Source organism: Gossypium arboreum, chromosome 11 (assembly GCF_025698485.1).
Source record: "Gossypium arboreum isolate Shixiya-1 chromosome 11, ASM2569848v2, whole genome shotgun sequence".
Lineage (NCBI taxonomy): Eukaryota > Viridiplantae > Streptophyta > Magnoliopsida > Malvales > Malvaceae > Gossypium > Gossypium arboreum.
In genome coordinates, this window is record NC_069080.1 from 135,318,752 (window position 1) to 135,440,226 (window position 121,475).

The window sequence follows — 121,475 nt, forward strand, 5'->3', positions numbered from 1 at the left end:
TGATGCTGAAGTTGAAGCTTTTATTGTGTTGATGGAGCTTGTTCTTTAATGCGTATGGGTGTTTATTCTTTTTTCCCCAAATTGTATGGTCTTATTTATTGAATGAATTAATAAATTTCTCTTTAAAAAATTTTCTTTAAAAATTTTTATTCTCTTTCATAGATTGAATTATTTAGAATGTAGAAAGTTATCAAAATATTGTTTTTAAAATGTTAATTCAATATTTAAGTTAACTCAGAACTTTTTTTGGATGAATCACAATACATCCTATCTAATTATGAAAAGTTATAAAATGATTATTTAATTATTAGTATTTTTTGGTTACCCAATTATAAAAATCATAAAATGGTAGAGGTGCTCATGGACTGGTCAGCCTAATCAAAATCTTAGGCTCGGGCAAAAAATGGGCTTAAAATTTTGCTCAAGCCTAGTCCGAATAAAAATGCTAAAACCGAGCTCGGTCTGACCGTGTTAAAATTTTTTATATAATTTAAAAAATAATACATCAAAAATAATAAAAATATTAAAATAAATATTTCCCAACAAATTGAAAATAAATTTAAAAAAATATGTATACTTAAATAACACTAAAATAGGTGCAACTTAATAAGCAAATGCCTCTAAAATAATAACAAAATTAACAGTAAAACAATAGTTAGTATCCAAAACATAACAACAAAATAGTAGCAACGTAATAGTAAAATGGTAACAAAATAGTGAGAAAATAACAAGAAAATAGCAGCAAAATAGTTTTTTAAAAAAAAAAGAAAAAACAATAGTTTTTTTTTTTTTACAAATTCGGAATAGGCTAGGCTCAGGCCAAAAAAGCATTACTCGAGGCTCGTAAACGGGACTTATTTTTTTTGCTCAAGCCCATTTTTGGGGCCTATATTTTTACCCAAACCCTCCACTTTTCAAATAGTTATAAAATGGTTATCCAACTATTGGATTATGTCTTTTTTAGTCACTAGCTGGCAATATAAACATAAAAGTACCTAAAAATTCAAGATAGTTGAGTGATAAAAATACAAAACAGGCAGCAACAGTTACAGAAGAATTATTCACATTTTAAATATTTTCTTATATGTAAATACAATGATGCTAAGAAAATTACTTTTTGGAGTCTATATAAGGAAAAGGACCTTAGGATTTGCTAGTGCCACACTCACTTTAGCAACAATCACTTCAAATTTTCAAGCACACAACAACAACAGCAGCCAGCGAAATCTAAGTAAGGTATGCACTAATAATTTGTTTTCAAGTTAAATTTTTTTTTTTTTATTAAACACTAAAAATTAAATTAAATAGATTGAATCGAAAATCCAGAAATTACAAATTGCTCATAAATAACAGGAGTTTACAAAAAGAATAGTAAACAACACTTACTTTGGTTGATGTATGGTATAATGAGTCTGCAACGAAGACACAAAAAGTGCAGCAACGGCACCCACAAATGCGAAAAACGTCCAACGAGTCCTAAAACAAGTATGATAAGCTTGAGCTGGATATTGAATCCACATATTCTTACAATGATTATGTATTTGCTGTTTAACCTCACTGTAAGTCGTCTGACAACGAACCACATCAGTGTTCATCTTCTTGATAAGCTTAGCCACTTCTTCATCACTCCCCAATCTATTGTATAGTATGCCAGCGCCTCTCAGTTCCTTAACATCTTCGGCTTCATGGATCAATGAATCAAGGAAATCCATATATGAAGTGACGGTGAAATCGTTTTTGAAATCCGGACACATTTCGTAAGCTATTAAGTTCATGGTTGAATCATCGAAGGTGATCGGCGGTAACCGTAATTTGCCGACGAAGAAGATATGGTTGAAACTGATGTCGGATAAACAACTTGTTTTGCTTGCTTTTAACCATATCCCGGCCTTTTTAAGCTCTTTTACGTTACGAAAGGTGTGTGAATGGTGCCGTTTTGTTCTTGTTTGGCTGCCGCGATTTAACGTGCACATTAAAAATCGAATGCAAAACCTAAAATGCCGCCATGGTTTTTCTTTTTTTTCTTTTTCAAAAAGGAGTCTTACTCGTAGTAGATTCAATAGGTGAATTCGCTCTCCTTTTTGCTGCTGCCACCATTCACTAGAGCAAAATCTGTGTTAGTTAGGAGCCAAGTTATATATATTTTTTGTTGGATTTGGAATTGTAATTTTTTATCATAACTAAAGTTAAGGTTTTCAAAATCGTATTCCAACCGGATAAGTTTAATTGGTCCGATCAATTCAACTAATTTAATTAAACAAATCATTAAAAAATCAATTCAATCACCTAATTCAATTAGTTTTTTTCCCGGTTCAACTTGTTCATATAGGTTCACAAATCAAACAGTCTAATAATTTTATTCTGACTGATATCTCAATTAATTTTCAATCTAATCCCATTTAAACAACATTGACTAAAATACAATTTTTATTATTGTATTAATGCAAAAATTTTACCATTTTTAAAGATGTTAGACTATCAATTTTCCATTTTAAAAAGTTGGATCGGAAACATAATTATTTTCTAAAAAAATGTACACTCAACGGCAACAATGCAAAGGGACAGGAAGGGGTGGATTTGAAAATTGAAAATTTACATTTTATTCTCTTTAAAATTATAAAATTATATATAATAAAATTACACTTTAACTCTTCAAAATGTAAAAAAAAATTTGTTCAACCCTTTTGAAAATGATGAAATCACACATGAAATAATTTAAGAATCAAATCATACTTGTTGATTGAATTGGTTGAATAAAAATCAAGTAAGATATTGGTCTAAAATAAGAAATTAAATCAATTGAATCAAATGATAAATTATTTTTTATATTTTTAATTTTTTAAATTTTATATAATTCAACCGAAATGAACTAATAAACCAGAAATGAGAGTCTAATCGATTCAATGACCCATTTAATAACATTTATAAACTCCACAAAATGATTCTGTTTTAAATTCCTTGAATTACCTGTCCTGCTGATGTGATTGTGGCTCTTTCATGTCGGCTGGGGTGATAACAGTGTCGTTGATGAACCTTCTGATCGCCATCATGAACTTTTCGCCGTTTTTGCTCGAGCTTGTAAGCAATTCAAGAACACGAAAAGGTAATTGGTTTTCCAACAAGAACAGATCCGAGTACTCAAATGTCAGCAATTCGTTTTTAATAGACAATTCGTTCGACATAGGATCATAATCTTGGCCATCAACATCATCATTACCGTAACGCATATAAACTGCTTCTAAAATTGTGCAGCCGTCAACGAAGAACATCCAAGCCAGATTCTCGTTATTATTGGTATAAGAATCTAATTCCTTTGGATCATAGCATTTCTTCAAGTCATCGATCTCTGTCTTAATGTTGTTGTACAAGGTTCTCCTATCGACGCCAATGTTTTCGACGAAAAGTGTTGTTAATTTGCGCTTGAGCTTCTTGGATTGATAGAAGTTGAGATCAGCGTGGTGGAGTGGGCCGATTGAGATCACTTTCGGCTTGAAATACTTCCAGAAATCTTCGTGACGGCCAAGGGTTGATCGGACTCTTCGTATCAATGGTTTGGCTTTGGGGTCGAGTTGGTTACCGTCAAAAGCTTCGTCTAATGACCGGAAATTCTCTAATTCGCCATTGCTGAGAGTGAGCACCGTACCCGGCATTGGAATGATCGTCTCTTGGGGATTGTTGGTGGTGGTGTTTTTGGTGATTGTTTGATCAGTGGAAACTGATCCGCTGGGAGCTCCGACGGCGCGGCCTCCTTTCTCCGTGGACGACATTTTCAGGTTGAGCGGTTCGAAGTAATTAACAAGGTGATTTTGTAAACTGTTTTTGGCTGAGTGAGTGATGTTGGAAAAAATGTGGCAAAATGGCAACGATGACGACAAGTGTTTCTTTAGCTTATATAATAAACGTATGGAAAATATTTTGGTGTAATATCAAATTTAGTCCTTAATATTTATATTTTTTTAATTTGATTCTTATTCTTTTAATTAAATTGAATTCTCTATCTTTTGAAAGGGTTAAATTTGATTACCAATCTTTTAGAAAATAGTTGAATTAATGTTTTTAATGAAAATAGTGACTAAAATATTAAATTTGTAAACATGACACCTCATGTGGTAATCTACGTGTACATTTTTTTTATTTTTAAATTATTTGTTGACATGTGACATATAAGAAAAGCAGTGTTATGTTAGCATGAAGTGCACATGGATTGCCACACGAGTTGTAACACTAATACTGTTAAAAATTTAATGTTTTAGTCAATATTTTTGTTAAAGAAAAACAATTTAGCTCTTTTTTGAAAGGTTAATGACTAAATTTAGCTCAAATAATAATAATAATAAAAGAATAAAGGCCAAATTGACAGAAAAATGTAAATATCGAGGTCTAAATTTATCATTATATCATTCTTTTAAGGTTAACTTATATAAATACAATATAGGTTCAAGTTTAAATATATGTATGGATTAATCTAGAAAGAATTAGATAAAATCTACACGTAATATACGCATATGATGAGAGTGAAACCCACACATCACAATTGAGAATAATATTATAGAACCTAAATACTCAAAAACTTAAAACCTTCGCATTAACCAAGAAGTTAATACCCCATCATATAGAGAATTTTATATCTACATACTACAATATTTCCCGGATTTCAAATACTTAATACTAGCTCTTCAAATATTTTCATTTTCATTTTATTACTTAAAGTTATTTTGATTTATTTTAGTATTTAAATTATCGTTCTATTATACGATTTATTCCAAATATTTAACATCATCAAAAAAATGTTAGGTGATACGTTTAGTTAATAAGAACGTGACACATTATGTTAAATATTTGGGGCTAATTGTGTGATGAGATGATGATTTATATATCACAATAAATTTAAAATTTAAAATATCATTATTAAAAAATTAAATTTTAAAATGAAAAAAAGTATAATTTAAAAATAAAATTGAGTACAAAATAATTTTAAAATAATGAGTAAAAATATAATTTGAGATAATGCAATTTTAAGTATTTAAATTTATTTAATCATTATTATATACTTACCTATATATCATATCCAATATCATGATTCTCTAACATTATTAAAATTAAACAATTAAAATATGCAAATATATAGATAATGTTTTTTTAACATGTCTTTTAAGTATAATGTATATATTTATAATACTAATGATAATTGTACTTTGCCAAGTCACTAAATATGGTATTTGATCTTACTTTTCTTTTTTCTCTAGTAGAGAGCCACTCTCATGACTTTCTCAAAGGATTTGGGTTACATTGGCTGCTCCAACATACTATTTCTTTAATGAGATAAATTAATTTAATTGATTTTGTATCGATTTCAATTATATCGATTGGTACATACTGTTTTAATAAAAAAGCGAAACGATGAATTTTATTTTCCGCACAAGAGCAACGAGAAGGGGGGGCATGTAGGGATTGGAAAATTGTTTTTTACCTTTTAAATGTATAAAATTTTAAATTATAATGGCAAAATTATACTTTGGCCCCTCATAAATCACAAAATTTTAATTTAATCCTTTAAAAAATTATAAAGATATTAACTAATACAATGATGAAATCGGGTCTTAACTCTTATCAAAATTTATAACTTAATTTCGATCTCTCAAATAAACTTTTCCGACTTTACTTTTATTTTTGCACCAGAAAAAATTCTAATCTATATCAATTACAATGGTCAAAACATCGTGAATTAGTTGGCATATGAATGATATTATATATATATATAAATACTATACTTTAACTAAACTAAAGTTCAAGTAGAAAACAAAAAAATTATTTAACAAATAAGCCAATGAAAAGGTAAAGTGGAAGTATAGAATCTCTGAAAACTTAATCAACACATTTAGGTGTACGCTTTTATTAAACTTCAATTTTTCTTAGAATAAGATGATGTTGTTGTGAATTTTTAAAATAATGTTATGAATTTTTTAAAATATATTAGATTTTTATTAATATAAATATATACATATAATAAAAATAATTGTTAAACTATAATTTGGCTCGGACCAAACTAATCCTAACTTAAAATTAAGTTAAGGTATTTGAGAGGTCCTTATATTATGTGGATTGGATCAAATTAATCCTCTATTATTAAATAGATCAATTTAGTCCCTATACTCTTAAAAAAGAATCAAATAAGTCCAAAGTGCAATAAAGTTAACATTTACTATATAAAAATGTATTGATTTTTTTCCAATTGTAATTCAATTCCAAATAAAAGGTTTCATTTTCAAAACCATAAAAACTTTAAAAATATTAACTTTGTTAAACAAAGATTAAATTGATCCATTTAATAGTAAAAAGACTAATCTGATCAAGTCCTATAATATAAGGATATCTCAACTACAATCCCCCTAAAGTTATTTATTTCGAAATACAGACAGAATAAACTAGACTTCCGGGATGGTGCACCTAATTCAACCTTTTAACATGACTTAGAGTATAATATATATATTTATAATACTAATGATAATTGTACTTTGCCAAGTCACTAAGTATGGTATTTGATCTTACTTTTCGTTTTCTCCAGTAGGAGCCACTCTCATGACTTTATCGAAGGATTTAGTTCCATTGGCTGCTCCAACAATCTATTTTTTTTATTGAGATAAATTGTAGTTGATTTTGTATGGATTTCAATTATTTCAATAAGAAATCAAAATGATCAATTTCATTTTCCGCACAAGAGCAATGGAAAAGGGGCAGGTAGGGATTGGAAAATTATTTTTTACACAAACTTTTAATCTATAATTGTAAAATTATACTTTGGCCCCTCAGAAATCACAAGATTTTAATTTAGTCCTTTAAAAAATTATTAAGATATTAGTTAATACAATGATGAAATTGGGTCTTAACCCTTATCAAAATTTATAACTTAATTTCGGACCTTCAAAAAAAATTTTTGACTTCGCTCTTATTTCCGCACTAATAAAAAATTTAATTTATATCAATTGCACTAATCAAAACATTGTGCATTAATTAGTATATGAATGACATTAGTATATATATATACTATTTTTACCAACTTTAAACTTTAGCTAAATTAAAGTAGAAAATATAAAAATAAAAGTAATAAAGAATTTATTTAAAAATTAAGCCAATGAAAGAAAAAGGTGGAAATATAAAATCTCTAAAAGCTTAATGAACACACAGTCAAGCGTACGCTTTTATTGACTTTATTTTTTTAGTAGGAGACGATTTTGTTGTGGATTTTTAAAATAATATTATGGATAACTTTTTATTTAATGTATTGGTTGGTTCTTTTTTCTTTTGGATTTGTTGAATGATTGAATTTTATTTGTGAAGTTTTGATGAATATATATAATTGATTAATATTTTTATATTTAAAGTTTATTTAATCTCATTCATTTAATGTTTTAATTTTTTATATATTAAATATTTTAAAATTTTATTAATAATTTTGAAAAGATGTACAAAAATATGCTAGTACTAATATGTATCAGTTTTTGTAGAAAAACGGTGCGCCCATTACCGTAGTACTAACTACCTTGGATAAAAAATTATTTTGCCCTTGAATTTGACAACTTTTCTCAACTTAGTCCTTAAACTTTTATTTTATTTACATTAGTATTATAACTTGACAGCTTTTCTCAATTCACATGCACAACACTCTAATATTGTGTCATGCTATCATTTAAAAACGATATTTTTAATAAAAATTAGTGTTGATATGGCAAAAACGTCACCATAATGACAAAAAATGAGAAATGTTGTCAAAATTCATGACCGATTTGGATAGTGGGGAAGACAAGGGGTTGAAAAGGGCTCTGCCTCCTCCCCCCAAAAAAAAAATGAAAAAAATTCATTTAGGCCCCTTTATAATTTATAAAATTTTAAATTAGTAATGATAAAATTGCATTTTGCCCCCCAAAAATGATAAAAAAAATTGATTTAATCTTTTAAAAATGATAAAAATATATACTATTAAAATGGAGCGAAAATCGAAAAATTGGAGCAAGTTTCAAGAGACACACTGGTTGGGCCATTCTACATGGGCAGGACACACGGCCGTGTGAGCCACACGGGCTTCCACACGGCCATATTCCAGACCATGTTGAAATCGCAAATCGCACTCCAAACCTGCAGGAAAGCGCATTTTTTTAGGTTTTTCGAGGATTCTAAGACAACTTTCCTCAACTTTAAACTTTAACTAAATTAAAAAATTATATAAAAATACTATTTCTTTTACCAACTTTAAACTTTAACTAAACTAAAGTACAAAACATAAAAATAAAAAAATAAAGAATTTATTTAAAAATAAAGAATTTGACAACTTTCCTCAACTTAGTCGTTAACTTTTATTTTATTTACATTAGTTTTCTAACTTGACAACTTTTCTCAATTTTGATGTATGTGATGACACAACACTCTGATATTGTGTCATGCCATCATTTAAAAACAATATTTTTATAAAAATTAGGTGTTGATATGGCGAAACGTCACCATAATAACCAAAAATGAGAAAAGTTGCCAAAATTCATGACAGATGTGGATAGTGGGGAAGTCAGGGGGTTGGTAGGGGCTCTTTGTAATTTATAAAATTTTAAATTAGAAATGGTAAAATTATATTTTACCCAAAATGATAAAAGAAAATTGATTTAATCATTTAAAAATGATAAAATTTTATTTAACAAATAAGCCAATGAAAAGAGAAAGTGGAAATATAAATTTTATTAAACTTTAATTTTTTAGTATGAGATGATGATGTTGTGAATTTTTTAAAATAATGTTATGATTAATTCAACCTTTAACATGTCTTTAAGTATAATGTATATTTTTATAATACTAATTATAATTGTACTTTGCCAAGTCACCAAGTATGGTATTTGATCTTATTTTTCTTGTTCTCTAGTAGGAGCCACTCTCATGTCTTTTATCAAAGGATTTAGTTTCATTGGCTGTTCCAACATACTATTTTTTAATGAGATAAATTAATGTAGTTAATTTTATATCAATTTCAATCACATTGATCGGTAGATATTGTTTCAATAAGAAATAAAATGATTTTTTAGAATGAGATGATTTTGTCGTGGGTTTTTAAAATAATGTTACTGATAACTTTTTTGTTTAATGTAGTGATTGGCTTTTTTCTTTTTCTTTTTTTTTAGATTTTTGAATGATGAATTTTGTATATAAAGGTTATTGATGAATATTTATTAATATTTTATATTTTATATTTATTTAATTTCATTCATTTAATGTTTTTAAATAGTTTTTATATATTAAAATTTTAGAAATCTATCAATAATTTTGAAAGGTTATACAAAAACAGTTAGTACTAATATGTATTCGTTTTGTAAAAAAAAAAATAGTGCGTCTATTAGTGTAGTACTAACTACCTTGGATAAAAATTTGTTTAGTCCTTAAATTTGGTAACTTTCCTCAACTTAGTACTTAAACTTTTATTTTATCTATATTAGTCTTTTAACTTGACAGCTTTTTCTCAATTTTGATGCATATGATGACACAAAACTATGATATTGAGATGCCATCATCTAAAAATTATATTTTTAATAAAAATTAGGCGTTAACATGGGAGAAACATTACTATAATGACCAAAAATGAGAAAAGTTGTCAAATTTCATGACTGGTGTGGACAGTGGTGAAGCCAAGGGGCTGGTAAGGGCTCTGCCCCCCTAAAATGATTTTTTTCATTTACATCCTTTTATAATTTATAAAATTTTAAATTAGTAGTGGTAAAATTGCATTTTGCCACCCAAAAATGATAAAAAAAATTAATTTATTCCTTTAAAATTATAAAGTTATAGACTATTAAAATGGTGATGTAACACCCCTAACCCATATACGACGTCAGAACAGGGTTACAAAGCATTACTAGACTTATAAGTCAAACAATCACATATTTCATATTCATTTCTCATACAAAACAATAACTATTCAATTTCATTCATATAGTCCCTAATATGAGCCCTTGAGGCCCAAAATAGACATTAAAAATGATTCGGGATTAAATCGAGTACTCAAGGAATTTTTAGGAAAACATTGAAATTTTTCAAAGTGCAGAGGACACACGCCCGTGTGGCCAGGCCGTGTAGACATTCGAAATGGGGACACACGGCCGTGTCTCAACCCTTGTTTGACCCCGTGTAACTCACAGACTTGAGTTACACAACCAACCCACACGCCCATGTGCCAGGCTGTGTGCTAGGCCATGTGAAAACTGGAGGGTATATTGACATGTACCACACGGCCTAGCATACAGGGCCAAGCCACACGCCTGTATGCTAGGCCGTGTGAAGCTACTAGCTTACTTTCTATAGAAGTATCAGGGGAGACAAGGCCGTGTCACCTAGCCATGTGTCACAAACGGCTTAGACACATGCCCGTGTCTCTGCCCGTGTGGAAAAAAATAAGTCATTTTCCAAGCCATATTTCTCACCCAAATTGGGACCAACCTTATCACAACAATGTACATATAACCATAGCTTAAATAGGCATTCAATACCAACCAATATCAAGTTTGTCACATGTTATAATATCACACACAATCATGGTACACATAAGCACATCAATTGACCACTTTAAAACATACCAAACATGCTTCCATAATATACTTAAATGGTCAAACTCATATTGAGACATTGTGCCTAAAACTTAGCATGCATACCACATCTCAATTTCAACCATTTGATACCCAAAATACCAATTTACAAACACGCACATTCACATGAATATGATAAGGCCATTTACTCATATATACATACCAAAATATACCAAAACAAGCCAAATCAAATGGCTAAATACATGACCAAAACAAATAGGCTACATTAGCCAAAATAGCCTATACATGCCATTTAACCAAAATATAAAATCCAAGGTACCAAAATAGCCGATAGATAGTGTGATGATATCTCTAACCACTTCCAACCCAAACGAGATAGACAAAGAAATTAACACAAAGTAATCATGAAATGTTTAGTAAGTTTGTAATTTAAAAATAAAGCTTACCACTTCAATTTATAAGCATAATCCATTTAAGTCAATCCAACATGTCTTGGCCTTAGCCTAACAACATTAGCTTTTCAATTTCAAATATCACCTAAACTAGCAATTCCTTTCAAAACATCATAACATCAGTTCACATTACTTATGTGCATTCATATTTCAAGCATATGGCTAAACATATTTCAATCATCCAAAAACTCATACATTTCCATGCTTTTATAGCAATTCTAATCGAAGCATTTGTCGAATCTTTCCTTCTTCTCATATCCCTTGAACCACAATTTAAGTGAGTAAAAAAACAAAGTATATCACAACTTAATTTGACCCAAAAGCCTAACACAAAATCATCAACCAAGATTACCATGTATTCATGTCATAAATATATATATCATTTCCTCATACTTCGCGTACATATCTGTACTAGTTTGTATCGAACTCATATAGCCTCATAACCGAACTGTGCCCGTTGAAATATTTGCAATACTATGGGATTCTCAGGTATCTCACACACTAAGTGCCAATATGTGGTCGAAAACACCTCTATCTCATATTTCATATAGATGCTCACTCTCGAGCCATCACTAGGTCTGCTCACACAAGCTGTAAGTCAAAACGTAACTACACAGTGTTGCTCACACAAGCTGTAAAGTATTCACAGCAAATGCCAAAAACTCAGCCACCGGTAGGACGTACGAGACCAGCACCCAAAATACGGTAACCCCTAATGACATGTCATTTGTATCCTATCTATTCCTAAGGTTCACACAGGATTCAAAGGCGATTAATCCGAGATTTTCTCTTTGCTTTGATTTAACTCCGTACGAGGTCTAATCGGATCTATACGAATGAATTTACTTTAATTCAATACAAATCCCAATCAATTTATTCAAATACACATTTTTGGCAAAATGGTAATTTTGCCCCTATACTTTTAATTCTTTGCAATTTAGTTTTTAGGCTCGAAAAATGAAATTCATGCAATTTCCTCCCTACCCAAGCCTAGTCGAATATCATATATATTCATAGCAGCCCATACATTTCATTAATTCACAATTTATACCTTGAAATTTCACATTTTTTTCAATTTAGCCCCTAATTGACAATTTTAACAAAAATCACTTAACAAAATTTGTTTATCTAACAACAAGGATTCATTTCCTTCCATTAAAATTCAAAACCCTAACTTGTTCATCAATGGAAAAACTCAAAACATTCAATAGTTTTGCAAATTAGTCCCGAGATAGCTAGGTTAAGCTACAACGGTCCCGAAAACATAAAAATCATTAAAAACGAGCTTAAAAATCACTTACATGCAAGAGATTTATTAAACTTAATCAACACACATTCAGGTGTACGCTTTTATTAAACTTTAATTTTTTTTTAGTACGAGATTATCTGGATTCTTTAAAATAATGTTATGGATAAGTTTTTGTTTAATGTATTGGTTGGTGTTTTTTTTCCTTTTAGATTTGATGAATGATTATTTTTATTTTTGAAGTTTATTTATGAATATTTATATAATTGATTAATATTTTTATATTTAAAATTTATTTAATTTTATTCATTTAATATTTTTAAAATATTTTAAAACTTTATCGATAATTTTGAAAGGATATACAAAAACAAATTGATACTAATATGTATCAATTTCTGTAGAAAAATGGTGCGTCCATCAGTGCAGTACTAACTACCTTGGATAAAAAAACGTTTAATCCTTAAATTTGGTAACTTTTCTCAACTTAGTCATTAAACTTTTTTTTTATCTACATTAGTCTTCTAACTTGACAACTTTTCTAAATTTTGATGCATGTGATGACATTGCATTCTAATATTGTATTATAGGGGTGTTCAAATTTCGATTAAAACTGAATTAACTGACCGAACCAATTTAATTTGGTTGATCGGTCGATTAATCGATCTAGTTCTATCAGAGGTCGGTTAAAAGTTTTTTTGGAATTTCAGTTAACGGTTAATTCGGTTCGAAATTAGGTAATTAACTGAATTACCCGAACTTAATAAATAATATTATATGTTACTAATTTAGTTAATTCAGTTAATTCGGTCAAATGAATATTATCAATTTATTTTTTTATATGTTTTATATTTGTTTTAACAAAAAAAAATAAAACATATAAATTTCAGTTAACCGACCGAATTAATCAAAATATTTTGGTTCAGTTAACGGTTAAAGGATTAAAATGTTCTGTTAATTCGATTAATATTAATTCAGTTTAGTTAACCGATTGGTTAACCATTTGAACACCCCTATTGTGTCATGCCATCACCTAAGAATTCTATTTTTAATAAAAATTAGGTGTTGACATGGCAGAAACGTCACCATAATAACCAAAAATAAGAAAAGTTGCCAAAATTTATGACTAATGTGGATAGTGGTGAAGCCAAGGGGCTGGTAGGGGTTCCGACCTCCCCTAAAATAAAAAATTTTCATTTAGACCCCTTTATAATTTATAAAATTTTAAGTTATTAATGGTAAAATTACATTTTGACCCCCAAAAATATAGCCCCTAAATATGGACAAAAAAGAAAGTCTAGAGACAAAATTGAAAAAAATTATCAAATTTAAGGATTAAATGTTGTCTTATTATTTTATTTAACTAAAAGGCATCATATACACAAAAGTCTCAGTAATTGACTAATAAAAATTATTTTTAAGTAAATCTTCAATTCAATATTATAAATAAGGAAAAAATATTAAAAATTTTAATCAAATTATCGGTCTTGATTCGATTAAAATGATTAAAAATACATAAAAATAAAAAATTAGAAAAAAATTAATTAGCCCAATATCTTGTTTTGGATCGATACTATAAATGGTCCAAAAACCATGAGGATAACATAATCTATTTCTAACCTTCCCTTTGGTGGCACACACCGTGTTCAAAGGGAATTGTGCAAATTAAGATCTCACTTACGTTTCTAAAGGCTCGAACCTGAATGAATTCTATGACTGAATATTTCTTAAAATTTTTTGGCTTCTCCTTTGAATGTGGACCAAAAAAGAAAGTCTAAAGATAGATAAGTGCAAAAAATAACATGTTTTAATCTCGTTTTTAATGTATTTTTGGATGATTATTCTATTTAAAATGGTGAATTTTATGTTTACAATCCTTTAAATTCATGTTTCTATACTTAGAAAGCATTTGGGAGCAAAAGGAGCAAAAATAGGAAAATCGGATCATGTTTCAGGAGACACACTGGTTGGGTCATTCTACATGGGCAGGACACACGGCCGTGTGGGCCACATGGGCTTCCATATGGCCATATGCTAGACCATGTGGAAATTGCAAATCGCACTCCAAACTTGTAGGAAAGCGCATTTTTTTATATTTTTCGGGCATTCTATGACCTATATATGACAAAAATAAGAAGATGGAAGGGAGCCGTCATAGAATATTGAAGAAAACAACTCGGGAAACACCATTAAAACCGACTCTGAAGCAAATTTTCATCAAGATTGAAGATCTCCTTTTGATTTCTTTGAAGTTTATTATGAGTTCCTTTATTTCTTGTGGTTATACTGTCTTTAGGATGTTTTTATTTGCTATCACGAACTAATTTTCTAAATACCTAGGGAGATGAACCATATGATGGATTCAGTTATTTGATTTCTATTTTTATGCAATAAATACTTGAATCTTGTTCGCAATTCTGATGTGCTTGATGTGCTTAAATCAAAGGAGGGATAGACCATATTTAAGAGTAGATCTAGCATAATTGAGTGGAGTTGCATACAATCTTAGAAATAGGACAACATAAATCTACCGAATTAGAGTCAAATCTAATAGGGGGATCCATAGATTGAATTAATGCGACAATAGGGGTTTTAATTAAAAAGAAATTTCAATTAATCAACCTAGAGTCAGTTGCTCTTAGTCTTGAAGAGAGATATTAGCATAATTTAGGAATTTCTATGGATCAAGATACTAAGTGAAGAAATTGCGTAATTTAGATTGATAGAGACAGATGAAGTCCAAGTGAATTCTTTTTTGAGTATTCTTTTGCTTCTTGGTTGCTTACTCGTTTAATTTCTTGAATTGTTCTTTGTTGCGTTCGTAGTTAATCAATCTAGTTAATTTTAGTTTCCAATCAATCAGTCAAATTTATCGCTTAAATAATAGAAAGACAGTAATTACTAGTACTTTTAGTCTTCATGGAAACGATATATTTGCTCACCGTAACTATGCTATTAATTGATAGGTGCACTTGCCTTAGTCATATTTTTAATTGGTTTACAATTGTAATCAGAGACCAAATTCAAAAAAATTGTCTCATTTAAGGATTAAATGTTATCTTATTATTTTATTTAACTAAAAGTGTGCCATATACACCAAAGTCTCGTAATTGAGTAATAAAAATTAAATGTTTTTAAGTAAATCTTGAATTTAATAGAGAAAACAATACTATTTTTTTTTACTTCCCACTTAAGAATTCAATTCAACTCAATTTAAAATTTATTTCAAAAATCAAAGCTATTATAACAAAAAAATTTGTAAACTTTGTTGCATTGTGTGTTATTTTGATCCAAAATAGTGAAAAGGAACTGCATCCTAAACTTATTCAAACCAAATGATTTAAGTGTTAATTCGGCAATGCATTTAAGATGTGTAATATAATTGTTCTTTTTTTAAATTTAATCCATTTTTCTAAATACAAAATGTATTTTATAATTAAGGTTTTTGAAATCAAGTGGATGATTAAATTAATCAAACCATCAGTTCATCGCTTAGTTCAACCTAGGGACGAAATGTAAGACGAGATCCCCTTCAAAATTTTAGAAAATTATCACTAAATTCTTCAAGAAAGTTTACATTTTTACTTAGGCCTCCCAACTTTTTAAAAATCCTAATTAAGCCTCACAAAAAATGTTGAAATTTTCAAAAGTTTTCTTTAATTTTTTCAAAATTTTGATTAAGCCTCTTAATTTTATTTTTTTAAAACTATGATTAAATACTAAAAATTAAATTAAATAGATTGAATTGAAAATCCAGAAATTACAAAATTCCTATAAATAACAAGAGTTTACAATTACTTTGGTTGATGTATGGTATAATGAGTCTACAAAGATGATGGTCACTAAACTAACTATAATTACGACAAAGGCAAGCGCACCTATCGAACAATAGTATAGCTATGGTGAGTAGGAAATATCGTATCCACGAGGACTAAAAGTACTAGTAATTACCCTTTTTCTATTATTTAACCGATAAATTCAAGTGATTGTTTTTAATCTAAATTAACTAATCTAATTTAACTACGAACGCAACAGAGAATGAAATGGGAAAAATAACCAAAGACAACCAATGAGAAAGACAATACCCCAGGAAAGAATCCACCTAGACTTCACCTATTATTCTGAATCTGAATTAAACAATTTATTCACTTGTGTCTTAATCCGTAGAAATCCCTAAATTATGTTAATATCTCTTTCGAGAGTAAGAACAACTAACTCTAGGTTAATTAATTGAAATCTCTTTCTAATTAAAACCCCTATCGTCGCATTAACTCAATTTATGGATTCCCCTATTAGATTTGACTCTAATTTGGTAGATTTATATCGTCCTATATCTAGGATTGCATGCAACTCTACTCAATTATGCTAGATCTACTCTTACACAGGGACTTTTGCTCCATTGAAATAAGCACATTAGACATGAATTAATATCCAAAAAATATTGAAATACGAAATAAGCATACATAATTAAGAATAATAATCAAGTATTTATCATGTAACTCAGACATCAAATAATAAAATTCATCATAGGTTTCATCTTTCCTAGGTATCTAGGAAATTTAGTTTATAATCCATAATGAAAATATCTCAAAGTTAGGATAATAACAAGACATAATGAAACTCAATAAAACTTCAAAGGAAATTAAATAAAGATCTTCAATCTTGAAGGAGTTCCGCTTCTGAGTTGATTCCGATGGTGTTCTTCGAGTGATTCCTTCAATCTTCACTGAGCGTCCCCTTAAATCTACTTTTAATTGATATTTATTGACTTTAGAATGCTCAAAAAGCCTAAAAATTGGGTTTTTCCGCGTATCTGGGAAGCAGGGTGCGCTATCAACATGGGCTGGCACATGGGCTTGTGGCCAGTGGAAATGCCCAAGCCGTGTGGATCCTGGAAACAGTTCTATTTGTCCGATTTTGGCTCGTTTTTCTCTCCGTTCGCTTCCAAATGCTCTCCTAAGTGTAAAAACATGATTTTAAAGGATTAGGAGCATCAAATGCTTTAAGAATGGAGTTTAAATATGTTACTTTTACAGCTTATCAAAAGAAGACACAAAAAGTGCAGCAATGGCAACCACAAATGCGAAAAACATCTAACGAGTCCTAAAACAAGTATGATAAGCTTGAGCTGGATATTGAATCCACATATTCTTACAATGATTATGTATTTGCTGTTTAACCTCACTGTAAGTCTTCTGACTACGAACCACATCAGTGTTCATCTTCTTGATAACCTTAACCACTTCTTCATCACTCCCCAATCTATTGTATAGTATGCCAGCGCCTCTCAGTTCCTTGACATCTTCGGCTTCATGGATCAATGAATTAAGCAAATCCATATATGAAGTGACGGTGAAATCGTTGTAAAAATCCGGACACATTTCGTAAGCTATTAAGTTCATGGTTGAATCATCGAAGGTAATCGGCGGTAACCGTAATTTGCCAACGAAGAAGATATGGTTGAAACTGATGTCAGATAAACAACTTGTTTTGCTTGCTTTTAACCATATCCCGGCCTTTTTAAGCTCTTTTACGTTACAAAAGGTGTGTGAATGGTGCCGTTTTGTTCTTGTTTGGCTGCTGTGATTTAACGTGCAAATGAAATATCGAGTGCAAAACCTAAAATGCCGCCATGGTTTTTCTTTTTTTTCTTTTTCGAAAAGGAGTCTTACTCGTAGTAGATTCAATAGGTGAATTCGTTCTCCTTTTTGCTGCTGCCACCATTCACTAGAGCAAAATCTGTGTTAGTCGGGAGCCAAGCTATATATATTTTTGTTGGATTTGGAATGGTAAATTTTTATCATAACTAAAGTTAAGGTTTTCAAAATCGATATTCTAACTAGATAAGTTTAATTGGTCCGATCAATTCATCAAGTTTGACTAAATAAATCATTAAAATATCAGTTCAATCAGCTGATTCAATTAGTTTTTTTCCGGTTCAACCTGTTCATATAAGTTCTCAAATTAAATAGTCTAATGGTTTTATTTGAACTGATACCTCAATTAATTTTCAATCTACTCCTATTTAAACAACATTAACTAAAATACAATTTTATTATTGTATTAATGCAAAATTTTACCATTTTTAAAGATGTTAGACTATCAATTTTCCATTTTAAAAAGTTGGATAGCAAACATAATTATTTTCTAAAAAATGTACATTCAACAGCAACAATGCAAAGGGACAGGAAGGGTCGATTTGAAAATGAAAATTACATTTTATTCTTTTTAAAAATTATAAAATTATAAATTATATGTAATAAAATTAGGCTTTATATCTTCAAAATGAAAAAAATTGTTCAATACTTTTCGAAAATGATGAAATCATGCATGAAAAAATTTAAGAATCAAACCATACTTATCAATTGAATTGGTTGAACAAAAAATCAAGTAAGATATTGGTCTAAAATAAGAAATTAAATCAATTAAATTGAGTGATTATATTTTTAATATTTTCAAAAGTTTATATAATTCAACCAAAATGAACTAATAAACCAGAAATGAGAGTCTAATCGATTCAATGACCCATTTAATAACATCTATAAACTCCACAAAATGATTCTGTTTTAAATCCCTTCAATTACCTGTCCTGCTGATGTGATTGTGGCTCTTTCATGTCGGCTGGGGTGATAACAGTGTCGTCGATGAACCTTTTGATCGCTATCATGAACTTTTTGCCATTTTTGCTTGAGCTTGTAAGCAATTGAAGAACACGAAAAGGTAATTAATACACACACAAAAAAGTTAAGAATCAAACCAGACTTGTAGGTAGGGGTTGAACAAAGAATCAAGTAAGGTACTGGTCCAGAATAAGGAGTTACACTAGTTGAATCGAGTGATTAAATCAATTTTTTTATATTTTTAATATATCTTTAATATTTTTAAAATTTTATATGATTGAACCGAATGACTAATCAATAAAAATTGAGAGTCTAATCGATTCGAGAAAAACCTTTTTAACATTTATAAACTCAAAAAAATATTATTTTTTAAATTCCTTAAATTACCTGTCCTGCTGATGTGATTCTGGCTTTTTAACAGTGTTGTCGGTGAACCTTACGGTTGCCTCCATGAACTTTTTGTCATCGTTCGAGCTTGTAAGCAATTCAAGAACACGAAAAGGTAATTGGTTTTCCAACAAGAACAGATCCGAGTACTCAAATGTCAGCAATTCGTTTTTAATAGACAATTCGTTCGACATACGATCATAATCTTGGCCATCAACATCATCATTACCGTAACGCATATAAACTGCTTGTAAAATTGTGCAGCCGTCAACGAAGAACATCCAAGCCAGATTCTCGTTATTGTTGGTATACTTATCTAATTCCTTTGGATCATAGCATCTCTTCAAGCCATCGATCTCTGTCTTAATGTTGTTGTACAAGGTTCCCCTATCGACGCCAATGTTTTCGACGAAAAGTCTTGTTAATTTGCACTTGAGCTTCTTGGATTCATGGAGTGTGCTATCAGCGTGGTGGAGTGGGCCGATTGAGATCACTTTCGGCTTGAAATACTTCCTGAAATCTTCGTGACGGCCAAGGGTTGATGGGACTCTTCGCATCAATGGTTTGGCTTTGAGGTCGAGTTGGTTGCTGTCGAAAGCTTCGTCTAATGACCGGAAATACTCTAATTCACCATTGCTGAGAGTGAGCTCCGTACCCGGCATTGGAATGATCATCTCTTGGGGATTGTTGGTGGTGGTGTTTTTGGTGATTGTTTGATCAGTGGAAACTGCTCCGCCGGGAGCTCCGACGGCGCCGCATCCTTCCTCCGTGGACGACATTTTCAGGCTGAGCGGTTGTAAGTAATTAAGAAGGTGATGTCTTTTAAGTATAATATATATTTTTATAATACTAATGATAATTGCACTTACCCAAGTTACTAAGTTTGGTATTTGATCTTACTATAGTATATATTTATAATAATAATGATAATTGTACTTTGCCAAGTTACCAAGTATGGTATTTGATCTTACTTTTCGTTTTTCTCTAGTAGGACTCTTATCAAAGGATTTAGTTCCATTGGCTGCTCCAACATACTATTTTTATAATGACATAGATTAATGTAGTTAATTTTCTATCGATTTCAATCATATCGGTCGATATATATTGTTTCAATAAGAAATTAAAATGATTTTTTTAGTATGAGATGATTTTTGTTGTGGAATTTTTAAAATAATGTTACTGAATAAATTTTTTGTTTAATGCATTGGTTGTCTTTTTTTTTTTCTGAATGATGAATTTTGTATGTAAAGGTTATTGACGAATATTTATATAATTGATTAATATTTTATATTTAAAATTTATTTAATTTCATTCATTTAATATTTTTAAATATTTTAGAAATTTATTGATAATTTTGAAAAGATATACAAAAACAGGTTGTTACTAATATGTATCCATTTTGTAAAAAAAATAGTGCGTCTATTAGTGTAGTACAAACTATCTTGGATAAAAAATCGTTTAATCTTAAATTTGGTAACTTTCCTCAACTTAATACTTAGACTTTTATTTTATCTACATTAGTCTTCTAACTTGATAGCTTTTCTCAATTTTGATGTATGTGATGGCACAACACTATGATATTGAGATGCCATCTTCTAAAAATTATATTTTTAATAAAAATCAGGTGTTGACATGACAGAAACATTATCATAATGACCAAAAATAAGAAAAGTTATCAAACTTCATGACTGGCGTGGACAGTGGTGAAGTCAGGAGGCTGATAGGGGCTCCACCCCCAAATAATTTTTTTTTCATTTAAGTTCTTTTATAATTTATAAAATTTTAAATTAGTAATGGTAAAATTACATTTTGTCCCCAAAAATGATAAAAAAAATTGATTTAATATTAAAATGGTGAAATTATATTTTTATTATCGTAAAAATATACAACTTAATTCTGGCCCCCCCAAAAAAATTTAGCTTCGCCCCTGAATGTGGACCAAAAAAGAAAGTCTAGAAACTAAATTGAAAAAATTTACCAAATTTAAAGATTAAATGTTGTCTTACTATTTTATTTAACTAAAAGTGTGCCATACACCAAAGTCTCATAATTGAATAATAAAAGTCAATATTTTTAAATAATCTTGAATTTCAATATTATGAATAGAGAAAAAAACTACCCACTTAATAATCCAACTCAACTTCAAATTTATCTACCAAATATCAAAGCTCTTATAAAAAAAAAAGTGTTGTAAACTTTGTTGTAGTGTATGTTATTTTGATCCAAAATAGTGAAAAGGAAATGCATCCTAAACTTATTCAAACCAAATTATTAACTTTAAGTGTCAATTGGGCAATGCATTTAAGATGTGTAACATAATTGTTCTTTTTTTTTTTTAATTTAGTCCTTTTTCTAAATACAAAATGTATTTTATAATTAAGGTTTTTGAAATCAGATGGATGGCTAAATTAATTAAACTATCAATTATCGCTCAGTTCAACCTAAGGACGGAACGTAAGAGGAGATCCCCTTCAAAATTTTAATAAATTATCACTAAATTCTTCAAAATAATTTACATTTTTACTTAGGCCTCTTAATTTTTTAAAAATCCTAATTAAGCCTCACAAGAAGTGTTGAAATTTTCCAAAGTTGTCCTTATTTTTTTCAAAAATTTTGATTAAGCCTCTTTAATTTAATTTTTTTAACAAAAATTCACATTAACACTTAAAATTAAATTAAAGTAAAATCAAAAATTCAAGAATTACAAAGTTGACATAAATAACAAGAGTTTACAAAAAGACAGTAAACAACACTTACTTTGGTTGATGTATGGTATAATGAATCCACAAAGAAGACACAAAAAGTGCAGCAATGGCACCCATACGATGAGAGTGAAACCCACACATTATAATTGAGAATAATATTATAGAACCTAAATATTCAAATACTTAAAACCTTCACATTAACCAAAAAGTTAAGACCATATCATATGGAGAATTTTATATCTACAGACTACAGTATTTTCCGGATTCCATACTCTTAATACTAGCTCATCAAATATATTTGTTTTTCATTTTATTACTTAAGTTATTTTGATTTACTTTAGTATTTAAATTATCGTTCTATTATACGATTTATTCCAAATATTTAACATCATCAAAAAATGTTAGGTGATACGTTTAGTTAATAAGAACGTGACACATTATGTTAAATATTTGGGGCTAATTGTGTGGTGAGATGATGATTTATATATCACAATAAATTTAAAATTTAAAATATCATTATTAAAAAATTAAATTTTAAAATGAAAAAAAGTATAATTTAAAAATAAAATTGAGTACAAAATAATTTTAAAATAATGAGTAAAAATATAATTTGAGATAATGCAATTTTAAGTATTTAAATTTATTTAATCATTATTATATACTTACCTATATATCATATCCAATATCATGATTCTCTAACATTATTAAAATTAAACAATTAAAATATGTAAATATATAGATAATGTTTTTTTAACATGTCTTTTAAGTATAATGTATATATTTATAATACTAATGATAATTGTACTTTGCCAAGTCACTAAATATGGTATTTGATCTTACTTTTCTTTTTTATCTAGTAGGAGCCACTCTCATGACTTTCTCAAAGGATTTGGTTACATTGGCTGCTCCAACATACTATTTCTTTAATGAGATAAATTAATGTAGTTGATTTTGTATCATTTCAATTATATCCGTGGGTACATATTGTTTCAATAAGAAATTAAAACAATCAATTTTATTTTCCACACAAGAGTAACGAGAAAGGGTGCATGTAGGGATTGGAAAATTACTTTTTATCTTTTAAATGTATAAAATTATAATTTAGCCCCTCATAAATCAAAAGATTTTTATTTAGTTCTTTAAAAATTATAAAGATATTAACCAATCCAATGATGAAATTGGGTCTTAACACTCATCAAAATTTATAACTTAATTCCGATTCCTTAAAAAAAAAATTCTGACTTCACCCTTATTTCTGCACTAGTAAAATTTTAATCTATATCAATTGCACTGATCAAAACATTGTGCATTGATTGGTATATAAATGATACTAAAATATATATATATATATATATATAAATACTATTTCTTTTACCAATTTTAAACTTTAACTAAATTAAAGTAGGAAAGTTAATATTTTAAGTAGAAAACAAAAAGAAAAAGATTTTATTTAACAAATAAGCCAATGAAAAGAAAAAGTGGAAATATAAAATCTCTATTAACTTAATCAACACACATTTAGGTATAAGGGCTTTAATTTTTTAATATGAGATGATGTTGTTGTGAATTTTTTAAAATAATGTTATGGTTAATGTATATTTTTATAATACTAATGATAATTGTACTTTGCCAAGTCACCAAGTATGCCATTTGATCTTACTTTTCGTTTTCTCTAGTAGGAGTCACTCTCATGACTTTATCAAAGGATTTAGTTTCATTGGCTGCTCCAACATACTATTTTTTTAATAAAATAAATTAATGTAGTTGATTTTGTATCGATTTCAATCATATCGGTAGGTATATACTGTTTCAAAAAGAAATTAAAACAATCAATTTCATTTTCTACACAAGAGCAATGGGAAAGGGACAGGCAGGGATTGGAAATTTTAAATTATAATGGTAAAATTGTACTTTGGTTCCTCATAAATTACAAATTTTAATTTAGTCCTTTAAAAAATTATAAAGATATTAGCTAATACAATGATGAAATTGGGTCTTAACTCTTATAAAATCTATAACTTAATTCGGTCCCTCAACAAAATTTTCTAACTTTACCTTTATTTCCACATTAGTAAAAATTTTAATCTATATCAATTGCAATTGATCGAACATTGTACATTGATTAGTATATGAATGATATTAAAAAATATAAAAATACTACTTCTTTTATCAACTTTAAAATTTAATTAAATTAAAGTATAAAATATAAAAATAAAAAATAAAGAATTTATTTAACAAATAAGCCAATGAAAAAAAAAGGTGAAAATATAAAATCTCTAAAAGCTTAATCAACACACATTGCGGTGTACACTTTTATTAAGCTTTAATGTTTTTAGTATGGGATGATGATGTTGTTGTGGATTTTTAAAAATAATGTTATGGGTACTTTTCTATTTAATGCATTGGTTGGGTTTTTTTTTTTTTTGGATTTGTTGTTGAATTATGAATTTTATTTGTGAAATAAATATTTATAAAATTGATTAAATTTTTATATTTAAAACTTATATAATCTCATTCATTTAATATTTTTAAATATTTTAGAAATCTATCGATAATTTTGAAAATATATACAAAAACAGGCTAGCACTAATATGTATCAATTTTGTGGAAAAATAATGCGTCCATTGGTGTAGTACTAACTATCTTGGATAAAAAATCATTTAATCCTTCAATTTGGTAACTTTCCTAAGCTTAATCCTTAAACTTTTATTTTATCTACATTAGTCTTCTAACTTGACAACTTTTCTTAATTTTGATGCATGTTATGACACAACACTCTGATATTGTGTTATGCCATCATCTGAAAATTATATTTTTAATAAAAATTAGGTGTTGACATGACAAAAATGTCACCATAATAACCAAAAATGAGAAAGTTGCCAAAATTCATGACTAATGTAAACAATGGTGAAACCAGGGGGTTGGCAGGAGCTCCGCCCCCTCCCCCAAAATGATTTATTTTTCATTTAGGCCCATTTATAATTTATAAAATTTTAAATTAGTAATGGTAAAATTATATTTTACCTCCCAAAATGATAAAAGAAATTATTTAATCCTTTAAAAATTATAAAGATATAGACTATTAAAATAGTGAAATTCAATTTTTATTGTCGTGAAAATATAAAACTTAATTTCGGCCCTCCCAAAAGAATATTTAGTTTCGCCCTTGAATATGGACAAAAAAACAAAAGTCTAGAGACCAAACTGAAAAAAAGTTACCAATTTTAAGGATTAAATGTTGTCTTATTATTTTATTTAACTAAAAGTGTGTCATATACACCAAAACCTCATAATTGAGTAATAAATATTTGGTGTTTTTAAGTAAATCTTGAATTTAAATCTTATGAATAGAGAAAATAATACTTTTTTTTAATTCCCACTTAAGAATCCAACTCAACTCAATTTCAAATTTATTTCATAAAATACCAACATGCATGTAATATACGTGTATCTCCGTTTTGTCTCTAACCTTCTTTCACTTACTTTTTTAGATATTCGAATTTAGGTGAGTTCTATGACTGAAAATTTCTTAACCACAAAATCAATTACAGAAATTATTTTTTAACAGTTTTATTTTTGATTTAAAATTTTTTCTCCTTGTCATGAAATCCAACATGTAAATAAATAAAATTCAACATTTATCTTTTCTTTTCAATTTTGCATTACCCATATTCTCAAACTTGATATTTTTAGGAACATCAAATTTTTTATTGAAGTTGTTATACTTGTAAGTTTCCACGTATAACCATGCTTTTCTACATATATTAATTGCATTTCTCCTTCTACCTAACTCATGAAAAATCTCAATTTGCAACCACATATTATTCGCATCACAATCAACCAATTTTTTTTTTGTAATTAAGGTAAAATAATTTTGATTATCTTTCATAGATTGAATAATCTAGAACATAAAAGTTATCAAAATTATATTTTTAAAATATTATTCAATTTTTAAGTTAATTCGTAATTTTTAGATGAATTGTCATAAAATTTATCCAATTATAAAAATTATAAAATGGTCATTCAACTATTAGTAAATTTTATTTTAGTCATACAATTATTTAATTTTGCCTTTTTTTTTTCACCAATTGACTAACATAAAATAAAAGTACCCAAAAATCCAAGATGGTTAGGTGATAAAAAAAGGTAAAATTGAATAATTGAGTGACTATTTTGTAACTTTTCTTAATAAAATGACAAAAAAAATCATAATTTTAGGTCCCATAATCGAAAAAAATGGATGGGAAATTTCTAAAATCATTACAAACAATAAAATATGATCTCAAATCCAATGAATTACCCAATCAAGCTATGGTGAATTCATCCCCTACATATTAGCAGGCACAGGTGGATTTCAAGAATACAAACAATTAAATTGGCTAAATTTATTCATATCCACCAAATTATTAGAATTTTCGAATATATTCAAAAAATTAGGAGAGACATTGGATGAAACCAGAAGGGAAATCACAAACAGGATCAAATTGAAAGAAAAGCAAAATGACATGGAAAGAGTAAAAGAAGAGATGGCTAAATTGCCTGAAAAATTAGCACGTATGTTAAGCAACATTGATGATAAAACACATAGGATACAGCATTTGTTGTTGTACCTAACTCATGAAAAATCTCAAATTTGCAACAACATATTATTCACGTGCCAACCAACCAATTTTTTTTTTTTTGTCCTTTTTGGTGTAATTAAGGTAAAATAAATTTAATTATCTTTCATAGATTGAATAATCTTTACTAAAATTTTGTTTTAAAATGTTATTCAATTTTTAAGTTAATTTGGTAATTTTTTTTGAATGAAATACATCATTCAATTATGAAAAGTTACAAAATTATCATTTAACTATTTTTTTATCATCAATGACTAATATAAAAATAAAAGTACTCAGAAATTCAAGATCATTGGGTGATCATTTTATAACTTTTCATAATTGGTGACTACTAGAGGTGCTTATGGGCCGGGTTTGAGTTCGGGTCAGGTCTAAGCATGATATTAACATACTTTATCCTCACCCAAGCTTGGCCTTACCCAAAGTCTAGGCCTGAAATTTTGCCCAAACTCGCCCATATTTGTAAAAGACTAACCCAAACTCATTTTAGGCCCACCTATATTATTTTTAAATTTTTTAAAAATTATATTTTATTTTAATATTTTATATTTTTATATATTTTTTTATTTATTAAAATTTTTTATATAGTCATCTTAATATTATTTGAATATTTACATTACAGTAGTCTTGTACGTTTAGTATAAGTTTATTTTTTTAATGTGTTTTAAATTACATAATATATAAAAATAACATAATATAAAGTATTAAAAACTTAAAACGGGTTGGGCTTAAATGTTCAAGCCCGAGCCCCAAGCCCAACCTATATTTTAATCGGGCTTAATTTTTTTACTTAAGCCCATTTTTCGGATATAATATTTTTATTCAAACCCTCTCAAATTTCGAACGAACCTTCCGATATGGACGGATAGTCTGACCATGAACAGGACTACTAAACTTGTTTAGTTTTGCAAGGATAATTAAGAAGAAAAGCTTACCCCTACAAGACAGGTAGCAACCGTTATTGAAGAATTAGTCACGTTTTAAATATTTTCAACGACATTAAGAAATTTACTTTTTAGAGTCCATATAAGGAAAAGGGCCTTAGGATTTGCTATTGCCACACTCACTTCAGCAACTATCACTTCAAATTTTCAAGCAGCAGCAGCAGCCAGCGAAATCTAAGAAAGGTATGCACTAATCAATTGTTTTTAAGTACTAATATTTAGGGATAAAGTAATATTTAATTATCTGAATATTTGATAATAGGGACGATGTTATAAAAAGTTCAAAAGTTGAAGCTGAATTATATATTTCTATACAAGTTAAAATACACTTTAATCATATTAGTTCGTAATTTTACATATTTTAAATTGATTAGATTTTTATCATTTTGGAGGTTGAGATGCAATTTTACCGTGTTTTAACATGTAAAATTATAACTTTTAAAAGAATCCAAAACATAAATTTTCATTTTAGGTGGCCAAGGCCTTGGTTATTTATCTACTTTGATCTTTGAACATTTTTTTGGCCTAAATTAATTCGGAAATTTGATAGTTTTTGTTAGTTTAGTCCTTGAACCTTGGTCTATGCTACATCATCACTTGTATTTTTATAAAAAAAAATTAATAATTTATTTTTCATTCTTTTTAGATTTTATTTAAGTTTTTTAAAATTTTCAAATGATGACGTGACATAATCTTAAAGTGGCATGCCATCGCTCTTTAACGGAATTCAAGTTTATAGACTAAATTAAAAAAAATTATTAAGTTCAAAGACTAAGTATTATTTTATCTCTAATATTTGTTACCCTGTTTTAGAAGTTGATTGAATTTCTTGCTTGCTTACTTTTGTTATTAACCATTGCTTTGTTCTTCTTCTTCGTCTTTTTTAATTTTAGGTCCCGTAACCGAAAAAAGATGGATGAGAAATTTCTAAAATCATTAGAAACAAGAAAATATGATCTCAAATCCTGTGAATTACCCATATCAAGTTACAGAGACTTAGGCCCCGGCTATGGTGAATTCATCCCCTACATTTTAGCAGGCACAGGTGGATTTCAGGAACACAAACAATTAAATTGGCTAAATTTATTCATATCCACCAAATTATTAGAATTTTCAAATAGATTCAAAAAATTAGGAGAAACATTGGATGAAAGCACGAAGGAAATCACAAACAAGATCAAATTGAAAGAGAAGGAAAATGACATGGAAGGGATAAAAGAAGAGATGGCTAAATTGCCTGAAAATTTAGCACGTATGTTAAGCAACATTGATGATAAAACACATAGGATAGAGCATATGGAGTGTAGCATGGAGGAGAACATGTATAAGATCAATAAGAATCAAATTAAAATTATGGAAGAATTGAGGGACTTGAAAAGGGAAATAAAAGAGTTAAAGGAGGATGTGAAAGAAGTTAAAATAAAAATTAGTGCGAAAGAAAGATAAGGGTATTTTTCTGCAAGTCGTGGATGTAATAACGAAGCTCGGTTGTCGTCGGTGTTGTATGGAAAAATTGAAGATGAAGTGAACTGAGTGTTTAGGATTTTAAAGTTTAATATCGAAGGATTATTGTATGTGGGTATGTGAGTGTGTTTCTGATGTAAGAATGGTGTAAAATAAATTACGATTTAGGGTTTTGTTATATAAGGAAGAAAAGCGCCTTTTAAGATTGTTAGAGACACCTATCCTCGTGTTGTGTGTGTGTGTTTTTTTTTAGTGTATGCATTATGGACCTGTTGATGTGCTACAAGTTTAGCTCCTTTGAGTGTGCCTTGTGATGTTGTGTATGTTTAATTGGAGCTCTTGGCTCCTATGTTTCAATGATAATAAAATATATTCAAGTACAGTACTTTTTGTATATTTAGAATTTAATATTATACTTTTATTTTAAGCTAATCTCTCTATTACAACAATGTTTAATGAAAATATGAATTCATGTTGCGATTCATTGTTATCATCTGATTAGAATGCAACAACTATTTAAACTTTGACACAAAACTCAACTCTTCCATAAATTAAAAAAATATCGTTAGTTCTCCGTAAATACTTTCACCTCAATCTAATGTCTACCACTTGGATAACTTTGATTATCAACTCGTGACACTCGGAGTTATACAATATATTTTGTGCTTTGCACAACATGTCATACATAATAGATTTCGCTACCGAAACATATGTGCCTTACTCATTCTTCTCTTTTATCTTCCAAAGTTTTAGGATTCATATCATTTGAGTGATGTATACCATGCACCATAAACAAGTTTCCAAAAACAAAAATTTTCCAAAAAATTTAATACATTTTCAAAACATCTCATTTTAGTGTAATTATGTTTAACAGGTTATGTATTTATATGAATTATGATAATATGTGTATCAATATTATTTTCACAGGTAAAAGTATTATAAAAGTCTGTATTGCTAAATGTTAGATTGTATTTTATCTTATTTACTCAAAAAATAAGTAAGTTAGTTTCTCTTCATTAGATCAAACAGCAAATTGATCATTTTATTAAAGACTTAATTCTTTTCTTATTGTTAAATATTGGTTCATGTACATCAATTTGAGGTACGGTGACACGTCACGTTTCATTATTTGATTATTTCGTTAATTACACCAGTTTTTAACATTAGAAATAGATGAAAATTTTAATAAAAATAACTAAGTTACTTTTTGATCTAACATATAGGAACTAATTTACTCATTTTTTTAATATAAAGAGCAAAATACAATCCAACTCAATGTACAGGGACTTCCATGTTATTTTTATCCAATTTCACGTTATTTTATTTTTTTTTTTTTTTAGCATACGCCTATCATGTAAATGGTATAATGTCCAAATTGTCTGGTCTTACTTCACATGGTTGATTTCATTTGTCAATTAATGATTGTGGATTGACAACATTGACCATTCTGTGCACGGGGAGGGGACTACTCCTTTTCTGCCATTTTCACTACCCATTGCATTCATTTTCTCTGCCCTACTGCTCCTCTGCACTGCACTGTCCAATTGTATTTAAAGACAATGTATACATATAGATTCTAAATTTTCTTGGCTGGAAGCTCACTTTAAGCCAAAATCAAAACAAACTTTTGATGGTTTAATTGTTCTTTAGCCCTTGAATTTCAGGTGCTATGAGAAATGGATTACAGCCTCATCTTGTCATTATCCCAAAATCAAAACAAGCAACTCTTGGTTGAAAGTTGAAACCAAGGGCCAAGTCAAAATTGTTTTAGGATGAGTCCAAAATGAATAATGGATTTGAAGGGTGAAAACAATTTATCAGGTAATAGGATACTCGAGAAGATATAAAACGATTATGATAATTACTTGACTCACTTCACTAGTTATATTTACTGAAATTATTATTTTACCCTTGCATATTATAATAATTTATTATAAGAAACTCATATGTTTTATATTTAAATATATTATTTTTGAAAAATTATATTTAAATATAAACCAAGACCACAGATATTGATGCATTTAACATCCATAGAAGCGATGGTGATTTTTAAATTATGCACGAAGCACGATGGATAGCATATCAAAGTAAGCCAACGGTGGTGTAATAGTAGATTCTACTCCCACCATGTTCCATTGTCATCCCTAAATGTTACTGCCCCTCTAAGCCCATGGTCGAAGGGGTAGCCATACCCCAATCCACACCCTCAGTTGATGCAGTAGCAACTTCTGTCATATCATTTCTAACTTTAGTAAGCGCACAACCTGACACAAATTAGTTTCGAGTCCTCGAACTGAACTGATTGAATTGATTGAGTTAAAAAGAAACATTCGAATAAAATTTCTCACAAACTAACAAACAAGCATCAGCAATTGCATCAAAATTGTCACTTTTATTATCTTTAACCATTATTTAATTTCATACAAGTTCAAAAGCACAATGAAACAACAAGAACAACCTGCTGGACAGCATATAAACATACCACAAATTATGAAAACTAAAACCCCTACTACAAAATACCAATTCAAGAAACTAACCATTGCTCCGGTTCCGGCTCCACCTCCGGCTCTTCATCTTTCTTGAAGTACAAATGCTCGAGATTTTTAAGTCTTTTTTTTTATTAGTATAAACAATTATGCATATATTTAGGGCTAATTACCATGAACAACAAGCAGGGCACCTTATTAACCCATTTTCATTACAATCAGGGCACCTTCTTAACCTACCTTCATCTTCTTCGAACACTTTTTTGCTTCCTCTACAGTTTGGACATGGCACAAACCTAGCATCACCACAACCTTCACAAACAATCCCAGGATCTCTAACAGGAAACCCTTCTAAAAGCTTAGCCAATTCACCATTTTCGTTAAGCTGTTTGATTTCTTCAACCCCACCAATGTGTTTTCCTTGTATGAACACTTGAGGTAAGCAAATGGATTTCCCTCCTAATAGGCTCTGCAATTCAGTTCTATACATGGAATCCATTGAAATGTCCTTTTCATCAACAACCACTCTAAATCCTCTAAAGATCATCCTAACACAACAGCAATCTTCATATGTTTTCCTTATACCTCTTAGACTAGTGAAATATAGAACAATGTTTCTGGTTTTTTGACTTTTTTCGGTGTGTGGGATTTTGACCCAACTATCAGATAATGAAGAACATGAAGGGCTAAGGGAAGGGGAAGCTCTTGAAGATAAAGCTCTTCTGTAACTTGAAACCACATTTGGGTCAAGTTTTGAAAGCAATGATTCTTCAGATAAATGTTTCCATAACGGTTTTGTTAATGATTGTTTAATAATAGTATTAAACGAAGGTTTAGATTTAGGCTTACCCAGATCGAAATCATGCCCCACATCATCATCATCATCGAGTCCATCCATGAGTTCCCAAGTGTTAATAACCGAGTCAGGTGATAACGACTCAGTTTGACCACCATGAACCGGCGAATCTTCGTCGGAGAAACTTTGGGTATCGTCGATAACAGGCTTTTGGACGTCGATGAGTGAAAGGGAACCATAAGTAGTGGATGTTAACGAAACCAAGTGGTGGGTGTCGCCTTTTTTCAACGGCGGATGGTGAACAAGCGGCGTCGGGAGAGACAAAGCACGAGAAACGGGCGGTGGGGAAGAGTGGGAAGAGGCCATGGATTCTAAAGAAGTGGAAGAATGTGAAGAATTCTGGGGTTTGGTGATGATATTGGTGTTGGGTCTTGAAGCAGAACAACCCATGGATGATGATGATGACGACAACGATGAAGAAGAATCTTTGTTCCTTTTTTTCACTGGAACTCTGGGCGTTTCTTGGAATCAATTTGGGTTTTGGTGGGTTAAAGAGAAATGGGGTTGCTCTGCTTTGCTTTTTTGCTTTAATGGAGGAAAAGAGAATCGTAGCAGTGAATTTGGTGTGTTTTTGTGAAGGCTTAGAGAGAAAGAGAGAGAGAGAGAGAGAGAGAACACTGTTGGTGGGAAAGAGCTGTCATGAAAGTTGGAGAGTGTGGGAGATGGTGATATTAAATGCTGTTTTGAAAAGGGAAAAAAGTATAATAAAAAAGCTGTTTTACAGTTTATTTTTTTTAACTTTGAATTTGATGTTTTTAAGAAAGGTTTTCAGTTATTATATAAATTTTGGGTAAATTATACTCAATCTTATTTTGGTAAATTTTTATTTTAGTTATTTAATTTTAAAATTTTATAAAATGGTCACCCAATTATTAGAAAGTTTTTATTTAAGTTATTGGTTTGTTAAGTTTTTCTTCTAAAGTTTGACTAACGAACTTCAAGCGACAATTAAACAATCGATACAATAGATTAGAACCTACTTATCAATGAGTAGAATAACATACCTTAAATCTAAATCAATTTAGTGGTCAATATTAGAGATTAAAGTAGAAAGTTGTTTGGATTTTGATCTGCAAATTCGTGACGTTCAAAATTGTTTCATTAAAAAAACTAAACTATAAAAAAGAAGGGAAAGGAGAGTTTTCGATTAATATGGACGGTGCAAAGAAAGAATGTCATATAACAATGATTTTAATAGCTCAGTGGCTTAATGAAAATTTTCAAATAATTTAGTGACTATTTTTAACTTTTTGAAGTTGAGTGATCAAAACGTAAAATTATTAATAATTTAGTAACTTTGGGTGTAATTATTATTTAGTATTGTGCTTTGATTATTTTGTTTAGAGATGGTAATAGAGTTGGACTGGTCGGATGTTTCACCCCAATATGAATATTAATCTTAGAAATTACTACATTGCCGTAGATGTTGCATATATCCATCTCTATTTTACTCATTTTAAATCAAATTTTTTAAAAGATAAATATAGAATACCATATATGTAATTTTACACTTTTACATTTTTAATAGTTACATATAAGGGTCTTGCTGAAACAAATAATTATAAATAAAAATAAAATGATAATTTCAGTATATTTACCATATTCATTTCGTATCACCTTTCAAAATAAAACTACATGCATTACCTTATCTCAACTATTCAAAAAAAAAATTCGCTCCATTCAAATCAAGATAGTTAAGATTTTTCCATTCTAATTTTGTGGTAGTAAAATGGTTTTTCCATCTTTCTTTTCAAATTTGAATGTATCCAAAAAGTAATAAGATTTTTTTCCTTGTTTTGGATTGGTGTCCAGATCGGATATTAGTTCAATTGATCTAATCCATCGATTCAATTTTATAAACAAAGATTTTCTTGAAAAACGATAGCATCTATTTAAAGATCTCATCATTGTGAGTTTCTTTTAAATCAACAATTGAAATAAAAAGAAAGAAAAAAAAACAACCCACAGTAGATCATGCCACGTAGTATTTGCATTGAGAAACACAAGTTTACCTTTTAACCAATTCAACTTACTATTTCAACACTAAACTGATTTCCAGGAAAAAGGCACAGTATTCTATAACCGCTTTAACAAGTTCAAGTCACCAGCATAATTTTTTAATTTCTAATGTGATTTAATCAAACGGCTACAATCTTCTTATTTTTGTCTTTTAATTACAACCGTTAATTTAATACGATAAGATCTCACTTTAGGCATTAAGTTGATATTCATACAAAAGTAAAAGAGAAAGTAAATAAGCAGTCCATTGAAATGTGTGGTTCAAGTAGAAGTAGAAGAAAGAGTTTGGTTATGAATGTATGGTGCAATAAAATAGTGAATTCTTAGTACAAATTTGGTAATAAAGGAAACTTACAAGAAAAGTGGGATAAAGCTAATGTTGTGTGTTACTATTGATGGTATGTCTCATTCACAGGTTTGGTATTGAGGAAAAACATCTCGTTTTCATTGCCAGCCACGTCGTGTTTTCTACATCACCACCACAGCTTCCTCTCAATTGTTCTTTTCCCCACTTTTCTTTGCTACACTTTTTACAAAGATTTTGCCATCAAAGTGTGTAAAGGGTAGTAATATCTATAAAATACTTTGCTTTTTTCCTGTAGGGTTTGAATTAGATCAAATTGAGTAAAGTTATTTTTGAGTTTTCCTTAAATAATTTTTAATTTAAAATATTTCGAGTTTAGATCATTTAAGTTTGTCAATCATAGATTATGTTATTGTATGTTTTTTTTCACTCAAGTTTGGTACGTGGGTTCATGTTTTTTTGGGTTTAAATCTTTTCAAGTCGGTTCTTTTTTAATTTAGATAAATTTAAAGTTAAGATGATTTAGAGAGTGAGTTGGCTTTAAGTTCGAGCTCTTTTTTTGAGTTTGGACTATTATGAGTTTAGGTTTGTTGAGGGTAGGTTGGACTCGTTCTGGGTGAAGTCTTTGAAGTGTCGTCTATCGAGAGCCGGTGGACCCCTCAACGGTTGAGGTATTGTGTTTGAGGTGTTTGTTCTCAATTTTATCTCTGGATTTTGTCTCTCAACTCTGTGAAAACCCTCAATGAGTTCACAGAATGACGGCGTCTCTCCCACCAAGGAAATGCGAGCATTTGCCCTTTGGTGATATTTGAACCCATGCCTTTATATAGCATTAGTGGATAAGAATAGTACCACTTGAGCCGAAAAATGACACTTCAAAAATTTTTCCTAAAGTGAATCTGACCTTCCTTCAACAAGGTCATTTAAGTTTTTCAAATCAAATTATTTAGGATTTTCCAGTTCGAATTTGACACCTGGCTCCGTTGATTTTAAGCTATTTGTTCAATTTCTTTCAGGTCTATGTTCAAGTCATTCAAAGTTTAAATTATCTCATATTTGGATCATTTTAAATTTATAATATTTAAAGATCAAACCAGTTTTATGTTCGGATTGTTTTAGATTTAAGGTTATTTTATTTGAGTCATTCAAATTTATAAGTCAAATCTTTAAGTGTTTGACACCTAAATTCGATTTTTTTAGTTGAAATTATTAAACTTTTATGATTAGAATTAAATTCAGATTAATTGGATTTTTTTTCCAAATTATATGCAATCTATCCACTTCATATTTCTCCAGAATTTGTGGTGAATAAAAGCATTGATGTTTAATGAGTAAAAGATATATTTCTCCACCTAGTATGAATTTAATGAGCAAAAGCTTCATCACCCTTATCTATACTGTCAACAGCCTTACAAACACCATAGCAATTTTTGCCCATTTATTACTGCTTTCATGTTTGAAAGAGACAATGTGTTGCTTAATAAATGACACTTATGTTGTAAGAAATTGTATAAATAATTAAATCCAAATCATTTCATTCAATGATTATGGTTATCATCTTTGTAACTATAATAATCAACTTATATAAATAATTGAATCTTAATCATGTGGTATGCACCTTATATTTAAAGTTGAGATTATATAGGTTTATTGTGACACAATGTTTAAAATTATCTATAATCTCTTTTTAACTCATAAATAGGAGGATAATGCATTCCAGCACACTCAAGTCCACGTCTTTCTACATTAATATAATATCCATATCAATCGAATTAAGACTCAATCGACTTCTTTTATTACTTTTTTTAAAATAATAATATTAGGGGCATTTATGTATATATTTCCTTTAGGTACAAGCAAAAAAGGGTAATTTAATTTAATAATTACCTAGGAGTATACAATAATTAATCTTATATATATGGTTTTGTTGAAAGGTGGAACAAGTTTAGTACTCAACTTGTTAGTTAACCATGTGCATTTTCTTATTTGGTAGGTCCAATAAGATTGAGCTTTTAAATTAGAATCATGACAAGTTGAAAAGCTTGATAGATGTCATTTCAACCACCTAAGCCCAATTAATGTTGCAAGAAATTCATCATCCAATGCACACATATGCACACATACAGTATATATGTGTGTAGATGTGCTTGAATGAAGTTGTCTTGTGTTGCCAAAGTTCAAAACAATTATCAAATGTGTCATTATAATTTAAACTAATGAGTTATAATTTTTATGATAGTTAAAAAATAATTTTATATTTTTTAAAGAATTAAATTAAATTTTATTATTTTTAAGAGAGGTCAAAGTGTAATTTTATCTTTACTAATTTAAAATAACTTAAATGAAAAAATTTCGTATGCAGGGGGTGTAGGCCCCTGCCAATTTAAAGATACATTGTAATTACTCTAAAACAATAAATACATGGTAATTTTTTAATGGATAAATTATTTAGTTGGTCACTTATATATTTGGATATTTTCATTTTGGTCATTTAAATAAAAATACTTGTAATTTAGTCATCGACGTTACAATAATTAAACATTTTAGGCACCCAACCATTTTCTCACTAACAACATCCAATGAGACATTCTATTGTGTAATCAAATGATAATATTAACGGTTAAATTGAAATTTTTCATAATTAAATAATCAAAATAGAAACATTCTAATAGTTAATTTTGATCATACAATTCATTATATAAAAATTAATAAATCAAAAATGAGTATCAAATGAAGATATATGGTAATTATTTTGAACATTTTATATATTTATATGAGCATATTTTATATAAATATTTGAATACATGTAGGGCATAATTATCCAACAACATAAAAATGAAAAACAAATGAAAAGTAGAAGTAATGATGAGTCCAGCTTTGTTGTGTAAGTGGTCTTCATATTGTAGCCTAACAAACAAGTAAAGAAACAGACTGAAATAGACATATGATAAATATGGAGGACCACATGTTAAGTGTTAACCCCATTTTAGGTGTGTGTGACCCAATTACTTTGCTATCATTGCATTCACTTTTTTGTTTTGCATTTTAATTTAAAGGTGAATTTTTGCAATTAATTATTGTATTATAAATAAGTTCTGGGTTGAATTTGTGTATTTGGTCTGTTTTAGTTTTTATATTTTTTGAATTTTAAAATTTTAGTCATGATTTAAATTGTAGTAATTAAATTGGTGAGGTCAGATTTTGTTATTAGTTTTGTATTATATGTAAGTTGTGGGTTTAATTTCTATTCTCAAATTTGATCTTTTCTAGTGATTGTAATTTGTTATTTTTAAAACTTTACCATTAACTCAAACAATGCTCGTTAAATCTATTAACTAAAATAACAATTTTTTTTAAGTATTGTATGAAAATAGTAAGCTAGCATTAAATTACACGTGTGATAATAGACACGAGATTTTGAAAATAGCAGAATTTAACTAATTTCATGGCTACCGTTTGATCAGGATTGAAATTTCAAAATTAAAAAAAGTGCATGAAGTAAAATTTGATCAAATTAGAGTAAAATGATTAAATCTACAACTTATACATAATACAAAGACTAATAACAGAATTTGACCTAATCTGAACTATATTTCTACACACTTTGGCATTGGCATTATTGCCAGTGCAAGAGAATATGGATTAAAGTATGTTTATCCTTCTATTTAAATGTTGAAGAGGGACTATAGGTAATTTTAGGCATTTATATATAATAAAAAAAATACAAGCCTAACTTGACCCTCCACAAACCTAAAAATGAAAGAAAATATCAAATCTTGGTGACTACAAGTGTAATTTACCCTTAAAAATATTCTAAGCTCGGGCCATGGAACTTAGTTCTCGGGCCCAACCTGGTCCAATAATGAAGATTCTAATTACCTTATACAGAGGTCCACAGAGAAAGGTTTAAGGTGGGCTAATAGTACCTCAATTGCCTGGTTAGAATATATAATCCTCTATGGAAGTCGAAGACTAAAATCATGCCTAACTGTGTTTTCTCCTTTAAAAGTTTTGAATTTGTATTTTCTTTTTTATCATTTCAAGCCTAATTTTATCCTATTTTTTATATAAAAATATAATTTAATACACAATATGTAAATTAAAAATAAAAGAATTTTTAAAATTTTTATTTATTATTAAACTAAACAATCTTAAAATATATTGCTTTCATATACTTCACACGACTAAAATTTAATTTCTCTTAATCATAATTAATTCATTTTTGTCAGCTCGAACTTAAAGCCATTGATTAAGCAAATCAAAGCTAAAAAAAGATTAATGGTTTGATATAACGAAGTTGTATTTTATTATTTTATTTTCTAAGTAATTAAATTGATTGTTTTTAAAATTTTGGGTCGCTTTTTTTTTTGTGAGGAGATAACAACTTTAAAATTTACAAAGACAACAATTGAGTGAGTGTATCACTCATAAGCCTATCTCGATCAATAAAACCGCAAGACCACTCCGGAGGGGCTTCAAACACTTGCATATTTGCTTTTTCAATCAACGCTTGCTTAGCAAGACAATCCGTAACTTGATTTTGCTCCCTTAGGATGAATCTTAGAATCCACCGAGTTTCTTGAGATAACATGGTATGAATACGCCTAATTAGAGCAGAGTTCGAAGATGTAGAGGAACTTTCAGTAATGGCTTTAACTACTTCCAAACTATCAGAGAGAATGATAACTTGATTATGTCCTCGTTTTTGGACAAGTCTGAGTCCATCGAAAATGCCCCAGAGCTCCGCATCAAAGACTGAGCATTTACCGATAAATCTATGAAAGCCAGCAATCCAATTACCATCTTTATCACGAACAATGCCCCCAGCTGCGGCAAATCCAGTATCAAGTTGCACAACTCCGTCGGTGTTGAGAAATACTCGCTCTTTAGTGAAGCGTGTTTCCGAAGATTGTCTGAGGCATCGAAAAGGGACTCCCTGAGGACATGAGTGAATTTGAATCGCCCAGCTGACAGATCCTTGAACAATTTCATTAACGCTCCATAGTTTGCCTTGAAAGATGTATAAGTTGCGGTTTTTCCAAATACGCCATATAAGAAGACCAAATAAACATGCCCAACTAGCTCCTCCCGCATGAATCAAACATAGGGACAATGTCGAAGTGAGTCACAAAGTAAATTTTTAAAAGGATCAAATTACACGATGTGTAAAAATTGAGGGTTTGATTTTTAAAATTAATATTAAATTGGCACAATCTATAAATGTTGAGAATTAAAAGTTATTACTATATCATTTTAAAAATTACCATACCAACTTTTTGTTAAACATTTAATGACTCGTGAATAAAAATAAAAATTGAATAATTAATGACTTAAAAAATACTAATAATTAAGTAACTACCAATATATTTTATCCTAAAGTTTAAACTAATAGTGTTACCAAATTTACCATGCAATATTACAAATTCTATAAAGTGAGTCGAATAAAATAACCATACATATATTATCGTAAGATCGATTATTTATTATAAAAAAGAAAAGAAAATTTGAAATTTAACCTCCTATTAATCAGGGCAAAGTAAAAATTAATTGGTCAAAATTGAATTATATATTCTCGAGCGTAAAAATATAACCTTGAGTGAAATCGACATTAGACAAACACAAGGGAATGATAAACATAAGCAAGATACTTCACTTATATACTTTTTTTTATATATATTATATGCATGTTTAGGGTTCCTGACTGTTCCTCCCAATAATATTATATCCAACATTCGAACTTATATTCTCTCTTTGAGAGTGCATTGCGTATTATCAGTACACTCAACCACTTCTAGATTCTTCTAACCTCTAAAAAAAATTTTCTTCGCCCTCAAAGACCCTATGACTTGATTCTTCTAGAAAGTTCAAAGTTAATTACATTTTAATTATAAAAATTCATGATTTAATTTTGATCCTAATTTTGGATCCACCCTGTTTAGTATGATAATATGTTAAAACATGAAATCTAGATAAATAAAGATGAAATACACATAACAATTTCTATGCCGAAATCAAAAGGAAAAAAGCTAAATACCTTTCTAGATAAAGTCTTGATTTTGAGTCAACATAAAATAAAATAAAATTAATGGACCTGCTAATTAATTAAGCCACTTTCTAATTGACTCTCTCTGTGAGAATAGCAACGACCATGAAACTCGCTGGACCCGCGGGCCGCCATAGATCCTTCTATCCCTTTTATGAGGAATATTCGGAAATTTCTACAAAGAAAGGGAATTATATTTTTAAAATAAAATAATTATGCTGAAAAATAGAATAAACGAAGAATTTTTTTTTTAAAAAATAGTTCATATATAATACGATAAAGGTGAAATTTATGTCGATATCTAATTATATATTTTATATATAATAAATGTTTGTTTGAAATCTAAAATTATCACTTTTAAGAAAATTCAATTAAATATATTATAATAAATAATTTTAATCATTTAAAAGTCTAAAAATATCATTTGGGGTAAGTAGTGTTGACTTCAAACAAATGTCATTTCAGGTGGGGTGAATTCGCGTTTTGAATTTTTCAAATTATTTTTAAGTTTAAAATTATTTCAAGTTTGAATAATTTTAGGGTTTAAATTATTACGAGTGTAAATAAATTGATTTATTGATAATTCTAAATTCAATTATTTATAATTCGAGCTATCTAAGCGTTTGATCTATATAAATCCAAATTATTACACTATTAAAGGAAGAAAAGGTAGATGTCAAGATTAAAACTTGTGTCATGTAAGTGTCACATGAAACATTTAATTAGGTAAAAACATTATGTAGGTCCTTTTGTTAGGAATTATATTATATTTTACTTTTTTATTCAAAAATTGAGTAAACTAGTTATTGTACATTAGATCAAATGGTAAATTGATCATTATTGTTAAAACTTTCATTTAATTGTATTTTTAAAAATTGGTTCTTGTATGGAAAACGAGGTACATGTAACACATTATGTGTAACTGTTTGGTTGTTATGTTAGTCAAACTAGCTTTTAATAGTATAAATTGATGTATTTTTTTAACAAAAAATTCCTATTTACTATTTAATCTAGCATACTAGGACTAATTTGCTCATTTTTAAGTAAAATGGGATAAATACAAATTGACTCTTAATATAGGGGCATCCACTATACTTTTACGTACCTTTTAAATATTGTTTCAAATATATTAGATAAAAAGACCTCTTCAGTTTTTCTCAATTTCAAAATTGAGAAAATTGGTCACTCTAAAAAAATCAAAGCAATTTTATCCCAGTCAATTTCGAAAGTGAGTAACTAAGGACAATTAATGACGACGTTAATGTTTTGTATCAATTGTACATGATTTTGATTGGTATAATAACAATTTTAGCACTTGGTGTTTACACGTTTTGCCATTTTGGCCTTGTATCTAAAAAAATTGACAAATTTGACCTCAATATTTATACATTTACACAGTTGTCACTAGATAAATTTGTTAAATTAGGACCAAATTGACAGAATATGTAAACTTTAAAGGTTAAATATGTTATTATACCAATCAAAATGATTTACAATCTGTGGAAAATAGTAACACCATGATTAATTATCCTTAATTTCTCACTTTTGAAATTAACAGATATTAAATTGTTCCAATTTTTTTAGAAGCATCAATTTATTCCATTTTGAAATTGAGAAGTACTATAGTAGACATTTTACCAAATCATTACATTCTTTTTCTTACACATGTCTAGATGGAAAATAAAGAGGAATATTCCACACCCAAAACGTGGCCCAAAAGAAATAAAAAAGGTTCTCCGAAACCCATTAGTCAAAGAAACCAGCAGCCACAAATCAAACGGCTCTAATTAAATCAAAAGGCTGACTCATAGAAATCTTCACGCACGTTTAAATAATGGCTTGAATCCCAAGGCAGTTTCTTCAACTGATTATTAACTGCCTATTCCACCCCCCCCCCCCCCAATAAATACCTTTCAAAGTCCCAAATTTCTATTATAACAAAACAAAAAATATTTTCCTTTTTCCCAACACTGAATTTTCAAAGCTCCAAATTTCCATGGCAGGTCTTCAGTATAATTTCTTCCCTACTGATTTCTATTATCCTCGTCCGGCACAATCTACGCCGTCTCCGGCCGTCGATTCTACTCCTCCGGCAGCTCTGACTACGCCGATCGAGGAGAAAAACATCGTCGACGATGATAATAAGAAGCCTGTGATCGTGGTTTACCGTGGCAATAAGACGAGTGTTTCCATTAGGAAACAAGGCGAACAGCATGGTAGGATTTATGTGCGTAATCGAGTTGAGCAAATTAAGTTATCGCGAAACTAGATTTGTTTTCCTTCGTTGATTTTTTATTGCCGAAGAGAATTCGAACCGTTTTTGAATGTTTAATTTAGTCTTTGAGGATCTATTTTATGTAATTAATTCGATTTTGTGTTGTTTTTAACTATTTTTCCAGTTATGGTTTAAATTCTCAACGAATGATGTTGGATTCTGAGTTTATGTGCATATGATTCGAATTTTTCCTTTTCTTTTGTTTTTTTTTTTTGTTGCTGAAGGTAGAAATTTGTACTAAATTTAGAATTTTAATTAAAAAAAAAATGAAGTTTTAGGTAATTGGACAAGATCTTAGATGAATTTGATCCGAATTATCAGCATGCGAATCGGTAGGGTACGGTATGAATTTGATATTATCAAGCACGCTATGATTATGCATTACAAAATTTATCTACTATAAATTGTTAATATAAATTAAAAATTATAGAAATATAGAAATCTTAAATAAAATTATAATACGAATAATATGTAAATAAAATTTGAAAATGTAAATTACTAATTTACATGTATATATGAGTCATACAAATCTCTCTATTTGATAATAATGGTTAAATTTTAGTTTTATCTTTATATTCTGCTCAAATCTTGATGTAAGTAACAATCGTTAATCAATTAACAAAATTTTAAATTAGTAATATATAGAAATAACAAGCTAATATAGTATAACACATATAATAATATGTTTATTGCATCAAAATTTAGAAATAGCAGAACTTAATTTAACGAGATTAATAATTATCAGTTGATAAGAACTAAAATTTTAAAAAGTATAAAACTAAAAATAATCAAATTAAAATATAATAATTAAATTTACAATTTTCATAAAATATAATGACCAATAGCAAAATTTAACATAAATACATCTATCTAATTTGTAATTTAATACTTTACAAACATTCCACACGTTATGCAAAAAAAGTTGACCGTACTAGTGTTATTTTCCTTCTTCACGATAACATGGGCCAATCAATGGGCGGCACATGGATTTTAAAATCCATGTTAAATGCTTATATAGATATTTCATTTAATCTAATATTAAATTTAAATAAAATTTGTTAATTTAATGGAAAGCCCATCTTCTTATATCAACTTCTCGAACTTCCATTTTCTATTCCTCCTCTATTCATTTTCTCTGTTAATTTTACTTACGAAACACGTTATTAAATTATTAATAAGTTTACGTTTCATCATTTAGTTTTAAAAGATAATAAAATGGTCACTAAATTATTTAAAAGTTTTATTTTAAATCATTAGGCTATTAAAATCACTGTTGTATAATTTTTTTGTACACCAATTAAAAGTTCTTATTCTTCTTATTTTCTAAAGTTTAATTTTTTTTTATAAAACAACTTTGAACGTCATGGATCTACGAACCAAAATAAAAAAAACTTTCTTGTTCAATCACCGGTGCTGACAGTTAAATCGAATTGGATTTAAGGTATGTTCCTCTACTCACCGATGGGTACTGATATACCATGTGGATCATTAAATCATCGTTTAGAGCTTGCCAGCAAGGTTTTATTATTATTATTATTATTATAAAAACCCTTAAAATCTCAATAACATAAATAAAATTTTTTGAATAATTTAATAATTTAAATGAAAACTTTTGAATAGTTCAGTGACCATTTTGTAATTTTCTAAAAGTGAGTAACCAATATGAATAGTTTAGTGACTTTGGGTGTAGTTTACCCTTTATTTAATGCAAATTTTGGCCTTTGAACTTGGTAATTAGATACAGTTTAATAATTGTATTGTTTTTAATCCACTATGGTACCTAAACATAGTTCAATGATGTGGCACTTTGAAATTGTGCCACATTATTAGATCCACTTTTTTTAGGTGATGACATAACATAATCTCATAGTCTTATATCATCAAACTTTTATATTTTTTCAATCTCAAGAATTAAACTTGAGCTAAAGTTTAAATACCAAAGTGGACAAAAAGGTATAGATTAAGGTAGTCGATACTACATTGGTGTACACATTGTTTTTTTTTTTTCTGAAGCTAGTATGTATTAGTATTGACTTGTTTCAGTGTAATATTTCGAATTGATTGATATTTTGAAAAATATTTAATATGTGTATATAAAAATATTAACAAGTATAAAATAGATTATATTAAATAAATTTCATATTAAAATATTCATGTATCAATTGGTGCACAAATGTCTTTGGGAAATATTTTTACTATTTGTTATCATAGTAGTAAAAGTTAGAAATTTTATATGTTTTAATATTAAATTTTATATGTTTTAATATTATTTATACACAAGCCAGGTACATAATTTTCTAGCTAATATAATCAAAATTGGATAAAACGATACGATGCGATCGACATAGATTAAAATTTTAATTGATGCGAAAAAGAAAATTGATTGTATCGATTTATTATTGAAAAGATACATACCAAATACGAAACCGAGATTCCAAAATTATATTTAATTATTAGATTCACGATCAAATTTTTTATTAACCTATTTTTTAATACAAAGCTTTGTCCATTGACTTTCTTCTCCACTTCCTTAAGAAAAAGCCCAAAACCCAAAGCTCCACACATTTATTATGCAAAACCCATGTGGAGAACAATGTTTTGTCTCACAATCCTAAGCTCCATCCATTGCTTTCTTTGCGTTGATCTAAAGTCAATATTTGCAATAAAAACCTACCAATGCAAAACAAGAAAAGGGTTGGGTATTGAAGAAAAGCTTAAAAGAGAGAGCATTGAAAGAAAGGGAGAGTGGTGGATTTTGATAGAGTTTGAATAAATTATTGAAAATGGAATGATATTTGGAAAATTATATGATTTTAGTAAAACAAAAAATAAATAAAAGATTTAAAAAATATAAGGAGAAAAGTTTGGATAAGTATTATCGAAATCTCATAACTAGCATATTGTTAATTAAAGTGGTAGGGATCTTATATTATAAAATTAGAAATACAAATTCAAAATTTGAAAAGTGCACTTATTAAAGAGATTAATCTCAACTCGAGATAGTTTTAACTTTAAATACTCTCGATCTAATAGAAATTAATTTCAAATTTAAGTATCAAAATTGATCTTGTATATCCTTTGCCAATCTTGTTAATTTGTTTTTTATATATCTAAAACAATTATAAAACCGTTGATTAACTCGAAATTCAAAGAGCTAATGATATTTTGATTTAATGATAAGATTGAGATTATACAAAATTTAGGATCTCAACTTCAAGTCTCATTTAGTGGTATTAAATTTTGGGGAGCTTAAACTTTGTTTTATAATTCATTGAAAATATTAAATCAACTGAAAATTAATATTTTTAGTGATTTAATTTTTTTGAGTACGTTTAATAATTCATAATAAGAAAACAAATGATAGAAATTTTCAATGAAAAGGTGTGAAAATGACAAGTAGATAAAGGGATGTTTAGTAATTATATTTTTTAAAATTATCCTTTTAATAATTAATTTTAAAATTTTAAAATTACATCAAACAGTCTTATTATATTTCGTAATCAATTTTAAGAAAAATATCAAACAAATTTTATAACTTAAATTCAACACTTAATTTTTCAATTTATCAAACAAATCTAACTAAAAGTTTCAAAAATTTAAGAGTTTAATGATATTTTTTTCAAAAAGTTGGGGTCTAATTAAAAGTTTTAAAACTTTTACAAGATTAATGAGAATTTGAAAAATAAATTAAAATAGCTCGATTAAAAAGAAAAATGAAAATTTTCAATAAATTTCAAGAAAAAAGTTAAAATTTTCATTTTTTGGGAGGCGCAAAGCCCCCGTGGCCTCCATTACAGTCCGCCTCTAGTCTTACTTTGTGCAGATCATGTTTGGGTTCTTCCAAATATTTATTTTTATAAGTTTCACTCACATAAATCTTGTTTAAATTTATTTTGATTTAAATTTAAAATGCTTAGATTATCAATCTATCCGTAATTTGTATTAATTAATTATTTAGATATATAATCAATTGCAATCATATAAAAATTTTAAAGAGTTGAAAATTTTATATTGAAATTAGTGTTTGACAAAACATAATGGAGGGTGATGTTAGAGAGGTATAGTTGGAGACAAGTGGTTTGTTTGGTAAATCATTAAAAGATTGAATTTTATCAAACAACAACATGTTTGAATAATTAGATAAGGTTTGAACCAATCAAACATCATTTTTAATATTTTTTATTCTTAAAATTAAAGAAATGAGAAAATAAAAGAATAAGCATTTTGAGTAAATGGGATTACAAAGCAATTCAGATAATGCTGATCATACATACCACTTAGGTTCTTTTAAAACTATATATATTGATTTTTTATTTTTATTGTTATCATTATATAAATGAAAAGGCGATCTGAAAATATAAAATATAAATTTGTAAATGTTGTGATCATTGAAAGTAGAAAGGTATAACATACATTTAAATAGGATTTACGTAGATCTATTCATGGGTCAGGTTATTCATTTAAGTTTGAAGGTTCGTTTAAAATATGGGAGGGTTTGAAAAAATATTAGGTCCAGAAAAATAGATTTGGATAAAAATTCTAGACCCATTTAAAATATGGATTGGACTCTTTGAACATTCAAGATTTGAGCTCAGTCTAACCTGTTTTTAAGTTAATAATATTTTATATTATGTTATTTTTATATATTATGTAATTTATATATTAAAATATGTTACGATGATTATATATAAAAGTTTAATAAATATATATTAAATATTAAATTAAAAATAATATAAATGTATTTTAAAAAAATTAAAAGAGTAATATTGATGGGCCTAAAACGAGCTAGAGTTAGCCATTTACAAATATGGATGGCCTTGGAAAAAAATTTAGTCTCATATTTCAAGTCGTGTCAAGCTTGGGTAAGCATAAAGTGTGTTATTATCATGTATAGGCTCAACCCATTAACACCTCTAATGAATAGAGAAAAAGGTAAAGGGGTACAAAGTGGTCTTGACCCTTCCCAAAAATGGTAGATTTTCCATTTAACCCCTTAAATTTTTTTATGAAATTACATGTTAGTATAATAGTAAAATTACACTTTGACCTTTTAATAATTTATGATTCATTTTTTACCCTTAAAACAATTTTCTAACTTTGTTCTTGAATAAGAATGAACTAAATAAAGAAATGCAATGAGTGATTTTGCTTTACATGGAAATTGACCAAAATTGATTCTTTTTTAAAGGTTAAGAGCCAAATTTAACTAAAAGGAAAAAAGAATAAAGATCAAATTGACAAAAGTATAAACATTAAGGACTAAATTTAATATTATAGCTTAAAATAATTCATATCATATTTGTTCTACTTTCAGCAAGCATACATGGAAAGAGGCTAATATTTGGAAAGAAAGAAAAATAATGACGATGTCTCTATTTTTGCTTGCTAACAAATATGACCAAAATTTTTGTTAAATTGGGAATTTATTTATTACCTATTTAAAATTAAAATTTAGAGTTTTATTTCATGAAATTGAGCTTCAATTTTGATATGTATAATTTATTTTGTTTATATCAATGTTTTAGAACCAAATTAAATCACTTGGTTAAATTAAAAATCAATTATATTATTTCAAACAGCTATAAATTAATAAAAATAAAAATAATTCAACCGATTTTGATTTTTCTAAAATTATTATTGAATTAATTGAACAAAAATAAATGCTATAATCAACCGTGACTTTCTTTGTCATTAAGGAAAAGGAAAAGGAAAAAGGAAAAGAAAAAGAAAAGAAACTTTCTATAAAAAGTCAAAACTCCTTTATTTAGCCACAAAACTTATAATTACTTTCGATTTATAGATTAACACCACCAATTATTCATAAATATTTCTTTTTTGTTTAATACAAATTTTGGAACGCTAATATTTATCGTTTTAGATTTCTTTACTGTTTTATATTTATATATATTCCATATTTTCCTTCCTAAATGATTAAAATAATAATTTTAGGTTTGGTCTAATTTGAATAAGTATAAAATATATTAATATTATATTTAAACTCAGCTCGATTCATGAATACCTCTTGCGGATAATAGTTTAAAGTTATTTTATGATAATAAAACATCTTACTGTTTCTTTTGAGATTTTCAACTTGATCTTTTAACTGTTTTGGTTCACATTAGTCATTGAACTTGACAACTTTTTTCAGTTTTGGTTGTGTGATGACATGATACTCTAAATTTGTGTCATGTTATCACCTATTTTTTTTACTAATATATTATAAATTTCTATGTGAAAAATATGGAAAGTGGCATATCATCACATGACTCAAAATTGAGAAAAGTTATCGAGTTTAAGATTCATTATAGATAAAAAATAATTTAAGGACTAAGTTGGGAAAATTTAACAAGTTCAAAGACTAAATGTTGTTTTATCTATTTTTTATACAATTGTTATTGCTACCTATATAGATCCTACAAACTCATCATCATTTGAAGGAAAATGTGCATTTAACTACGCTCAAACTCACATTAATATTCAGAGCTTGGAATTTTTTAAAGGTTAAATAACTTTTTAAGGCTTGAACTTGATAACTATTCCCATAACTTAGATTTTTTCTTTTCTAAGTTAAGTCTTGAACTTGAGAATTATTCTCAAATTGAGGGCTTGAATTTTTTTGTCCAAATTAGTCCCTGATATTTTCTTAAAAACTCTAAAGTTTAGGCCCTAATGTAAAATATTGTCAAGTTTAGGGACTAACTTGGAAACAATATTTAAGCCCTAACGTAAGAAAAATTGACTAATTTAAGCCCTACGTAAGAATTGTTAAGTTCAGGTCTCAAAGAGTAATTTAACCTTTTTCTAATTATACAGGTTCATTGTTGTTAATTAATTTAATAAAACTGCTAAAAGCCAAAAGCAAAGGACAAAACGGCTTTGTTCTATGTGTGTTGTCATTCTCTCTTTTGCCAACCTTTCTCCCCAGTTTCAATTTCTTGTTTCTCCCCTCAATTCTCTCTCCAAACAGCCTATAGACACACACACACATATATATATACACGGTCACACACAAATTGTCCCATTTATATATATGTTTCAAGTTCTTCATCACACATTTTCATGGCGGGTCTCCACTCTTCTTCAAGACCCTCCTCTTCTTCTTCCCTTTCATCATCATCATCTTCTTCTTCCTCTCAACAAGTCTTTACTTCTCGTCTCCTCTTGCTTTTGACTCTTCTCCCATTAACCCTTGCTTTCTTTGCTTTCGTTCTCCAATGGCGTGGCGGTTTAACCGACCCGGTCACCCGTTGGTCTCCAGACCCGTTTCAGTTCCCTGGTATGGATAATCCCGGCTCGAACGTTGGATCGGATCGGCGTTCCGGTTCTGATTGTGTCGATCTTTTGGGTCGAAGCAAGTCCCCGGCTTTCCCTTATTTTAAGGATTGGAAATTCGATGTCGGGTCGGATCTTAACCCTAAGGTTAGTTGGATTTTCGGGTCTCCCCCCCTTTTTTTTTTGAATTGACGGAAATGCGTATATTCATATTCTTTGATGCGCTTTTTTCAGATTTATAATTCCCAGAGAATCTGAATCATAGTGAATTTCATGTCCTAATTTTCCTGGAATTTAACTACCTATTTTCTATGTTAAATTATGCTTTTTTCAGCCTATAATTTGCAATCCGTAAAATTAAAATAAGCAAGGGTGAAATTAGATTCAGATTAAGATTAGCTCAACTGCTAAATGGGTTGCATCTTATTATTATATATGTATTCGTATAAATTACACAATTAAATAATATTATATTTGTATAATTAAAGTGGGTTGGATCTGGTTCGAACAGTGAATATCGGAATTAAGGGTCAATTTCCCTTTTTTTTTTTTGTCTAAATTTATTTTTCGTATATTATATTTTATTCATGCTCACTCTAAAATGGGCTGATTAGATTTTCCAAAAGTTAGGATTAATAAATATTAAAACAAGGACTAATTTATAAGAATGAGATTATTTTAGAATTTTAAAATTTAAAATAGGATTAACAGACTGCAATTAGTTTTAAAAAAAAAAATTAGTATACATAGTGGTTCGTGTAGCTGGTTAATCCTGATTGTGGAGTTTAAAATTTTCTTTGGCGAATGAGATAACTTTTCTTAATATAATAACCTAAATAATCTGGAATGCTGTAAATGTAAATGTACAAGTTCCAACCAAGCTAGTAAAGTAAAAAATCAAGCAGTTCCTTTTGATCATGCATCAGTTTATTGTAAAATGAAGTCCCTTTTCATGAATTTTGAAATTGAATGAAGTTAATATGTATATTTAGAATTTTGGTATTTAGTAGAAGTTATTGGTGGATTTCAAATTTATTTTGTCTTGTTGTAAATGAACATCCTTTGAAATATAGCCCATGTTGCTTCTTGTAGTATCCGTTTCCGATGCATACCTGAGATATAACCCTCTAAAGATCTTTCAAATACATGAAAAACTTAGCCTCTCTTCAGCACATGCATGAATCTGATGCTCATATTCAAGTCCATGTGACATAATTTATAGCAGCAAACCTTTTTTTTTAAATGCAAGGATATATTAAACCTTCCTCTGAAATTCCACTAAAGCGGAAGGCTTTCATCGTATTTTGAAATTTTTCTACGCTTTTCAGGATTTAAATTTAAAGAAAATTGTTAAGTGTATGGTTTTCTATGATACAGAGTTATGTTTGTATCTTAAAGACACTTTTATTCTCTTGGTTTTTCTTTTCTCAATCAGTATCCAATAGTATGTAAGTTATTAATTACAATACTGAAACTGTCTCCTAAGTTTTTTCATCAGAAAAGAGAAAGATCCTGAAAGATTCTTCCTTTCACTTTTAGTGGTTGTTTCAATCCCAATTATCACATTTTCAAAGATGTCTTTTACCATACATGGATCACTATTATCACCGATGTATGTGTTTGGATGAATTGTGGATGCTATTTCTTACCTTTGTTTGGTGGTTTTACTGTATGCCAGATATGTATTATTTCAAGTACTTCTGCAGGATTAGAACAGACACTACCATGGATCTTTTATCACAAGGTTATTGGAGTTTCAACCTTTTTCCTTTTTGTTGAGGGGAAGGCTGCCTCTCCTAATGTATCTAAAGTCCTAGAATCGATTCCAGTGAGTAAAAATCTTTGTTCCTCCTTTTCATTTTCTGTACCTTGTTTTTTTATGTTCTACTGTTTATTCCACTTTGGCCCTTTTGTTATCTACAAAATCATCTTTTGCAGGGGGTGAAAGTGATATACAGAACAAAAGAATTAGAGGAACAACAAGCTAAAAGGTTGGTACATGATTGGTTGGATTAGGATAACAAAAAGCACTTATTTTCTATTGGTCCTGTTCGCGAAGGCACTTTTTGCACTTCCTTTCTAAACGAAATAGTAATGATTCTTGGAAAAGTCAATGTTAGAGAGTAAAGAAGAGACCTACTTTTAGTCTTGGAATTGTAGCGTTTTCGCAGCAATGGAACTTCCATTTATGGACCAAAATACTATTCTGATAAGCCCACAAAATCAGAATAAATTACACATGTTGGGAGACATGAGCTCTGAATTAAATAGTGCTATGTCCCTTGGTCTAAAACTGGAGATGACCTGTAACAGTTCAAAAATTACTGTTAGATTGTAAGCCATCGTCCATTTTTTTTGTGTATGTATGTTAATGTGGTTTTGTGTTATTTTATTTTTTAAGGGATAATCAGTTTGCTTCCATATGATGGTGCCTTGAGATGTCCTTTCTTACGTTTTTTACTTTTCTGTTTTATGTCCTTTGAATCTGACTTGATGTTTCTTCTATTTCTTTCTCCAATTTCATTTTGGTGCCTGTAGTCGGATTTGGAATGAGACCTGGTTGGCAAGTTTCTTCTACAAACCATGTAACTACGAGTTGTTTGTGAAGCAATCCCTTAATATGGAAATGTCTATTGTCATGGCAAGGGTACTTTATTACATTTTTATCTCTGGCATAATATATAGTTATGTATAGCATAGATTCATATTGATGTTAAGCTATGACTCTTATCCTTACTATTCTTTTCTTCTTTCATTTATAGGATGCTGGCATGGATTGGATTATTCATCTTGACACCGATGAGCTTATACATCCCGTGGGTGCTCGCGAGTACTCTTTGAGACAATTATTGGCAGGTGTACCTGGAAATGTTGATATGGTTGTCTTCCCAAATTATGTGAGTGGAGCTGACTCTATAAATTTAGATAAAGTTAATTGTGTTTATGTTGGTGATAAAGAGGTTTAGTTGGCAAAGTGATATTTTTCTATGGTTGTTCTTTACACCGCAAGCAATTAAACTGTATAAAATTTTCAGGAAAGCAGTGTTGAGCGGGATGATGTCAAGGAACCTTTTACTGAGGTATAATGTCCTCTATTAATTTCTCATGCTTTGCTTTGGCTAGGCATATAATAATATGACTAATATTAGTTTGATGGGAAGATTTTTAAGTTTCTCTCTTACTCCTGGAGTGATCCAATTGTTTTTGCTGGAGTTATGATCATGTACGCATTCATTGCATTTGATTGTATCTTCTAATGTGGCATAGGTCTCAATGTTCAAGAAGAACTATGATCATCTTCCCAAGGATGTGTATTTTGGCAATTATAAAGAGTCAACCCGTGGTAATCCAAACTACTTTCTGACCTATGGAAACGGGAAATCAGCTGCTCGTATTCAAGATCATCTTCGGCCTAATGGTGCACATAGATGGCATAACTACATGAAGACACCAAAGTACAGTATTTCTCCTATTCTATTGATTTTGTGTGAATGAATTTATAGTTAAAATTATTGTTATGTTTATTTAGCTGTAGGAAGTTTTCATGCATCTTTTCTATAGCAGTGTTGTCGAGGTATTTGCCATGGCACTAAGGCTCAGTGCAAACCTAGTGTGAATCATTTGTGCCTAGGCACACTCTTTCAAGACCAAAAGAATAAAAATGCACACATAAGTTTCATTCTCTTTCTTTAGTTTTTAGTTTTTAGTTTGTTTCTTTATCTGCTTCAAAAGAAAGATAATATTAGATTTCTTTACTAGAATTGAACATTGGGTAATAATCATAATATACTCCATGCGTTTTCTCTTGAAGATTGTAGTGAAAAAGCATTGAGCTTTCTGTTATAATGACTTTTAGTTAATTAGTATGATAATTCTTCATTTTTGAAACTGTTAAACAATAAATAAAGCAAAGCAGATTCATTATGTTCTATTGACAAAATCATAAATTTCTAGCTTATTCTGGGGGCTAGTTGCTTAGTTATAAATTTCAAGCTTATTCAAATACAGTGCACAGTGTTTCTTTGTTATATATATACTATTAATTATTTCTGTTTAAAGCCTTGAGCTTTTGACAACATTTTTATGTCCCTTTTTTTAACTAATCATTTACTTTATGGTTGAATAGCAGATCTTTTCTTTCGTATTCATTGGTATATAACCACCTTGATTTTGTGTAATATTTCATAGTGAGATCAAATTGGATGAGGCTGCTGTTCTGCATTATACATACCCCAAATTTTCTGATCTAACTTCAAGGCGTGATCGATGTGGTTGCAAGCCTACAAAGGAGGATGTTAAAAGATGTTTCATGTTAGAGTTTGATAGAGCTGTAAGTTCTAATTGATTTGCACCATCAAATTCCTTTTATTTGTTTCTTAACCTGCGTATTGTTTTGTGATTTTTTAAATCTATTTCACTGATCTGCAATTACTCCAAACCTGATTGTATCGATCAAGTTTAGATATTAATGTACTTATGTAAAGCACATCCCGAAAAAAGGAGCATTAAAAGTTAAAGCAGAGGTGTCAAAGCCATAGTGCATGGTTTTTGACCTGCTCTTTGCATTACAATCATGTTAAGTAAGTCTGCCACCACAAGGTCATCATGAAGTGGTATTTATGTGAATTTTGACTTAGAAAAAAAAGTTTATTAACATTCGACTATACTTGTAATGTTTGTAGTTTGTACTAATTACGGAGGGAAAAAGTTGGTAAGTTCACTATGATGATTACATGTTTATTGATGCTGCTTTCTGGGGTTCTTGATCAGTGATGAACTTGAAATGATACAGCTAAATAGTTTAGCTTAGTTTGCTTTTACTTTTTTCATGTTTTATTTATACAGGCATTCATAATTGCGTCAACTGCAACGGAGGAGGAAATGCTTCGCTGGTAATGTTCATATGTTAACTGTCCTCCGTTTCATGTTTTTTGTTTCAAATATGAACCAAACAGAGCTTTTGATGTCGCATGTTACGAGCTAGGATTTCTAATTCTTACCTCAAAAAAGTTACCTTATGAGAAGCTACTATTCTGAATAGCACTTTCAGATCGAAGGGATGTGATCTTTGATTATTGGTTCCTTGAGACCCTAAAATAATCTAAGTCAAACTTTTAACGATATGTTTAGGCTGTCAAATGTCTACAATTTGCAAATTGTTAGGTTGTCTAAGAATCGTTTATGATGATCCACATTTTACTTTCCACAAGTAGACATGCATGTTTCTCAATAATCAAATTTGTTTTATAGTTGTGTCGGACCGGAGTATATATTTGTCTTCTTCAGATAATATTCGTCTTTTTACTCAGGTACCGGGAGCATGTAGTGTGGACTGATAAGGAATTGAAGTTGAAACTTTTGAGGAGGGGCATCTTAACTCGGATTTATGCTCCCATGGTTTGTAAAAATTTCGAGTTTCTGGCTTTTTTGCTGATCTTTTTGATGGAATATTTCATTGATGACATGACCTTTTCTTTCCTCTGTTCACAGGTTATAATTCAAGGACTTAGGGATTCAGGGCTTTTCGGTTCCGTAATACAATCGGCACAAATGACTCTCTCAAAGGAAATCAAGAGTAGCAACACTTCTAGAGTAGATAAACCTGGAATGATTTCATCCAGAAAGATTGGTGTCAAAGAAACAACGGCAACTGCCCGAAGGATCTTGGAAATACCCAACGAAACTTCTTACGAGTCAGCCATCCCACCACTTTCTCCTCCAATCCTGGATGGTCTTCACATCGGAATATAACAACACATCAGACTCACTGCGATTACTGCTGCCTTATTGTTCCTTCAAAGAGTTGGAGAATTGAATCGAAACTCGATGAATGAGACAAGTTGGTTAAGGCCAGTTTTGATGAGGCATTTCAGTATTCGGATTCCAGGGGGCTATTCCCGATCATTACCCAAGCGGCACTGTACATTTTAAGGTTTCGATCAAATAGTAGAGGTTAGATCATGATTTGATGAGTGTTGTTGGTGCATCTTTTTGATATTAATTTTAGGATGCCATAACATGAACCTCAGGTTATAGAGACAGTGAACTTTTTATCATTCAAAATTGAGGAATGGCACATTGCTGTTCCATTCTTTTGCATTTTACCTCAAGGATTCTTGCTTTCTTTGACTTTGCTTCCAGTGATAATTTTAAAGATCATTGCAGGCTATATTTGTTGTTGTGGCTGTTTGATGAACTTCAGGTGTTTGTGGGCTGGGCTTAGCTTAAATTTTGAACCCTCGTCGGCCTGGGTTGGCTCGTCTTACTGTTTTTATAACTATATTTAAAAGAATTCTTTTATTATTTTCTGAACAGTGAAATGGGCCAATTTTGATGGGCTTGAGGTGAGCTTTGCTCAGGTTTGGCCCTGATTTTTATAAATTCAAATTTTAATATAGGTTAACTTGGTCCATTAACACTTCTAGCTACTCTTGAGGATCCAAAGGGCTGTTAGATACAAAAGTCTGATTTGATATTGTTGGAAATGATAATGATGTTATGTCGTAAGATAAAACGCTTTAAGACAACTAATAATCAATGACCCTGAACTTCCGCATAATGTTCGTACTTAAGGTTCACTAGTCGGTAAGCAACTATGCATGGCTCTCTATGATGTTGGCTCTATTGAAAGAAACATATCAAACTCTCTTCAAGTATATCGTGAGGTTCGCAAAATCTGCTACTTCCAGTATCACATTAACCAATCTCCTCCAATATTAATTAGAAAATAGTCACAACTCTATGCAAGTCCATCCAATTGAAAAGATAACAGGAATCAAAGTTTCAATCTCACAGCTCTCATGAGAATCAAGTTCCCAATATTTGTAGAAAAGAAATTCTCAAAATTCCCAACATTTTCCAAGAAAGTGAAGATTTTTCCAACAAAACAAAGACATTAGATTTTCACCAATTAAAAATTTCCCAGTTGCATGTATGCTTTCTATCATACCAAACAGTCATGCCGTCCATCAAAGCTCATTGTTTCCAATTACAAATCATGATAACACTCTCTACCCCTAATAAAGATACATGAATGGTGTAATTCTACACTAGAATTCATTTTTCGCCTATTATTTTACACTTGAAAACACTGCAAATTGAAGCAAACTCACCTCGTTTGCAATGAAATGTCCCGCATTACTGCCATTTCCTTTATTGTTACAGTCACATGATTAGCTTGACCTATAGATTATCACCATTGATGTGGTCTAAAGACCATTATGAACCTTCGGTTTGAATTCGAATAAGTTTGGTTATGATGCCTTAGTCAGCTAAGGGTGTCTATCAAAATCACATTTTTCTTTCGAATAGTATAGTTCTTAAAGCCATGGCTATATTTTCAAGAACACCATCCTTTTCAGCCAAGTATCGTTCAGCTTCTTGTTTACCGCTAAAAATCTTACCTTCAATGTAGTAGTTGCTTCCTTCTTTGTTGATGATTCCGTACTCGCATGCCAACTCCAAGACTTCGGATTCACGGCAAAACCCTCTGCCAAATTGGATCCCGAGCTCGGCTTTCTGCATTACAGGTGCTAGCTTGTTTTTTACCACTTGCACACAAACACCTAGGCCAGTTACCTAATAAGGATAGATGGTGGAAATGAGATTAACGCATGCCAACAATATCTGCAGAGAACTCAAAGTCACAAAGATAGCTAAATGCAAGGTTTTCAAAACCGGACCGGTAATCGAACCAGTCAGGTCACCATTTCCCAATCCAACCGTTTGACTGGTCTGTCCAATTCAATTAAATAAATTATTTTTTTAAAAAAAAAAAAAGAAGAGAAAAAATGGTCTAACTGGTCCGATTGCCATTCCAACCAGTTTTTTAGCTCGGTTCATACCGATCCACGTGTCAAGTAGTCTAATCCCTTATTCCAGACCAGTTCCCTATCAGACCAGCCGGTCCCATTTTGAAAACAGTGGCTAAATGTAAAATTCAAGCGGAATTCGAAATTAATATACCATCTATGGATTTTAAGTTATTTACTCTTAGCATTATCATATAGCTTCCCTCTAAGTCAATGAAAAACTAGCCAAGCATACAATATAGAGTACACATTCATTTTAAAAAATGCATACGGATAATATCTTAAACTTGTAAGAAAACCAGCATAATGGAGCAATATACCATTTCATAACGAATAGATTTTGAAAATATTTTCCTTATGATATGTCTTATCATCAATTGAATATCATAAATCACACTAGCAGATTTATACCTTATCCTCATTCTTCAGCAATCCAGTTCTTATCATCCTCAACCGTATTGCGGAATAAAATTTCAGGGCATTTCCTCCACAAGTGACCTCATCCATATGCCCAAAAGCTTGACCTTGTTTTGAATTATATCTTACCTGAATGTAAATGATAAGAATTATATGTATTACTGGACATAGCTTACTACTTAAATCTGGGGTGTATATGTGTATGCATTTTTGTTTTATGCATGTGCATGTGTAAACCAGAGAGAACTTGACAAGGTGTCAACCTGATTAAGAAATAAAATAAGAGTATTGGAACGGCATAAAGAAGAAGAAATTTTTCGAAGTGCTTGAGTCATTATTCGTGCTTGTACATCACACTTATTGTCACCAATTGAACCATCAATTTCACACTGAGGGACAAGGGCAGCAACCTGCGAATACCAAGCATCGAGAATTTAGTGTCCAAATTGAGAAGAGAAACAATAGAGATTTCAAAAACTTGAAAGCAGAAAACTGGCAGAGGTCAACCTACATAATATATATATGCCACTATAAAATAGCCAAACTATGCACCGGAACAGACCCATTTGTGCAATTATGCATGTTAGTCATAATTAATATGTAAGAGGATTCACATATGAACTGTGGCACTACAACATTAGCATATGCATTAAAGGTACTCTTAGTTTACAAGCCAAGCACTCAAAATAAAACAAATTAGAAGCTTTACAAGGTCAATGACAATAATAATTTTGGGAATGTAGAAAAATTATCATTACATGGCCAATTCCTTGATCTCTGATCTTCCTGATAGCTCAGACTCTGAGGTAAAGACCTTTTAAAGAACCGTGCACTGCATTATTCTTACCAAAACAGTGTAAGCACGATTTAAAATATTTATGCTGGGTACAACTAAGAATTGAATCTATCATATGCTTGCTGATATTTCTCAGCATACTCTCCAAAACTGGCATTTATAGTTAGCATTAAAATCTAACACAAGCAATAATCAAAAGACCTAGAATCTCTTTTTTTTTTTTAACAATTTGTAATCAAGGTACACATTTATAAAAGAAAAGGACTTGAGAAGGCCCTCAAGCTACGGCAGTTAAGCATAGAAGACTCTATACCCAATGCTCCTTAAACCAGGGTTCAATTGCATAGAATCCTTGACATATTTTTTGAAGCAAGATGGGATTGCCACCTTGGTCGCATGATTTTAATGCAAGTCCATAAAGTTCAGGATATCACATATAATCTAATACAGTATTTCTCAACAATGCAGTGATGACAGTATTTAAACAAGTTTTACTCTTTGGAAGGACTGTATTGTATATATGTTAAATAGATGAGGTCCCTTATTGGCCTATCACAATATGACTATCAAGATAAAAGCATGTCCTCTTTATTATTGCTCTTTGGCCAATATAACTCATTCATTGAGGATAGTTAGTAACACTATGAAAAGAGGCATAACAAGCTATTGACACTGAACGCCTCCAGCAAGTACAAACTACAGACCAGAAGGCAAAAAACAAATGAAGATCCTGAATGCAGAATGAGCAGTTTTTTGTAAGAGAAGAACAATGACAATGAAATCATCAGGTATCAAACAAAATGGAAAGTTAAAATCAATAGCATGTAGTTTATGGAATAGACAATTGCGTGGGTAACTTAAAAAAAGGAACAAGTTGTTTTAGTAAATGAGAGCATGCATAAATCAAATACTTACACTATCAACCACAATTACATCTACAGATCCACTTTTGGCCAGTGTGTGAACAGCACAAAGCAAATTCTCAGCACAATCAGGAAGTGAAATAAGAAGATTTTGTGTGTTTACACCTATTGCTTCTGCAAGTGAAGGGTCCATAGCATTCTCCACATCAAAATATGCACAATACCCTGTCAGAAAGAATCATTCAATGAGACAATAATGAAAGTAGAACTAAAGAAACCAATATGGAACTATAATAACACGAGTACCCTCCTCTTGATAAGGTGAAAAAAGGAAGCTGATAACATGTCAGTATATTTTCTAAGTCTTCATGCTGGGAATATAACTAGGATATTTAAAGCATGTTTCACTAGGATTCAAAGTAAAAGATACTAAAGTATAACACTGATATACAGGGAAATCCTAGCATCAACTTCCTAACTATGTTTCCTACTAAATTCTGCTAAAATGTAAGGCAAATACTAGAAATGAATGAGGATCCACAAGATGTTTCATTTCTATGGGATTTTTTATTAGAAAAGATTATACAATCTAGGGTTCAGACCAGCTGTGAGATGACAAATTCCCAATTTCAGACAAAGGAAACAAAAAGGGAGAGATAGCAGATAAAGTTACTCATCTATGTAACTTGGAATTAGGTATGAGTATTGGATACAGGTATACATCCAACATAGGTATGTTCCAATGTATTTGGAGGATCTTTGGAGGGTCATATCTCACTACCCATGTCCAAATATGTGTCAGACACAGGTGTTGCAAGAGAAAAAAATGAAGAGTAAAAGCAACATAGTTGCACATATCCCAATGAACAATATCAATGTAACTGAAATCTGTCTTCATGTTGGCAATCAAGTGTAAAGAATTTCCAGCCGGTATATTGATCAGCACTGATTTAAGCCAGAAAAGAAAAATCCATGACCTCTGAAACTGAATTACCAGTTGTAACATTACAATGAGTTGAAAAGATTACGGCAGATTCAATTTTATATTAACCTCATATCCAGAAATAGACTATATATGTTATATCTACTCTTGTTCAGTCCGTTTATATGTTGACACATAAACCGGGGCTAGTGAGTTACAGAGCAGTTTCTTGCTCCCCTAGAGAGGCAAAAGAAGTGCAACTATACTACAATATTCAAGTGATTCCACCACCATAGTATGGGAGGAAAAGTTTACCGCACCTCCACGTTTCTGAGCTTCTTTGATTATATGAAGTGCTAATGTTGTCTTGCCTGATGCTTCTCGCCCATAAATTTCAACCATCCTGCCCTGAATAACGCACAATAAAGATCACAGTGATATCGTGATGAAATTTTTAGCAAGAAAAGGGACATTCTAGGGTATATAATCATTGCTTCGGTCGAACCTATGTTAATTAAAAGTTTTGGTTGAGTGATTGCTGACAGTCTCAGCTATCAGCCTTAAGTTCTTGTGAAATCAAACGGATATATGAAAGTAAAATAATTCATAAACAAACACTGAGACAACCAGAAGCTTATGAGTTCGAATTGCCAAAGAAAGGAGGATACAACTATATGTCACAAATCAGTTAACAACATGATGTATCAGATATCTGACTGCTGCCATACTTACAATGACAACTCCATGTATATGCTTGACCAAGAAGTGGCATGTAAAAGGAAAGAAGCAGTTTCATTACAAAAGAAATTTGCTAACAGGAAAATACGCAGTGTCAGCTTTTCACCTTCGGTAATCCTCCAATCCCAAGTGCTAGATCAAGCTTTAACGAGCCCGTAGATATCACAGGAGTATGCCGTGATCTGAAAAAACGCTGCAAGGACAACATAGACTCTCTGCCAAAATCCCCAGAAAGCTGTGAGAGAGCCTCGCGCAGAGCCCCGTCCTTCTTTATTTCTTTGTTATCATCACGAAATTCATCAAATTGGAACTCTGAGACATCACCTGAAAGATTTAAAACATTAAAATTTGGCAATGGGATTGAATTACTCTCATTTGAATCACAAGATGTAAGACTTTGCACAAGGCTCTAAATTATACAAAATACAAATATCAGGTATGGCCAAATCATAGCCTAATGCTAATGCTTGAGTTGATCTTTTAACATTATCATCTTATTTCAATAAAGAAATATAAGAAAATGAATGAATAATTTTGAATAAAGTAGTTAGCATATGATTTCTTCCAAACAAGAGTAAATCAATCTAGTTGCTTCTGAAATTTATAATGTGCTTCGGTACTTGCTTAAAAAGTCGAACTTGACTTATAGTCCAAGTTGCACAAACTACTGCCCAAAGTTAAAACCCTTACCAAATTATCAAATAAGCTTAAAAAACCCATAAATCCTTCTTTTAATGCTGCTTGATCTCCATTCATTTTTCTTCTTTCCTTTCTCACTCTACCAGGTTTTCTAGTTTGTGAAGCCATACATAAATCTTTAGCTGAAACAGTTTCTTACAGCATCTCTGTCCTTTTTTCTTCTTTCGTTTTTCTATCACATTCTCTTAATTTTGAAGCCATATATTTTCTTTTTCCATTTAGATACTCTCTCTCATCTTTCTTTCATTTATTTCCTAATCCTTGAGAAACCCAGAAAAATTGTTTATTTGACTCCATAATCACCAGATTTCCCATAGCTATAACAAGCCTGTAACACTTTTTCTTCTTTTCCCCTTCATCATGCAATCTGTGGTGACAGCAGCTATTGGAATGTTCAAGCTAACCCCTAAATGTCACTTTTCCCAAGAATCCCACTTTCTGAACCTACTTTATCATCCAGCTACTATACATATGCTATCCTTCAATAATGAGCGGTTTTGTTTATTTTCTTAAATGAAGGCATGCGATCAGTCCACCAGAACTATATGACACCTCTGATTACCCATGACATATCTATTTTGTACCCAAAACTGCACCGGAGGAAAAGAGATAAAAAAAAAAAAAAGGGAGTACTTCCAAAGTAAAAACAACAATAAAACTGGACAGAAGCAGAATCATAATCAGAGACCAGCAACAGAAAATTTAAACAATAACTTTCAAGCATATAAAAATGGTTAAACATTATTCACATAACTACGAATATATAAAACATCCAAAATACATTTATAAGCACATCAAAGTTTCGATGTTAAATTGATAAATAGATGGAGAAATGAAAGAAATAAGTAGAGAATGGAAGAGAAGCTACCTACAGAAGAAAGATTGCGTGTGGAAGCCCCAACAAAAGTGATTGCATCTCTTCGTGTAAACTGGGAAAAGAAACAAATCAACAATGTCAGAAGAAAACAAAGATACCTGACAGTCCATATATACAATAAATCACTAGAAAAAAAGATGAAAAACAATACTAGTTTAGAGAAAATCAGGATTAGAAGATTAAATTATAGATTACAGAGGATAAATCATTGAATAAGAAAGAAACAACCATAAGCATCGCTTTCGAACAAAAATGACTCAATGAAGCAAGCATGTCAGAATTTTTTACGAAACCCACAATTTTTCGTAGTCGCTTTCAATCAATACGTACAAATCACTAACCATTAAACATTCTAAACAAATTTCCATTCACCAAATGGGTCATTTCAAACGAAATATATACATAAAACATAAAATTAAAAAAGAAAGATAAAGATGAAACCTTAGGGAACAAGCGAGGCGACTTTGACACAGCATTAAGAACAATAGAATTGAAAGAGATTGCCATTATTTCGTCTTCCGCTAAATTTTTCTGTTAATTTTCTGGGATTTAGGGTTTTAGCAGGGTTTCTTTTTGGGTGCGAAATGAATTTGAATTTCGAGGGTTTTTTAGTGTAACGTTAACGCGCCATCTCTACAAACAAATCTCTTACTACTTTGCTTGAAATATAATTATATTATGTTTAATGTTTTATTTATCATATGGTTCATGACTTTCGACCCTAAAAATATAATGAAAGTCCTGTCTCGTAATTTAATGATATTGATACAATATTTAGAATCATTTATAATTTGAATTTATATCTTTCTATACTTGCAATAATATTCATACTAATTGAACTAATAATCAATCGGTAAATATAATAAATAATTAAATTTATCAAATTTGTTCAACTCAAATTTAATCACTTTTCTCAATTGATATAAACAATTGATTTAATGATTATATATTTAAAATATAATTAAAAAAAAACAAAATTAAGATGAATATATTAAAAATAAAGGGTAAATTATACTATTAGTCACTAAATTATAGGTAAATTTTATTTTATCATTTAATTAAAAACACAATTTAGTTATTGAACTATTTGAAAGTTTTTATTTAAATCACTAAACTATTCTAAAGTTTTTATTTTAGTCATTGGGTTGTTAAATTTTTTTTTTTAATTCTGCCAGCGACTATGAGCTCTAAATTAACCTGACGATCAATGGCAGAGATCGGATATAAAAGTTATTTGAATTTTGATTCGCAGATTTATAGCACCTAAAGTAGTTTTATGAAAAAAATCTAAACAATAAAATATAAGGAAAAAGAGAATTTTTGATTGATGCAGGTAGTGTAAGCAAATAGCCATATAACTTCAATTTTAACAATCTAATGGCTTAAATAATTTTTTTTTAAATAATTCACTCACAAAATTATACATATATATTTTACTTAGGTGGCTCAAATAAATCTTAGTCATAAATTTAGCTTACCCACAATTAAATTATCATCTTATATGAACCGATTCAAGTAAAAAGAAGAAAACAATCAAAACACATCTAAATTCTATAAAAAATAATAATAAAACCTATATTATTTAATACTAATTTAAGACTAAAAAATCCAATACAATCGTGGAGTATGCCTTTCTTTTTTGTCGAAACAAAGTTAACGTTCCAATGAGGAAGAAACTTGAGCCTGACGACGTGACCACTGTAACACGTTGAAGAGCGTTTTGACAAGACAATAGCGACTTCACGACGAGATGGCGTGTTTTGTAATTTTCTCAATTTTCATCAAATATGATTAGTATAAATTATTTTAATATTATTTTATGTTTTGGATTCTTATTTCGAATTTTGAGATTCAATTTTATTTCTATTCTTTTACTCTTCGTTTTAGTCATTATAATGAAATTACCTCTACCCTGACCTTTTATCATCTCGAAAGGAATTTTTTTATATAAAATATTTATATTTAATCTCTTTCTTTGTTATTTTACTTGTTCAATACTTTAATTCAATTTATCCCAAACAAACTACTGAAAAAATTTAAAGTAAAAAATAAACTAAAATTGGTGAAATGCATATATGAATGGATCTATTCGTCAATGACATGCTTACTGCTTTAATTTTGATTTTGATTTTGATTTCAATTCACCTAAAATATCAAAGGATGAGGCTAAAATGATTTCTTTAAAAATAATTTTTTGAAATTCCTAAAATTTAAATTAAAATAACAATTTTCATAAGCATTAAAGACTAAATTTATTGAATTTTACATTTAAAATAAAATTAATAAAATATTTAAATATTAAAAAGCTAAATTTATTATTAGATAAAAACTCAAAATCAATTTATTTTGAATCTAATAAGACTAAAATATTAAATTAATAATTGAGTGACCAGATAATGATTTATCAGTCTTGTTCCTACTCAAAAACTAAAATAACTGTTAAAACTTATCTGAAAGAAATAAACAATCAACAAATAGCTCAAAATTGCATATAAATTCAAAAGAGCTTTCTCGTCCGTCCAACTTAACGTGCAGGCTGCGCTTGTGCATGTTCGAGAAGCTGGCCGACTAGCTTGTAGGTCCGCCCTTGAAGGGCCTTAGTGTAGTCGATCAGCTGCTCATAACTGGAGAAATCCAGTATCGAAATTGGAAGTCATTAAGAGAAGAGGAACAAACAAATGTAGTTATGGAAGGAACATAGTATGAAAGATGCACAATATTAAGAACATGGAAATCTTACACATTCGGTCGATTAGGCTCCATAATAACGGTTCCAGTCTCTGAATCAATCTTGGCATCAAGTTTCGAGTTTCGGATAAGATTCACAATCCATCTTTCACCCTCCTCGTAATTTAAATTCAGTTTCTCAAAAAGCACCCTTGAAACACATAAAACATCCATTTAATATTGGATCAAAAGCTAAGACAAGCAACTAAAAAAACTAATCTCATAATAAAAGCATATCTTGAAAGTGTTAAGAAGACCAATGGCACGTAATCACTATAATAAGAGATACTCGAGACTATGTTCCTCAGATTTGGGTGAGTTTCAGATAGCAGTATGTTTAATTGTTTCCTAAGTTTTTCCATGCACTGAAGGATCATATCTTCATAACCGCAAGACAAATACTTCAAGAAAAATGAACAGTCGGGAAATGCATAGATAATAGCAAACCAAAGGTTTATGTTGTGATGTTTTGTGATCCGTGCATGTGCCTGCTGTGCAGACGAAAACATTCTTTACATCTGTTTTGATTTAATATTTTGTACAAAATTTCATAAAAAATTCATAACTCAGTGCAATGTTATGGGAAACCCAGCATGCAAAGCAGACTTTGAGCCTATTGGCAATTTAACATTCAAATGGATGTCCTTCCGTGTCATTTACTCATAAGAAGAAGTCAATTATCCACATAACAAGCTAATTATATAAGTTCGACAAAGCAGGAACTTACCCCATATCAATGCGCTGATGAATTCTACAGTATGTCTCGAAGATAAATAGACGAGCATTCTCAAGAAACTCATCTTTTAATAGGACAGTAGAAAAGTTGCCCTCTTCAACTCTTTTTCCAAGGAAGGGATCATTCAGTATCACCTACAACAAAGAGGGGGAAAATAAGGGTGTAAAAGATAGAGCCTACAAATCCAATATGAACCATAAAGCCAAAGGCAACCAAGAAAGATGATGAAACTTCAAGCTAAAACATTGCACAATTTTATGGAATAAGATACTATAATCTAACTTACTTCTTCGCACTCCTTCATCTTCTTCTGTGCTCCATCAAATTCATAGTTGACATAAACACATGCCAAAAACTCCGTGATGGGATCTTTGTAAGAGCACTGATCTTGCTGGATAACCTTGATAAATTCTTTGAATTGAGGTCTTCTCCTTTTGTTGACAATAAAAGCAGTGGCTAAGTACCTTAGAAGATGGGGAGCACTGGTTTGAATGGCATTTAGATACCTGCAAAGAAGTGAAATCACATTGTACGAAGAGACAACTACTCAAAGTTGGATAACAGAGAAAGGATATAATGCATTAACCAATGAAAAAAACAGTAAAAATATCCAACTTCAAACACAATTTTATGTTTAGCTCCAACAACAATCTCCCTTATGAAACAAAATTCCAACATAAGCAGTATGGCAAACATATCACATACTTTAGCCTTGAAACTTTGAACAAACATTTTGCTAATTACATGGCACGCTGTGTGCGAACTTTTCATATTGAAAAAAACAATGCAAGTGATAGAAGAAATCTACAAAGCTTCTAAACATGTTCCGTTACAACACAATCAAAATTGAAGCATGTGAACACGGCAGGAGCTTGAAACAGAAGTAAGTCATGACATAAAAATGCAGGAAAATGCACAAAGAACAAATAAGCACAAATATCAAGTGACAACTACACAAATGATGCAACTAACAACATCAATAACAAGACATGGAAACCTTAAGGTTGGTTGTTAAAGTGAAATACTTGTCTTGATTAAATAGGTCGATGATCTGTGTTCTTCCATTGTCATGGTTGAAAAAGATGAAGAGGCTCCAATGCATGAGCCATATTCTACTCTGAACTTGGTTCAAAGGTGATGAGAAGCTCTGCAGCAAGAAGACTAATAAATGAGTTAATGAATCATTGGAAAGCAAATTGTCAAACTAAAAACCGAAAAATCCACGGGGATATAACGAAAACCTTGGAATCAATTATTTCTTTCAAACGATTAAGTTCTTCAAGAGCAATATCCCAGTTTTGCATCAGTATCTCGGCAGCAAGCTTTCCCCACAATGCACTCAAACTCCTTTCGCTGTTAGTACATAAAGCCCGATACTGATACAGATAGTCAGCAGCACCAGAGTAGTTGCCACACTCAAACTGGAATTTTGCATACTGATATAATGCCTCTATTTGATCTGGACCAATCTGTTAAAAAATTAATTTTATCCACCATTAAATTAAAAAAAAAACTTTAATTAATTCAAACCCAGTAAAAATCAAAACTTTAACAACAAAGAGCATGCTGGAATTTTAGCATAAGAAAGCATATGCATCTATGTGGTTATTCTTTATATTTTCCTTAAAAAACACATAATGTTATGACTAATACAAATTCACACTTGACTGGGTTTTCACTAAAAATCCTGAAGCGGTTAAAAAATAGAATAAAAATAACCTTAAATTCATAATTAAAGGCAGAAAAAACAGACCTGGTAGCGGTCATTAAGCATCTGGAGATTATACTGTTTATCAGCACGCAATTCCTGAACAGCGTTAGGGTTTTGCAAGAAAGTGACGAGAGGAGCGGCGGCATCTTCCAAAGCCTTGAGACGAGCGACAACCTCGACTCTCCTCTCGACCATGTCCTGAGGGACATCATCGGTGTGGTAAAGGCTCTTATGGATATCCATAGCGTAATCGACCATGTTTGTCTTGTTCAAAAGCTCGATCTTTGCTTTCAAGATCTGTTCATCTGGGTATAGTTGTCGCTCTTGCAAGAACTCCAGCAATGGAAACACTAAGTGCCTGTCTAGGCTCGGGCCGATACGCGGGGTTAGATCGTAAGTAGCCATTGTCAGGGTTTACTCTGGCTTCTGGTTTCGTGCTTTTTGTTTGATATAAACAAATTTATACTATATATATTCCTTCTCCACTCCCTCAATTCAAATAGAGTTAACAGTTAAAATATAGTTTTAAATTTATTTTTTCTTTTCGAATTAAATATAATAAGTTGTTTTTACAAAAAAAAAAATACAGACGATTTTAAAAAATATTTATTAATATTATTTATAATAATTATTAGATAATTGTTGATTATAATTAATTACTTAAGCATAATATTAATATATTTTATATTTATTTAAATTTATTCCGATTTGAAATATATGTTAAGTCACATATTGTTTGTATTTCTCCCCCATCCTTCTTCGGGAAGAGACAATATTATTTGGACACGCACAGCTTTAAGTTTCTTTTTGGTCCATAGCGCCTTTTGGTTTCTCAAAAAAAAAGTTTTTGGAATCCTAAGATATCCTTTGGAAGAATAGCTGGAAATACCAAAGGCCATAGTGAGTTAAATTTTTTCTTTTACTAGCCTTCAAGCAAAGACTTTTGTTTAATCTGGATTTTGATAGCAAAGGAAGTTTAGTTATAGGTTATATCTTTTGATAGATAGCAACGTTTCTTCTTTGGGTCTCTTTAAGAATCATTGACTTTAAATCTTGTCTGTTATATTTAGTTGCCTAGTCGATGGGTAATTTGATCTTGTTTATTCGGTTTAAGTGCATGGCGCATTTAGAAGAATAGGAACCTATTTATCTTTCAAGACATCACTTGGACAATTTTCGATACTATCAATGTCTCATTCGATTAAACACAATAATTTGAGTTAAGTCACAAATGCCATCAACATTTTAAGGAATCTAATAATTCTCAGTCAATCATGAGGACTACGTGGACACACTTGTTCACTGATAGAGCAATATCTATTGGTAACGGTAATGCTTTCGTTGGAGGTGTTCTCTAGGACCAACATGGGAACTAGATATTAGGGTTCAATCACTACGTGAAGAGATGCTCAATTTTTGAAGCTAGAGTTATAGGAAATTTTAGATGATCTACTAGCATTGCATCAAAGGATTCAAAAGGGCCACGATTCAATTTGATAATCTTGAGATAAAGTTGGTTAACAGAATCTAGTATTACAATGCTTAAAAGGAACAGAAGAATTTTGCGAAAGGACAATGGACCATTAGACACGTGCACTAAGATAAATTTAATGGGGAAGACAAGCCTTCAGGTCTTTAATGATGCCCGAATGAAGTTCTAAAGATTATACAGTAAGACAAAGATAATGATGTTTTTGTTAATGTCACGACAAGAAAAAAAAATTCATTTAAGTCTATTCATATTTGTATTATTATTTTCAAAATTTTATATTATTTTTAATAGGGGAGATATCCCTTACATATTATTAACACAATTAAATCCAAAGTCTTCAAATAACTCGGTACAAGCATTTAAAAAATTTCTTGACAGAAGTTGAAAGAGCACCATACAATTTAGATTCAGATAATGATTAATCAGTCTTGTTCCTACTCAAAAACTAAAATCACTGTTAAATTTGTCTGAAAGAAATAAACAATCAGCAAATAGCTCAAAATTGCATATAAATTCAAAAGAGCTTCTTCGTCAATCCAACTTAACGTGCAGGCTGTGCTTGTGCGTTCTCGAGAAGCTGGCCGACTAGCTTGTAGGTCCGCCCTTGAAGGGCCTTAGTGTGGTCGATCAGCTGCTCGTAACTGAAGAAATCCAGTATTGAAATTGGAAGTCATGGGAGGAACATAGTATGAAAGATGCACAATATTAAGAACAAGGAAATCTTACACATTCGGTTGATTAGGCTCCATAATAACGGTCCCAGTCTCTGAATCAATCTTCGCATCAAGTTTCGAGTTTCGGATGAGATTCACAATCCACCTCTCACCCTCCTCGTAATTTAAATTCAGTTTCTCAAAAAGCACCCTTGAAACACAAAACATTCATTTAATGTTGGATCAAAATCTAATAAAAGCAACTAAAACAACATAGTCTCATAAGTAAAAGCATATCTTGAAAGAGTTACGAAGACCAATGGGAAGTAATCACTATAATAAGAGATACTCGAGCCCATGTTACGTTTCAGATACCAGTATGTTTAATTGTTTTCTAAGTTTTTCCATGTATTGAAGGATCATATCTTCATAACCGCAAGACAAATACTTCAAGAAAAATGAACAGTCAGGAAATGCATAGATAATAGCAAACCAAAGGTTTATGCTGTGATGTTCTGTGATCCGTGCACATGCCTGCTGTGCATATGAAAACATGCATTACATATAGAAAGGTTTTTATCCGCTTTGATTTAATATTTTGTACAAAATTTCATCAATCCTTAACATGCCATAAAAAATTCATAACTCAGAGCAATGTTATGGGAAACCCAGCATGCAAAGCAGACTTTGAGCCTATTGGCAATTTAACATTCAAATGGATGTCCTTCCGTGTCACTTACTCATAAGAAGAAGTCAATTATCCACATAACAAGCTAATTATATAAGTTTGACAAAGCAGGAACTTACCCCATATCAATGCGCTGATGAATTCTGCAGTATGTCTCGAAGATAAATAGACGAGCATTCTCAAGAAACTCATCTTTTAATGGGACAGTAGAAAAGCTGCCCTCTTCAACCCTTTTTCCAAGGAAGGGATCATTCAGTATCACCTACAACAAAGACGGAAAATTAAGGGTGTAAAAGATAGTGCCTACAGTTCCAATATCAAACAAAAAGCTAAAGGCAACCAAAAAAGATGACGAAACTTCAAGCTAAAACATTGCACAATTTTATGGTAAAAGATACTACAATCTAACTTACTTCTTCGCACTCCTTCATCTTCTTCTGTGCTCCATCAAATTCATAGTTGACATAAACACATGCCAAAAACTCCGTGATGGGATCTTTGTAAGAGCATTGATCTTGCTGGATAACCTTGATAAATTCTTTGAATTGAGGTCTTCTCCTTTTGTTGACAATAAAAGCAGTGGCTAAGTACCTTAGAAGATGGGGAGCACTGGTTTGAATGGCGTTTAGATACCTGGAAAGAAGTGAAATCACCTTGTAAGATGAGACAACTACACAAAGTTGGATAACAGAGAAAGGAAATATATAAACCCAGAGAAAATAATGTGTTAACCAATGAAAAAAAGCAGTAAAAACATCCAAATTCAAACACAATTTTATGTTTAGTTCCAACAACAATCTCCCTTATGAAACAAATTTCCAAAATAAGCAGTATGGCGAACATATCACCTACTTTAACCTAAAATCTTTGAACAAACATTTTGCAAATTACATGGCAAGCAGTGCGTTTAACTTTTCATATTAAAAAATACCATGCAAATGATAGAAGAAATCTACAAAGCTTCTAAACATGTTCCATTCCAACACAATCAAAATCGAAGCGTGTGAACACAGCAGGAGATTGAAACAGAAGTAAGTCATGGCATAAAAATACAGGAAAATGCACAAAGAACAAATAAGCACAAATATCAAGTGATTACATAATGATGCAACTAACAACATCAATAACAAGACATGGAAACCTTAAGGTTAGTTATTAAAGTGACATACTTGTCTTGATTAAATAGGTCAATGATCTGTGTTCTTCCATTGTCATGGTTGAAAAAGATGAAGAGGCTCCAGTGCATGAGCCATATTCTACTCTGAACTTGGTTCAAAGGTGATGAGAAGCTCTGCAGCAAGAAGACTAATAAATGAATTAATGAATCATTGGAAAGCAAATTGTCAAACTAAAAACCGAAAAATCCACGGGGATATAACGAAAACCTTGGAATCAATTATTTCTTTCAAACGATTAAGTTCTTCAAGAGCAATATCCCAGTTTTGCATCAGTATCTCGGCAGCAAGCTTCCCCCACAACGCACTCAAACTCCTTTCACTATTAGTACATAAAGCCCGATACTGATACAGATAGTCAGCAGCACCAGAGTAGTTGCCGCACTCAAATTGGAATTTTGCATACTGATATAATGCTTCTATTTGATCTGGACCAATCTGTTAAAAATTAATTTTATCCACCATTAAATTAAAAAAAAACTTTAATTAATTCAAACCCAGTAAAAATCAAAACTTTAAGAAAAAAGAGCATGCTAGAATTTTAGCATAAGAAAGCATGTGCATCTATTTGTTTATTCTTTATATTTTCCTTAAAAATCACATAAATGTTATGACTAATACAAATTCACACTTGAATGGGTTATTCACTAAAAATCCTAAAAGGGTTAAAAAATAGCATGAAAATAACCTTAAATTCATAAATAAAGGCAGAAAAAACAGACCTGGTAGCGGTCATTAAGCATCTGGAGATTATACTGTTTATCAGCACGCAATTCCTGAACAGCGTTAGTGTTTTGCAAGAAAGTGACGAGAGGAGCGGCGGCATCTTCCAAAGCCTTGAGACGAGCGACAACCTCGACTCTCCTCTCGACCATGTCCTGAGGGACATCATCGGTGTGGTAGAGGCTCTTATGGATATCCATAGCGTAATCGACCATGTTTGTCTTGTTCAAAAGCTCGATCTTTGCTTTCAAGATCTGTTCATCTGGGTATAGTTGTCGCTCTTGCAAGAACTCCAGCAATGGAAACACTAAGTGCCTGTCTAGGTTCGGGCCGATACGCGGGGTTAGATCGTAAGTAGCCATCGCCGCCGGCAGTGTTCTTCAATTAGGGTTTACTCTGGTTTCCTGACTTTTTGTTTGATATAAACAAATTTATACTATATATATACCTTCTCCACTCTCTTAATTCAAATAGAGTTTTAAAATTATTTTTATTTTCGAATTAAATTTAATAATTTCTTTTTACAAAAATTTTAAAAAGTATTTTATAATATTATTTACAATAATTACTAGACGATAGCATGTAATGCTTAATTTCGATATTAATATATTTTATGTTTATATAAATTGATTCAAAATATAAATTTAAAATTTTATTTAAGTCAATCCATATTTGTAAATAGATTATTCAAGCTCATTTTAAGCTATATTATTATTTACAAAACTTTCAAATTTTATATTATTTTTAATAGAGGAGAAATATACTTATATAATGTAAAAATTAAAATAGTTTTACATACTTTCATAATTATTTATATGATTAATAATTTAGCAATCTGATTATTAGATTTAATAATTTTATATTCAACATTTGGATTATAAAATACTAATTATATAAATAGTTATAAAACTATTTTAAATTTTACATTTTATAAGTGAATCTCAATCCTTTTTAATATAATATTTAATAATTTTTATTTTTATTTATTAAAATTTTATATATAGACAAATTAATTTTAATGTTTACATTATAATATTATATTTTATTATATATTTAATATTTATGTGTTATAAACTACATAATGCATAGAAAAACATAATATAATATATCAAAAATTAGAAAATAAACTCAAGCCTTGAATGCTTGAACCTAAACCTAACCCATTTTTAAAATGAGTTTAATTTTTTTGTTCAAATCTATTTTTAAAGTAAATCTTTAAACTTGGGTAGATAGCTCGCTCTTCAAATAAGTCTATGTCACACCTATAATCTGAACACAATTAAGACTTTAGTAAAAGTAGCAAAGTTGTTTTAAATACCAATAGGTTCAAAATCATGGTATGTTGTTTGAAATTGATTTTTGATATAATGATGAATTTAGTCCTCAATATTTATATTTTCTCATCAATTTGGATATTATTCTTTTTTATAGCTAAAATTGTTTTCAATTTTTAAAAGATTCAAATTTAATCATTAACCTTTCAAAATAGCCGATTTACTTTTTTTTTAATGAAAATATTGACTAAAGAGTTAAAAATTTTAACATTACAATCCTCATGACAATTCACATGTAGTTCATGTTAATTATTCTTAAGTTTCCACCAACTATATATATTTAGAGTTTTGAATTTTTTATAATTTTTAAATTATTTAGTGATGTGACATGTAAATAAAAGATGTCATATCAACACGAAATGCAGTTGGATTATTACGCTGGTTGTTACATCCACATTGTTAAAAATTAATGTTTTAACTAGCATTTCTATTAAGAAAAAAATTAATTCTTTTCAAAAGATTAATGGTCAAATTTAACTAAAAAGGAGTAAGGCCTAAAATTATAAAAAAAATGTAAGTGTTGATAGCTAATATTGTCATTATGTCATTTTTTTATGGATTTCTGTTAATAAAAAGCATTTGACTTTTGTAAAATATTAATAGCAAATTTTAACTAAAATTGAAAAATAACAAATAGACTGAGGGTTAAAATTTTCACTATACCTTATTATTATTTTCTATAGATTTCAACAAAAAAATATTAACATTAAAGTATTTATTATTTTTTAAATGGTTTTAAAACTTTTAACAATTGAGTTGCTGCATGAACTTGGGAAACTTTGGAACCTAAAAGATAGTTTTATTGTTTATTATAATATTAATAGTATGATAATAAAAAGTAATATTAATTAATTTTAAAAAAATTGTTTTAAAACAAAATCTTAAAGTAAAAAATAATAGATAAGCTTTAAAATTAAAATTTAAAAATTTAAAATAAACTTTCAAAGATTTAAGGTAGATTTGAATGGGCAGTACGTTTACATATATGCGGTAAGTGTAAAAATAACGGTAATGGTGAGATTAGATATAATAACATGAGACAAAAAAATAAATTAAACACATCGCACCACCTATTTAAACCCACCCTTAATCTTGTCTAAACTGAAAAATAAGAGAATTCTACATCAAACATAGTTTCTTGAGATTTTATGATGGTGCCTTTTGCCCTCATGATTATTTTCCTCTAAGAAAATAAAAATGTTTTCTTGGATAGTTGGCTAATATAAAAATATACATGTTTATAATTTTGGAATATGTTGATTTGTTTGAGGATCAAATTTATAAATTTGTAAATGTGGAGAGTTAAAATTATTAAATTATTTAAAATTAGAATCAAATTAATAAAATGTGTAAGTGTTGAAGGCTAAATATATTATAACATCAATTTAAAACAATTACATCATCATTTTTATTAACAATTTAACGAGTCTTTAGTTGTCTCCTTTGTGGGCTTTTCTTGTTTTCTTTTTTTTGTTTTTATATAATGAGTTTTTCTCTTTACAAAAAAAAAAAAGGGAAAAAAGAAAAAAAAAGGGCGGACCGAAGCACACTATAGCAAATAATGGTTCCACAAAATGTTTTCTGTAGCATTTTCCTTTTATAAATCTTAATATTTGATATATTTACAGTATACTTTTTTTATTTTATTTTATAAGTAGATTTAAAAAATTGTCGCATTTTTTATATTTATATTTTAAAATATTTTATTATACTTTATAAGACACTTGTCATCACCTTGACTCTATTTGTGGAGTTTAAAAACTCCATTAACAATGTTCCAAATATTTTTTTTGAGATAATTTCCATAAAACATACCTATGCCATAAGTAGGGGTGTTTTTATTTGAAAAACATTTGTAGGGTAAACTACACTTGAGTTCATTAAACTATTAGTAAATTTACGTTTTGATAATTTAATTTTAAAAAAAGTTATAAAATGGTTATTGAACTATTTGAAAGTTTTCATTTAATTCATTGGACTGTTAAAAGCACTGCCATGTTGTCTTCTTGGTTCGCACCGCTTACACTGGTCAAAAACTTTAACAACCCAATGAATTAAATAAAAAACTTTTAAATAGTTCAATGATCATTTTATAACTTTTTGAAATTGAATGACCAGAACGTAAACTTACTAATAATTTAATGATCTTAGATGTAGTTTATTTTTTTTTTCTCGCTCAGTCTAATTATTTTTATTCCATAATCATGGCATGATTGGGAGTATTGGCCAAAATTTTGTATGATAAAATATGGGTAAAAAAAGAGAAACGGGAAAGAAAGATAGCAAAAAGTGTTATAATGAAACAAAAGTTCACAACTTTCTCGGATAACGACATTTTCAAGAATCTAAATTTTCTTCCTAAAAATGTAATATATTTTAACTATACTCATCCTAATTATTAGTAAAAAATTTAATTTGATTTGTTGAAGAATACTATTTAAGCTATCTCAACCTTATAAATCTTGATATATTATTTCTCGTGTTTCTTCTCTAAGATGGATAGAGAAGAAAACTAACATGCACTATAAAAAAAAATTACCAACATTTATAAGTACTAAAAAAAGTCATAAAATTCTCCTTATTAATATCACCGACTAAAGTACCGGAGAAAAGTTTTCAAGTTCATTAATATCACCGACTAGAGTACTGGAGAAAAGTTTTCAGAGAACTTGATCAATAGTGTTGGTATAATGTTTGTATTTACACGTGCCTTAGATATAGTGGTAAAGCACATTGCATTCTCAAGGAGAGAAGTAAATTCGAACCACAAAGATAATATTGTTAGGAGGGATAGTCACAAACCTCAAACATTAGATTCTAAATCAAATACGAATAGAATATAATGATGTAAACTTTGTATATCTCTTTATTTATTTGTAATTTAGTGGTATATCTTGTGACTACAAACTAGAGAATACAATTCAAGCAGCAAAGAGAAACGATATTGGGTTCCAAACAATATTGACTGCCAAAAAGATCAACAATTCTACTTGCAATCCAAAATTAATGCCTAATATTCAGCTTTCTAAAAAGTAAATGGTGCATGAATCACCGTTATGGATAATAAAGCAGGCTAATATATTTTATATGTTAACAAGATCAAATTGAATGAAAACACAAAGAATGCTTGAAATACAATCCCATGAATATAAAACCATCAAATCTCCAAAGTCAAGATTCAGTACTTGCTCACAAGAAATTGCCATTTAAGAACCTCTTCAAAATACCTCTCCTTTTGGCTTTTCATTTCGAAATTGTCATCTCACTTCAATTATTCAACGAACATGATTCTCCTTATGCCCACCATTTTTGTCCGTCTCTTCAGACATCTCATCACATTCTGTAATAACAAGGAGTCACATATAACAAGATGAGACTTGCATTTATACTTGAGCATATAAATTCATTATCAGATGGATTTACAATAAGCTTACAAGGTTACAATTAACATTTATATATTTCTACGAATTTCAGTACTCCGTACCTTCTTTGTTTAACTGCTCAATGGTAGAATTAAGGTCCCAAGTACATTTTCTAACATCCCGTCCTGTTTGTACCTCTTGTAGCTTTGGCGTGCTTAAAGCTCCATTGCAAAAATTCTCTATAGCGGGACAGTCAATCACTGTTACGTCATCCAATGATGGGAACTTCAAAGTGTAGTTCCCTGAACAAAAGCTTTTGAGGTTTTGTAAACCCTTAAGCTCCAAACATTTCAACTCCTTGAAAATAATCTCATGATATGTTGCTTCATCTCCATCACTTGCAATTACTTCTCTCATCATTTCACATCCTCCTATCTTCAGTGTAACAAGCTGCTCCAAACATTGGGCTTTCGAGGATGTAATCAGCTGTACCATCTCTTTGCAGTACCCAACCTCCAAAGTTGTAAGATTTCGTAAAGCTGAGGAAGCACGTGCTATATTGATTAAGTTGCCACACTTGTAAACTCGAAGAGTTTGAAGATTAGTACAAATGTGATGGAGGGGAGAGCCTCGATTCCATAGATGTGTCATCTTATCAACACCTTTCAATGTTAACTCGTTAATTCTTGGGAGCAACATTGTCACGTCTCTCTTCTCACCAACATCACCTTCGTAAGGACACAACTCTTTAAAATTGCAATCAACCATCTCAATCTTTTCCAAATTGGAAAATCTTTGTAGGAAACAGAATGAAAAAACTGTTGAATCATTGAGGTTTTCAATGATTTCAAGAACTTTAATATGGGAAAACAAGTCGATGGAAAACTGGCCACCTGTGATCGTTGCAATGACATCAGTAGTAAGTGAAATCTGTTTCAATTGAGGGATTATTTGAGAAGTTAACAACAAAAAATGGTAATATATTTGACTGGTTTTTGAATTGCAAAAGAATAGGAAGGTCTAACACAAACATGAGCCAATAAAAGAATCAATGAATTAAAAAACAGGCATTGATTAATTTTGCACTTTTCAATGCTTGATTTTGTTGTTTACTATTATTGAAAGGAAAAAAAATGCCATATGATTATTTTGATTAAAAAAATGTACTAACATTTAAACAATGTCATTAGTTCGATGACGTGTTAGTAACTTTGAATTTAAGTCCCACCGTATTCAAATACATAAGTTTTCTCTATGTTTATTCTGATTAATTATCATATTCTTGGTAAAATTTTGTTTTTATTCCCAAAATATCTATAATTTTTTATCTCAGTCTCAACTTTACTTTTGGTATTTTTCATGTTCGTTTTATAGCCCATTTATGGAGTTTATGGCTGCCCCTCCCAATAATATTATATCTAAAATTTGAATATGCGTTCTTTCCTTGAAGGCACAATGTGTTTTATTACTGCACCCAATATTTATTAATTCGGTCCCAACTCTTCACTTCTAAAATAAAACTAAGCTAGATTTGGGCATTCATTATGAAACATTCTAGTTGATATCTCTTTTTCACCTAGTACCCTTGATCTTTGGATTAGAACTTTTAAAATAAAAAAAAATTTAAATTTTAACATTTTTAAGTATAGAGTACACAAAATAAATCTTATATGTTGCTAATATAAAATGAAAACATTTAAAAATTTAATATAGTTGAATGACAAAAAAAATTAAATAGTTAAAAATTTATTTTGCAACTTCTCATAGTTTGGATGATAAAAAAAAAAAAATACTAATAATTGGGTAGTACCCTTCTTTATGTTACCATAAGTGTATGAATTACTTCCAAGTTCCAATTTTTTAAGTGTTGGGTTTGAATCTTTGGAAATTAAAAAAGAAAAAATGGTACCTTGATCCTCTTGTTTTAACAATTCCTTTTGTACCAGAAAAATAGATTCCAATGCCGTATTCATAATCTTATAGGATTAGGACTTTATAATAAAAAGCAAAATATATATACAAGGATCAATGGTAAAATAACCCTTTTAGTTTTAAAGACCAATATTTGTGTTTCCAGCTAGCTTTGTATATAGTTGGGGTGTCCAAACAAAATGCTTGTCGATTAAATTATAAAGTAATAACTTATGAAGATAGGATAAATTCTGAAGTTAGTGATGAATTTTTTTAATAAATGAAAATTAAATGTATTTAGTTGAGACTTGAGAGGTAATAAATTATTCAAGTAACTCAGATGAATCATCTTTAAATGAAACTATTTGTAAAGAAAGGGCGAAGAGACGGACCTTTCCAATGAGTAATAGTTGAGACAATACATGCCCAAACTTCTTAATCTTCGTTGGCGAATATGTCATCAACCTTTTTAACATAGGACACATTATGTTGTGCATTCCTGGATAGAAACACATGAGGTTTGGTAAATCCCAAAGTGCAAGGAAGGATAACTGATTAAATTCAAACAAAATTTTATGTTTGTTTAATCCTTCAACTCTCTTTGAAATAATCTCCTCCACCCCACAGCTATTGATAATAAGGGTCTTAAGTTGCTGAAGATCTTTGGCCGTTGAAAATGGAAACAGAGTCTTCAAACTCCAACATTCTTGAACATGTACTTCTCGAAGATTTTCAAAAGAACTATTTTCATTAGAATCCTTATTCCATACATGCTTCAACTTTGGCAAGCAAAAGAGTTTCACTTGTCTTAATTCACTGGTCACCATGCATGCTTCTACAATATCTAACACTCGAACTTGGAGTTGGAACACTTCTTCTAGTGAAGCACAATCAGTTACTATTAGTGTCTCCAACCTTTGGAAATCTCCGAGGAAAAAAGGTGAAAAAATGTTCAGCAATGCATCACAATGCTTTACTTTCAACACTTTCAAATTAGAAAACAATTTCGAACGAAGCTGCTGTTATTCCAATAGGGTCGGAAGCGTGTAAATTATTGTACTAAAAAATCACACAAAGTTCAATTCCCAGGGAAGAGAGGTGGATCACAAGGATCTCTTAAATACCAAGTCTTTCCTTAGTCAGAATATCCCTTCTATAGTAATTTAATAGCACAATTAAATACTACTATTATACCCTCAAATATTGAAAGAAAAATAGGACAAGAAAGAACACAAGAGTTTTAACGAGGTTCGGTAAATTATACCTACGTCCTCGGGCACTAACACCAGATGATAACTTTACTATCTCTAAAATATTACAAACAAATAGAATTCCTTAAGAATTCTCAAATGGGAGAAGAGAGAAACTAAGAGAGAAAGATTGGTTGGGATGGTTGAAATGAGAAATGGTTAGGCCTATTTATAGTTGAGGTTTAGGGACTAACTTGCAAATGGCCTAAAAAATTAGGGACCAAAATTGCAATTATCCCTTTCAACTTTAAACAACTTGCCAACTATTTTTTTCTTTCGGTGCCAATTGCACCTCTCACCATTTTTGACTTTTCAACACTTACCTTATTTGATTTTTCAACAATCTCCACCTTGAAGATTTGATTAGGATAATCACATCTTCACACATTTCCTTCAACTCCCCAAATTCGATAAAGTTATCTTTTGTAATGCCTCCAAATGCGCTCTCGAGCGCCATACACCTGAAGGTGCTCAAATTCTCAGGATGTTAATCAAGTTCAAACAATGATTAAACTTGATTGTTGTTACCACCTTGGTCATCATATCTGCGGGATTATCTGCTTTGCCGGAATCTTCAAGTAGAATTTTTCCTTTTCAAAGACTTCCCGCACAAAGTGATATCTTACGTCGATATGCTTGGTTCTTGAATGATAGACTTGATTTTTCGCTAAATGAATAGCGCTCTGATCGTCACAATATAGACTAATGTGACTTTGAACAACTCAAGTCTTTCAACAATCCATTAAGCCAAATAGCCTCCTTAATGACTTCAGAATCGCCATATATTCTCGCCTCAGTAGTAGACACACCATCATGAGATCAGAAGGTAGACTTCCAACTCACTGGGCTTTCGCAAGAGTAAACAGATACCCGTAGTTGAACGATGTTTATCTAAATCACCAGCAAAGTCGGAATCAACGTATCCAACTACAAACTGACCAAGTGCTTCATCCTGTTCAAAAATTAAACCAACATTTACGGTTTTTCGAAGATACCATAGAATCCATTTCACAGCTTGCCAATGTCCTTTTCCAGGATCATGCATATACCTGCTCACAACTCCAACAGCTTGTGAAATGTCAGGCCGCGTACACACCATCGCATACATCAAACTCCCAACTGCATTAGCATATGGGACTTTTGCCATATATTCTCTTTCTTCTTCAGTTCTCGGAGATAATTGAGTACTAAGTTTCAAATGAGAAGCAAGTGGGGTACTTACATGTTTTGTGTTTTCATTTACACCAAAACATTGTAATACCTTTTTCAGATATTGCTTCTGATTCAAACAAAGCTTGCCTCTCTGTCTATCTCTACTTATCTCCATGCCGAGAATTTTCTTGGCCTCACCTAGATCTTTCATCTCGAACTCTTGATTCAACTGAGCCTTCAGCTTATCTATCTCTTTTTGGCTCTTCGAAGCGATTAACATATCATCAACATATAAGAGTAGATAAATGAAAGATCCATCATGCGCTTCGCAAATACACACAATTGTCATATTTGCTTCTTGTGTACTTCTGCCTTCTCATAAAGCTATCAAATCGCTTGTACCACTGCCTTGGGGATTGCTTCAATCCATATAGCGATTTGTTCAGCTTACAAACCCAATTTCTACCACCAGCATCTTTGTATCCTTCGGGCTGAGTCATATAGATCTCCTCTTCTAACTCACCATGCAAGAAAGCCGTCTTAACATCAAGTTGAGCTAGCTCCAAATTCAACTATGCTACCAAGGCCAACAAAATTCTAATGGAGGAATGCTTCACAATAGGGGAAAATACATCATTGTAGTCAATTCCCTCCTTCTGAGCGTAGCCTTTAGCTACCAATCTTGCCTTGTAGTGAACATCTTTCTTGCTAGGAGATTCATCTTTCTTTGCGAATACCCACTTGCATCCGATTGCCCTTTTACCTTTCGGTAATTGCACCAACTCCCAAGTATTGTTCTTCAGGAGAGATTGCATTTCTTCATCCATGGCGCATTTCCATTTGTCACTTTCTAAGCTTTGCATTGCTTCTTGATAAGTGACAGAAATATCATCATCAACAACGGGAAGGGCATAGGCCACCATATCAGAAAATCGAGCAGGTTTACGAATTTCTCTCCGTGGCCTTGCAACTGCAACTGGTTCTGGTGTACTTAATGGTTCTTGGGTTAGAACCTCTTCAACCTCTAATTCCTCCATTGTGGCTGGAGAATTAGACTTATTAACTGGGCAAATCCCCATCTGCTCAAACTCCACCTGTTTTGGAGTACACTCTACCTGCTGTGGAGTATCGCTCGTCTGAATATCTTTATCTGCTACCTTTTCAATATGGCGATTCATCAAAGGTAACATCTCTCTACAGATCATTTTCTTTGTGTCTAAGCACCAAAGACGAAATCCCTTCACTCCGTAAGTGATTCTCATAAAGAGAGCTTTCTTTGCCCTCGGATCTAACTTTGACTCCTTCACATGGTAATATGCAGTGGATCCAAACACATGTAAGGAATCATAATCAGAGTGGTTTTCCGACCATACTTCCATAGGAGTTTTTCTTTCTAATGCGATGATGGCAAACGATTAACAAGATGGCCAACAGATGTCACACCTCATTTCAAAATTGCTTGCCCAACCCAGCATTGGACAACATACATCGAACTTTCTCCAGCAATGTTTGATTCATACGCTCTGCCACTCCATTCTATTGTGGTGTATCCCTAACTGTGAAGTGTCGAACAATACCATACTCTTGGCACACATCGAAGAACGGATCACTTCTATATTCCCCTCCATTGTCCGTCCTAAGCCGCTTGATTTTCTTGCCAGTCTGGTTTTCTATCATAGTTTTCCATTTAAGAAAAACTCCAAGCACTTCATCCTTAGTTTTCATGGTATACACCCAAACTCTTCTGGAAAAGTCATCAACAAAAGTAACAAAGTAGTGTTTTCCTCCCAACGAAGGTGTTTTGGAAGGCCCCCACACATCTGAGTGAACATATTCCAAAATACCTTTTGTATTATGGATAGCAGTGCCGAATTTCACTCTCTTTTTCTTTCCTAGAACACAATGCTCGCAAAATTTTAATTTGCAAGCCTTTGCACCTTTCAATAATCCTTGCTTTGCCAGAATTTACAAGGACTTTTCGCTGGCATGTCCCAACTTCATATGCCACAACTGCATTGAGTCCAATTCTTTGTTACTAGAAGCTGCAGCGACTACTCCAATAACTGTACTACCTTGGTAGTAATACAAGTTATTTTTCCTGATGCCCTTCAATATCACAAGTGCGCCAGATGTCACTTTCAAAATCCCATCTCTCATAGTAATAACTGAACCATTGGATTCCAAGGCTCCCAATGAGATGAGATTTTTCTTCAAAGCTGCACGCATCTTGAACATCGATCGAACTCGTTGATCCATCTTTATTCTTTAATTGGATTGAACCTATCCCAACAGCTTTCTGAGCATTGTCATTGCCCATATAAACAACTCCTCCATTTAGTTCTACTAAATCGAGAACCACTCCGGTTAGGGACATATGATAGGTACAACCCGAATCCAATATCCACTCATCCGAATGGAACGACGATGATGATGCAACCAAGGATAGTTCGAGTCACCGGTATCATGCTTTGCAACACAAGCATCTACAGCAGACTTTTCCCTTATTCTTCAACTTTGGATAATTTTTCTTCCAAAGGCCTTTCTCATGACAAAAGGCACATTCATCTTTCCCGAGTCCGGACTTTGACTTTGATCTCCTTTCGAGTTTTCTTCCGAGTGTATGAACGACCTCGGACTACTAAAGCTTCAGATCTCGATTGAGTTTTTCTGTTTGTCCTTCTTTCTCTGTTCATAACTATATAAGGCCGCATAGACTTCGCTCGAGATATATCACTCCTCGCCATGAAGTAGAGTAGTTTCTAGGAACTCAAACTCCTCGTGAAGTGACCCCAACAAGATCAAAGCCAAATCTTCATCTTTGAATGTCTCATCCATATTTAGCAAATCGGTGACTAACGATTAAATTTGGTGATGTGATCATTCATTGTGGTACTTGGGACGTAAGTGAAGCGAAATGTCTTTTCTTCAAGTGGAGCTTATTTTGACTGTTTTTCTTCAAAAAATTTTCTTCAAGTGCCACCCACAACTTATTTGCATAAGTCTCCTTTGAAAAAGCATACCTCTGCTCTCGAGAAAGGCATGATCGAATTGTGCCACATGCCAACCAATTGATTGCCTTCCAATCTTTCTCCTGTACATCATCTGGTTTCTTTTCATCAATGGCAATGTCTAGACCGTGCTGAAAAAGGGCATCTAGAACCTCACTTTGCCACATACCAAAATGGCCCGTGCCATCAAAGATCTCCACGGCCAATCTTGCATTTGCAATTGTCGGTCTTGTCCACATGGACGATGTTGAAGCTCCTACACCGACCGTTTTCTTCCATAATCTTTTCGATGTGGAAGATCAGTTTAAACTGCAACCACAGAGCATACTACGATTAACCTTCGGCTCTTGATACCACTCGTTATTCCAATAGGGTCGGAAGCGTGTAAATTATTGTACTAAAAAATCACACAAAGTTCAATTCCCAGGGAAGAGAGGTGGATCACAAGGATCTCTTAAATACCAAGTCTTTCCTTAGTCAGAATATCCCTTCTATAGTAATTTAATAGCACAATTAAATACTACTATTATACCCTCAAATATTGAAAGAAAAATAGGACAAGAAAGAACACAAGAGTTTTAACGAGGTTCGTAAATTATACCTACGCCCCGGGCACTAACACCGGATGATAACTTTACTATCTCTAAAATATTACAAACAAATAGAATTCCTTAAGAATTCTCAAATGGGAGAAGAGAGAAAACTAAGAGAGAAAAATTGGTTGGGATGGTTGAAATGAGAAATGGTTAGGCCTATTTATAGTTGAGGTTTAGGGACTAACTTGCAAATGGCCTAAAAAATTAGGGACCAAAATTGCAATTATCCCTTTCAACTTTAAACAACTTGCCAACTATTTTTTTCTTTCGGTGCCAATTGCACCTCCCACTATTTTTGACTTTTCAACACTTACCTTATTTGATTTTTCAACAGCTGCTTATACCATATCCTCTTAACATTCCTCAAATGGGAGAATGTGAGGTTCTCCAACTTGGGAAAAGCAACCTACAATGCATTATTCATGCCAATCAAAACAATTATTAGAAGAGGTAAATACACTAACAAGAGAAAATTTTAAACTTATATTTTTAATTCTCAAATATTCAATTTTCTTATAATATTTAATATTTTAATAGTTGAACTAAGTCGAAAGTTCAAACCTAATCGAGTGAATTGTTATGCTAGGTAAGTAATTAGAGTTTGAAATTTTGGATTTAAATTTTATTTGCTAGATAAATAATAAGAATGAAATACATACTTTATGCATAAAAGTATAATAACTTTTTCAAGTTGATTAATATAGTAGGAATTCAAAATTAATACTAAATAGCTCTTTAATAAATCCATGAATTTAAAAATAGTCATGAATATTATATTTATTTACTAAATTTACATTATTTTTAAAACCAAAGATCCATACAATACTTAATTGAGTTCAAACTTCATAACTAAATTATCATAAAATCTTCATTAAAAGTAAACTTCATAGCTCATAAGTCTTGATAGGTCGTACGATACATGTATATATAACACTAATTTGTGTAAATGTATAAATGAAGACTCATTCAATAAAATAAGCCTAACCTTGTTGGAGAAAAATGTAGTAACGTTATCAACTTCGTCACCAATTATTGCTTCTTTATCTTCATCTCTTGAAAATGTAGAAACAAATGTAGTCATGTTTGAACAACCAACTACCTTAATTTTATCCAAGGATGGAAATTCAAGACATTTACTTCCCTGGTAAAAGCTTGTCATATTTGGACAAGACTCCACTATAATGGATTGTAGGCGAGGGAATATGCTAATGATCTTGCTACTATCTGTTATTGCTTCCTCAACCATTGTAATTGAACACTCTTCTTTGATGACTTGTTTCAAATTACCGCATCTCTTGATTTCCATTTGCCGGAGTTGCCCTAGGCTGAAAGCTGTTGAAAGGTAAAAAATGTACCTCAAATTGTTGGAATTACAAATCTCCAGAAATTCAAGAACTGTAAAATCCAACATTTCTTGAGGATTTTTACTCCATATGTCTATGAGCTTTGGAAACTCTGAGAACTTCAAATGCTTTAGACCACGATATCCAACCTAAGAAGCAACATATCAAAAAGTCGAACTTTCATATCGACATATTTAACAGGGGTTCTACAATGCTATTGTGAAAATGAATTACACAAATCATAATTAAATTTATATATCTTTCAATGAATTTTTAAATCAGCACCTGCTCTTTGTATAATTGCTCCACCGTGGCATTAAGGTCACCAGCCCAACGCCCCCTAAAATCTGTTTCTGTTAACTGCACTTTATCCAGTTTTGGTGTGATTAGCTCTCCTTGACAGAAGTTCTTCATTCTAGGACACTGGCTCAAAGTAAATTGTTCTAAGGATGGACACCATAAGGTGTGATTCCCTGAACAAAAGCTTGTGAGGTTTTGTAAACAATGAAGCTCCAAACGTTTCAGCCCTCTAAAAACAGTCTCGTATGACGCTTCATCCCCGTCGCTTGCAACTACTTCTCTCATCATTTTACTTTCTCTTATCCTCATTGTAACAAGGCACACCAAACTTCGAGCATTGAAAGATGTTATTAGATCTAACATCTTATTGCATTTCCAGACATCTAAAGTTGTAAGAGTTTCAAAAAATGAAAGATCTAATCCTAAACAAATCAAATTGTCACACTCCCAAACTTCGAGACATTTGAGACTTGCACAAATATGGTCAAGTAGGGAGTTTTGTTTCCATAGATGTCTTATGTTCTTAATCGCAACCAATTTCAACTTCTTGATCTTTGGGATCGTGATGATCATGTCTTTATCTTCGCATGCATCGCTTTCAAAAGAATCTAGCTCTTTGAAATTGCAAGAACCCAGCTCAAGGCTTTCAAGATTGTAAAACCTTTTAAGGAAAGAAATTGGGAAAACATCTGATACATTAGAGTAGCAAGAAATCCGAAGAAATTTTATATTGAAAAATAAGTCGGACTCATACTGGCCATCACTTATCATCTCAATATCACCACGACTAAATGAAACATTCTCCAACTGGGGGATAACCTAAGAAGCAACAAATAAGAACAATGAGTTTTATAGAGTATTTGATTTAGAATTTCATTTAAATAGAAAGACCTAACACAAAATAACAACCATAAGATATCATATAAGCCCGTAAAGGAACTACGAAATCAAATGCTTGAAGTGATGTGAATTTGTAGTTTTAATTTCTATATTAAAATATGCATGTTAGAATTTTTTTTTAAAAAAAGCAATATAATTTATAAACTTGTAAAGAGTTACAAAGAATTCGATATTAAAATAAAATTTAGAACGGTTAGAGATTATTGGTTAGACAGGAAAAATATGAATTCAGTGATTATTTTAATTATTTTGTATTTTCAAATGAATATTTAAATGGATGTATTAGTTGAGAGGTACAAAATAATTTAAATACAATTTATAAACTTTGCCAAAAAAAAAAAAAGGGTGTGGCAGTTCATACCTTTTCAATGAGGAAAAGTGGATGTTGGATTTGGGATTCTTCATGCCCAAATATCTTAATCCTCCCACACCTAAATATCATTAATTGCTTTAGTGCAGTCCATGTTGTTTTATGCATTCTTGGGTAGAAATATGTTAGGTATGGTAGATTCCAAAATTCTAGGTAGGACAACTTATTAAATGCAAAACAAATTTCCTGTTCGTCTGATTCTTCAACACTCTTTGAAACAATCTCATCCAACCCACATCTATTAATAGTAAGTGCTTCAAGTTGCTGAAGATCTTTGGCAATTGAAAATGGAAACAAAGCTTTCAAGCTCCAACATTCCTGAATGCGTACTCGTTGTAGACCCTCAAAAGAAATATTTCCTTTGTGATAATTGGTCCAAACTTGCTTCAACTTTGGTAGGCGAACGAGATTCACTTCTTTTAATTGATTGTCTACCACATATGTTTCTTCAATATCTAAATCTTGCACTTGGAGTTGGAACACTTGTTCTAGTGAAGCACAATCAATCACTATTAATTTTTCCAATCTTTGAAAAAGCCCCAAAAGAAAAGGTGAAAAGATATTCAACAACGCATCACATTCCTTAACAGTCAACTCTTTTAGCATAGAAAAGGAATTTGTATGAAGTTGGTCGAACCATATCCTCTTTGCATTCCTCAAATGGGAAATTGTGATTTTCTCCAAGTTGGGAAAAGCAACCTACAATTCATTATTCATGCCAATGGAAACAATGATTAAAAGAGTTAAATATAACAACAAAAAGAAAAAAAAGCGAAATGAAAAATGCACTACACTAAAAAGAGCACCTTATTATTGAACAAAACTTCATGGGTAGGGATATCTTTCCTCATAGAATTATGGATGAATTCCTTCAATTCTGAACAATTTTCTATCTCAAGAATCGTTAAGACTGGAAATTCAATGGTATAATCTTCATGGCAAAATCTGATGAGTTTATGAAGACCCTTCAATTTGAGGATGTTCAATCGGGGGAAGCAGATTATAGCTCTATTTTTGAGTGTTTCTTGGATCATCTTATCCGTTGACATTATCTCTTGTATGCACTTGCACTCACTAATTTCCAAGCATTTGAGCTGCTGCAAATATTCAAGCATGGAGTCCGATAAGACATATTTCAAGTTGGCGCAGCCTTGAATGATCAAACTTGTCAAATTTTGAGTTGAACAAAACGCTTGAGAACTCCATATTCTTTCAATGCCAATTGAGAATAGTTTCAACTTCTCTAGCTTAGGAAACAATATCTGCACACAAGCACTTGTTTACTTGCGAAATCTAATCTTATTAAAGGCAAATTAAAAAAAAGCTCTTTAATTTGATATTTCCATTGGCTTTAATGCTACACAAAATATTATAAAAAAATATAATTTAGTTTATACAAAACATTAAGTGAATGTCTTGTGTAATTGAATAATATTTTGTGTAGTTTATACAAAACATTATAAAAATTTTAAAAATAAGTGTAGTAGATTAAAATGCATTCACTGGATGAAGAAAAAAGTATTTAAATACCTTTTGCTTGAAAAGGGAAATTTCTTGTGGAGATATGGAAGTTGAACCTTCTTTTTTGGAGCAAAAGCTAATGAGATTCGGTAGACCCTGCAGTGTCAGTGACTCAAGTTGAAGAAATTCAATTTTCTGAACTGCATCACTCCCTTTAAGGATATATTGGACCATCGCGCCATTCTGGATATGCAGATTCTTCAATTGCTGAAAATAATTCCCAACTTCTAATTCATGCAACAAAATCTCCACACCTTTCACTTCATCTATATATAAATTTTCAGCTTTCTTCAATAAAACTTTGACTCCATTATTAAGAAAGCTAATGTTTGTCCGCAGGTTAAGCTTTAGGGTTCTGGAGTACTCACGAACCCAACTCCAATTCCAATCCCAATGCGTTGCTTCTCCGATGAAAATCATGTATCTTTGCAACTTTTCAAAGGAGAAGTCTTTGGGAATAATCTTGGCATTAGAGATATGAATTTCTAAAGCAGTTAAACATGACAAAGCTTTCAATTCAGCAAGACTAGAATTGCTTTCCTGACTGGAGTGTCCATCTGCTCCCCATTCATCAAAATCCTTATCCATATATAGTTCTTCTAATCTAGACAATTTACACAAGACACCAGGTGGAATTCTTTTGAGTTTGGAACAACCACGTAAATCTAACCGCTTTAGCTTAGTCAGTTGTCCAATTTCATTGTGTAGCATTTCAATATCAGAACTCACAATGTTAAGAATTTCCAGATTCTTGAGCTCTCCAATAAGGGTTATATCTCCCAACACACAATTAATCAAGACTAGTGCTCGAAGGTTTCCTAGCAAAGAAATTGATGAAGGCAAGTTCATGCCAGCCAAATATAGGACTTTAAGATTTTTCGTTGCCTTAAAAAAGTTTGTTGGTATTTTCATCCAAGGATCCTTGCTACCCATACCCATTAAAGTAAGTTTGGGGCATTTCAACTGATCAGGAAGCTCGCTCATACCAAAACATGATATTTTATCGCACTCTTTCATTGTTTCATCATCTGGCCAATCATTCAAATCATGTTTGCTACTTAAAACAAACACAGGGTTGCCTTTGGAAGCGATTGACATGGCCACATCAGAAATAAGATCATGCATATCAAAGTGCATATTGGTATTACCATCAAGTAACAAACAAGAGGCTTTGAGATGACTCACCACTGTCAACAGTTTGTTCCTTGTTTCTTTAATTGTACTGACACCATGAAATAACCCTAAGCCCATTGCCAACACAAGCAACAAATCAAGGGAAGCATTATGACCCATTAGACTGCAAAGTAAGAAAATCTGTCTATGGTCCTCGCTTTGTAAACGATCGTAACTCCACTTTATAGTTGAATATACAGTTGCTGGTACTCCTTGGAAGTTGCTCGACGATGGCTTGCTTAGCTGTCGCAAAGCATCCTCCCATACAAATGGAAGCTCATTTCTCAAAAACGTCGAAAGTGTTCTAATGGCAATTGGTAGACCACCACATTTTTTAGCTACCTCAGTTGCTATAGGCAACAAGTCAGAACTTTCAACACCATCCCCTATAATGTTCTTGAAGAAATGCCATGCTTCTTCATGTTCTAAAACTCCGATTGGAAAACTCTTTTTAGCATTGTTGCGCGGAAGCGTGTGAAAGAGTAAAATTATTGTACTGAAAAATCACACCAAGTTCAATTCCCAGGAAAGAGAGGTAGATCACGAAGATCACTTAAATACCAAGTCTTTCCTAGCCAGAATATCCCTCTATCGTAATTTAATAGCACAATAAATCACTACAATCACATTCACAAAATATGCAAAACAAATAATAAAGAACACCAGAATTTTAACGAGGTTCAACAAATTTTGCCTACGTCCTCGGGCACTACCAAATATATTTCACTCCAAAAATTACAAGTGAAATTTACAAATAGAGAGAGAGAATAATGCCTTAAGTAGAGAATGGCAATTATGGGATGAAGAAAGTAAGAAATGGTTAGGCCTATTTATAGTTGAGGTTCAAGGATCAACTTGCAATGTCCCTATACAATTAGGGACCAAAATTGCAATTATCCCATGCCAACTTTTAACCCAACTTGCCAACCAATATTACTTTCATTTTTCGTGCCCACCCATTTTGACTTTTCAAACAAATGGGTGGGTTCCAATAATCTCCACCTTGAAGATTTGATTAGGATAATCTTATCTTCACACAATTCTTTCTGCCTTTGACAACAATACTTGATAGTGCCTTCTTCAACTGTTAAACTTGCAGGATATTAATCAAGTTCAAACAATGTTCGAACTTGGTTGCTGTTACCACCTTGGTCATCATATCTGCGGGATTATCTGCAGTCTTGATCTTCTGAAGACAAATTTTCCCCTCTTCAATAATTTCCCGCACAAAATGGAATCGTACGTCGATATGCTTTGTACGTGCATGATAGACTTGATTCTTTGCTAAATGAATAGCACTTTGACTATCACAATACACGTTAATATGCTCCTGAACCAACCCCAAGGTTTTAGCCATACCTTGTAACCAAATAGCCTCCTTTACAGCCTCTGTTACAGCCATGTACTCGGCTTCTGTGGTTGACAATGCAACTGTAGACTGTAGTGTAGACTTCCAACTTATTGGTCCTCCAGCAAGTGTAAACACATAACCGGTGGTTGATCTTCGCTTGTCCAAATCACCGGCATAGTCAGAATCAACGTACCCAATAACACCTTTACCAAGTGTATTATCCTGCTTGAACAGTAATCCAACATCCACGGTCTTCTGAATATACCGTAGAATCCATTTCACGACTTGCCAATGTACTTTTCGTGATTATGCATATACCGCTCACTATACTAACTTTTCGTGAAATGTCGGGTCTTGTACACACCATTGCATACATCAAGCTACCCATCGCATTAGAATACGGAACTTGCAACATGTATTCTCGTTCCGTATTCGTCAAGGAGATAGTTGTGCGAAAGCTTGAAATGAGAAGCCAACGGGTACTTACGTGTTTTGTCTGCTTCGCTCATGCCAAACTGTGTAGTACCTTTTTCAAATACCGCTTCGAGACAAGCTAACTCTATTATGAGCTCTATCTCTCATATTTCCATGCCGAGAATCTTTTAGCTTCTCCTAGATCTTTCATCTCAAACTCGAGATTGAGTTGAGTCTTCAATCTTTCAATCTCAACTTTGCTCTTAGATGCTATTAGCATATCATCAACATATAAGAGCAAGTATATGAAAGTTTCTTCTTGTAGCTTCAAAATACACGTAATGATCAAATTTACTTCTTGTGTATCTTTGCCCTTTCATGAACTCGATCAAATCGCTTGTACCATCGCCTCGAGATTGCTTCAATCCATAAAGCGACTTTGTCGGTTTGCAAACCCAATTTTCTTTTCCAAGAACCTTGAATCCATCCGCCGAGTCATATAGATTTCTCTTCCAAATCACCGTAAAAAGCGGTCTTCACATCAAGTGAACTAGTTCAAGATCATATTGCGCAACCAAGGCTAGCAAAATCCGAATAGACGAATGCTTCACAACCGGAGAAAACACTTCATTGTAATCTATTCCTTCTTCTCGAGCGTAACCCTTTGCTACCAATCTAGCCTTGTATCGAATTTCAATTTTATCAGGAAATCCTTCCTTCTTTGCATATACCCATTTGCATCCAATTGCCTTCTTTCCCTTGGGTAGTGTCACCAACTCCCAGGTCTTATTTTTATGAAGAGACGCATTTCTTCATTCATTGCTTGCTTCCACTTTACACCATCGTGGTTACTTATCGCTTCGTAAGTAGAAGGAACATCATCATCTGCAATTGGAAGTGCATAGGCCACTATATCATCAAAGCGAGCGAGGCTTACGAATCTCTCTTCTTGGCCTTCTATATGCAATTGAATCTTGTTGTCAGTAGAGGTTCTTGGTAGGAACCTCTTCATCATTTGTCCCTCCAATATTAGTCGGATCATCGTTAACCTTTTCAAGCTCCACCGCCGCAAAGTACTACTCGGTTTTGTCATCCTTTTGTGAATCCTTGTACTTCAACATGGTTGATTCATCAAAAGTCACATCTCTCTCGAAAACAATTTTCCTTGTATTAGGACACCGAGACGGTATCCTTTACTCCATCGCTTATACCCAAGAATAATGCTTTCTTTGCTCTTGGGTCTAACTTAGATTCTTTACATGATAATATGCAGCTTGAACCAAATACATGTAAAGAATCATAATCGAGAGTGATTTACTATCCACATCTCCATAGGAGTTTTTCCATTTATTGCGGTGATGGCAAACGGTTAATTAGATGGCACGATATGTAATCGCCTCAAATTCAAAATTCTTTGTCCAATCCAAGATTGGACAACATACATCGAACTTTCTCCAAGATAGTTCGATTCATGCGTTCGCCACCCCATTCTGCGTGGTGTATCCCGAATAGTGAAGTATCGCACAATGCCCTCATCTTGGCATACTTGTAGAAATGGATCATTTTGTACTCAAGACCATTATCCGATCAAGTCGTTTGACCTTTCGACCGACCGAGTCTCCACCATCTTCTTCCATTTCGTAAATGCATCCAAAACTTCACTTTTTCTTTTCATTAGATACACCCATACTTTTCTTGAATAATCATCAACAAAAGTAACAAAATAGTGCATACCTCCCAAAGAAGCTACTTTGGTAGGTCCCCACACATCATCGTGAACGTAGTCCGAATTCCTTTCAGATTGTGAATTGTCGGACCAAATTTTACCCTCTTCGCTTGCCCGAACACAATGTTCACAGTAATTCCATTTTGCAAGAATTTGCACCTTTCAACAAGCCTTGCTTCGCCAATGTCCGCAAAGCTTTTTCACCAAAGATGTCCCAATCGCATATGCCATAATCTGTAGCCTCTGAATCTACATCTTTTGTAGAAATTGTTGATGTTGATCCAATAACTGTACTTCCATTTAAAAAGTACAAGTTATTTCTTCTTGTGCCTTTCATCACCGCCAATTGCCCACTACTACTTTTAGTAATCCATCTCTCAAAGTGATTGTGAGCCCTTTAGATTCTAGGGCCCCTAATGAGATGAGATTTTCTTCGTGCTAGGTACGTAGCGAACATCTGTCAAGACTTGGATTGAGCCGTCGTGATTCTTCAATTGGACTGCATCCACTCCCATTGTCTTACAAGCACTATCATTGCCCATAAGAACAATTCCACCTTCTAGCTTTTAAGACTAGAAAACCAGTCCTTATTAGGACACATATGGTAAGTACATCCTAATCCAAAATCCACTCATCCGCTTGACATGCCATTGCCATGCCAACCAAGCTAAAGTCGACTCCTCATCATGTTCACACATGCATTAGAAATAGCCTTGCCCTTTTGTAGCTTAGGACAATTCTTTTTCCAATGCCCTTTTCATGGCAAAAGGCACATTCATCTTTAGGCGGGTCTCCCTTGACTTTCCCTTCTACCGATTTGTCATTGTGTAAACTTCCTCTTACTGTTAAGACTTCTGCGGTTGTATCTCTGTGATCTCTTTTATCTTTCTTTTGAGTTTCAGATCTATACAACGTACTACAGACTGCATCAAATGTGATCGTGTCCTTCCCATGAAGCAATGTGGTGGTAAGATGATCATATTCATCAGGAAGGGAATTCAACAACAATAATGCCTTGTCTTCATCTTCAAATTTCTCATCCAAATTTAGCAAGTCTGCTAAAATTTTATTGAATGAGTTCACATGGTCATTCATCGACATACCGGGTGCATACGTGAATCGATAAAGTTTCTTTTTCATATAAAGCCTATTTTCAAGACTTTTCGTTAGAAACTTTTCTTCCAGTGTATCCCATAACTTCTTCACGATGTCTCCTCATGACAGAGTACTTCGCTCTTTGGCCAAACATAGGCGGATTGTACCACACGCTGTCTATTGATCTTGGCCCACTCCTTGTCATCCATCTTGTCGGTTTTTCTTCAAGGGCTATATCTAGCTCTTGCGACATAAGACATCCAGATCTCACATTGCCACATACCAAAATTATTGGTACCGTCAAATTTCTCTACTTCAAATTTTGCATTTGTCACAAGAGTCCTTATCGATGACGATCTTTCCGCCATTTTTCTCCTCAATCCCAACCATCAGATCGTGAACAAGATCAGATTCAGTAAATAGTACCGTATCGTGAATAGTACTATATACGTAAATAGTGCTATATACGTGAATAGTACCGTAAACGGTCGTATTCCCCAAGTACGAATCTGCTCGATACCAATTGTTGGGCGAGCGCGTGAAAGAGTAAAATTATTGTCTTGAAAAATCACACCAAGTTCAATTCCAGAAAGAGAGGTAGATCACGAAGATCACTTAAATACCAAGTCTTTCCTAGCCGAATATCCTCTATCGTAATTTAATAGCACAATAAATCACTACAATCACATTCACAAAATATGCAAAACAAATAATAAAGAACACGAATTTTAACGAGGTTCAAAGAATTTTGCCTACGCCCTCAGCACTACCAAATATATTTCACTCCAAAATTACAAGTGAAATTTACAAATAGAGAGAGAGAATAATGCCTTAAGTAGAGAATGGCAATTATGGGATGAAGAAAGTAAGAAATGGTTAGGCCTATTTATAGTTGAGGTTCAAGGATCAACTTGCAATGTCCCTATACAATTAGGGACCAAAATTGCAATTATCCCATGCCAACTTTTAACCCAACTTGCCAACCAATATTACTTTCTACTTTCGTGCCCACCCATTTTGACTTTTCAAACAAATGGGTGGGTTCCAATAAGCATCCATATCCAACAAAACATTAAGATCTCTGGATGTCAGCAGTATGGTGCATCCCTGATCCTCGTCTCCCAAAGGAATCCCCACTTCCATCAGGTCTAATTTTGCCCAAATGTCATCTAAAACAACAAGAATCTTCTTCTCTTTCTTCAACCTTTGGCACAAACGACTTGCTCTTCCAGTCATACTTTGCTCCTCAAATTTCAATCCCAACATATCTGCAATTTGATCTTGAATTTTCTGGACGTCAGGAGTATGAGTCACAACAGCCATAACCACCGAGTCGAATAACTTATCTTCTTTGACTTGTCGACAACTTCTTTCACAAGCGTAGTCTTGCCAACACCAGCATTCCGCACTCCTATTATGTTGACATTAGGATCTTTCACCGCCTCCGTGATTTTGTTAAACATCAGCCTTCTTGAATCAAAGTCCTCAAAATCTTTAGGAGGTACAAACAATATAGGTCATGGACATCCCGATATGATACTTTGTCAAACCCGCCTTTGCTTTGGAGGAGTTCATCAACGGCAATGCATCTTCTTCTGCTTTCTTGCTAAGCTGATAGCGAGCCTTGAAATTAGGGCACAAGCCGATGAAACACTTGCTCTTTGCTTCGTCTTCAAGACCCTTCACTTCCTTCAACTCTGAATCAGTCATTTTGTCGGCTTTCGCCAGCCAACTGTTGACTTCGGGGTATATATCCTCGCCATTCTTTTCAGCAGCATCAACATCTAGCAGCAGTCTGTCTCTTTTGTCTTTCAACGTCTCGACTTTCTTCTCGAAATCCGAAACCATTCTTCTATAGCGGTAAACATAGCTGAAATTACGTCTAACTTTTTGGAACACGTATCCCGCAACTCCGATAACAAGGTTGCTAGCCGTGCCCGTAATAACTTCCATGTTTTTCTTGGGAAAGGGGTATTCAAAACTCAAGCAAAAAGTGCATGTGATAGAGTGAGAGGGGAGATTCAAATAATAATAAGGAAACAAGGAAACTGTTGTTACAAACAAGAAGCTAATGCGAAGCAGAAGATGATCAGAGGGGAGTAGGAGACAAAGAGTGAAGAATTGGAAAAGGTTTATTTTGTGGACTGAACGTAGCTAAGATGGGAAAATAGAGAAGGAAACAGTTGTGGGTTTAGGTAGGCAGTAGCTGAGATCTAAGTAATGGAGATGAGGAACCTGCAATATTCAAGCACAACAACCGATGACTTTCGCACAGGAAATTAAAAAAGATGTGGGATTCAGACATCAATTTCTATAACTATTATCGTAAATAGTATTGAAATGTAGAACTATTGTTTTTTGATCTAGATAAATTCAAGTTCGGAAATAATGGTATGAAATACTGACACCATATTAATATACTTTTTAATAATTTAATGTTAATTTATTCTAAATTTCATATTTTCATTAAAATTTTGAAATTAAGTTATTTTACTGGTGAACTGAAAAAACGACTTATCCTTTTATTTTCCCAAGTCATTTTACACTCGCTTCTCTTAGTTCTTTACTCATGTTCTTTTCACAAAATCATCTTGCTTTTCTCCCTTTCACCAGCATCGTGCCTTCTCTCATCGGCGACATTAAACAAATCAAAACACGTTGAGACATCTCGATTTTGGTACAGTCTCTATTTTCGCTATTTCAGAAATTAAACATGTGACCTTATTTATTCTTGCTCTTCTAATCTTGTAACGCCTCAATATTCGCGAATTCTGTGAATGTTGGCATAGGTTTAATTATGTTAGTGGGCCTTTAGAAGGCCCAAGCTTAAGATAGAACCCGGTAATTTTAGTTAATTTTTGTTCCATAAGAAAAAGGGAGTGAAATTATGAAATAGGACCTATGTGAAAATGTTTGAAAATGCTATAGGCTAATTTGTAGTGGCCAAATAAATAATAGTGCAAAATAGGAGGATTTGCATGTCAAATTCCCCACTTTTAATGTAGTGGCCGGCCAAGGTGATGGATAGTTGATAATGTATGCATTTTAGCATTTTAATAGTTAATGGATGATGGGGATTAGCATTTTAATAGTTAATGGATGATGGGCATGGAAAGCATTATGGGCATATTTTTATTGGAATTATGGCATGAGTATGGCACAAATATTAGTATATCATTTATGTGTCATAAAATGTTGAGAGAGAGCAAATAGGGGAGGAAACCCTTGAATATTCGGTCACTAGGAGGGGGAAAAATTGAAGGTAAGTTCTTGGTACTTTGCTTCTATCTTGATGTTCATGAGTTCTTCTTGATTCTACCCTAACTCATGAAGCATATTTTGGTTTTTGGTTGTTGTTTCATGTTCTTTTGATGAAAAATAGAAGATAGGTGAAGTTGAGCCAAACAAATGAGCATGCATGTGCCTTAGATGTTAAGGGGAAAAATCAGCTAACATGTTGTGCTTTAAAATGATGAAATGGAGATTATACTTAAGTAAAATCATAGATATGTGATGATTGATTGGTGATATACATGTTTAAATAACAAGCATGCAAGTTAGGTGTGAAAGAGTGATTTGGTAATAAATCTGCTTGGGACAGCAGCAGTAACGTGACTTTGGAAAATCACCATAAATTGTGGGAGATGAATTAGAAGCTGAATAAATTTTGTAATTAAAGCTTAATGAGTCTAGTTTCAAATGAAATAAACGAGAACATATTTTGAATTCTGTACAATGAGAAATTTGATTCGCAATGAAGAGTGGTCAGATTAGTCAAGCAGTGAAACATGGGAAACTTTGAGAAAAATATGGTATTGATTGGCTAAACCAAAAATTCTGAAAATTGTATGTATAGAAGATATATGAGTCTATTTTCAGGGAAAATTAACGGCACTTGATTTGGAGTTTCATAGCTCCAGTTATAAATGATTTAGTGACTGTTGCTCAGGAAGACAGCTTGCAGTGAAATTATGATTATGTGGTAAACATTGACAAAAATTTGTTAATGAGTTGCTTATTGATTTCTTATAAGCTTACTATGACCTGTAGGTGTGGTTGGCCGAATATTGTAAGGGGTTAATACGTAGTTTGTATTTGAATAGTTAGATTAACGTGTTAGTAATCCAATTGTAGGCGGTTCGTATGTGGATCTCGTCAGCATATCGTCGCAAACAGGTGTGTAACTAACACCCTCTTTCTTAGTCTAGATCAGCAAAAGTCGAAAAGTTGAAATGCTAAAAATCGGTATTTTGTAGATTTGCGAATGTGCGAATGCTCGTGAGGTAAATCGATTAATGTTTTTGATAAGCTGCAAAATTTGGACTGCAAAGTACATGATTTCTGTGCCGTCGATATTTTTGGGCTTAATGGGCCAAAATTGGAATGATGGGCCAACGGGCCCAATTCGGTAAGAACCCTCGGTAGTGATTCTGTTAGTACATGAAAGGTAGGAATATGCATGAAAAATCTTAAAATAGATAAATTACTGAAATACCTTTAAAAGTGGAAAATTTACAGTTTTACCCCTAGGAGATAAATTACCGAAATACCTCTAGGGTTAAATTAACCTAAATGCATGTTTGATCTTGCTATTTACTTCATGCCATGTTGTTATTATCGATGCATGGACTGGGATATTGACGGAGGAAGTACTGAAAGTGGCTTGTCCACGATCTTGGAGGCTTTGCCTCAATTTATCGATAATCGAGCGAAAAGGTCAAGAATCGTGGAGTGTTGGGTGGGTGGGTTGAGCTATTCCCCACATGGAGTGTATGGCTGGTACGGTGGAGTGTAGTGGTTGGTGGGTTGAGTAGTCTCCCAAATGGGCTTGCATATGTTTACCTTGATGTTGCATGTATTTTGAAATGGGCCTATGGGCCATATCATTATCTGAATAAGGGCTAAGGCCCGCTTATTGTAATCTGAAAAGGGCTCGCCCAGACCACTATTACTGAATGGGCTTAGGCCCAATGGGCTTGAGCCGACTTGGGCTTTGAATGGGTTTTCCTTACACACTGAGTTTCCCAAACTCACCCTTCTTTAACCTTGCAGTGAGCCTTGATGTGGGTGACTTGGAGCCGAGGGGATTCAGAGTGGCCATGGTGAATACTTTTGGGTTTGAAAAAGAGACTGGTTTTCTTAAGTTATTTTTAATTGCTATTTAATTTTTGGGTTGTAATAAGACCATTTTAACTTTTTTTTCTTCTTTGATTTTTCTGAGATTATATTATTAAAAACAACTTTAAATTGATGGATACTAATTCAAATGGGCTAAACTTAGGGCGTGATTTCAAAACGATACTTGTTTTTTTAAAAATAACACGACGTCACGAATATTCGATTTACCAAAGATAATCACTCAAAGAAATTTCAACTTGTTATAATCAAGTGTGGCAATGGATGTGGGCATGTCTGGTATTGGATCCAATCGGAGAGCTTGGTACTTAAGCAGCTTTCATGGCTCACCTCCTCTGTTATGGATACCTACCTGGTGCCCAGCTTCCATTCACTTGGTTAGTTTGACAAAAGTCGGCTTTTTAAAACACTAAAAAGGGAACACGGGTTTTTGACTTTAAAGTGGCACGTCGGATTCGGCCTTAACGACTGGGCCGGGTTTGGAGTGCTACATTTAGTGGTATCAGAGCTAGGTTGTAACAACTCGACTGTGGATCGGGTCCAAAAAGGGTTTTCAAAACTTTATTCCAAAAAAAGAAGAAGGTATTTTTGGAAAAATCTGACTTTTGAAAATTTCCTGTTTAAAGGAGATAATCTCCGAACTTGTTTTTTTTTTAACACAAATGTTTGGAAAATGGATTTCAAAAAGTCTAAATCTTTTGAGTTTATCTGAAAACCGATGAGGTGGCACATCAATCCCCGGCACCAAGGTCGTAAGTACTATTCATTTTATATACCGAATCAGCATCAGTAGTTAGTACTAAACCTTAGAGATAGTACTATAGATAATATAGCGTAAAGGCTACTTAAACCGAGACCGTAGGGTAAACTAAGCCCTAGGAAACTCGAGACAGAGCTAAACTGTGGTTACGCGAGAACAACTCTGAAACCTTATCTGTTCATAAGATATTCTGTAATAAACAGTGGAAACAGTAAACTAACTGCATAAAATTCGTAATCAGATAAATCGATATGAGTATGAGAGCTACTCGGGGAAGAGGCCGTGTTCGAGGCTATGGTCGAGGCTATGGTCAAGGCCGAGGTAGTACTCAAGCTGGATCTTCGTCTTCTGAACACATACCCGCTAGAGTAACACGACCACCATCCGTGGATGAGAATGGGCCGTATGATCGGGCCGCGGGGGATGACGCTCTGTCCCAGGCCATGTTAAGAGTTTTGGAAAGGGTGGCCAGAGCTAATATCGGGCCCATGAATAAGGGGTCCATTTCTGAGCGACTCTGGGCCAACGGAGCGGAAGTTTTTAGGGGTGTATCTGAAGTAGCCCCAAATGTGGCTGAGTACTGGTTAGAAGCCACGGAGCGGATTATGGATGACTTGGACTGCTCAGTAGAGCAAAAGTTAAAAGGAGCAGTATCCTTACTACGGGACGAGGCGTATCAGTGGTGGATCACTGTGAGAGAGGGTACCCCAGCTGAGAGGGTAACTTGGGAGTTGTTTAAGCAGTCCTTCAAGGCGAAGTATGTCGGAGCTAGCTATGTGGATGCGCGAAGGAAGGAATTCCTGAACCTGACCCAGGGTGGTAAGACCGTTGCTGAATATGAGGCAGAGTTTCTACGATTGAGCCGGTATGCTAATGGTATTGTCTCTACCGAATACGAGCACAGTGTTAGCTTTGAGAATGGCCTCAGGGATGAGCTAAGGGTACTCATAGCTCCGCAGAGAGAGCGCGATTTTGCTGCACTGGTAGAAAAGGTTAAGATAGCCGAAGAGGTGAAGCAAGCTGAACGAAAGAACCGCGACAGGGATCGAAATCCGTTCAGGAGAGATGCTGGACCAACTGGTGCTGCAAACCGGAATGTTAAGAGAGCTAGGATGGAGGAACCAGTTCGAGCGGTTACGGTGAATACTGTTAGACCACAAGCTTGTGGAGATTGTGGTAGAATGCATCTGGGGGAATGTTGGAAACGTTCTGGGGCTTGTCTTCATTTTGGATCAAAGGAACATAAGATCAGGGATTGTCCTAAGAGGCCAGCTCAGGCTCAAGTGGTTGAACAAAGGGCTGTGCAACCCGTGCAAATAGTGCGAGGTGGACCGTCGCCGTCGAGAGGTCATGGATGAGGTCGCGGTGGCAATGGCCATGGACGTGGGGCACCTGGCAAGGGTACTGTTAACACTGAGGCTCGTCAGCCAGCTTTGATATATGCTGCTCGTCGCCACGAGGAGGGTGACGCACCTGACGTCATAACTGGTACGTTTTTTATTTCTAGCATGCCATATACTGCCTTGGTAGATGTTGGATCTACTCATTCCTATGTTGTATGTGCCATATCTGGGTCGTTGGGTGTGCACTCTGAGGAGATTGTGAGTGAGGTATCTGTACTAAGTCCTTTGGGTCACTCGATTAGGGTAGACAAATTGTATAGGGATGTACCCTTAGAAACTCAAGGTAAGATTTTCCCTGGAGATTTGATGGAGTTACCGTTCAGAAAGTTTGATCTCATTTTGGGAATGGACTGGCTTGTTAAGCATAAAGCGACTCTGGATTGTACTGCTAAACAAATGGTGTTAAGGACCACAAAGGATGAGGAGGTTATGGTGATAGGTGAGCGAAGGGATTATTTGTCCAATGTGGTGTCGGCATTAAGAGCCGAAAAGTGGATTTGAAAAGGTTGAAAGGTCTATTTGGCATTTGTAAGTCAGTCAGAAGAGGAGGGACTGACAGTGGATAAGGTTAGGATCGTAAAAGAGTTCCAAGATGTTTTTCCGGAGGAGATTCCAGGATTGCTTCCGAACCGAGAAGTTGAGTTTGGAATAGATTTATTGCCTGGAACGGTGCCTGTGTCCATTGCACCGTATAGGCTGGCACCGAAGAAGTTAGTGGAGTTAAAGGCTCAAATTCAAGAGTTGTTGGATAGAGGCTTCATTAGGTGTAGCACCCTAAACTTGGCCCAGAAGTTATGGCCGGATCCGACATGCCACATCAAAAACGTTAAAGAAAAAAAATTTCCATTCTAAGTCCAGAAAATCGTACTTGATGTTCAAAAGATTAATTTCATTATAGGTTAAAGTGAATGGAAGCTATGCACCAAGTAGGAAACCGGAAAAGAGGAGGTGAGTCTATCGGACTACCTAAGTACCAAGCTCCCTTCGGATCCAATCCTAGACATGCACACCGCCATTGCCACACCCTAACGACATGTATATTTCTAGGAAACCGATTTGATTAAGTCATTTTACGAAAAGTGATTAATTTTGGAAAATACTTTCATTGCGGAAGCTTTGCTTGTTGTCGTGTTATTTTGAAATCAATTGTTGTTTTTTTTTTTGAAAACGTGCCCTAAAGCTATCCAATTTCAACAGTTAAAATAAGTAATACCGATCTTAGTAAAACATATCAAAACCATCAAAAATAAATAAGCGGCCTTATTACATTTAAAAGCCCAAAACCTCAAACGTAATTAAAAGGATGTCCAGTTCACCAGAAGAAAATCAAACTTTCAGAACGGGTGGCCACTCCGAATTCCCTCAAAGCTCTAAGCCCACTATGGTTGGGGATTTCCTGCGTGGATGAAAATAAAAAAGTGAGTTTAGGGAAACTCAGTGTGTAAGGAAAACCTATTCAAAGCCTAAGTTAGCTCAAGCCTATTGGGCCTAAGCCCATTCAGTAATAAGTGGTATCTTGGGCGAGCCCTTTTCAGATTACAATAAACCGGGCCTTAGCCCTTATTAAGATAACAAGATGGCCCATAGGCCCATTTCAAAATACATGCAACATCAATAAACATATGCAAGCCCATTTGGGAGACTACTCAACCCACCAACCACTGCACTCCACCCGTACCAGCCATACACTCCATGTGGGAATAGCTCAACCCACCCAAATTAACACTCCACAGCTTGCACCTTGCTGCTCAGCTTATCAATAATTGAGGCAAAGCCTCCAAGACGTGAACAAGCCACTTTCAGATACTTCCTCCGTCAATATCCCAATCCCATGCATCGATAATAACAACATGGCATGCAAGAATAACAACAACATCAAACATGCATTTAGGTCAATTTAATCCTAGGTGTATTTCTAATTTATCTACTAGGGGTAAACTGTAAATTTTCCACTTTTAAAGGTATTTCAAGAATTTATCTATTTTAGGGTTTTTCATGCATATTCCTACTTTTCACGTACTAACGAATCACGCATCGAGGGTTCTTACCGAATTGGGCCCATTGGCCCATCATTCCAATTTTGGCCCATTAAGCCCAAAAATATCGAGGCACGTAAATCATGCACTTTGCGGTCCAAACATTGCAGCTTACCAAAAACATTAATCGATTTACCTCACGAGCATTCGCACACTCGCAAATCTACAAAATACCGGTTTTCGACATTTCACTTTTTCGCTTTTGCCGATCTAGACTAAGAAAGAGGGTGTTAGTTACACACTGCTTGTGACGATATCTTGACGAGATCCACACACGAACCGCCTACAATTGGATTACTAACACGTTAATCTAACTATTCAAATACAAACTACGATTAACCCCTTACAATATTCGCCAACCACACCTACAGATCATAGTAAGCTTATAAGAAATCAATAAGCAACTCATTAACAAATTTTTGTCAATGTTTACCACATAATCATAATTTCACTGCAAGCTATCTTCCTGAGCAACAGTCACTAAATCATTTATAACTGGAGCTAAGAAACTCCAAATCAAGTGCCGTTAATTTTCCCTGAAAATAGACTCATATATCTTATATCCATAAATTTTTCAGAATTTTTGGTTTGGCCAATCAATACCAGATTTTTCTCAAAGTTTCGCATGTTTCACTGTTTGACTAATCTGACCACTCTTCGTTACGAATCAAATTTCTCATTGTACAGAATTCAAAATATATTTTTGTTTATTTTATTAGAAACTAGACTCAATAAGATTTAATTACATAATTTATTCAGCTTCTAATTCATCTCCCACAATTTATGGTGATTTTCCAAAGTCACGTTACTGCTGCTATCCCAAGCAGATTTATTACCAAATCACTCTTTCATACACCTATCTTGCATGCATGTTATTTAAACATGTATATCACCAATCAATCATCACATATCTATGATTTTTACTTAAGCATAATCTCCATTTCATCATTTTAAAGCACAACATGTTAGCCGATTTTTCCCTTTAGCATCTAAGGCACATGCATGCTCATTTGTTTGGCTCAACTTCACATATCTTCCATTTTTCATCAAAAGAACATGAAACAACAACCATTTCCTTCATTTTAATTCATGACCAAATGCTCACAACACAACCAAAAACCAAAATATGCTTCAAGAGTTAAGGGAGAATCAAGAAGAACTCACGAATATCAAGATAGAAGCCAACTACCATGAACTTACCTTCAATTTTCTTCCCCAAGTGACCGAACACTCAAGAGCTTTCTCCTCTCCTTTCTCTTCTCTAACTTTCAGCTATGATGAACAAAGATGGACAAAACTTTGTTCTTTTCACCCCTTTTCCTTTTAATAAAACTTCATATTTCATTCATTTAATTCTTTAATACAAAAGACATGAAATTCTTATCATGAAACATTTACCTAACCCATTATCATGAAACATTTACCTAACCCATTATCATGGAACATTTACCTAACCTATTATCAATTTGTATCAATTTGTACCATAAATTATGGATATCAAGTGTACATTTTGTCTACAACAACATGATGGCTGGCCACTTCATGTAAAATGGGAGGTTTGTCATGCAAATCCTCCTATTTTGCACTCCTATTTATTTGGTCACTTCAATTTAGCCTATAGCATTTTCAAACATTTTCACATAGGTCCTATTTCATAATTTCACCCCCTTTTTGTTATGGAACAAAAATTAACTAAAATTGACGGGTTCTATCTTAAGTTTAGGCTTTCTAGAGGCCCACTAACATAATTAAACCTATGCCAACATTCACAGGATTCTCAAAAATTGGGGCGTTACATTAGGCCAAGCGTGTCTCCATGGGGAGCACCGGTGCTATTTGTGAAGAAAAAGGACGGGACAATGCACATGTGCATCGATTACCGCTAGTTGGACAAACTGACGATAAAGAACAAATACCCTCTGCCAAGGATTGATGATTTATTTGACCAACTTAGAGGAGCTTCGGTATTTTCTAAGATTGACCTTCGATCTGGATAGCATCAGTTAAGGGTAAAGGAAGTGGATATTCATAAGATAGCATTCAAGACTCGATATGGTCATTACGAGTTCCTGGTTATGCCGTTTGGGTTGACGAATGCACCTGCCGCTTTCATGGATCTGATGAATCGAGTGTTCCAACCTTACTTGGACTGATTCGTAGTAGTTTTCATCGATGATATTTTGGTATACTCAAAAACCAAGGAGAAACATGAGGAACATCTACGTATTGTGCTGCAAGTGCTGAGAGAGAAGGAACTGTATGCAAAATTTAGTAAGTGTGAATTTTGGTTGCGAGAAGTGGCTTTTCTAGGTCATGTAGTTTCTGCTGAAGGAATTAAAGTGGATCCTCGAAAAGTTGAGGTAGTTCTGGGATAGAAGCCACCAAAATCAGTATCAGAAATTCAGAGTTTTTGGGTTTGGCAGGCTATTACCGAAGGTTCGTAGAAGGATTTTCTCTGATTGCTGCACCATTGACGAAACTGTTAAGGAAAGGGGTAGCATTTGTCTGGACTGAGAGTCAGCAAAAAGCTTTTGACCATTTGAAAAAGGTATTGACTGAAGCACCAGTGTTGATTCAACCGGAGTCTGGGAAGGACTTCACTGTGTACAGCGATGCGTCACATGTGGGGTTAGGATGTGTACTGATGCAAGAGGGTAAGGTGGTCGCTTATGCTTCGTGGCAGCTTAAGTCTTATGAAGCGAACTACCCTACGCACGACTTAGAGCTAGCAGCAGTGATCTTCGCATTGAAAATCTGGAGACATTACTTATATGGAGAAAAGTGTATCATATACACGGACCATAAGAGCCTAAAGTATCTGTTAACTCAGAAGGAGTTAAACCTTAGGTAACGAAGATGGGTAGAGTTGTTTAAGGATTACGACTGTTCGATTGAGTACCACCCAGGTAAGGCTAATGTGGTGGCTGATGCGTTGAGTCGAAGGGTTGTTTCTGATTTGAGAGCCTTGTTTACACATTTGAGTCTGTTTGATGATGGAAGTCTATTAGCCAAGAACTTATCGTTTAGTTCCACTGTAGATAAGTCTTCAAACATCCTTTTATTTGTTAGAAGCTCCTTTAAAATTTTTGAATATGTAGGCATCTGTGATATAGCTTCAACAAAAGTTAAGTTAATATGCAGTTGTTTAAAAAGTTTAAGAAATTTACTGAATTGTGCATCCATGCGGCCTTTCTTCAACTTTGCTGGATATGGGACTGTTGGTTTATATTCTTTTAGCATTAGTTTGTTCTTGTTTTCGGGTTTTCCTTCCTCTACTTTGGTTCTATCAGCTTCTTGTGGTGGCTTCTTTTCAGATTCAGCTAACACTTTCTCACTTCTAAGTGCAACTGCTTTCACATATTGTTTTGGATTGGGTTCGATGTTACTAGGTAGACTTCCTGGTGATCTCTCTGAAATCATCTTAGCCAACTGTCTAATTTGATTCTCGAGCCCTTAGATCGATGCTTGCTGATTTTTATGTGCAGTTTTATGTTCTAAAAACGGGTTTCCGCTACTGAAATAAATTTTGTCATCATCTCCTCAAGGTTTGACTTTTTCTCTTGCTGGTAAGGATGTTGTTGGAAACCTAGAGAGGGTGGTGGTCTCTGATTCCCTTGGCCTCCCCATGAGAAATTTGGGTGGTTTCTCCAACCTGCATTGTAAGTATTACTAATAGAATTATTTTGAGGTCGAGGATTATTACCAATATAATTCAATTGCTCGTTTTCCATGTTATGACCATAGAGTGGGTATTCTGAATTGCTCGCTGCACCTCCACTTGCATCGCACTGAATTACTGGATGAACCTATGAAGAACCAAGTAACCCATCAATTTTTCTATTCAAAAGTTCTACTTGATTAGAAAGCATAGTAACCGAATCGACGTTAAAAACATCAGTCGCTTTCGTGGGCTTTGTCCTTATGACTTGCCACTGATAATTATTCAGTGACATCTCTTCTATAAATTCACAAGCCTCTTCAGGTGTCTTATTATTAATAGCCCCACCAGCAGCTGCGTCAATCATCTATCTAGTCGAAAGATTCAGGCCATTGTGAAAAGTTTGAACCTGCAGCCAAAGGGGTAACCCATGGTGAGGGCACCTTCTCAATAGATTCTTGTATCTCTCCCATGCATCATAGAGAGTTTTTAAATCCATATGCACAAAAGAATAAAAATCATTCCTTAATTAAGCTATTTTAACCGTTAAAAAATATTTTAGTAAAAAATTTTCGGTCATTTGTTCCCAAGTGGTGATTGATCATCGTGATAATGAGTTCAACCATTATTTAGCCTTATTCTTCAATGAAAAGGGAAATAACCGAAGGCAAATGGCATTGTCAGAAACGCTATTGATCTTAAAAGTGTCACAGAGTTCCAAAAATTTTGCTAAATAAGTGTTTGGATCCTCATCCTGCAAACTATCAAACTGAACAAACTGTTGTATTATTTGAATCGTGTTAGGTTTCAGTTCAAAATTATTTGTAGCAATAGCAGGCCTAACTATACTCGACTTAGTTCCTGTCAAATTAGGTTTAGCATAATCATACATAGTACAAGGAGAAGGATTCTGATTTATTGGATTTGCAGCGATCACAGGAGGTAACTAATTATTCTGAATTTCAGCCATCTCCTCGGTTGTGGTATGAATATCGTCCTCTCGCTCTTCCTCTATGTATCTTAGGCTTCGCCTTATTTCTCTTCGATTTCTGCAAGCTGTGCTTTCGATCTCTCTATCAAAAAGTAATAGTCTTGACGAGTTTCTTCTAGTCATAAACTATAAAAACCTACCAGAAGTAAATAAAAGAAAATTTAGTAATATAAACAAAATTAAAATAAAATTTAAATTGCAATAAATGGCTAAAGTAATAAAAATTAAGCGTTCCTAATATCTTAGTTCCCCGGCAACGGCGCTAAAAACTTGATGTGCAGGATAAGTTTTATATTTATGATTGATCGTACTTGAAAACTAACTATTATCACGATAAAGGCAAGCACACCTATCGAACAGTAGTATAGCTTATAGCAAGACCGGAATGTCAAACCCACAGGAACTAAAAGTACTAGTATTAACCTTCTTTTTATTATCTAGCCTAAAAATAAGGGGATTTGCTTTATCTAAACTAATTAACTAAACTAAGAATGCATAAGAAGTAAATTGGGGAAATCCACCTAGACTTCACTTGTTATTTGGCTCTGAACTAGATGATTTAGTCACTTGACTCGATCCGTAGAAATCTCTAATTTATATTATTATCTCTCTCAAGACTAACAACGTCTAACCTTAGGTTGATTAATTGAAATACCTTTCTAATTAAAACTCCTAGTGTTGTATTAACTTGATCTATGGATTCCCTTATTATATTTGATCCTAATCCTACAGATTTATGTCGCCCAATGTCTAGGGGTGCAATCAACTCTGTTTAATTATGCTAGATCTACTCTTAGACAAGGATTTTTGCTCCTCTGAATAAGCACATCAATACTTGAATCAATATCTTGGAATATTAAAGTAAGAATTAAAAACACATAATTAAAAACAAATCAAGTATTTATCATATAATTCAGAAAATAGTAAGAAGATCCATCTTAGGTTTCATCCCCCTTAGGTATTTAGAGGATTTAGTTCATATGTGTAAAAGAAAACATCTCAAAAGAATAATAATAACAAAACATAAAGAAACCCAAAAACCCCTGAGGGAAATTGAAGGGAGATCTTCAGTCTTGAAAGAGAATCCGGCTTCTGAGATGGATCAATTGGCTTTCTTCGAGTAATTCCTTGCCTCCTACTCCCTGTGTTCCCTCTAGGTGCCTCATTAGGTGTTTATATAGGCTTTAAAATGCTTTCAAACCCTCAAAAGTGGCCTTTTTTGAGTAGAACTAGACTTGGGCTCGAGAGGGACACAGCTGTGTGCCACGCTCGTGTGGGGTGGTTTAGGCCGTGTTAAAGTTTGCTAAATAGACACGGGCATGTGGTCTACCCGTGTGAGGAAGTCTAGGCCGTGTTGATTTCTCAAGTTGACCCATTTTCTCTATTTTTGGTCCGTTTCTCGCTCTTTTTACTCTCCTATGCTCACTTAAGTATAAAACATGAAATTAAAGGATTAGGAGCATCAAATTCCACAAATCTAATGATAATTCATCCAAAAATGTGCTAAGCATGGGATAAAAATATGTATAAATTATGACTTATCACCCATCAGGTCTAATTCGTTTCTTAGGCCTCTTAACAAAACTAGAGGGCTTCGAATCCCTCTTATTTTTGCCTCTCTCTCGGTCTCTATTCTGGCGTTCCACGCGCTTAACTTTTTCGACGATCTTCGTCTTATCTACTAGAATAACAAATTCTCGTTCCATCTGTAGAGTAATCAATACCCTCAGACTGTCCCTCAACCCGTCTTTAAAGCGAACACATTTCTCATACTCGGATGCCACCATGCTTCAAGCGTAGCGGCTCAGTCTCAGAAATTCGGCCTCATACTAGGCCACAGTCCTATCATCTTGCGTGAAATTCATGAACTCATACCTACGAGTATTAATATAACTCGCGCCCACATACTTTTCCTGGAAGGCAGTCTTGAAATAGTCCCAATTCATACGATCCAGTTGAGTACGCTCATTAACTGATAACCACCACTAATATGCCTCGTCACAAAAGAAAGATATTGCACCCTTCAATTTCTGCTCAGGAGTACAGTCGATGTCTTTCATTATCCTCTTAATGGCCTCTAACCAATACTCGGTTAAAGTAGGAGTGACTCTTGTGACGCCCCTAAACAGCTCAACTCCATTAGACCGGAGTAGTTCAATTACAGACTCACAGCCCCCAAATCCAGAATGGAGTCCAGCGACCCTATCTAAAACTCTCAACATGGCTTTGGACAGTGCGTCATCCCTAACAGAGTTGTAACGACCAGATAGTCACGGGTAACGGAAAGTGTATTTTTGGATATATGTTTTCGTAAAATGGATTTGTAAATATTTATTAAAAAATATTTACGAAGCTAGTTGTGTGGTTAATCAGGTTTTGGCTAGGTGAATCAGCTTGAAATAAGGTTAATTAGGTATAAAGATTAAATTGAATAAGGTATGGTAATTGTAAAATACATGGTAAAAATAATGTATATATGTATAAAATACAAATATATATAAATACTTAATATTTAAGAATATATTATAATATAATATTATTATAATAATTAAAGTAAATAAAAGAAACAAAAGATAGAAAAAGAAACAGAAGGTTGAAACGAAAAAGAGAGACAGAAAAAGAAAAGGGAAATTAGGGTTCTAAGGATTCAAATTCAAATTGGTAAGTCTATTTAGTCCCTTTTATTGTAATTTTTTAGTTTTTATAATTCTAGAACAAAATACTACTTGATTTATGTTGAATTTTTAGAAGTTGTTTCATGTTGAATAAATTTAAGTGTTAGGGACTAAATTGATAGAATTTCAAGTTAGAAGTGAAAATGGGATTGAATTGTAAAATAAATCATAATTTTTAAGTAATAGAGACTAAATTGAGAGAATTTCAAAATTAGGATTTATGGTGAAATTTGAAAGTTGAAATTAGTCTAAAGTGGGATTTGAATGTAGTTTTTAAATAAAATAAAGTTAGTTTTGATTAGGGGTTAAATTGAAATGTGAACAGCAGTTTAATAACAATTGAAATATTTAATGTGAAATTGTGTGTATTGATGATTTTAATAACAATTGAAATATTTAATGTGAACAGAAAGTTGACAATGAGTGATTCTAGAAATTACGGTTTGTATTTCTATAATCCGAATTTAATAATTAATTGTTGAATTTATTACTTAATATGTATGGTAAGTAGATTGAGGTAAGTAATTGATATTGTGATATTGAATTGAATGGAATTGAATTTTATGAGAATTTGTGATTAGTGTGGATTTTGATTGAAATTGAATTAAGAAATTGAAATTGGAAATAATTGTATCGGGCTGAGTCGTATATAGTTGGCATGCCATAGGATTGGAAGTGTTCAGGGATATTTTGACCACTAGTCGATGAGACACTAGGTGTCAAACTATTACTTCGGATAAATTTGATGAGGTACTGGGTATCAATTTACTTTGGCATGGCCAATAAGACACTGAGTGTCAATCTAATACTTTGAATTATCCGATAAGGCATTGGGTGCCAAATGGTGTGTTTTGGTTGGATCCGTGTATCCGTCCGATTCCGAGTCATGTTAATAGGGGTAAATAAATAAATTGGAAACATGGATGATTTTGAATGATATTGAATATGAAATTGGAATGGAATATGGAATTGAATTATTCAAATGAAAAGCATGAATCATGGATTCATGGAATGAATACTGATATTGATAATAAATTGTGTATCCTATTGAGAAAATCCATTTGAATAGCAATTATGAGATTGAAATGGTAAGAGATGAGAATTGAAAAAGTTATCAATGATGTGTTTATAAAATTGGTTATTTATTTGAATGATCTTTGTTGTGTGTGATTAAATATATAAATATTATAAATGCTTGCTTAATTAGTATTTGGATTATAGAAATACCACTGAGTTTATACTCAGCGTACGGTTTATTTTCTGTGCGCAGGTTAGGTTAAAGTCAGATCGTTGAGTCAACATCCAAAGCCGAAACCGAAGTCAAAATGGTGAAATATATTTCTTTTGGTAATGGCATGTACCTAGGTTGTCATTTGTATGTCATTTTGAGAAATAGTTGTAAATAATGTTATAAGATGTTATTAGATACTCTATATACAAGAATATATGTATGACATATTGAGGTATCAAATGGTATGACAAATGGTGTGATTAAGTTAATGAATAGGTGAATATGCAATAGTCCAAAGTTTGAGCTAAATTGGTATGAATTAGAAATTGGTTTGATTGATGATTTGTTGGATTGATTTGATAACATGAGCAAGGTATCTATGACAATTCATTAATTAGGCACTTAGGATGTCTATTTTGATAAGTTTTAGAGATTTTTAAATGTGTTTTGGATTGGTTGAACAATTGAATTTTGAGTTGCTTGTTGTTCAAAATTTGCAGGGTTGGTAATCTTGAAGTATAAGGCTCATTTTGAGTTTGACCAGACTGTATGAGACAAACGGCTTACACATGGGTGTGTGGATAGGCCGTGTGACCTAAGTCAGAGAGTTACACAGGGTCGGACATTAAGGTTACACGGGCATGTCCCTAAGCCACACGGGCGTATGAGCCCTGTACTTAGGAAAAATTTTAAAATTTCACGAAAAATTTTATAAACTTCTGATTAAGTCTCGATTTGTTTCTAACATGTGATTTGGGCCTCGAGGGCTCAATAGAGGGACATTATGATTAAATTGTGATGTGTAGGTTAAATAATTATGTATTTGATCTGAAATGTTCGGTAATGCTCTATAACCCTGTTTTGGCGATGAAATAGGGGTTAGAGGGTGTTACACGAGCGGTTTTGAGACCCAGTCTTAGTATTAGGTGAAACCGGTGTCTCACTCGTATCTAGATTTGGCATGCTGCCCAGTGAGGAAGACTCAGCTCGAGTCTCCCTACAGCATCGATTGTGAAGAGACATATTATTTTGTGATGGATGCAATCATGTTTAGATTTTTTATTAGTCTAGTAGTACGTGAAAAACTTGACATACATCTAATGGATGTTGTTACATCCTATTTATATGGTACACCTGATAGTGAAATTTATATGAAAATCTCTGAAGGATTTAAAATCCCTAAAAGATATAGAGTTTCTTGAGAAAATTGCTCAATCAGATTAAAAGAAAAATTATATGGATTAAAACAATCTAAACGTATGTGGTACAATCGTCTTAGTAAATACTTGTTAAAAAAATTTACAAAAAACGATCCAATTTGGTCATGAGTCTTTTTAAAAAAGTTTGGATAAGATTTTGTGATAATCACTATTTATGTTGATGATCTAAATATTATTGGAACTCCTGAAGAGCTTCAAAATATAGTAATTTTTTTAAAGAAAGAATTTGAGATGAAAGATCTTGGAAAAACAAAGTTCTATCTCGGATTACAAATCGAGCATTTAAAATTCATGTTCATCAATCAACTTATACGGAAAAGATGTTAAAAAAAATTTACATAGATAAAACACACCCATTAAATACTCCGATGGTTGTAAGATCGTTAGATGTAAATAAAGATAAATTTCGTCTTTGCGAGAATGATGAAGAGTTTCTTGGTCCTGAAGTGGCATATCTAAGTGCCATAGGGGCATTGATGTATCTTGCAAACAACACAAGACTTGATATAGCTTTTGTTGTAAACTTGTTAGCAAGATTTAGTTCTTCTCCAACATGTAGACATTGGAATGGAATTAAACATGTATTTAGATATCTCAGAGGGACTATTGATATAGGGTTATTTTATTCAAATGATTCAAAATCCCTATTGGTCAACTATCCTGATGCTAGATACTTATCGAATCGACATAAAGGTCGATCTCAAACTTGATATTTATTTACATGTGGGAATATTGCCATATCATGGCATTCAACAAAGCAAACATCAGCTGTTGCATCTTCAAATCATGCAAAAATAATTGCAATGCATGAGGCAAGTCGAGAGTGTGTTTGGCTAAGGTTATTGACCTAACATGTCCAGAAGATATGTAATTTACCTTTATAGGAAAAGATGTCAACTATCTTAGACGAAGATAATGCAGCATGTATAGCTCAATTAAAGGGTAGTTATATCAAAGGTGACATAACAAAACATATTTCACCAAAATTATTCTTCACCCATGATCTTGAGAAAAGAGGTGATATAAATGTTCAACAAATTCGTTCTAGTGAGAATTTAGTAGATCTTTTTACTAAGGCATTGCCAACTTCAACATTTGAAAGACTACTACAAAAGATTGAAATGCGTTGACTCAAAGATGTAAATGTAATGTTGCCATTAGGGGGAGTTTAAAAAAAAAATTGTACTATTTTCCTTTAACCAAGGTTTTGTCCCTGGTAAAGATTTTTAACGAGTCAGCTTGTAATAGAAGATTGTGTACTATTTTTACTTCATTAGGTTTTTTATCCCACAGAGTTTTTCCTAATAAGGTTTTTAACGAGGCACATTATTTACCAGTGGACTTCCAAGGGGGAATGTTATGAATATCTTATTAAGTGGATGTCCATCATGATAAAGATAAAATTTTGATAACTTCCAAGAGGGAATGTTATGAATATCTTATTAAGTGGATGTCCATCATGATAAAGATAAAATTTTGATATACTTTAAATTCTAATAGTTATTAGAATTAGATCTCTACTTCTTTTGTACTTCTTATGCCTACAAATAGAGACTCTAATTAAGCATTGTAATCATCTCTTTGATTAATAAAGTACATTCTCTATTGCTTTAATATATTCTTTGTTTTTTATTCTCCTATTTCTCTTTATTTATAACAATAAGGAATTAAAAAGACTAAATGAGTGGCTAAGATAAAAAATTACTAAAATTGTGTGACTAAAATGAGTGTACAACAACATTAAATTAATAGTGGATAACCAAAATAAAGATAATCTCTAATGCAGTGCCTAAAATACAATTTTTTTTAGTGACCAAAACGGAAATTTATGAAAGTTGCGGACCAATTATGCAGTTTACCCAAAATTTAATAAAAGTAACGTAAGCCACAAACAATTAACGCCATGTTTAGAAGTCATTGTACCAAACATGGCCCCTACAAACAATTGCAGTAAACAATTGAATTTTTTTCACCCTTTGTTTCATGAGATGGATTGTTATTATTTTTAATTCAAATAAAATTGTTATGTCATTCGTACAGTAAACCCTTCATCAAATTTTACTTTTTCAAAATTAATTTTAGAATTAATTTAAAATTAATTCTAAAATAGAAATTGAAAAGATAAAATGTTTTTTAATGTAAAAACTTAGTTTTGTTACACAATTTCCTTATAAAACCCAGGTTTCTCTTTTTATTGAAAACTAAAGCTAATTCTAAAAAGAAAAAAATAATTAAAAAAAGTGAGTGACTAAAATAAAAAGTTATTAAAATTGGGTGACTAAAATGAGTGTATAATAATATTAAATTAATAGAGGATGACTAAAATAAAAACAATTCAAAATGGCAGTGTCTAAAATACAATTTTTATTTTTAATGACCAAAATGAAAACTGTATCCAAATTTTAATAAAAGCAATATGGGCCATAAACAATTAATGCGATGTTTACCCTACAAACAATTAGATTGCCTTGTAATTTTGTAGCGGAAAAGAGTTTTTTTTTATTTTTTTTTTTTTTTAAACTTCGTTTCATGAGATGAATTTTCTTAATTCAAATGTATGTCACTATAAAAAATAATTTTATAAATAATTTAAAATTTTTAAAAAAATGGAAAACCTAGATTTTAAAATGCTTTACTATAAAAATAAAAAATAAAATTAATTTTACAAGTTTAAAAATTAAAAGAAATTAAAAGATAAAATTAGTGACAAAAATGAAAAACTATTAAAGTTAGGTGACTAAAACGAGTGTACAATGATATTAGATTAACAATAGATGATGAAAATGAAAATTATTCATAAAAGCAATTTCTAAAATACAATTTTTTATGACCAAAATGAAATTTTATAAAAGTTTAAATGATTAATTTATAGTTTACCCAAAATTTAATAAAAGCAATATGGGCAATAGGGCAAAAACAATTAATACGGTGTTTAAAAATCTTTAAAATTATTGTCAAATATGATGTGCCATGTACAATTAACACGGTATTTAAAAGTCATCGTCTAACATAATGGACCATAAACAATTAACACGGTATTTAAAAATTATTGTCAAACATGGCCACCACAAATAATTGAATTGCCTTGTATTTTTGCAGCCGACAAGAGAAATATCTTTTTAAAGTTTCCTTTCATTAGATGGATTATTATTATTTTAATTCAAAATAAAAATTGATATCTCACTCCATAAATCTTTCATCGGAGCTTTTAGAGAGAAAATGTTTTTCTAATTTATTTAAATGTTATATTTTTAAGCAATCTTATTACTGATTTGATACATTCCTATAAAAATCTTAGCATAATTTTGACATATTCCCAAAGTCCCAAAATTTTTAAAATTTGATGCTATGATTAATGTTATTTCTATTTTTAAAATTATTAATAATTATAATCTATATTATTACATTTAAAAAAAACCCTAACATCTTCTTTCCATGACAACTGTTCATTCATTGCGCTTTTTTTTTGGTACAAAAAGAAGGATTATGTAACATCCCTTATCCGTATTCGACACTAGAACAGGGTACGAGGCATTATCAAACATAACATTAACATTCATTCAAAACTGAGTCATAAAAATTTTTTAAAATTTAAATAATTCAATCATATGTCCAACATTTTTTTTAGGCCCATGACGCCCAAAACATGTATCGAAAATGATTCGGGATTAAAATGGAAACTTACAAAATTCATGCAATACTTAGCAAATTTTCCATGTTTTGAAGGGTCACATGCTCGTGTAGTTGGGCCGTGTGGGTTTCACACGCCCGTGTGGTTTGGGACACGCCTGTGCTCCTTACCCATGTGAATTTATTTTTCATTTCAGACCTACAGGGGTTTTCACACGGCCTGGCACATGCCCGTGTCTGTAGACCGTGTCCTTCACACTGCTATGACACGCCCGTGTCTCAGCTCGTGTACAAAAACCTTAGCATTCTGTTTATGACATCATTAACCATTTAGTAGCACACGGCCAAGTCACACGCCCGTGTTCTTAGGCCGTGTCTCTCACACGGTCTAGACACACGGCCGTGTGTAGCCCATGTGGTCATTTCGAAGTTAAAATTCAAGATGCAGGGGACACACGGTTGGACTACATGCCCATGTGGCTGTCCGTGTCACACGCGGCCTAGACACACGCCTGTGTGTTTTACCCGTGTGGATGAAATAGGGCTATTTCCTAGCCTTATTTCTCACCCAAAACTTAACCGTTTTCCTGCATGAAACTTACAAGTATATATCAACAAATTCAACCAATTTTCAATATTCAAATCAACATGTTTCTATACTAATTCACAACATACCAATCTCAAACATGCATTACTAGCCACTCTAATGATTTAATTACAAACCAAAATATTAATTTATCATTTGGCTGCAAAAGCTTATACATGCCATTATAACAAAGTAGGTTTATCATTTTTACCAAAATGAAAGGATTGATAGTGTGATGATAGCTCCGACTCAATTCCAACCTTCACAAGCCTTGAGCACTATAAAGCAAGGAAAATAAACCTAGTAAGTATTAATGCTTAGTAAGTTCATATAACCAAAATATACTTACCATTCATGTTCAACAATTAATTCATACAATAAGCAATATGTCCATTAACTAAACCATTTAGCAAATAAAGCCTATACACAATCATTCAACAAAATTGATTAGTTCCAAAAATATTAGCATGCATAGATGAGCTCATCATACTATTTCTTTATATATCACTATGTATATCGTTACTGCTGAATTATTGAATTTTCGATGGACTTTTTCTTTTCCAATTGTACACTCAAGGTGTACGTTCCTTTTCAAGTGGTATACACAAAGTATACCTAACCTTTCCAAGTGTACACACAAAGTGTACATAACATTTTCAAATTGTACCATTTGGGTACATAAGTCCTTTTCAAGTATCACCCTTTCGAGTTACATTCCTTTCCATAATGAGATCAAAAGATTATCCTTTCGAAACAATCTTTATTGCAACATATGCAGGATCTCATAAATACGGTAATCACCTGTCCAATCGGAAATCAATATTCAAACAAATTCGTGTACCATTTCATCATTTTTATAAATCACAAATCAACATTTTGTTTATTACATGTACATACCAAATACAAGACATGATACACACAATTCAACAATTAATTTAACACATTTATATGTTTAATTTAGTTATACAAACTTACCTTGACAATTGATCGTATCTACTAATCCGAGACTTTTTCTTTCCCTCGATCTTTTCCTTTGTTCGACACTTCTGGATCTATATAAATAAATTAAATCATCAATTCTATGATTTTACATTCAAACAAGCCCATTTCACATTTTAGGAAAAAGTACACTTTTGCCCCTAAACTTTTAATTAATTCCAATTTCGTCCCTAGGCTCGAAAATTAAAATTCATGCAATTTATTCCTTATTCCAAGATTATTCAAAATTTCAATATAATTTTTACAGCATATGTATTTCATAAATTTCAGAATTTTTTCCAAGAATTTCACCACTTTGCGATTTAGTCCCTACACACGCTTTCATTAAAAATCACCTTGTACAAGTGATTTCTCTATCAATAACCTTTCATTTCCTACCATAAACTTTCAATTTACAGCATATTCATCCATGGGTAATTTTTTAAACTTTTATTTTCTTTCAATTTGATCCCCTAAATAAATAAATTAAGCTTTCCCGATCTCAACAATATGAAAATCATTCAAAACGAGACATAGAACTTACCAGTTCAAGCTTGAAAAGTTTCCTTTCTCTCTCCTAGGGTTTTCATGTATTTTATGAAGAAGAAGATGATATAAAATGAGTTTTAATTCTATTTAATCATTTATCATATATTATTTAATTCAATTTCCAATTTAGTCCTTAACCTTTTTCAAGTTTTCCATGGGTGAGTCATTAATAATATCTACATGTTTTTCATCAATTGTCTAATTGCCATATAAGGACCTCATATGTTGAATTCTCTAGCTATTTAATCCTTATAGCTACTAGTATACAACTTTAACATTTTATTCAATTCAGTCCTTTTTGCAATTAGACACATAACTGATAAAATTTTTCTATAAAAATTTTCATGCAATATTCCTATCCTAATACCTATCATTTTATGAAATTTAATGAATTTCATTTTTCGGACTCAGATTTGTGGTTCCGAAACTATTATTCCGATTTCACTAAAATTGGGCTATTACAACTCTCCCCCCTTAAAGATTTTCGTCCTTGAAAATCTTACTAGTAGAGAGATTCGAGTA

The 121,475-nt window shown here is 32.0% G+C and overlaps 8 protein-coding genes, 2 long non-coding RNA genes and 1 other non-coding gene across 15 annotated transcripts; 3 read left to right on the forward strand and 8 right to left on the reverse strand.

Moving 5' to 3' along the window:
• Positions 1 to 1,382: 1,382 nt before the first annotated feature.
• Positions 1,383 to 3,767, reverse strand: LOC108471392 (UPF0481 protein At3g47200-like). Its single transcript, XM_053021444.1, has 2 exons — positions 2,968 to 3,767; positions 1,383 to 2,100 (listed from the first exon to the last, which is right to left on the reverse strand). The coding sequence occupies exons 1-2, from the start codon at positions 3,765 to 3,767 to the stop codon at positions 1,383 to 1,385; spliced, it is 1,518 nt and encodes a 505-aa protein (XP_052877404.1).
• A 12,979-nt stretch (positions 3,768 to 16,746) lies between these two features.
• On the reverse strand, positions 16,747 to 20,273 carry LOC128284084 (UPF0481 protein At3g47200-like). 3 transcript variants are annotated; one of them, XM_053021612.1, is made up of 4 exons: positions 19,280 to 20,273; positions 18,857 to 18,964; positions 17,428 to 17,999; positions 17,103 to 17,228 (listed from the first exon to the last, which is right to left on the reverse strand). In XM_053021612.1, coding segments are annotated over exons 1-4 (1,461 nt in total). In that variant the 5' UTR covers positions 20,059 to 20,273; the 3' UTR covers positions 17,103 to 17,226. The 3 variants fall into 3 exon arrangements, with proteins under 3 accessions (XP_052877573.1, XP_052877572.1, XP_052877571.1); XM_053021613.1 differs by lacking the exon at positions 17,428 to 17,999 and having other exon boundaries at positions 16,747 to 17,228; positions 19,280 to 20,272; XM_053021611.1 differs by lacking the exon at positions 17,103 to 17,228 and having other exon boundaries at positions 17,277 to 17,999; positions 19,280 to 20,271.
• A 7,358-nt stretch (positions 20,274 to 27,631) lies between these two features.
• Positions 27,632 to 29,405, forward strand: LOC128284085 (uncharacterized). Its single transcript, XR_008274400.1, has 2 exons — positions 27,632 to 27,730; positions 28,441 to 29,405. It is a non-coding gene; the product is annotated as an uncharacterized LOC128284085 (long non-coding RNA).
• A 1,978-nt stretch (positions 29,406 to 31,383) lies between these two features.
• Positions 31,384 to 33,035, reverse strand: LOC108470484 (uncharacterized protein At5g39865). The gene has a single exon (XM_017771808.2). It carries the CDS (start codon positions 32,741 to 32,743, stop codon positions 31,667 to 31,669), a length of 1,077 nt encoding a protein of 358 aa, XP_017627297.1. The 5' UTR covers positions 32,744 to 33,035; the 3' UTR covers positions 31,384 to 31,666.
• A 16,811-nt stretch (positions 33,036 to 49,846) lies between these two features.
• Positions 49,847 to 56,435, forward strand: LOC108473567 (glycosyltransferase-like At2g41451). The gene is made up of 11 exons (XM_017775226.2): positions 49,847 to 50,413; positions 51,945 to 52,094; positions 52,205 to 52,257; positions 52,805 to 52,913; positions 53,029 to 53,163; positions 53,302 to 53,346; positions 53,534 to 53,721; positions 54,455 to 54,596; positions 55,112 to 55,158; positions 55,576 to 55,663; positions 55,757 to 56,435. The coding sequence occupies exons 1-11, from the start codon at positions 50,054 to 50,056 to the stop codon at positions 56,015 to 56,017; spliced, it is 1,578 nt and encodes a 525-aa protein (XP_017630715.1). The 5' UTR covers positions 49,847 to 50,053; the 3' UTR covers positions 56,018 to 56,435.
• A 704-nt stretch (positions 56,436 to 57,139) lies between these two features.
• On the reverse strand, positions 57,140 to 64,111 carry LOC108473568 (DNA repair protein recA homolog 2, mitochondrial). Of its 3 annotated transcripts, none has more exons than XM_017775227.2 (8): positions 63,831 to 64,111; positions 63,381 to 63,441; positions 61,920 to 62,137; positions 61,396 to 61,483; positions 60,206 to 60,378; positions 58,758 to 58,904; positions 58,489 to 58,623; positions 57,140 to 57,844 (listed from the first exon to the last, which is right to left on the reverse strand). In XM_017775227.2, the coding sequence occupies exons 1-8, from the start codon at positions 63,894 to 63,896 to the stop codon at positions 57,557 to 57,559; spliced, it is 1,176 nt and encodes a 391-aa protein (XP_017630716.1). In that variant the 5' UTR covers positions 63,897 to 64,111; the 3' UTR covers positions 57,140 to 57,556. The 3 variants fall into 3 exon arrangements, with proteins under 3 accessions (XP_017630716.1, XP_052877575.1, XP_052877574.1); XM_053021615.1 differs by lacking the exon at positions 63,831 to 64,111 and adding an exon at positions 63,618 to 63,762; XM_053021614.1 differs by lacking the exon at positions 63,831 to 64,111 and having other exon boundaries at positions 63,385 to 63,534.
• A 1,618-nt stretch (positions 64,112 to 65,729) lies between these two features.
• On the reverse strand, positions 65,730 to 69,081 carry LOC108473589 (eukaryotic translation initiation factor 3 subunit E-like). The gene is made up of 7 exons (XM_017775255.2): positions 68,606 to 69,081; positions 68,094 to 68,321; positions 67,878 to 67,999; positions 67,139 to 67,358; positions 66,844 to 66,986; positions 66,130 to 66,267; positions 65,730 to 66,013 (listed from the first exon to the last, which is right to left on the reverse strand). The coding sequence occupies exons 1-7, from the start codon at positions 68,966 to 68,968 to the stop codon at positions 65,914 to 65,916; spliced, it is 1,314 nt and encodes a 437-aa protein (XP_017630744.1). The 5' UTR covers positions 68,969 to 69,081; the 3' UTR covers positions 65,730 to 65,913.
• Positions 69,082 to 70,391: 1,310 nt separating this feature from the next.
• LOC108473588 (eukaryotic translation initiation factor 3 subunit E) lies at positions 70,392 to 73,747 on the reverse strand. The gene is made up of 7 exons (XM_017775253.2): positions 73,294 to 73,747; positions 72,782 to 73,009; positions 72,566 to 72,687; positions 71,810 to 72,029; positions 71,516 to 71,658; positions 70,782 to 70,919; positions 70,392 to 70,696 (listed from the first exon to the last, which is right to left on the reverse strand). Exons 1-7 carry the CDS (start codon positions 73,654 to 73,656, stop codon positions 70,597 to 70,599), a joined length of 1,314 nt encoding a protein of 437 aa, XP_017630742.1. The 5' UTR covers positions 73,657 to 73,747; the 3' UTR covers positions 70,392 to 70,596.
• Positions 73,748 to 77,903: 4,156 nt separating this feature from the next.
• LOC108471394 (uncharacterized) lies at positions 77,904 to 98,053 on the reverse strand. Its single transcript, XM_053021445.1, is given in 14 exon segments — positions 77,904 to 77,968; positions 78,113 to 78,920; positions 80,621 to 80,816; positions 86,222 to 86,313; positions 86,893 to 87,399; positions 87,536 to 88,369; positions 88,812 to 89,519; positions 89,627 to 90,082; positions 90,351 to 91,973; positions 94,868 to 94,880; positions 97,167 to 97,464; positions 97,467 to 97,617; positions 97,620 to 97,684; positions 97,687 to 98,053. Coding segments are annotated over 14 exon segments (6,183 nt in total).
• Positions 98,054 to 104,602: 6,549 nt separating this feature from the next.
• Positions 104,603 to 105,488, reverse strand: LOC128284091 (uncharacterized). The gene is made up of 2 exons (XR_008274405.1): positions 105,448 to 105,488; positions 104,603 to 104,795 (listed from the first exon to the last, which is right to left on the reverse strand). It is a non-coding gene; the product is annotated as an uncharacterized LOC128284091 (long non-coding RNA).
• A 4,030-nt stretch (positions 105,489 to 109,518) lies between these two features.
• LOC128284501 (small nucleolar RNA R71) lies at positions 109,519 to 109,624 on the forward strand. The gene has a single exon (XR_008274926.1). It is a non-coding gene; the product is annotated as a small nucleolar RNA R71 (small nucleolar RNA).
• The last annotated feature ends 11,851 nt before the right edge of the window (positions 109,625 to 121,475 follow it).

Coding starts and splice junctions, on each gene's coding strand:
- LOC108471392 (XM_053021444.1), bottom strand. CDS start 3,767: ATGTCGTCCACGGAGAAAGGAGGCCGCGCCGTCGGAGCTCCCAGCGGA. Junction 2,101..2,967: donor CAATCACATCAGCAGGACAG/GTAATTCAAGGA, acceptor ATTTTGCTCTAG/TGAATGGTGGCAGCAGCAAA.
- LOC128284084 (XM_053021611.1), bottom strand. CDS start 20,058: ATGTCGTCCACGGAGGAAGGATGCGGCGCCGTCGGAGCTCCCGGCGGA. Junction 18,965..19,279: donor GAATCACATCAGCAGGACAG/GTAATTTAAGGA, acceptor ATTGCTTACAAG/CTCAAGCAAAAATGGCAAAA. Junction 18,000..18,856: donor CAATCACATCAGCAGGACAG/GTAATTGAAGGG, acceptor ATTTTGCTCTAG/TGAATGGTGGCAGCAGCAAA.
- LOC108470484 (XM_017771808.2), bottom strand. CDS start 32,743: ATGGGTTGTTCTGCTTCAAGACCCAACACCAATATCATCACCAAACCC.
- LOC108473567 (XM_017775226.2), top strand. CDS start 50,054: ATGGCGGGTCTCCACTCTTCTTCAAGACCCTCCTCTTCTTCTTCCCTT. Junction 52,258..52,804: donor GAGGAACAACAAGCTAAAAG/GTTGGTACATGA, acceptor TGGTGCCTGTAG/TCGGATTTGGAATGAGACCT. Junction 54,597..55,111: donor TGTTAGAGTTTGATAGAGCT/GTAAGTTCTAAT, acceptor TTATTTATACAG/GCATTCATAATTGCGTCAAC.
- LOC108473568 (XM_017775227.2), bottom strand. CDS start 63,896: ATGGCAATCTCTTTCAATTCTATTGTTCTTAATGCTGTGTCAAAGTCG. Junction 62,138..63,380: donor ACGCAATCTTTCTTCTGTAG/GTAGCTTCTCTT, acceptor TAAATCTTTCAG/GTGATGTCTCAGAGTTCCAA. Junction 60,379..61,395: donor AGAAGCTCAGAAACGTGGAG/GTGCGGTAAACT, acceptor TCTTTCTGACAG/GGTATTGTGCATATTTTGAT.
- LOC108473589 (XM_017775255.2), bottom strand. CDS start 68,968: ATGGCTACTTACGATCTAACCCCGCGTATCGGCCCGAGCCTAGACAGG. Junction 66,987..67,138: donor AGATGAAGGAGTGCGAAGAA/GTAAGTTAGATT, acceptor TCTTTGTTGTAG/GTGATACTGAATGATCCCTT. Junction 66,268..66,843: donor CATCAGCGCATTGATATGGG/GTAAGTTCCTGC, acceptor ATGTGTTTCAAG/GGTGCTTTTTGAGAAACTGA.
- LOC108473588 (XM_017775253.2), bottom strand. CDS start 73,656: ATGGCTACTTACGATCTAACCCCGCGTATCGGCCCGAACCTAGACAGG. Junction 72,030..72,565: donor GACCTATTTAATCAAGACAA/GTATGTCACTTT, acceptor ACTTCTTTCCAG/GTATCTAAACGCCATTCAAA. Junction 70,697..70,781: donor GAGCCTAATCAACCGAATGT/GTAAGATTTCCT, acceptor GGATTTCTTCAG/TTACGAGCAGCTGATCGACC.